Below are 144,179 nucleotides of genomic sequence, written 5' to 3' on the forward strand. Positions count from 1 at the left end.
GGTTGATTCCATTCCATTCCATTCCATTCCATTCCATTCCATTCCATTCCATTCCATTCCATTCTATTCCTTTCGATTCCATTCCATTCCATTAAATTCCATTCCATTCCATTCCATTCCATTCCATTCCATTCCATTCCATTCCATTCCATTCCGTTCTACTCGGGTTGATTCCACTCCATTCCATTCCATTCCATTCCATTCCATACCATTCCATTCGATTCCATTCCATTCCATTCCATTCCATTCCATTCCATTCCATTCCATTCCGTTCTAGTCGGGTTGATTCCATTCTATTCCATTCCATTCCATTCCATTCCATTCCATTCCATTCGATTCCATTCCATTCCATTCCATTCTATTCCATTCCATTCTACTCCATTGAATTCCATTCCATTCCATTCAATTCCATTCCATTCCATTCCATTCCATTCCATTCTATTCCATTCCATTCTACTCCATTGAATTCCATTCCATTCCATTCTATTCCATTCCATTCCACTCCTTTCCATTCCATTTAGTTCTACTCGGGTTGATTCCATTCCATTCCATTCCATTCCTTTCCATTCCATTCCAATCCATTCCATTCCATTACTTTCCATTCCATTCCATTCCAATCCATTCCATTCTACTCGTGTTGACTCCATTCCATTCCATTCCATTACATTACATTCCATTATATTCCATTCCATTCCATTCGATTCCGTTCGATTCCACTCCATTCCATTCCATTCCATTCCATTCCATTCCATTCCATTCCATTCCATTCCATTCCATTCGATTCCATTCCATTCCATTCCATTCCATTCCATTCCATTCCATTCCATTCCAATCCATTCCATTCTACTCGGGTTGATTCAATTCCATTCCATTCCATTCCATTCCATTCCATTCCATTCCATTCCATTCCATTCCATTCCTTTCGATTCCATTCCATTCCATTCCATTCCATTCCATTCCATTCCATTCCATTCCATTCCATTCCATTCCATTCCATTCCATTCCATTCCATTCCATTCCGTTCTACTCGGGTTGATTCCATTCCATTCCATTCCATTCCATTCCATTCCATTCCATTCCAACCCATTCCGTTCTACTCGGGTTGATTCCATTCCATTCCATTGAATTCCATTGAATTCCATTCCATTCCATTCCATTCCATTCCATTCCATTCCATTCCATTCCATTCCATTCCAAACCATTCCATTCTACTCGGGTTCATCATTCCATTCCATTCCATTCCATTCCATTCCACTCGGGTTCATTCCATTCCATTCCATTCCATTCCATTCCATTCCATTCCATTCCATTCCATTCCATTCCGTTCTACTCGGCTTGAATCCATTGAGTTCCGTTCCGTTCCGTTCCGTCCCGACACGTCCCGTCCCGTCCCGTCCCGTCGCGTCCCGTCCCGTGCCGTTTTACTCGGGTTGATTCCTTTCCATTCCGTTCCGCTCGTTTCCGTTACGTTCCATTCCGTTCCACGCGGGTTGGTTCAATTCCATTCTATTCTATTCTATTCCTTTCCCTTCCATTCCATTCCATTCCATTCCATTCTACTCGGGTTGATTCCATGCCATTCCGTTCCGCTCCATTCCGTTCCACGCGGGTTGGTTCAATTCCATTCTATTCTATTCTATTCCTTTCCCTTCCATTCCATTCCATTCCATTCCATTCTACTCGGGTTGATTCCATGCCATTCCGTTCCGTTCCATTCCGTCCCATCCCGACCCGTCCCATCCCGTCCCGTCCCGTCCCATCCCGTTCCGTTCCACATGGGTTGATTCAATTCCTTTCGGTTACATTGAATTCCATTCCATTCCATTCTACTCGGATTGATTCCATTCCATTCCATTCCATTCCATTCCATACCATTCCATTCCATACCATTTCATTCCATTCCATTCCATTCCATTTCTTTCGATTCCATTCGTTTCCATTCCATTCCATTCCATTCCAATCCATTCCATTCTACTCGGGTTGATTCCATTCCATTCCATTCCATTCCATTCCATTCCATTCCATTCCACTCGATTCCATTCCATTCCTTTCCATTCCATTCCAATCCATTCCATTCTACTCGGGTGGATTCCATTCCATTCCATTCCATTCCATTCCATTCCATTCCATTCCATTCCATTCCATTCCATTCGATTCCATTCCATTCCATTCCATTCCATTCCATTCCATTCCATTCCGTTCTAGTCGGGTTGATTCCATTCTATTCCATTCCATTCCATTCCATTCCATTCCATTCCATTCCATTCCATTCCATTCTATTCCATTCCATTCTACTCCATTGAATTCCATTCCATTCCATTCAATTCCATTCCATTCCATTCCTTTCCATTCCATTTAGTTCTACTCGGGTTGATTCCATTCCATTCCATTCCATTCCATTCCATTCCATTCCATTCCATTCCATTCCATTCCATTCCATTCCATTCCTTTCCATTCCATTCCATTCAAATCCATTCCATTCTACTCGGGTTGACTCCATTCCATTCCATTCCATTCCATTCCATTCCATTCCATTCCATTCCATTCCATTCCATTCCATTCCATTATATTCCATTCTATTCCATTCGATTCCGTTCGATTCCATTCCATTCCATTCCATTCCATTCCATTCCATTCCATTCCATTCGATTCCATTCCATTCCATTCGATTCCATTCCATTCCATTCCATTCCATTCCATTCCATTCCATTTACTCCATTCCGTTCTACTCGGGTTGATTCCATTGAGTTTGGTTCCGTCCCGTCCCGTCCCGTCCCGTCCCGTGCCGTTTTACTCAGGTTGATTCCTTTCCATTCCGTTCCGCTCGTTTCCTTTACTTTCCATTCCGTTCCACGCGGGTTGGTTCAATTCCATTCTATTCTATTCTATTCCTTTCCCTTCCATTCCATTCCATTCCATTCCATTCTACTCGGGTTGATTCCATGCCATTCCGTTCCGTTCCATTCCGTCCCATCCCGATCCGTCCCATCACGTCCCGTCCCGTCCCGTCCCATCCCGTTCCATTCCACATGGGTTGATTCAATTCCTTTCGGTTAGATTGAACTCCATTCCATTCCATTCTACTCGGATTGACTCCATTCCATTCCATTCCATTCCATTCCATTCCATTCCATTCCATTCCATTCCATTCCATTCCAATCCATTCCATTCTACTCGGGTTGATTCCATTCTATTCCATTCCATTCCATTCCATTCCATTCCATTCCATTCCATTCCATTCCATTCCATTCCATTCCATTTCATTCCATTCCATTCCATTCCATTCCATTCCATTCCATTCCATTCCATTCGATTCCGTTCCATTCCATTCCATTCCATTCCATTCCATTCCATTCCATTCCATTCCATTCCGTTCTACTCGGGTTGATTCCATTCTATTCCATTCCATTCCGTTCGATTCCATTTGATTCCATTCGATTCCATTCCATTCCATTCCATTCCCTTCCATTCCATTCTATTCCATTGAATTCCATTCCATTCCATTCCATTCCATTCCATTCCATTCCATTCCATTCCATTCCATTCCATTCCAATACATTCCATTCTACTGTGGTTGATTCCATTCCATTCCATTCCATTCCATTCCATTCGTCTCCATTCGATTCCATTCCATTCCATTCCATTCTATTCCATTGAATTCCATTGAATTCCATTCCATTCCATTCCATTCCATTCCATTCCATTCGATTCCATTCCATTCCATTCCATTCCATTCCATTCCATTCCATTCCATTCCATTCCATTCCATTCCATTCCATTCCATTCCATTCCGTTCTACTCGGGTTGATTCCATTCTATTCCATTCCATTCCGTTCGATTCCATTTGATTCCATTCGATTCCATTCCATTCCATTCCATTCCCTTCCATTCCATTCTATTCCATTGAATTCCATTCCATTCCATTCCATTCCATTCCATTCCATTCCGTTCTACTCTGATTGATTCCATTCCATTCCATTCCATTCCATTCCATTGAGTTCCATTCGATTCCATTTGATTCCATTCCATTCCATTCCATTCCAATCCATTCCATTCTACTCGGGTTGATTCCATTCCATTCCATTCCATTCCATTCCATTCCATTCCATTCCATTCCATTCCATTCCATTCCGTTCTACTCGGGTTGATTCCACTCCATTCCATTCCATTCCATTCCATTCCATACCATTCCATTCGATTCCATTCCATTCCATTCCATTCCATTCCATTCCATTCCATTCCATTCCGTTCTAGTCGTGTTGATTCCATTCTATTCCATTCCATTCCATTCCATTCCATTCCATTCCATTCGATTCCATTCCATTCCATTCCATTCTATTCCATTCCATTCTACTCCATTGAATTCCATTCCATTCCATTCAATTCCATTCCATTCCATCCCTTTCCATTCCATTTAGTTCTACTCATGTTGATTCCATTCCATTCCATTCCATTCCATTCCATTCCATTCCATTCAATTCCATTCCATTCCGTTACTTTCCATTCCATTCCATTCCAATCCATTCCATTCTACTCGGGTTGACTCCATTCCATTCCATTCCTTTCCATTCCATTGTATTCCATTCTATTCCATTCGATTCCGTTCGATTCCATTCCATTCCATTCCATTCCATCCCATTGCATTCCATTCCATTCCATTCCATTCCATTCCTTTCTACTCGGGTTGATTCCATTCCATTCCTTTCCATTCCATTCCATTCCATTCCATTCCATTCCATTCCATTCCATTCCATTCCATTCCATTCCATTCACTTCCATTCCATTCCATTCCAATCCATTCCATTCTACTCGGGTTGATTCCATTCCATTCCATTGCATTCGACTCCATTCGATTCCATTCGATTCCATTCCATTCCATTCCGTTCCATTCCATTCCATTCCATTCCATTCTATTCCATTGAATTCCATTCCATTCCATTCCATTCCATTCCATTCCATTCCATTCCATTCCTTTCCATTCCATTCCATTCCATTCCATTCCGTTCTACTCGGGTTGATTCCATTCCATTCCATTCCATTCCATTCCATTCCATTCCATTCCATTCCATTCCATTCCATTCCAATCTATTCCATTCTATTCAATTCGATTCCATTCGATTCCATTCAATTCCATTCAATTCCATTCCATTCCATTCCAATCCATTCCATTCTACTCGGGTTGATTCCATTCCATTCCATTCCATTCCATTCCATTCCATTCCATTCCATTCTATTCCATTCGATTCCATTCGATTCCATTCCATTCCATTCCATTCCATTCCATTCCATTCCATTCCATTCCATTCCATTCCAATCTATTCCATTCGATTCCATTCCATTCCATTCCATTCCATTCCATTCCATTCCATTCCAATCCATTCCATTCTACTCGTGTTGATTCCCTTCCATTCCATTCCACTCCATTCCATTCCATTCCATTCCATTCCATTCCATTCCATTCCATTCCATTCCATTCCATTCCATTCCGTTCTACTCGGGTTGATTCCATTCTATTCCATTACATTCCATTCGATTCCATTCGATTCCATTCGATTCCTTTCCATTCCATTCCATTCCATTCCATTCCATTCCATTCTATTCCATTCCATTCCATTCCATTCCATTCCATTCCATTCCAATCCATTCCCTTCCGTTCTATTCGGGTTGATTCCATTCCATTCCATTCCATTCCATTCCATTCCATTCCATTCCATTCCATTCCATTCCATTGCATTCCATTCGATTCCATTCGATTCCATTCCATTCCATTCCATTCCATTCCATTGAATTCCATTCCATTCCATTCCATTCTATTCCATTCCATTCCATTCTGTTCCATTCTATATCATTCCATTCCATTCCGTTCCACTCGGGTTGATTCCATTCTATTCCATTCCATTCCATTCCATTCCATTCGATATCATTCGATTCCATTCCATTCCATTCCATTCCATTCCATTCCATTCCATTCCATTCCATTCTATTCCATTCCATTCCATTCCATTCCATTCTATTCCATTCCATTCCATTCCATTCCATTCCATTCTATTGCATTCCATTCCATTCCGTTCTACTCGGGTTGATTCCATTCCATTCCATTTCATTCCATTCCTTTCCATTCCATTCCATTCGATTCCATTCGATTCCATTCCATTCCATTCCATTCCAATCCATTCCATTCTACTCGGGTTGATTCCATTCCATTCCATTCCATTCCATTCCATTCCATTCCATTCCATTCCATTCCATTCCATTCCACTCGATTCCATTCCATTCCATTCCATTCCATTCCAATCCATTCCATTCTACTCGGGTGGATTCCATTCCATTCCATTCTTTTCCATTCCATTCCATTCCATTCCATTCCATTACATTCCATTCGGTTCCATTCCATTCCATTCCATTCCATTCCATTCCATTCCATTCCATTCCATTCCTTTCTAATCGGGTTGATTCCATTCTATTCCATTCCATTCCATTCCATTCCATTCCATTCAATTCCATTCCATTCCATTCCATTCCATTCCATTCTATTCCATTCCATTCTACTCCATTGAATTCCATTCCATTCCATTCTATTCCATTCCATTCCATTCCTTTCCATTCCATTTAGTTCTACTCGGGTTGATTCCATTCCATTCCATTCCATTCCTTTCCATTCCATTCCATTCCATTCCATTCCATTCCATTCCATTCCATTCCGTTCTACTCGGCTTTAATCCATTGAGTTCCGTTCCGTTCCGTTCCGTCCCGACACGTCCCGTCCCGTCCCGTCCCGTCCCGTCCCGTCCCGTGCCGTTTTACTCGGGTTGATTCCTTTCCATTCCGTTCCGCTCGTTTCCGTTACGTTCCATTCCGTTCCACGCGGGTTGGTTCAATTCCATTCTATTCTATTCTATTCCTTTCCCTTCCATTCCATTCCATTCCATTCCATTCTACTCGGGTTGATTCCATGCCATTCCGTTCCGCTCCATTCCGTTCCACGCGGGTTGGTTCAATTCCATTCTATTCTATTCTATTCCTTTCCCTTCCATTCCATTCCATTCCATTCCATTCTACTCGGGTTGATTCCATGCCATTCCGTTCCGTTCCATTCCGTCCCATCCCGACCCGTCCCATCCCGTCCCGTCCCGTCCCATCCCGTTCCGTTCCACATGGGTTGATTCAATTCCTTTCGGTTACATTGAATTCCATTCCATTCCATTCTACTCGGATTGATTCCATTCCATTCCATTCCATTCCATTCCATTCCATTCCATTCCATTCCATTCCATTTCATTCCATTCCATTCCATTCCATTGCGTTCCATTCGATTCGATTCCATTCCATTCCTTTCCATTCCATTCCAATCCATTCCATTCTACTTGGGTTGATTCCATTCCATTCCATTCCATTCCATTCCATTCCATTCCATTCCATTCCATTCCACTCGATTCCATTCCATTCCATTCCATTCCATTCCAATCCATTCCATTCTACTCGGGTGGATTCCATTCCATTCCATTCCTTTCCATTCCATTCCATTCCATTCCATTCCATTACATTCCATTCGGTTCCATTCCATTCCATTCCATTCCATTCCATTCCATTCCATTCCATTCCGTTCTAATCGGGTTGATTCCATTCTATTCCATTCCATTCCATTGAATTCCATTCCATTCAATTCCATTCCATTGCATTCCATTCCATTCCATTCTATTCCATTCCATTCTACTCCATTGAATTCCATTCCATTCCATTCTATTCCATTCCATTCCATTCCTTTCCATTCCATTTAGTTCTACTCGGGTTGATTCCATTCCATTCCATTCCATTCCTTTCCATTCCATTCCAATCAATTCCATTCCATTCCTTTCCATTCCATTCCATTCCAATCCATTCCATTCTACTCGGGTTGACTCCATTCCATTCCATTCCATTACATTACATTCCATTATATTCCATTCCATTCCATTCGATTCCGTTCGATTCCACTCCATTCCATTCCATTCCATTCCATTCCATTAAATTCCATTCGATTCCATTCCATTCCATTCTATTCCATTCCATTCCATTCCATTCCATTCCATTCCATTCCATTCCATTCCATTCCATTCCAATCCATTCCATTCTACTCGGGTTGATTCAATTCCATTCCATTCCATTCCATTCGATTCCATTCCATTCCATTCCATTCCATTCCATTCCATTCCATTCCATTCCATTCAGTTTCATTCCATTCCATTCCATTCCATTCCATTCCATTCCATTCCATTCGATTTAATTCCATTCCATTCCATTCCGTTCTACTCGGGTTGATTCCATTCTATTCCATTCCATTCCGTTCGATTCCATTCGATTCCATTCGACTCCATTCCATTCCATTCCATTCCCTTCCATTCCATTCTATTCCATTGAATTCCATTCCATGGCATTCCATTCCATTCCATTCCATTCCATTCCATTCCATTCCATTCCGTTCTACACTGATTGACTCCATTCCATTCCATTCGATTCCATTCCATTCCATTCCATTCCATTCCATTCCAATACATTCCATTCTACTCGGGTTGATTCCATTCCATTCCATTCCATTCCATTCCATTCCATTCCATTCCATTCCATTCCATTCTATTCCTTTCGATTCCATTCCATTCCATTAAATTCCATTCCATTCCATTCCATTCCATTCCATTCCATTCCATTCCATTCCATTCCGTTCTACTCACGTTGATTCCACTCCATTCCATTCCATTCCATTCCATACCATTCCATTCGATTCCATTCCATTCCATTCCATTCCATTCCATTCCATTCCATTCCATTCCATTCCATTCCATTCCACTCGGGTTGATTCCATTCTATTCCATTCCATTCCCTTCTATTCCATTTGATATCATTCGATTCCATTCCATCCCATTCCATTCCATTCCATTCCATTCCATTCCGTTCTTCTTGGGTTGATTCCATTCCATTCCATTTCATTCGATTCCATTCCATTCCATTTCTTTCGATTCCATTCGATTCCATTCCTTTCCATTCCATTCCAATCCTTTGCATTCTACTCAGTTTGATTCCATTCCATTCCATTCCATTCCATTCAATTCCATTCCATTCCATTCCATTCAATTCCACTCGATTCCATTCCATTCCTTTCCATTCCATTCCAATCCATTCCATTCTACTCGGGTGGATTCCATTCCATTCCATTCCATTCCATTCCATTCCATTCCATTCCATTCCATTCCATTCCGTTCTACTCGGGTTGATTCCACTCCATTCCATTCCATTCCATTCCATTCCATTCCATTCCACTCGGGTTGAGCATTCCATTCGATTCCATTCCATTCCATTCCATTCCATTCCATTCCATTCCATTCCATTCCATTCCACTCGGGTTCATTCCATTCCATTCCATTCCATTCCATTCCATTCCATTCCATTCCATTCCATTCCATTCCGTTCTACTCGGGTTGATTTCCATTCCATTCCATTCCATTCCATTCCACTCCATTCCATTCCATTCCATTCCTTTCCATTCCATTCCATTCCATTCCTTTCCATTTATTCCATTCCGTTCTACTCGGGTTGATTCCATTGAGTTTGGTTCCGTTCCGTTCCGTCCAGTCCCGTCCCGTCCCGTCCCGTTCCGTTTTACTCGGGTTGATTCCTTTGCATTCCGTTCCGCTCGTTTCCATTCCGTTCCATTCCGTTCCACGCGGGTTGGTTCAATTCCATTCTATTCTATTCTATTCCTTTCCATTCCATTCCATTCTACTCGGGTTGATTCTATGCCGTTCCATTCCGTTCCATTCCGTCCCATTCCGACCCGTCCCATCCCGTCCCGTCCCGTCCCATCCCGTTCCGTTCCACATGGGTTGATTCAATTCCTTTCGGTTACATTGAATTCCATTCCATTCCATTCTACTCGGATTGATTCCATTCCATTCCATTCCATTCCATTCTATTCCATTCCATTCCAATCCATTCCATTCTACTCGGGTTGATTCCATTCCATTCCATTACATTCCATTCCATTCCATTCCATTCCATTCCATTCCATTCAGTTTCATTCCATTCCATTCCATTCCATTCCATTCCATTCCATTCCATTCCATTCCATTCCATTCCATTCAGTTTCATTCCATTACATTCCATTCCATTCCATTCCATTCCATTCCATTCCATTCGATTTCATTCCATTCCATTCCATTCCGTTCTACTCGGGTTGATTCCATTCTATTCCATTCCATTCCGTTCGATTCCATTCGATTCCATTCGATTCCATTCCATTCCATTCCATTCCCTTCCATTCCATTCTATTCCATTGAATTCCATTCCATGGCATTCCATTCCATTCCATTCCATTCCATTCCATTCCATTCCATTCCGTTCTACTCTGATTGACTCCATTCCACTCCATTCGATTCCATTCCATTCCATTCCTTTCCATTCCAATACATTCCATTCTACTCGGGTTGATTCCATTCAATTCCATTCCATTCCATTCCATTCCATTCCATTCCATTCTATTCCTTTCGATTCCATTCCATTCCATTAAATTCCATTCCATTCCATTCCATTCCATTCCATTCCATTCCATTCCATTCCGTTCTACTCGGGTTGATTCCACTCCATTCCATTCCATTCCATTCCATACCATTCCATTCGATTCCATTCCATTCCATTCCATTCCATTCCATTCCATTCCATTCCATTCCATTCCATTCCATTCCATTCAATTCCATTCCACTCGGGTTGATTCCATTCTATTCCATTCCATTCCCTTCTATTCCATTTGATATCATTCTATTCCATTCCATCCCATTCCATTCCATTCCATTCCATTCCGTTCTTCTTGGGTTGATTCCATTCCATTCCATTTCATTCGATTCCATTCCATTCCATTTCTTTCGATTCCATTCGATTCCATTCCATTCCATTCCATTCCAATCCATTGCATTCTACTCAGTTTGATTCCATTCCATTCCATTCCATTCCATTCAATTCCATTCCATTCCATTCCATTCAATTCCACTCGATTCCATTCCATTCCTTTCCATTCCATTCCAATCCATTCCATTCTACTCGGGTGGATTCCATTCCATTCCATTCCATTCCATTCCATTCCATTCCATTCCATTCCATTCCGTTCTACTCGGGTTGATTCCACTCCATTCCATTCCATTCCATTCCATTCCATTCCATTCCATTCCACTCGGGTTGAGCATTCCATTCGATTCCATTCCATTCCATTCCATTCCATTCCATTCCATTCCATTCCATTCCATTCCATTCCACTCGGGTTCATTCCATTCCATTCCATTCCATTCCATTCCATTCCATTCCATTCCATTCCATTCCGTTCTACTCGGGTTGATTTCCATTCCATTCCATTCCATTCCATTCCACTCCATTCCATTCCATTCCATTCCATTCCATTCCATTCCATTCCATTCCATTCCTTTCCATTTATTCCATTCCGTTCTACTCGGGTTGATTCCATTGAGTTTGGTTCCGTTCCGTTCCGTCCAGTCCCGTCCCGTCCCGTCCCGTTCCATTTTACTCGGGTTGATTCCTTTGCATTCCGTTCCGCTCGTTTCCATTCCGTTCCATTCCGTTCCACGCGGGTTGGTTCAATTCCATTCTATTCTATTCTATTCCTTTCCATTCCATTCCATTCTACTCGGGTTGATTCTATGCCGTTCCATTCCGTTCCATTCCGTCCCATTCCGACCCGTCCCATCCCGTCCCGTCCCGTCCCATCCCGTTCCGTTCCACATGGGTTGATTCAATTCCTTTCGGTTACATTGAATTCCATTCCATTCCATTCTACTCGGATTGATTCCATTCCATTCCATTCCATTCCATTCCATTCCATTCCATTCCAATCCATTCCATTCTACTCGGGTTGATTCCATTCCATTCCATTCCATTCCATTCCATTCCATTCCATTCCATTCCATTCCATTCCATTCCATTCAGTTTCTTTCCATTACATTCCATTCCATTCCATTCCATTCCATTCCATTCCATTCGATTTCATTCCATTCCATTCCATTCCGTTCTACTCGGGTTGATTCCATTCTATTCCATTCCATTCCGTTCGATTCCATTCGATTCCATTCGATTCCATTCCATTCCATTCCATTCCCTTCCATTCCATTCTATTCCATTGAATTCCATTCCATGGCATTCCATTCCATTCCATTCCATTCCATTCCATTCCATTCCATTCCGTTCTACTCTGATTGACTCCATTCCATTCCATTCGATTCCTTTCCATTCCATTCCATTCCATTCCATTCCAATACATTCCATTCTACTCGGGTTGATTCCATTCCATTCCATTCCATTCCATTCCATTCCATTCCATTCCATTCTATTCCTTTCGATTCCATTCCATTCCATTAAATTCCATTCCATTCCATTCCATTCCATTCCATTCCATTCCATTCCATTCCATTCCGTTCTACTCGGGTTGATTCCACTCCATTCCATGCCATTCCATTCCATACCATTCCATTCGATTCCATTCCATTCCATTCCATTCCATTCCATTCCATTCCATTCCATTCCATTCCATTCCATTCCACTCGGGTTGATTCCATTCTATTCCATTCCATTCCCTTCTATTCCATTTGATATCATTCGATTCCATTCCATCCCATTCCATTCCATTCCATTCCATTCCGTTCTTCTTGGGTTGATTCCATTCCATTCCATTTCATTCGATTCCATTCCATTCCATTTCTTTCGATTCCATTCGATTCCATTCCATTCCATTCCATTCCAATCCATTGCATTCTACTCAGTTTGATTCCATTCCATTCCATTCCATTCCATTCAATTCCATTCCATTCCATTCCATTCAATTCCACTCGATTCCATTCCATTCCTTTCCATTCCATTCCAATCCATTCCATTCTACTCGGGTGGATTCCATTCCATTCCATTCCATTCCATTCCATTCCATTCCATTCCATTCCATTCCATTCCATTCGATTCCATTCCATTCCATTCCATGGCATTCCATTCCATTCCATTCCATTCCATTCCATTCCGTTCTAGTCGGGTTGATTCCATTCCATTCCATTGCATTCCATTCCATTCCATTGCATTCCATTCCATTCCATTCCATTCCATTCCATTCCATTCCATTCCATTCCATTCCATTCCATTCCATTCCATTCCATTGCATTCCATTCGATTCCATTCCATTCCATTCCATTCCATTCCATTCCATTCCATTCCATTCCATTCCATTCCATTCCGTTCCACTCGGGTTGATTCCATTCTATTCCATTCCATTCCCTTCTATTCCATTCGATATCATTCGATTCCATTCCATCCCATTCCATTCCATTCCATTCCATTCCGTTCTTCTTGGGTTGATTCCATTCCATTCCATTTCATTCCATTCCATTCCATTCCATTTCTTTCGATTCCATTCGATTCCATTCCATTCCATTCCATTCCATTCAATTCCATTCCATTCCATTCCATTCAATTCCACTCGATTCCATTCCATTCCTTTCCATTCCATTCCAATCCATTCCATTCTACTCTGGTGGATTCCATTCCATTCCATTCCATTCCATTCCATTCCATTCCATTCCATTCCATTCCATTCCATTCCATTCCATTCCATTCCATGGCATTCCATTCCATTCCATTCCATTCCATTCCATTCCGTTCTAGTCGGGTTGATTCCATTCCATTCCATTGCATTCCATTCCATTCCATTGCATTCCATTCCATTCCATTCCATTCCATTCCATTCCATTCCATTCCATTCCATTCCATTCCATTCCATTCCATTCCATTCTATTCCATTCCATTCTACTCCATTGAATTCCATTCCATTCCATTCAATTTCATTCCATTCCATTCCTTTCCAATCCATTTAGTTCTACTCGGGTTGATTCCATTCCATTCCATTCCATTCCATTCCATTCCATTCCATTCCATTCCAATCCATTCCATTCCATTCCATTCCATTCCATTCCATTCCATTCCATTCCATTCCATTCCATTCCATTCCATTACTTTCCATTCCATTCCATTCCAATCCATTCCATTCTACTCGGGTTGACTCCATTCCATTCCATTCCACTCCATTCCATTCCGTTATATTCCATTCTATTCCATTCGATTCCGTTCGATTCCATTCCATTCCATTCCATTCCATTCCATTCCATTTGATTCCATTCCATTCCATTCCATTCCATTCCATTCCATTCCATTCCATTCCATTCCATTCCAATCCATTCCATTCTACTCGGGTTGATTCCATTCCATTTCATTCCATTCCAATCCATTCCATTCCATTCCATTCCATTCCATTCCATTCCATTCCATTCCAATCCATTCCATTCCATTCCATTCCATTCCATTCCATTCCATTCCATTCCATTCTACTCGGATTGATTGCATTCCATTCCATTCCATTCCAGTCCATTCCAATCCACTCCATTCTACTCGGGTTGATTCCATTCCATTCCATTCCATTCCATTCCATTCCATTCCATTCCATTCCATTGCGTTCCATTCTATTCGATTCCATTCCATTCCATTCCATTCCATTCCATTCCAATCCATTCCATTCTACTTGGGTTCATTCCATTCCATTCCATTCCATTCCATTCGATTCCATTCGATTCCATTCCATTCCATTCCATACCATTCCATTCCATTTTGTTCTACTCGGGTTGATTCCACTCCATTCCATTCCATTCCATTCCATTCCATTCTATTCCATTCCATTCCATTCGATTCCATTCTATTCCATTCGATTCCATTCCATTCCATTTCATTTTATTCCATTCCATTCCATTCCATTCTATTCCATTGAATTCCATTCCATTCCATTCCATTCCATTCCATTCCATTCCATTCCATTCCATTCCATTCCATTCCGTTCTACTCGGGTTGATTCCACTCCATTCCATTCCATTCCATTCCATTCCATTCCATTCCATTCCATTCCACTCGGGTTGAGCATTCCATTCGATTCCATTCCATTCCATTCCATTCCATTCCATTCCATTCCATTCCATTCCATTCCATTCCATTCCATTCCACTCGGGTTCATTCCATTCCATTCCATTCCATTCCATTCCATTCCATTCCATTCCATTCCGTTCTAGTCGGGTTGATTTCCATTCCATTCCATTCCATTCCATTCCACTCCATTCCATTCCATTCCATTCCATTCCATTCCATTCCATTCCATTCCTTTCCATTTATTCCATTCCGTTCTACTCGGGTTGATTCCATTGAGTTTGGTTCCGTTCCGTTCCGTCCAGTCCCGTCCCGTCCCGTCCCGTTCCGTTTTACTCGGGTTGATTCCTTTGCATTCCGTTCCGCTCGTTTCCATTCCGTTCCATTCCGTTCCACGCGGGTTGGTTCAATTCCATTCTATTCTATTCTATTCCTTTCCATTCCATTCCGTTCTGCTCAGGTTGATTTCCATTCCATTCCATTCCATTCCATTCCATTCCATTCCATTCCATTCCATTCCATTCCGTTCTACTCGGCTTGAATCCATTGAGTTCCGTTCCGTTCCGTTCCGTCCCGACACGTCCCATCCCGTCCCGTCCCGTCCCGTCCCGTCCCGTGCCGTTTTACTCGGGTTGATTCCTTTCCACTCCGTTCCGCTCGTTTCCGTTACGTTCCATTCCGTTCCACGCGGGTTGGTTCAATTCCATTCTATTCTATTCTATTCCTTTCCCTTCCATTCCATTCCATTCCATTCCATTCTACTCGGGTTGATTCCATGCCATTCCGTTCCGCTCCATTCCGTTCCACGCGGGTTGGTTCAATTCCATTCTATTCTATTCTATTCCTTTCCCTTCCATTCCATTCCATTCCATTCCATTCTACTCGGGTTGATTCCATGCCATTCCGTTCCGTTCCATTCCGTCCCATCCCGACCCGTCCCATCCCGTCCCGTCCCGTCCCATCCCGTTCCGTTCCACATGGGTTGATTCAATTCCTTTCGGTTACATTGAATTCCATTCCATTCCATTCTACTCGGATTGATTCCATTCCATTCCATTCCATTCCATTCCATTCCATTCCAATCCATTCCATTCTACTCGGGTTGATTCCATTCCATTCCATTCCATTCCATTCCATTCCATTCCATTCCATTCCATTCCATTCCATTCAGTTTCATTCCATTACATTCCATTCCATTCCATTCCATTCCATTCCATTCCATTCGATTTCATTCCATTCCATTCCATTCCGTTCTACTCGGGTTGATTCCATTCTATTCCATTCCATTCCGTTCGATTCCATTCGATTCCATTCGATTCCATTCCATTCCATTCCATTCCCTTCCATTCCATTCTATTCCATTGAATTCCATTCCATGGCATTCCATTCCATTCCATTCCATTCCATTCCATTCCATTCCATTCCGTTCTACTCTGATTGACTCCATTCCATTCCATTCGATTCCATTCCATTCCATTCCATTCCATTCCATTCCAATACATTCCATTCTACTCGGGTTGATTCCATTCCATTCCATTCCATTCCATTCCATTCCATTCAATTCCATTCCATTCCATTCCATTCCATTCTATTCCTTTCGATTCCATTCCATTCCATTAAATTCCATTCCATTCCATTCCATTCCATTCCATTCCATTCCATTCCATTCCATTCCATTCCGTTCTACTCGGGTTGATTCCACTCCATTCCATTCCATTCCATTCCATACCATTCCATTCGATTCCATTCCATTCCATTCCATTCCATTCCATTCCATTCCATTCCATTCCATTCCATTCCATTCCATTCCACTCGGGTTGATTCCATTCTATTCCATTCCATTCCCTTCTATTCCATTTGATATCATTCGATTCCATTCCATCCCATTCCATTCCATTCCATTCCATTCCGTTCTTCTTGGGTTGATTCCATTCCATTCCATTTCATTCGATTCCATTCCATTCCATTTCTTTCGATTCCATTCGATTCCATTCCATTCCATTCCATTCCAATCCATTGCATTCTACTCAGTTTGATTCCATTCCATTCCATTCCATTCCATTCAATTCCATTCCATTCCATTCCATTCAATTCCACTCGATTCCATTCCATTCCTTTCCATTCCATTCCAATCCATTCCATTCTACTCGGGTGGATTCCATTCCATTCCATTCCATTCCATTCCATTCCATTCCATTCCATTCCATTCCATTCCATTCCATTCCATTCCATTCCATTCCATTCCGTTCTAGTCGGGTTGATTCCATTCCATTCCATTGCATTCCATTCCATTCCATTGCATTCCATTCCATTCCATTCCATTCCATTCCATTCCATTCCATTCCATTCCATTCCATTCCATTGCATTCCATTCGATTCCATTCGATTCCATTCCATTCCATTCCATTCCATTCCATTCCATTCCATTCCGTTCCACTCGGGTTGATTCCATTCTATTCCATTCCATTCCCTTCTATTCCATTCGATATCATTCGATTCCATTCCATCCCATTCCATTCCATTCCATTCCATTCCGTTCTTCTTGGGTTGATTCCATTCCATTCCATTTCATTCCATTCCATTCCATTCCATTTCTTTCGATTCCATTCGATTCCATTCCATTCCATTCCATTCCAATCCATTGCATTCTACTCAGTTTGATTCCATTCCATTCCATTCCATTCCATTCAATTCCATTCCATTCCATTCCATTCAATTCCACTCGATTCCATTCCATTCCTTTCCATTCCATTCCATTCCATTCCATTCCATGGCATTCCATTCCATTCCATTCCATTCCATTCCATTCCGTTCTAGTCGGGTTGATTCCATTCCATTCCATTGCATTCCATTCCATTCCATTGCATTCCATTCCATTCCATTCCATTCCATTCCATTCCATTCCATTCCATTCCATTCCATTCCATTCTATTCCATTCCATTCTACTCCATTGAATTCCATTCCATTCCATTCAATTTCATTCCATTCCATTCCTTTCCAATCCATTTAGTTCTACTCGGGTTGATTCCATTCCATTCCATTCCATTCCATTCCATTCCATTCCAATCCATTCCATTCCATTCCATTCCATTCCATTCCATTCCATTCCATTCCATTCCATTCCATTACTTTCCATTCCATTCCATTCCAATCCATTCCATTCTACTCGGGTTGACTCCATTCCATTCCATTCCACTCCATTCCATTCCGTTATATTCCATTCTATTCCATTCGATTCCGTTCGATTCCATTCCATTCCATTCCATTCCATTCCATTCCATTCGATTCCATTCCATTCCATTCCATTCCATTCCATTCCATTCCATTCCAATCCATTCCATTCTACTCGGGTTGATTCCATTCCATTTCATTCCATTCCAATCCATTCCATTCCATTCCATTCCATTCCATTCCATTCCATTCCATTCCAATCCATTCCATTCCATTCCATTCCATTCCATTCCATTCCATTCCATTCCATTCCATTCCATTACATTCCATTCCTTTCTATTCCATTCCATTCCATTCCATTCCATTCCATTCCATTCCATTCCATTCCATTCCATTCCATTCCATTCCGTTCTACTCGGGTTGATTCCACTCCATTCCATTCCCTTCCATTCCATTCCATTCCATTCCATTCCATTCCATTCCATTCCATTCCTTTCCATTCCAACCCATTCCTTTCTACTCGGGTTGATTCCATTCCATTCCATTCCATTCCATTCCATTCCATTCCATTCCATTCCATTCCATTCCATTCCATTCGATTCCATTCCATTCCATTTCATTCCAAACCGTTCCATTCTACTCGGGTTCATCATTCCATTCCATTCCATTCCACTCGGGTTCATTCCATTCCATTCCATTCCATTCCATTCCATTCCATTCCATTCCGTTCTACTCAGGTTGATTTCCATTCCATTCCATTCCATTGCATTCCATTCCATTCCATTCCATTACTTTCCATTCCATTCCATTCTATTCCATTCCGTTCTACTCGGCTTGAATCCATTGAGTTCCGTTCCGTTCCGTTCCGTCCCGACACGTCCCGTCCCGTCCCGTCCCGTCCCGTCCCGTCCCGCCCCGTCCCGTCCCGTGCCGTTGTACTCGGGTTGATTCCATTCCACTCCGTTCCGTTCCTTTCCGTTCCCTTCAATTCAGTTCCACGCGGGTTGATTCAATTCCATTCTATTCTATTCCATTCCATTCCATTCCATTCCATTCCATTCCATTCCATTCCATTTTACTCGGGTTGATTCCATGCCGTTCCGTTCCATTCTGTCCCATCCCGACGCGTCCCGTCCCGTCCCGTCCCATTCCGTTCCGTTCTGATCGGGTTGATTCCGTTCCATTCCCTTCCGTTCCTTTCCGTTCCATTCCATTCCGTTACACGCGGGTTGATTCAATTCCATTCTATTACATTGAATTCCATTCCATTCCATTCCATTCCATTCCATTCTACTCGGATTGATTGCATTCCATTCCATTCCATTCCAGTCCATTCCAATCCACTCCATTCTACTCGGGTTGATTCCATTCCATTCCATTCCATTCCATTCCATTCCATTCCATTCCATTCCATTCCATTCCATTCCATTGTGTTCCATTCGATTCGATTCCATTCCATTCCATTCCATTCCATTCCAATCCATTCCATTCTACTTGGGTTCATTCCATTCCATTCCATTCCATTCCATTCGATTCCATTCGATCCCATTCCATTCCATTCCATACCATTCCATTCCATTTTGTTCTACTCGGGTTGATTCCACTCCATTCCATTCCATTCCATTCCATTCTATTCCATTCCATTCCATTCGATTCCATTCTATTCCATTCGATTCCATTCCATTCCATTTCATTTTATTCCATTCCATTCCATTCCATTCTATTCCATTGAATTCCATTCCATTCCATTCCATTCCATTCCATTCCATTCCATTCCATTCCATTCCATTCCGTTCTACTCGGGTTGATTCCACTCCATTCCATTCCATTCCATTCCATTCCATTCCATTCCATTCCATTCCACTCGGGTTGAGCATTCCATTCGATTCCATTCCATTCCATTCCATTCCATTCCATTCCATTCCATTCCATTCCATTCTACTCGGGTTCATTCCATTCCATTCCATTCCATTCCATTCCATTCCATTCCATTCCATTCCATTCCATTCCATTCCGTTCTACTCGGGTTGATTTCCATTCCATTCCATTCCATTCCATTCCACTCCATTCCATTCCATTCCATTCCATTCCATTCCGTTCCATTCCATTCCTTTCCATTTATTCCATTCCGTTCTACTCGGGTTGATTCCATTGAGTTTGGTTCCGTTCCGTTCCGTCCAGTCCCGTCCCGTCCCGTCCCGTTCCGTTTTACTCGGGTTGATTCCTTTGCATTCCGTTCCGCTCGTTTCCATTCCGTTCCATTCCGTTCCACGCGGGTTGGTTCAATTCCATTCTATTCTATTCTATTCCTTTCCATTCCATTCCATTCTACTCGGGTTGATTATATGCCGTTCCATTCCGTTCCATTCCGTCCCATTCCGACCCGTCCCATCCCGTCCCGTCCCGTCCCATCCCGTTCCGTTCCACATGGGTTGATTCAATTCCTTTCGGTTACATTGAATTACATTCCATTCCATTCTACTCGGATTGATTCCATTCCATTCCATTCCATTCCATTCCTTTCCATTCCATTCCAATCCATTCCATTCTACTCGGGTTGATTCCATTCCATTCCATTCCATTCCATTCCATTCCATTCCATTCCATTCCATTCCATTCAGTTTCATTCCATTACATTCCATTCCATTCCATTCCATTCCATTCCATTCCATTCGATTTCATTCCATTCCATTCCATTCCGTTCTACTCGGGTTGATTCCATTCTATTCCATTCCATTCCGTTCGATTCCATTCGATTCCATTCGATTCCATTCCATTCCATTCCATTCCCTTCCATTCCATTCTATTCCATTGAATTCCATTCCATGGCATTCTATTCCATTCCATTCCATTCCATTCCATTCCATTCCATTCCGTTCTACTCTGATTGACTCCATTCCATTCCATTCGTTTCCATTCCATTCCATTCCATTCCATTCCATTCCAATACATTCCATTCTACTCTGGTTGATTCCATTCCATTCCATTCCATTCCATGCCATTCCATTCCATTCCATTCGTCTCCATTCGATTCCATTCGATTCCATTCCATTCTATTCCATTGAATTCCATTCCATTGCATTCCATTCCATTCCATTCTATTCCATTCCATTCCATTCCATTCCGTTCTACTCGGGTTGATTCCATTCCACTCCATTCCATTCGATTCCATTCGATTCCATTCCATTCCATTCCACTCCATTCCTATCCATTCCATTCTACTCGGGTTGATTCCATTCCATTCCATTCCATTCCATTCCATTCCATTCCATTCCATTCCATTGAATTCCATTCGATTCCATTCGATTCCATTCCATTCGATTCCATTCGATATCATTCGATTCCATTCCATCCCATTCCATTCCATTCCATTCCATTCCGTTCTACTCGGGTTGATTCCATTCCATTCCATTTCATTCCATTCCATTCCATTCCATTCCATTCGATTCCATTCGATTCCATTCCATTCCATTCCATTCCAATCCATTCCATTCTACTCGGGTTGATTCCATTCCATTCCATTCCATTCCATTCCATTCCATTCCATTCCATTCCATTCCACTCGATTCCATTCCATTCTTTCCATTCCATTCCAATCCATTCCATTCTACTTGGGTGGATTCCATTCCATTCCATTCCATTCCATTCCATTCCATTCCATTCCATTCCATTCCATTCCATTTGATTCCATTCCATTCCATTCCATTCCATTCCATTTCATTCCATTCCTTTCCATTCCATTCCGTTCTAGTCGGGTTGATTCCATTCTATTCCATTCCATTCCATTCCATTCCATTCCATTCCATTTTATTCCATTCCATTCTACTCCATTGAATTCCATTCCATTCCATTCTATTCCATTCCATTCCATTCCTTTCCATTCCATTTAGTTCTACTCTGGTTGATTCCATTCCATTCCATTCCATTCCATTCCATTCCATTCCATTCCATTCCATTCCATTCCATTCCATTACTTTCCATTCCATTCCATTCCAATCCATTCCATTCTACTCGGGTTGACTCCATTCCATTCCATTCCATTCCATTATATTCCATTCCATTCCATTCGATTCCGTTCGATTCCTTTCCATTCCATTCCATTCCATTCGATTCCATTCCATTCCATTCCATTCGATTCCATTCCATTCCATTCCATTCCATTCCATTCCATTCCAATCCATTCCATTCTCCACGGGTTGATTACATTCCATTCCATTCCATTCCATTCCATTCCATTCCATTCCATTCGATTCCATTCCATTCCTTTCGATTCCATTCCATTCCATTAAATTCCATTCCATTCCATTCCATTCCATTCCATTCCATTCCATTCCATTCCATTCCATTCCATTCCATTCCGTTCTACTCGGGTTGATTCCACTCCATTCCATTCCATTCCATTCCATTCCATTCCATTCCATTCCATTCCATTCCATTCCATTCCATTCCATTCTATTCCATTCCACTCTACTCCATTGAATTCCATTCCATTCCATTCAATTCCATTCCATTCCATTCCTTTCCATTCCATTTAGTTCTACTCGGGTTGATTCCATTCCATTCCATTCCATTCCATTCCATTCCATTCCATTCCATTACTTTCCATTCCATTCCATTCCAATCCATTCCATTCTACTCGGGTTGACTCCATTCCATTCCATTCCATTCCATTATATTGCATTCTATTCCATTCGATTCCGTTTGATTCCATTCCATTCCATTCCATTCCATTCCATTCGATTCCATTCCATTCCATTCGATTCCATTCCATTCCATTCCATTCCATTCCATTCCATTCCATTCCATTCCATTCCATTCCTTTCTATTCCATTCCATTCCATTCCATTCCATTCCATTCCATTCCATTCCATTCCATTCCATTCCATTCAATTCCATTCCATTCCATTCGATTCCATTCGATTCCATTCCATTCCATTCCATTCCATTCCATTCCATTTCATTCCAAACCATTCCATTCTACACGGGTTCATCATTCCATTCCATTCCATTCCATTCCATTCCACTCGGGTTCTTTCCATTCCATTCCATTCCATTCCATTCCATTCCATTCCGTTCTACTCAGGTTGATTTCCATTCCATTCCATTCCATTCCATTCCATTCCATTCCATTCCATTCCATTCCATTCCACTCCATTCCATTCTGCTCGGGTTGATTCCATGCCGTTCCGTTCCGTTCCATTCCGTCCCATCCCGACGCGTCCCGTCCCGTTCCGTCCCGTCAAATTCCGTTCCTTTCTTATCGGGTTGATTCCGTTCCATTCCGTTCCGTTCCTTTCCGTTCCATTCCATTCCGTTACACGCGGGTTGATTCAATTCCATTCTATTACATTGAATTCCATTCCATACCATTCCATTCCATTCTACTCGGATTGATTGAATTCCATTCCATTCCATTCCAGTCCATTCCAATCCATTCCATTCTACTCGGGTTGATTCCATTCCATTCCATTCCATTCCATTCCATTCCATTCCATTCCATTCCATTCCATTCCATTGCGTTCCATTCGATTCGATTCCATTCCATTCCATTCCATTCCATTCCAATCCATTCCATTCTACTTGGGTTGATTCCATTCCATTCCATTCCATTCCATTCCATTCCATTCGATTCCATTCGATTCCATTCCATTCCATTCCATTCCATTCCATTCCATTCCATTCCATTCCATTCCATTCTGTTCTACTCGGGTTGATTCCACTCCATTCCATTCCATTCCATTCCATTCTATTCCATTCCATTCCATTCCATTCCATTCCATTCCATTTCATTTTATTCCATTCCATTCCATTCCATTCTATTCCATTGAATTCCATTCCATTCTATTCCATTCCATTCCATTCAGTTTCATTCCATTCCATTCCATTCCATTCCATTCCATTCCGTTTGATTCCATTCTATTCCATTCCATTCCATTCCATTCCGTTCTACTCGGGTTAATTCCATTCTATTCCATTCCATTCCATTCCATTCCATTCCATTCCATTCCATTCCATTCCATTCCATTCCATTCCCTTCCATTCCATTCTATTCCATTGAATTCCATTCCATTCCATTCCATTCCATTCCATTCCATTCCATTCCATTCCATTCCGTTCTACTCTGATTGACTCCATTCCATTCCATTCCATTCCATTCCATTCCATTCCATTCCATTCCATTCCATTCCATTCCATTCCATTTCATTCCATTCCATTCCATTCCAATACATTCCATTCTACTCTGGTTGATTCCATTCCATTCCATTCCATTCCATTCAATTCCATTCCATTCGTCTCCATTCGATTCCATTCGATTCCATTCCATTCTATTCCATTGAATTCCATTCAATTCCATTCCATTCCATTCCATTCCATTCCATTCCATTCCATTCCATTCCATACCATTCCATTCGATTCCATTCCATTCCATTCCATTCCATTCCATTCCATTCCATTCCATTCCATTCCATTCCATTCCATTCCGTTCTAGTCGGGTTGATTCCATTCTATTCCATTCCATTCCATTCCATTCCATTCCATTCGATTCCATTCCATTCCATTCCATTCTATTCCATTCCATTCTACTCCATTGAATTCCATTCCATTCAATTCAATTCCATTCCATTCCATCCCTTTCCATTCCATTTAGTTCTACTCGGGTTGATTCCATTCCATTCCATTCCATTCCATTCCATTCCATTCCATTCCATTCAATTCCATTCCATTCCGTTACTTTCCATTCCATTCCATTCCAATCCATTCCATTCTACTCGGGTTGACTCCATTCCATTCCATTCCTTTCCATTCCATTATATTCCATTCTATTCCATTCGATTCCGTTCGATTCCATTCCATTCCATTCCATTCCATTCCATTCCATTCCATTGCATTCCATTCCATTCCATTCCATTCCATTCCGTTCTACTCGGGTTGATTCCATTCCATTCCTTTCCATTCCATTCCATTCCATTCCATTCCATTCCATTCCATTCCATTCCATTCCATTCCATTCCCTTCCATTCCATTCCATTCCAATCCATTCCATTCTACTCGGGTTGATTCCATTCCATTCCATTGCATTCGACTCCATTCGATTCCATTCGATTCCATTCCATTCCATTCCGTTCCATTCCATTCCATTCCATTCCATTCTATTCCATTGAATTCCATTCCATTCCATTCCATTCCATTCCATTACATTACATTACATTCCATTCCATTCCATTCCATTCCATTCAATTCCATTCCATTCCGTTCTACTCGGGTTGATTCCATTTCATTCCATTCCATTCCATTCCATTCCATTCCATTCCATTCCATTCCATTCCATTCCATTCCAATCTATTCCATTCTATTCAATTCGATTCCATTTGATTCCATTCAATTCCATTCAATTCCATTCCATTCCATTCCGTTCTACTCGGGTTGATTCCATTCCATTCCTTTCCATTCCATTCCGTTCCATTCCATTCCATTCCATTCCATTCCATTCCATTCCATTCCATTCCATTCCCTTCCATTCCATTCCATTCCAATCCATTCCATTCTACTCGGGTTGATTCCATTCCATTCCATTGCATTCGACTCCATTCGATTCCATTCGATTCCATTCCATTCCATTCCGTTCCATTCCATTCCATTCAATTCTTTCTATTCCATTGAATTCCATTCCATTCCATTCCATTCCATTCCATTCCATTCCATTCCATTCCATTCCATTCCATTCCATTCCATTCCACTCCATTCCATTCCATTCCATTCCATTCCATTCCGTTCCATTCCATTCCTTTCCATTTATTCCATTCCGTTCTACTCGGGTTGATTCCATTGAGTTTGGTTCCGTTCCGTTCCGTCCCGTCCCGTCCCGTCCCGTCCCGTTCCGTTTTACTCGGGTTGATTCCTTTGCATTCCGTTCCGCTCGTTTCCATTCCGTTCCATTCCGTTCCACGCGGGTTGGTTCAATTCCATTCTATTCTATTCTATTCCTTTCCATTCCATTCCATTCTACTCGGGTTGATTCCACTCCATTCCATTCCATTCCATTCCATTCCATTCCATTCCATTCCTTTCCATTCCAACCCATTCCGTTCTACTCGGGTTGATTCCATTCCATTCCATTGAATTCCATTCCATTCCATTCCATTCCATTCCATTCCATTCCATTCGATTCCATTCCATTCCATTCCATTCCAAACCATTCCATTCTACTCGGGTTCATCATTCCATTCCATTCCATTCCATTCCATTCCATTCCATTCCATTCCATTCCACTCCGGTGCATTCCATTCCATTCCATTCCATTCCATTCCATTCCATTCCATTCCATTCCATTCCGTTCTGCTCAGGTTGATTTCCATTCCATTCCATTCCATTCCATTCCATTCCATTCCATTCCATTCCATTCCATTCCGTTCTACTCGGCTTGAATCCATTGAGTTCCGTTCCGTTCCGTTCCGTCCCGACACGTCCCGTCCCGTCCCGTCCCGTCCCGTCCCGTCCCGTGCCGTTTTACTCGGGTTGATTCCTTTCCATTCCGTTCCGCTCGTTTCCGTTACGTTCCATTCCGTTCCACGCGGGTTGGTTCAATTCCATTCTATTCTATTCTATTCCTTTCCCTTCCATTCCATTCCATTCCATTCCATTCTACTCGGGTTGATTCCATGCCATTCCGTTCCGCTCCATTCCGTTCCACGCGGGTTGGTTCAATTCCATTCTATTCTATTCTATTCCTTTCCCTTCCATTCCATTCCATTCCATTCCATTCTACTCGGGTTGATTCCATGCCATTCCGTTCCGTTCCATTCCGTCCCATCCCGACCCGTCCCATCCCGTCCCGTCCCGTCCCATCCCGTTCCGTTCCACATGGGTTGATTCAATTCCTTTCGGTTACATTGAATTCCATTCCATTCCATTCTACTCGGATTGATTCCATTCCATTCCATTCCATTCCATTCCATTCCATTCCATTCCATTCCATTGCGTTCCATTCGATTCGATTCCATTCCATTCCATTCCATTCCATTCCATTCCAATCCATTCCATTCTACTTGGGTTGATTCCATTCCATTCCATTCCATTCCATTCGATTCCATTCAATTCCATTCCATTCCATTCCATTCCATTCCATTCCATTCCATTCCATTCCATTCCATTCCATTCCACTCGATTCCATTCCATTCCATTCCATTCCATTCCAATCCATTCCATTCTACTCGGGTGGATTCCATTCCATTCCATTCCTTTCCATTCCATTCCATTCCATTCCATTACATTCCATTCGGTTCCATTCCATTCCATTCCATTCCATTCCATTCCATTCCATTCCATTCCATTCCATTCCATTCCATTCCATTCCGTTCTACTCTGATTGACTCCATTCCATTCCATTCGTTTCCATTCCATTCCATTCCATTCCATTCCATTCCAATACATTCCATTCTACTCTGGTTGATTCCATTCCATTCCATTCCATTCCATGCCATTCCATTCCATTCCATTCGTCTCCATTCGATTCCATTCGATTCCATTCCATTCTATTCCATTGAATTCCATTCCATTGCATTCCATTCCATTCCATTCTATTCCATTCCATTCCATTCCATTCCGTTCTACTCGGGTTGATTCCATTCCACTCCATTCCATTCGATTCCATTCGATTCCATTCCATTCCATTCCACTCCATTCCTATCCATTCCATTCTACTCGGGTTGATTCCATTCCATTCCATTCCATTCCATTCCATTCCATTCCATTCCATTCCATTGAATTCCATTCGATTCCATTCGATTCCATTCCATTCGATTCCATTCGATATCATTCGATTCCATTCCATCCCATTCCATTCCATTCCATTCCATTCCGTTCTACTCGGGTTGATTCCATTCCATTCCATTTCATTCCATTCCATTCCATTCCATTCCATTCGATTCCATTCGATTCCATTCCATTCCATTCCATTCCAATCCATTCCATTCTACTCGGGTTGATTCCATTCCATTCCATTCCATTCCATTCCATTCCATTCCATTCCATTCCATTCCACTCGATTCCATTCCATTCTTTCCATTCCATTCCAATCCATTCCATTCTACTTGGGTGGATTCCATTCCATTCCATTCCATTCCATTCCATTCCATTCCATTCCATTCCATTCCATTCCATTTGATTCCATTCCATTCCATTCCATTCCATTCCATTTCATTCCATTCCTTTCCATTCCATTCCGTTCTAGTCGGGTTGATTCCATTCTATTCCATTCCATTCCATTCCATTCCATTCCATTCCATTTTATTCCATTCCATTCTACTCCATTGAATTCCATTCCATTCCATTCTATTCCATTCCATTCCATTCCTTTCCATTCCATTTAGTTCTACTCTGGTTGATTCCATTCCATTCCATTCCATTCCATTCCATTCCATTCCATTCCATTCCATTCCATTCCATTCCATTACTTTCCATTCCATTCCATTCCAATCCATTCCATTCTACTCGGGTTGACTCCATTCCATTCCATTCCATTCCATTATATTCCATTCCATTCCATTCGATTCCGTTCGATTCCTTTCCATTCCATTCCATTCCATTCGATTCCATTCCATTCCATTCCATTCGATTCCATTCCATTCCATTCCATTCCATTCCATTCCATTCCAATCCATTCCATTCTCCACGGGTTGATTACATTCCATTCCATTCCATTCCATTCCATTCCATTCCATTCCATTCGATTCCATTCCATTCCTTTCGATTCCATTCCATTCCATTAAATTCCATTCCATTCCATTCCATTCCATTCCATTCCATTCCATTCCATTCCATTCCATTCCATTCCATTCCATTCCGTTCTACTCGGGTTGATTCCACTCCATTCCATTCCATTCCATTCCATTCCATTCCATTCCATTCCATTCCATTCCATTCCATTCCATTCCATTCTATTCCATTCCACTCTACTCCATTGAATTCCATTCCATTCCATTCAATTCCATTCCATTCCATTCCTTTCCATTCCATTTAGTTCTACTCGGGTTGATTCCATTCCATTCCATTCCATTCCATTCCATTCCATTCCATTCCATTACTTTCCATTCCATTCCATTCCAATCCATTCCATTCTACTCGGGTTGACTCCATTCCATTCCATTCCATTCCATTATATTGCATTCTATTCCATTCGATTCCGTTTGATTCCATTCCATTCCATTCCATTCCATTCCATTCGATTCCATTCCATTCCATTCGATTCCATTCCATTCCATTCCATTCCATTCCATTCCATTCCATTCCATTCCATTCCATTCCTTTCTATTCCATTCCATTCCATTCCATTCCATTCCATTCCATTCCATTCCATTCCATTCCATTCCATTCAATTCCATTCCATTCCATTCGATTCCATTCGATTCCATTCCATTCCATTCCATTCCATTCCATTCCATTTCATTCCAAACCATTCCATTCTACACGGGTTCATCATTCCATTCCATTCCATTCCATTCCATTCCACTCGGGTTCTTTCCATTCCATTCCATTCCATTCCATTCCATTCCATTCCGTTCTACTCAGGTTGATTTCCATTCCATTCCATTCCATTCCATTCCATTCCATTCCATTCCATTCCATTCCATTCCACTCCATTCCATTCTGCTCGGGTTGATTCCATGCCGTTCCGTTCCGTTCCATTCCGTCCCATCCCGACGCGTCCCGTCCCGTTCCGTCCCGTCAAATTCCGTTCCTTTCTTATCGGGTTGATTCCGTTCCATTCCGTTCCGTTCCTTTCCGTTCCATTCCATTCCGTTACACGCGGGTTGATTCAATTCCATTCTATTACATTGAATTCCATTCCATACCATTCCATTCCATTCTACTCGGATTGATTGAATTCCATTCCATTCCATTCCAGTCCATTCCAATCCATTCCATTCTACTCGGGTTGATTCCATTCCATTCCATTCCATTCCATTCCATTCCATTCCATTCCATTCCATTCCATTCCATTGCGTTCCATTCGATTCGATTCCATTCCATTCCATTCCATTCCATTCCAATCCATTCCATTCTACTTGGGTTGATTCCATTCCATTCCATTCCATTCCATTCCATTCCATTCGATTCCATTCGATTCCATTCCATTCCATTCCATTCCATTCCATTCCATTCCATTCCATTCCATTCCATTCTGTTCTACTCGGGTTGATTCCACTCCATTCCATTCCATTCCATTCCATTCTATTCCATTCCATTCCATTCCATTCCATTCCATTCCATTTCATTTTATTCCATTCCATTCCATTCCATTCTATTCCATTGAATTCCATTCCATTCTATTCCATTCCATTCCATTCAGTTTCATTCCATTCCATTCCATTCCATTCCATTCCATTCCGTTTGATTCCATTCTATTCCATTCCATTCCATTCCATTCCGTTCTACTCGGGTTAATTCCATTCTATTCCATTCCATTCCATTCCATTCCATTCCATTCCATTCCATTCCATTCCATTCCATTCCATTCCCTTCCATTCCATTCTATTCCATTGAATTCCATTCCATTCCATTCCATTCCATTCCATTCCATTCCATTCCATTCCATTCCGTTCTACTCTGATTGACTCCATTCCATTCCATTCCATTCCATTCCATTCCATTCCATTCCATTCCATTCCATTCCATTCCATTCCATTTCATTCCATTCCATTCCATTCCAATACATTCCATTCTACTCTGGTTGATTCCATTCCATTCCATTCCATTCCATTCAATTCCATTCCATTCGTCTCCATTCGATTCCATTCGATTCCATTCCATTCTATTCCATTGAATTCCATTCAATTCCATTCCATTCCATTCCATTCCATTCCATTCCATTCCATTCCATTCCATACCATTCCATTCGATTCCATTCCATTCCATTCCATTCCATTCCATTCCATTCCATTCCATTCCATTCCATTCCATTCCATTCCGTTCTAGTCGGGTTGATTCCATTCTATTCCATTCCATTCCATTCCATTCCATTCCATTCGATTCCATTCCATTCCATTCCATTCTATTCCATTCCATTCTACTCCATTGAATTCCATTCCATTCAATTCAATTCCATTCCATTCCATCCCTTTCCATTCCATTTAGTTCTACTCGGGTTGATTCCATTCCATTCCATTCCATTCCATTCCATTCCATTCCATTCCATTCAATTCCATTCCATTCCGTTACTTTCCATTCCATTCCATTCCAATCCATTCCATTCTACTCGGGTTGACTCCATTCCATTCCATTCCTTTCCATTCCATTATATTCCATTCTATTCCATTCGATTCCGTTCGATTCCATTCCATTCCATTCCATTCCATTCCATTCCATTCCATTGCATTCCATTCCATTCCATTCCATTCCATTCCGTTCTACTCGGGTTGATTCCATTCCATTCCTTTCCATTCCATTCCATTCCATTCCATTCCATTCCATTCCATTCCATTCCATTCCATTCCATTCCATTCCCTTCCATTCCATTCCATTCCAATCCATTCCATTCTACTCGGGTTGATTCCATTCCATTCCATTGCATTCGACTCCATTCGATTCCATTCGATTCCATTCCATTCCATTCCGTTCCATTCCATTCCATTCCATTCCATTCTATTCCATTGAATTCCATTCCATTCCATTCCATTCCATTCCATTACATTACATTACATTACATTCCATTCCATTCCATTCCATTCAATTCCATTCCATTCCGTTCTACTCGGGTTGATTCCATTTCATTCCATTCCATTCCATTCCATTCCATTCCATTCCATTCCATTCCATTCCATTCCATTCCAATCTATTCCATTCTATTCAATTCGATTCCATTTGATTCCATTCAATTCCATTCAATTCCATTCCATTCCATTCCGTTCTACTCGGGTTGATTCCATTCCATTCCTTTCCATTCCATTCCGTTCCATTCCATTCCATTCCATTCCATTCCATTCCATTCCATTCCATTCCATTCCCTTCCATTCCATTCCATTCCAATCCATTCCATTCTACTCGGGTTGATTCCATTCCATTCCATTGCATTCGACTCCATTCGATTCCATTCGATTCCATTCCATTCCATTCCGTTCCATTCCATTCCATTCAATTCTTTCTATTCCATTGAATTCCATTCCATTCCATTCCATTCCATTCCATTCCATTCCATTCCATTCCATTCCATTCCATTCCATTCCATTCCACTCCATTCCATTCCATTCCATTCCATTCCATTCCGTTCCATTCCATTCCTTTCCATTTATTCCATTCCGTTCTACTCGGGTTGATTCCATTGAGTTTGGTTCCGTTCCGTTCCGTCCCGTCCCGTCCCGTCCCGTCCCGTTCCGTTTTACTCGGGTTGATTCCTTTGCATTCCGTTCCGCTCGTTTCCATTCCGTTCCATTCCGTTCCACGCGGGTTGGTTCAATTCCATTCTATTCTATTCTATTCCTTTCCATTCCATTCCATTCTACTCGGGTTGATTCCACTCCATTCCATTCCATTCCATTCCATTCCATTCCATTCCATTCCTTTCCATTCCAACCCATTCCGTTCTACTCGGGTTGATTCCATTCCATTCCATTGAATTCCATTCCATTCCATTCCATTCCATTCCATTCCATTCCATTCGATTCCATTCCATTCCATTCCATTCCAAACCATTCCATTCTACTCGGGTTCATCATTCCATTCCATTCCATTCCATTCCATTCCATTCCATTCCATTCCATTCCACTCCGGTGCATTCCATTCCATTCCATTCCATTCCATTCCATTCCATTCCATTCCATTCCATTCCGTTCTGCTCAGGTTGATTTCCATTCCATTCCATTCCATTCCATTCCATTCCATTCCATTCCATTCCATTCCATTCCGTTCTACTCGGCTTGAATCCATTGAGTTCCGTTCCGTTCCGTTCCGTCCCGACACGTCCCGTCCCGTCCCGTCCCGTCCCGTCCCGTCCCGTGCCGTTTTACTCGGGTTGATTCCTTTCCATTCCGTTCCGCTCGTTTCCGTTACGTTCCATTCCGTTCCACGCGGGTTGGTTCAATTCCATTCTATTCTATTCTATTCCTTTCCCTTCCATTCCATTCCATTCCATTCCATTCTACTCGGGTTGATTCCATGCCATTCCGTTCCGCTCCATTCCGTTCCACGCGGGTTGGTTCAATTCCATTCTATTCTATTCTATTCCTTTCCCTTCCATTCCATTCCATTCCATTCCATTCTACTCGGGTTGATTCCATGCCATTCCGTTCCGTTCCATTCCGTCCCATCCCGACCCGTCCCATCCCGTCCCGTCCCGTCCCATCCCGTTCCGTTCCACATGGGTTGATTCAATTCCTTTCGGTTACATTGAATTCCATTCCATTCCATTCTACTCGGATTGATTCCATTCCATTCCATTCCATTCCATTCCATTCCATTCCATTCCATTCCATTGCGTTCCATTCGATTCGATTCCATTCCATTCCATTCCATTCCATTCCATTCCAATCCATTCCATTCTACTTGGGTTGATTCCATTCCATTCCATTCCATTCCATTCGATTCCATTCAATTCCATTCCATTCCATTCCATTCCATTCCATTCCATTCCATTCCATTCCATTCCATTCCATTCCACTCGATTCCATTCCATTCCATTCCATTCCATTCCAATCCATTCCATTCTACTCGGGTGGATTCCATTCCATTCCATTCCTTTCCATTCCATTCCATTCCATTCCATTACATTCCATTCGGTTCCATTCCATTCCATTCCATTCCATTCCATTCCATTCCATTCCATTCCATTCCATTCCATTCCATTCCATTCCGTTCTAATCGGGTTGATTCCATTCTATTCCATTCCATTCCATTCCATTCCATTCCATTCCATTCCATTCCATTCCATTCCATTCTATTCCATTACATTCTACTCCATTGAATTCCATTCCATTCCATTCTATTCCATTCCATTCCATTCCTTTCCATTCCATTTAGTTCTACTCGGGTTGATTCCATTCCATTCCATTCCATTCCTTTCCATTCCATTCCAATCCATTCCATTCCATTACTTTCCATTCCATTCCATTCCAATCCATTCCATTCTACACGGGTTGACTCCATTCCATTCCATTCCATTACATTACATTCCATTATATTCCATTCCATTCCATTCGATTCCGTTCGATTCCACTCCATTCCATTCCATTCCATTCCATTCCATTCGATTCCATTCCATTCCATTCGATTCCATTCCATTCCATTCCATTCCATTCCATTCCATTCCATTCCATTCCAATCCATTCCATTCTACTCGGGTTGATTCAATTCCATTCCATTCCATTCCATTCCATTCCATTCCATTCCATTCCATTCCTTTCCATTCCATTCCTTTCGATTCCATTCCATTCCATTCCATTCCATTCCATTCCATTCCATTCCATTCCATTCCATTCCATTCCGTTCTACTCGGGTTGATTGCACTCCATTCCATTCCATTCCATTCCATTCCATTCCATTCCATTCCATTCCATTCCATTCCATTCCTTTCCATTCCAACCCATTCCGTTCTACTCGGGTTGATTCCATTCCATTCCATTGAATTCCATTCCATTCCATTCCATTCCATTCCATTCCATTCCATTCGATTCCATTCCATTCCATTCCATTCCAAACCATTCCATTATACTCGGGTTCATCATTCCATTCCATTCCATTCCATTCCATTCCATTCCACTCGGGTTCATTCCATTCCATTCCATTCCATTCCATTCCATTCCATTCCATTCCATTCCACTCGGGTGCATTCCATTCCATTCCATTCCATTCCATTCCATTCCATTCCATTCCATTCCGTTCTGCTCAGGTTGATTTCCATTCCATTCCATTCCATTCCATTCCATTCCATTCCATTCCATTCCATTCCAATCCATTCCATTCCATTCCATTCCATTCCATTCCATTCCATTCCATTCCATTCTACTCGGATTGATTGCATTCCATTCCATTCCATTCCAGTCCATTCCAATCCACTCCATTCTACTCGGGTTGATTCCATTCCATTCCATTCCATTCCATTCCATTCCATTCCATTCCATTCCATTCCATTGCGTTCCATTCTATTCGATTCCATTCCATTCCATTCCATTCCATTCCAATCCATTCCATTCTACTTGGGTTCATTCCATTCCATTCCATTCCATTCCATTCGATTCCACTCGATTCCATTCCATTCCATTCCATACCATTCCATTCCATTTTGTTCTACTCGGGTTGATTCCACTCCATTCCATTCCATTCCATTCCATTCCATTCCATTCTATTCCATTCCATTCCATTCGATTCCTTTCTATTCCATTCGATTCCATTCCATTCCATTTCATTTTATTCCATTCCATTCCATTCCATTCTATTCCATTGAATTCCATTCCATTCCATTCCATTCCATTCCATTCCATTCCATTCCATTCCATTCCATTCCGTTCTACTCGGGTTGATTCCACTCCATTCCATTCCATTCCATTCCATTCCATTCCATTCCATTCCATTCCACTCGGGTTGAGCATTCCATTCGATTCCATTCCATTCCATTCCATTCCATTCCATTCCATTCCATTCCATTCCATTCCACTCGGGTTCATTCCATTCCATTCCATTCCATTCCATTCCATTCCATTCCATTCCGTTCTACTCGGGTTGATTTCCATTCCATTCCATTCCATTCCATTCCACTCCATTCCATTCCATTCCATTCCATTCCATTCCATTCCATTCCTTTCCATTTATTCCATTCCGTTCTACTCGGGTTGATTCCATTGAGTTTGGTTCCGTTCCGTTCCGTCCAGTCCCGTCCCGTCCCGTCCCGTTCCGTTTTACTCGGGTTGATTCCTTTGCATTCCGTTCCGCTCGTTTCCATTCCGTTCCATTCCGTTCCACGCGGGTTGGTTCAATTCCATTCTATTCTATTCTATTCCTTTCCATTCCATTCCATTCTACTCGGGTTGATTCTATGCCGTTCCATTCCTTTCCATTCCGTCCCATTCCGACCCGTCCCATCCCGTCCCGTCCCGTCCCATCCCGTTCCGTTCCACATGGGTTGATTCAATTCCTTTCGGTTACATTGAATTCCATTCCATTCCATTCTACTCGGATTGATTCCATTCCATTCCATTCCATTCCATTCCATTCCATTCCATTCCAATCCATTCCATTCTACTCGGGTTCATTCCATTCCATTCCATTCCATTCCATTCCATTCCATTCCATTCCATTCCGTTCCATTCAGTTTCATTCCATTACATTCCATTCCATTCCATTCCATTCCATTCGATTTCATTCCATTCCATTCCATTCCGTTCTACTCGGGTTGATTCCATTTTATTCCATTCTTTCCGTTCGATTCCATTCGATTCCATTCGATTCCATTCCATTCCATTCCATTCCCTTCCATTCCATTCTATTCCATTGAATTCCATTCCATGGCATTCCATTCCATTCCATTCCATTCCATTCCATTCCGTTCTACTCTGATTGACTCCATTCCATTCCATTCGATTCCATTCCATTCCATTCCATTCCATTCCATTCCAATACATTCCATTCTACTCGGGTTGATTCCATTCCATTCCATTCCATTCCATTCCATTCCATTCCATTCCATTCCATTCCATTCCATTCTATTCCTTTCGATTCCATTCCATTCCATTAAATTCCATTCCATTCCATTCCATTCCATTCCATTCCATTCCATTCCATTCCATTCCATTCCATTCCGTTCTACTCGGGTTGATTCCACTCCATTCCATTCCATTCCATTCCATACCATTCCATTCGATTCCATTCCATTCCATTCCATTCCATTCCATTCCATTCCATTCCATTCCATTCCATTCCATTCCACTCGGGTTGATTCCATTCTATTCCATTCCATTCCCTTCTATTCCATTTGATATCATTCGATTCCATTCCATCCCATTCCATTCCAGTCCATTCCATTCCGTTCTTCTTGGGTTGATTCCATTCCATTCCATTTCATTCGATTCCATTCCATTCCATTTCTTTCGATTCCATTCGATTCCATTCCATTCCATTCCATTCCAATCCATTGCATTCTACTCAGTTTGATTCCATTCCATTCCATTCCATTCCATTCAATTCCATTCCATTCCATTCCATTCAATTCCACTCGATTCCATTCCATTCCTTTCCATTCCATTCCAATCCATTCCATTCTACTCGGGTGGATTCCATTCCATTCCATTCCATTCCATTCCATTCCATTCCATTCCATTCCATTCCATTCCATTCCATTCGATTCCATTCCATTCCATTCCATGGCATTCCATTCCATTCCATTCCATTCCATTCCATTCCGTTCTAGTCCGGTTGATTCCATTCCATTCCATTGCATTCCATTCCATTCCATTGCATTCCATTCCATTCCATTCCATTCCATTCCATTCCATTCCATTCCATTCCATTCCATTCCAGTGCATTCCATTCGATTCCATTCGATTCCATTCCATTCCATTCCACTCCATTCCATTCCATTCCATTCCGTTCCACTCGGGTTGATTCCATTCTATTCCATTCCATTCCCTTCTATTCCATTCGATATCATTCGATTCCATTCCATCCCATTCCATTCCATTCCATTCCATTCCGTTCTTCTTGGGTTGATTCCATTCCATTCCATTTCATTCCATTCCATTCCATTCCATTTCTTTCGATTCCATTCGATTCCATTCCATTCCATTCCATTCCAATCCATTGCATTCTACTCAGTTTGATTCCATTCCATTCCATTCCATTCCATTCAATTCCATTCCATTCCATTCCATTCAATTCCACTCGATTCCATTCCATTCCTTTCCATTCCATTCCATTCCATTCCATTCCATGGCATTCCATTCCATTCCATTCCATTCCATTCCATTCCGTTCTAGTCGGGTTGATTCCATTCCATTCCATTGCATTCCATTCCATTCCATTGCATTCCATTCCATTCCATTCCATTCCATTCCATTCCATTCCATTCCATTCCATTCCATTCCATTCCATTCTATTCCATTCCATTCTACTCCATTGAATTCCATTCCATTCCATTCAATTTCATTCCATTCCATTCCTTTCCAATCCATTTAGTTCTACTCGGGTTGATTCCATTCCATTCCATTCCATTCCATTCCATTCCATTCCAATCCATTCCATTCCATTCCATTCCATTCCATTCCATTCCATTCCATTCCATTCCATTCCATTCCATTACTTTCCATTCCATTCCATTCCAATCCATTCCATTCTACTCGGGTTGACTCCATTCCATTCCATTCCACTCCATTCCATTCCGTTATATTCCATTCTATTCCATTCGATTCCGTTCGATTCCATTCCATTCCATTCCATTCCATTCCATTCCATTCCATTCGATTCCATTCCATTCCATTCCATTCCATTCCATTCCATTCCATTCCAATCCATTCCATTCTACTCGGGTTGATTCCATTCCATTTCATTCCATTCCAATCCATTCCATTCCATTCCATTCCATTCCATTCCATTCCATTCCATTCCAATCCATTCCATTCCATTCCATTCCATTCCATTCCATTCCATTCCATTCCATTCCATTCCATTCCATTCCATTACATTCCATTCCTTTCTATTCCATTCCATTCTATTCCATTCCATTCCATTCCATTCCATTCCATTCCATTCCATTCCATTCCATTCCGTTCTACTCGGGTTGATTCCACTCCATTCCATTCCCTTCCATTCCATTCCATTCCATTCCATTCCATTCCATTCCATTCCATTCCTTTCCATTCCAACCCATTCCTTTCTACTCGGGTTGATTCCATTCCATTCCATTCCATTCCATTCCATTCCATTCCATTCCATTCCATTCCATTCCATTCCATTCCATTCGATTCCATTCCATTCCATTTCATTCCAAACCGTTCCATTCTACTCGGGTTCATCATTCCATTCCATTCCATTCCACTCGGGTTCATTCCATTCCATTCCATTCCATTCCATTCCATTCCATTCCGTTCTACTCAGGTTGATTTCCATTCCATTCCATTCCATTGCATTCCATTCCATTCCATTCCATTACTTTCCATTCCATTCCATTCTATTCCATTCCGTTCTACTCGGCTTGAATCCATTGAGTTCCGTTCCGTTCCGTTCCGTCCCGACACGTCCCGTCCCGTCCCGTCCCGTCCCGTCCCGTCCCGCCCCGTCCCGTCCCGTGCCGTTGTACACGGGTTGATTCCATTCCACTCCGTTCCGTTCCTTTCCGTTCCCTTCAATTCAGTTCCACGTGGGTTGATTCAATTCCATTCTATTCTATTCCATTCCATTCCATTCCATTCCATTCCATTCCATTCCATTCCATTCCATTCCATTCCATTCCATTTTACTCGGGTTGATTCCATGCCGTTCCGTTCCATTCTGTCCCATCCCGACGCGTCCCGTCCCGTCCCGTCCCATTCCGTTCCGTTCTGATCGGGTTGATTCCGTTCCATTCCCTTCCGTTCCTTTCCGTTCCATTCCATTCCGTTACACGCGGGTTGATTCAATTCCATTCTATTACATTGAATTCCATTCCATTCCATTCCATTCCATTCTACTCGGATTGATTGCATTCCATTCCATTCCATTCCAGTCCATTCCAATCCACTCCATTCTACTCGGGTTGATTCCATTCCATTCCATTCCATTCCATTCCATTCCATTCCATTCCATTCCATTGCGTTCCATTCGATTCGATACCATTCCATTCCATTCCATTCCATTCCAATCCATTCCATTCTACTTGGGTTCATTCCATTCCATTCCATTCCATTCCATTCGATTCCATTCGATTCCATTCCATTCCATTCCATACCATTCCATTCCATTTTGTTCTACTCGGGTTGATTCCACTCCATTCCATTCCATTCCATTCCATTCTATTCCATTCCATTCCATTCGATTCCATTCTATTCCATTCGATTCCATTCCATTCCATTTCATTTTATTCCATTCCATTCCATTCCATTCTATTCCATTGAATTCCATTCCATTCCATTCCATTCCATTCCATTCCATTCCATTCCATTCCATTCCATTCCATTCCATTCCATTCCATTCCATTCCATTCCATTCCATTCCGTTCTACTCGGGTTGATTCCACTCCATTCCATTCCATTCCATTCCATTCCATTCCATTCCACTCGGGTTGAGCATTCCATTCGATTCCATTCCATTCCATTCCATTCCATTCCATTCCATTCCATTCCATTCCATTCCATTCCACTCGGGTTCATTCCATTCCATTCCATACCATTCCATTCCATTCCATTCCAATCCATTCCATTCCGTTCTACTCGGGTTGATTTCCATTCCATTCCATTCCATTCCATTCCACTCCATTCCATTCCATTCCATTCCATTCCATTCCATTCCATTCCATTCCATTCCATTCCTTTCCATTTATTCCATTCCGTTCTACTCGGGTTGATTCCATTGAGTTTGGTTCCGTTCCGTTCCGTCCAGTCCCGTCCCGTCCCGTCCCGTTCCGTTTTACTCGGGTTGATTCCTTTGCATTCCGTTCCGCTCGTTTCCATTCCGTTCCATTCCGTTCCACGCGGGTTGGTTCAATTCCATTCTATTCTATTCTATTCCTTTCCATTCCATTCCATTCTACTCGGGTTGATTCTATGCCGTTCCATTCCGTTCCATTCCGTCCCATTCCGACCCGTCCCATCCCGTCCCGTCCCGTCCCATCCCGTTCCGTTCCACATGGGTTGATTCAATTCCTTTCGGTTACATTGAATTCCATTCCATTCCATTCTACTCGGATTGATTCCATTCCATTCCATTCCATTCCATTCCATTCCATTCCATTCCAATCCATTCCATTCTACTCGGGTTGATTCCATTCCACTCCATTCCATTCCATTCCATTCCATTCCATTCCATTCCATTCCATTCAGTTTCATTCCATTACATTCCATTCCATTCCATTCCATTCCATTCCATTCCATTCGATTTCATTCCATTCCATTCCATTCCGTTCTACTCGGGTTGATTCCATTCTATTCCATTCCATTCCGTTCGATTCCATTCGATTCCATTCGATTCCATTCCATTCCATTCCATTCCCTTCCATTCCATTCTATTCCATTGAATTCCATTCCATGGCATTCCATTCCATTCCATTCCATTCCATTCCATTCCATTCCATTCCGTTCTACTCTGATTGACTCCATTCCATTCCATTCGATTCCATTCCATTCCATTCCATTCCATTCCATTCCATTCCAATACATTCCATTCTACTCTGGTTGATTCCATTCCATTCCATTCCATTCCATTCCATTCCATTCCATTCCATTCGTCTCCATTCGATTCCATTCGATTCCATTCCATTCTATTCCATTGAATTCCATTCCATTGCATTCCATTCCATTCCATTCTATTCCATTCCATTCCATTCCATTCCGTTCTACTCGGGTTGATTCCATTCCACTCCATTCCATTCGATTCCATTCGATTCCATTCCATTCCATTCCATTCCATTCCTATCCATTCCATTCTACTCGGGTTGATTCCATTCCATTCCATTCCATTCCATTCCATTCCATTCCATTCCATTCCATTCCATTCCATTCCATTGAATTCCATTCGATTCCATTCGATTCCATTCCATTCGATTCCATTCGATATCATTCGATTCCATTCCATCCCATCCCATTCCATTCCATTCCATTCCGTTCTACTCGGGTTGATTCCATTCCATTCCATTTCATTCCATTCCATTCCATTCCATTCCATTCCATTCCATTCCATTCCATTCCATTCCAATCCATTGCATTCTACTCAGTTTGATTCCATTCAATTCCATTCCATTCCATTCAATTCCATTCCATTCCATTCCATTCAATTCCACTCGATTCCATTCCATTCCTTTCCATTCCATTCCAATCCATTCCATTCTACTCGGGTGGATTCCATTCCATTCCATTCCATTCCATTCCATTCCATTCCATTCCATTCCATTCCATTCCATTCCATGGCATTCCATTCCATTCCATTCCATTCCATTCCATTCCATGGCATTCCATTCCATTCCATTCCATTCCATTCCATTCCGTTCTAGTCGGGTTGATTCCATTCCATTCCATTGCATTCCATTCCATTCCATTGCATTCCATTCCATTCCATTCCATTCCATTCCATTCCATTCCATTCCATTCCATTCTATACCATTCCATTCTACTCCATTGAATTCCATTCCATTCCATTCAATTTCATTCCATTCCATTCCTTTCCAATCCATTTAGTTCTACTCGGGTTGATTCCATTCCATTCCATTCCATTCCATTCCATTCCATTCCATTCCAATCCATTCCATTCCATTCCATTCCATTCCATTCCATTCCATTCCATTCCATTCCATTCCATTCCATTCCAATCCATTCCATTCTACTCGGGTTGATTCCATTCCATTTCATTCCATTCCAATCCATTCCATTCCATTCCATTCCATTCCATTCCATTCCATTCCAATCCATTCCATTCCATTCCATTCCATTCCATTCCATTCCATTCCATTCCATTCCATTCCATTACATTACATTCCTTTCTATTCCATTCCATTCCATTCCATTCCATTCCATTCCATTCCATTCCATTCCATTCCATTCCATTCCATTCCATTCCGTTCTACTCGGGTTGATTCCACTCCATTCCATTCCCTTCCATTCCATTCCATTCCATTCCATTCCATTCCATTCCATTCCTTTCCATTCCAACCCATTCCTTTCTACTCGGGTTGATTCCTTTCCATTCCATTCCATTCCATTCCATTCCATTCCATTCCATTCCATTCCATTCCATTCGATTCCATTCCATTCCATTTCATTCCAAACCGTTCCATTCTACTCGGGTTCATCATTCCATTCCATTCCATTCCACTCGGGTTCATTCCATTCCATTCCATTCCATTCCATTCCATTCCATTCCATTCCGTTCTACTCAGGTTGATTTCCATTCCATTCCATTCCATTGCATTCCATTCCATTCCATTCCATTACTTTCCATTCCATTCCATTCTATTCCATTCCGTTCTACTCGGCTTGAATCCATTGAGTTCCGTTCCGTTCCGTTCCGTCCCGACACGTCCCGTCCCGTCCCGTCCCGTCCCGTCCCGTCCCGCCCCGTCCCGTCCCGTGCCGTTGTACTCGGGTTGATTCCATTCCACTCCGTTCCGTTCCTTTCCGTTCCCTTCAATTCAGTTCCACGCGGGTTGATTCAATTCCATTCTATTCTATTCCATTCCATTCCATTCCATTCCATTCCATTCCATTCCATTCCATTTTACTCGGGTTGATTCCATGCCGTTCCGTTCCATTCTGTCCCATCCCGACGCGTCCCGTCCCGTCCCGTCCCATTCCGTTCCGTTCTGATCGGGTTGATTCCGTTCCATTCCCTTCCGTTCCTTTCCGTTCCATTCCATTCCGTTACACGCGGGTTGATTCAATTCCATTCTATTACATTGAATTCCATTCCATTCCATTCCATTCCATTCCATTCTACTCGGATTGATTGCATTCCATTCCATTCCATTCCAGTCCATTCCAATCCACTCCATTCTACTCGGGTTGATTCCATTCCATTCCATTCCATTCCATTCCATTCCATTCCATTCCATTCCATTCCATTGCGTTCCATTCGATTCGATTCCATTCCATTCCATTCCATTCCATTCCAATCCATTCCATTCTACTTGGGTTCATTCCATTCCATTCCATTCCATTCCATTCGATTCCATTCGATTCCATTCCATTCCATTCCATACCATTCCATTCCATTTGGTTCTACTCGGGTTGATTCCACTCCATTCCATTCCATTCCATTCCATTCTATTCCATTCCATTCCATTCGATTCCATTCTATTCCATTCGATTCCATTCCATTCCATTTCATTTTATTCCATTCCATTCCATTCCATTCTATTCCATTGAATTCCATTCCATTCCATTCCATTCCATTCCATTCCATTCCATTCCATTCCATTCCATTCCGTTCTACTCGGGTTGATTCCACTCCATTCCATTCCATTCCATTCCATTCCATTCCATTCCATTCCATTCCATTCCACTCGGGTTGAGCATTCCATTCGATTCCATTCCATTCCATTCCATTCCATTCCATTCCATTCCATTCCATTCCATTCCATTCTACTCGGGTTCATTCCATTCCATTCCATTCCATTCCATTCCATTCCATTCCATTCCATTCCGTTCCACTCGGGTTGATTTCCATTCCATTCCATTCCATTCCATTCCACTCCATTCCATTCCATTCCATTCCATTCCATTCCGTTCCATTCCATTCCTTTCCATTTATTCCATTCCGTTCTACTCGGGTTGATTCCATTGAGTTTGGTTCCGTTCCGTTCCGTCCAGTCCCGTCCCGTCCCGTCCCGTTCCGTTTTACTCGGGTTGATTCCTTTGCATTCCGTTCCGCTCGTTTCCATTCCGTTCCATTCCGTTCCACGCGGGTTGGTTCAATTCCATTCTATTCTATTCTATTCCTTTCCATTCCATTCCATTCTACTCGGGTTGATTCTATGCCGTTCCATTCCGTTCCATTCCGTCCCATTCCGGCCCGTCCCATCCCGTCCCGTCCCGTCCCATCCCGTTCCGTTCCACATGGGTTGATTCAATTCCTTTCGGTTACATTGAATTACATTCCATTCCATTCTACTCGGATTGATTCCATTCCATTCCATTCCATTCCATTCCTTTCCATTCCATTCCAATCCATTCCATTCTACTCGGGTTGATTCCATTCCATTCCATTCCATTCCATTCCATTCCATTCCATTCCATTCCATTCCATTCCATTCAGTTTCATTCCATTACATTCCATTCCATTCCATTCCATTCCATTCCATTCCATTCCATTCGATTTCATTCCATTCCATTCCATTCCGTTCTACTCGGGTTGATTCCATTCTATTCCATTCCATTCCGTTCGATTCCATTCGATTCCATTCGATTCCATTCCATTCCATTCCATTCCCTTCCATTCCATTCTATTCCATTGAATTCCATTCCATGGCATTCCATTCCATTCCATTCCATTCCATTCCATTCCATTCCATTCCGTTCTACTCTGATTGACTCCATTCCATTCCATTCGTTTCCATTCCATTCCATTCCATTCCATTCCATTCCAATACATTCCATTCTACTCTGGTTGATTCCATTCCATTCCATTCCATTCCATTCCATTCCATTCCATTCCATTCGTCTCCATTCGATTCCATTCGATTCCATTCCATTCTATTCCATTGAATTCCATTCCATTGCATTCCATTCCATTCCATTCTATTCCATTCCATTCCATTCCATTCCGTTCTACTCGGGTTGATTCCATTCCACTCCATTCCATTCGATTCCATTCGATTCCATTCCATTCCATTCCACTCCATTCCTATCCATTCCATTCTACTCGGGTTGATTCCATTCCATTCCATTCCATTCCATTCCATTCCATTCCATTCCATTCCATTCCATTCCATTCCATTCCATTGAATTCCATTCGATTCCATTCGATTCCATTCCATTCGATTCCATTCGATATCATTCGATTCCATTCCATCCCATTCCATTCCATTCCATTCCATTCCGTTCTACTCGGGTTGATTCCATTCCATTCCATTTCATTCCATTCCATTCCATTCCATTCCATTCGATTCCATTCGATTCCATTCCATTCCATTCCATTCCAATCCATTCCATTCTACTCGGGTTGATTCCATTCCATTCCATTCCATTCCATTCCATTCCATTCCATTCCATTCCACTCGATTCCATTCCATTCTTTCCATTCCATTCCAATCCATTCCATTCTACTTGGGTGGATTCCATTCCATTCCATTCCATTCCATTCCATTCCATTCCATTCCATTCCATTCCATTCCATTCCATTCCATTTGATTCCATTCCATTCCATTCCATTCCATTCCATTTCATTCCATTCCTTTCCATTCCATTCCGTTCTAGTCGGGTTGATTCCATTCTATTCCATTCCATTCCATTCCATTCCATTCCATTCCATTTTATTCCATTCCATTCTACTCCATTGAATTCCATTCCATTCCATTCTATTCCATTCCATTCCATTCCTTTCCATTCCATTTAGTTCTACTCTGGTTGATTCCATTCCATTCCATTCCATTCCATTCCATTCCATTCCATTCCATTCCATTCCATTCCATTCCATTACTTTCCATTCCATTCCATTCCAATCCATTCCATTCTACTCGGGTTGACTCCATTCCATTCCATTCCATTCCATTATATTCCATTCCATTCCATTCGATTCCGTTCGATTCCTTTCCATTCCATTCCATTCCATTCGATTCCATTCCATTCCATTCCATTCGATTCCATTCCATTCCATTCCATTCCATTCCATTCCATTCCAATCCATTCCATTCTCCACGGGTTGATTCCATTCCATTCCATTCCATTCCATTCCATTCCATTCCATTCCATTCGATTCCATTCCATTCCTTTCGATTCCATTCCATTCCATTAAATTCCATTCCATTCCATTCCATTCCATTCCATTCCATTCCATTCCATTCCATTCCATTCCGTTCTACTCGGGTTGATTCCACTCCATTCCATTCCATTCCATTCCATTCCATTCCATTCCATTCCATTCCATTCCATTCCATTCCATTCCATTCCATTCTATTCCATTCCACTCTACTCCATTGAATTCCATTCCATTCCATTCAATTCCATTCCATTCCATTCCTTTCCATTCCATTTAGTTCTACTCGGGTTGATTCCATTCCATTCCATTCCATTCCATTCCATTCCATTCCATTACTTTCCATTCCATTCCATTCCAATCCATTCCATTCTACTCGGGTTGACTCCATTCCATTCCATTCCATTCCATTATATTGCATTCTATTCCATTCGATTCCGTTTGATTCCATTCCATTCCATTCCTTTCCATTCCATTCGATTCCATTCCATTCCATTCGATTCCATTCCATTCCATTCCATTCCATTCCATTCCATTCCATTCCATTCCATTCCAATCCATTCCATTCTACTCGGGTTGATTCCATTCCATTCCATTCCATTCCATTCCATTCCATTCCATTCCATTCCATTCCATTCCTTTCTATTCCATTCCATTCCATTCCATTCCATTCCATTCCATTCCATTCCATTCCATTCCATTCCATTCCATTCCATTCCATTCAATTCCATTCCATTCCATTCGATTCCATTCGATTCCATTCCATTCCATTCCATTCCATTCCATTCCATTTCATTCCAAACCATTCCATTCTACTCGGGTTCATCATTCCATTCCATTCCATTCCATTCCATTCCACTCGGGTTCTTTCCATTCCATTCCATTCCATTCCATTCCATTCCATTCCGTTCTACTCAGGTTGATTTCCATTCCATTCCATTCCATTCCATTCCATTCCATTCCATTCCATTCCATTCCATTCCACTCCATTCCATTCTGCTCGGGTTGATTCCATGCCGTTCCGTTCCTTTCCATTCCGTCCCATCCCGACGCGTCCCGTCCAGTTCCGTCCCGTCAAATTCCGTTCCTTTCTTATCGGGTTGATTCCGTTCCATTCCGTTCCGTTCCTTTCCGTTCCATTCCATTCCGTTACACGCGGGTTGATTCAATTCCATTCTATTACATTGAATTCCATTCCATACCATTCCATTCCATTCTACTCGGATTGATTGAATTCCATTCCATTCCATTCCAGTCCATTCCAATCCATTCCATTCTACTCGGGTTGATTCCATTCCATTCCATTCCATTCCATTCCATTCCATTCCATTCCATTCCATTCCATTCCATTGCGTTCCATTCGATTCGATTCCATTCCATTCCATTCCATTCCATTCCAATCCATTCCATTCTACTTGGGTTGATTCCATTCCATTCCATTCCATTCCATTCCATTCCATTCGATTCCATTCGATTCCATTCCATTCCATTCCATTCCATTCCATTCCATTCCATTCCATTCCATTCCATTCCATTCGTCTCCATTCGATTCCATTCGATTCCATTCCATTCTATTCCATTGAATTCCATTCCATTGCATTCCATTCCATTCCATTCTATTCCATTCCATTCCATTCCATTCCGTTCTACTCGGGTTGATTCCATTCCACTCCATTCCATTCGATTCCATTCGATTCCATTCCATTCCATTCCACTCCATTCCTATCCATTCCATTCTACTCGGGTTGATTCCATTCCATTCCATTCCATTCCATTCCATTCCATTCCATTCCATTCCATTCCATTCCATTCCATTCCATTGAATTCCATTCGATTCCATTCGATTCCATTCCATTCGATTCCATTCGATATCATTCGATTCCATTCCATCCCATTCCATTCCATTCCGTTCTACTCGGGTTGATTCCATTCCATTCCATTTCATTCCATTCCATTCCATTCCATTCCATTCGATTCCATTCGATTCCATTCCATTCCATTCCATTCCAATCCATTCCATTCTACTCGGGTTGATTCCATTCCATTCCATTCCATTCCATTCCATTCCATTCCATTCCATTCCACTCGATTCCATTCCATTCTTTCCATTCCATTCCAATCCATTCCATTCTACTTGGGTGGATTCCATTCCATTCCATTCCATTCCATTCCATTCCATTCCATTCCATTCCATTCCATTCCATTCCATTCCATTCCATTCCATTTGATTCCATTCCATTCCATTCCATTCCATTCCATTTCATTCCATTCCTTTCCATTCCATTCCGTTCTAGTCGGGTTGATTCCATTCTATTCCATTCCATTCCATTCCATTCCATTCCATTCCATTTTATTCCATTCCATTCTACTCCATTGAATTCCATTCCATTCCATTCTATTCCATTCCATTCCATTCCTTTCCATTCCATTTAGTTCTACTCTGGTTGATTCCATTCCATTCCATTCCATTCCATTCCATTCCATTCCATTCCATTCCATTCCATTCCATTACTTTCCATTCCATTCCATTCCAATCCATTCCATTCTACTCGGGTTGACTCCATTCCATTCCATTCCATTCCATTATATTCCATTCCATTCCATTCGATTCCGTTCGATTCCTTTCCATTCCATTCCATTCCATTCGATTCCATTCCATTCCATTCCATTCGATTCCATTCCATTCCATTCCATTCCATTCCATTCCATTCCAATCCATTCCATTCTCCACGGGTTGATTACATTCCATTCCATTCCATTCCATTCCATTCCATTCCATTCCATTCGATTCCATTCCATTCCTTTCGATTCCATTCCATTCCATTAAATTCCATTCCATTCCATTCCATTCCATTCCATTCCATTCCATTCCATTCCATTCCATTCCGTTCTACTCGGGTTGATTCCACTCCATTCCATTCCATTCCATTCCATTCCATTCCATTCCATTCCATTCCATTCCATTCCATTCCATTCCATTCCATTCCATTCCATTCCATTCTATTCCATTCCACTCTACTCCATTGAATTCCATTCCATTCCATTCAATTCCATTCCATTCCATTCCTTTCCATTCCATTTAGTTCTACTCGGGTTGATTCCATTCCATTCCATTCCATTCCATTCCATTCCATTACTTTCCATTCCATTCCATTCCAATCCATTCCATTCTACTCGGGTTGACTCCATTCCATTCCATTCCATTCCATTATATTGCATTCTATTCCATTCGATTCCGTTTGATTCCATTCCATTCCATTCCTTTCCATTCCATTCGATTCCATTCCATTCCATTCGATTCCATTCCATTCCATTCCATTCCATTCCATTCCATTCCATTCCATTCCATTCCAATCCATTCCATTCTACTCGGGTTGATTCCATTCCATTCCATTCCATTCCATTCCATTCCATTCCATTCCATTCCATTCCTTTCTATTCCATTCCATTCCATTCCATTCCATTCCATTCCATTCCATTCCATTCCATTCCATTCCATTCCATTCCATTCCATTCCATTCCATTCCATTCGATTCCATTCGATTCCATTCCATTCCATTCCATTCCATTCCATTCCATTTCATTCCAAACCATTCCATTCTACTCGGGTTCATCATTCCATTCCATTCCATTCCATTCCATTCCACTCGGGTTCTTTCCATTCCATTCCATTCCATTCCATTCCATTCCATTCCGTTCTACTCAGGTTGATTTCCATTCCATTCCATTCCATTCCATTCCATTCCATTCCATTCCATTCCATTCCATTCCACTCCATTCCATTCTGCTCGGGTTGATTCCATGCCGTTCCGTTCCTTTCCATTCCGTCCCATCCCGACGCGTCCCGTCCAGTTCCGTCCCGTCAAATTCCGTTCCTTTCTTATCGGGTTGATTCCGTTCCATTCCGTTCCGTTCCTTTCCGTTCCATTCCATTCCGTTACACGCGGGTTGATTCAATTCCATTCTATTACATTGAATTCCATTCCATACCATTCCATTCCATTCTACTCGGATTGATTGAATTCCATTCCATTCCATTCCAGTCCATTCCAATCCATTCCATTCTACTCGGGTTGATTCCATTCCATTCCATTCCATTCCATTCCATTCCATTCCATTCCATTCCATTCCATTCCATTGCGTTCCATTCGATTCGATTCCATTCCATTCCATTCCATTCCATTCCAATCCATTCCATTCTACTTGGGTTGATTCCATTCCATTCCATTCCATTCCATTCCATTCCATTCGATTCCATTCGATTCCATTCCATTCCATTCCATTCCATTCCATTCCATTCCATTCCATTCCATTCCATTCCATTCTGTTCTACTCGGGTTGATTCCACTCCATTCCATTCCATTCCATTCCATTCTATTCCATTCCATTCCATTCGATTCCATTCCATTCCATTTCATTTTATTCCATTCCATTCCATTCCATTCTATTCCATTGAATTCCATTCCATTCTATTCCATTCCATTCCATTCAGTTTCATTCCATTCCATTCCATTCCATTCCATTCCATTCCGTTCGATTCCATTCCATTCCATTCCATTCCATTCCATTCCGTTCTACTCGGGTTAATTCCATTCTATTCCATTCCATTCCATTCCATTCCATTCCATTCCATTCCATTCCATTCCATTCCCTTCCATTCCATTCTATTCCATTGAATTCCATTCCATTCCATTCCATTCCATTCCATTCCATTCCATTCCATTCCATTCCGTTCTACTCTGATTGACTCCATTCCATTCCATTCCATTCCATTCCATTCCATTCCATTCCATTCCATTCCATTCCATTCCATTTCATTCCATTCCATTCCATTCCAATACATTCCATTCTACTCTGGTTGATTCCATTCCATTCCATTCCATTCCATTCAATTCCATTCCATTCGTCTCCATTCGATTCCATTCGATTCCATTCCATTCTATTCCATTGAATTCCATTCAATTCCATTCCATTCCATTCCATTCCATTCCATTCCATTCCATTCCATTCCATTCCATTCCATTCTATTCCTTTCGATTCCATTCCATCCTATTAAATTCCATTCCATTCCATTCCATTCCATTCCATTCCATTCCATTCCATTCCATTCCATTCCATTCCATTCCATTCCATTCCATTCCGTTCTACTCGGGTTGATTCCACTCCATTCCATTCCATTCCATTCCATACCATTCCATTCGATTCCATTCCATTCCATTCCATTCCATTCCATTCCATTCCATTCCATTCCATTCCGTTCTAGTCGGGTTGATTCCATTCTATTCCATTCCATTCCATTCCATTCCATTCCATTCGATTCCATTCCATTCCATTCCATTCTATTCCATTCCATTCTACTCCATTGAATTCCATTCCATTCAATTCAATTCCATTCCATTCCATCCCTTTCCATTCCATTTAGTTCTACTCGGGTTGATTCCATTCCATTCCATTCCATTCCATTCCATTCCATTCCATTCCATTCCATTCCATTCAATTCCATTCCATTCCGTTACTTTCCATTCCATTCCATTCCAATCCATTCCATTCTACTCGGGTTGACTCCATTCCATTCCATTCCTTTCCATTCCATTATATTCCATTCTATTCCATTCGATTCCGTTCGATTCTATTCCATTCCATTCCATTCCATTCCATTCCATTGCATTCCATTCCATTCCATTCCATTCCATTCCGTTCTACTCGGGTTGATTCCATTCCATTCCTTTCCATTCCATTCCATTCCATTCCATTCCATTCCATTCCCTTCCATTCCATTCCATTCCAATCCATTCCATTCTACTCGGGTTGATTCCATTCCATTCCATTGCATTCGACTCCATTCGATTCCATTCGATTCCATTCCATTCCATTCCGTTCCATTCCATTCCATTCCATTCCATTCTATTCCATTGAATTCCATTCCATTCCATTCCATTCCATTACATTACATTACATTCCATTCCATTCCATTCCATTCCATTCAATTCCATTCCATTCCGTTCTACTCGGGTTGATTCCATTTCATTCCATTCCATTCCATTCCATTCCATTCCATTCCATTCCATTCCATTCCATTCCAATCTATTCCATTCTATTCAATTCGATTCCATTTGATTCCATTCAATTCCATTCAATTCCATTCCATTCCATTCCGTTCTACTCGGGTTGATTCCATTCCATTCCTTTCCATTCCATTCCATTCCATTCCATTCCATTCCATTCCATTCCATTCCATTCCATTCCATTCCCTTCCATTCCATTCCATTCCAATCCATTCCATTCTACTCGGGTTGATTCCATTCCATTCCATTGCATTCGACTCCATTCGATTCCATTCGATTCCATTCCATTCCATTCCGTTCCATTCCATTCCATTCCATTCCATTCTATTCCATTGAATTCCATTCCATTCCATTCCATTCCATTCCATTACATTCCATTCCATTCCATTCCATTCCATTCCATTCCATTCCATTCCATTCCATTCCACTCCACTCCATTCCATTCCATTCCATTCCATTCCATTCCGTTCCATTCCATTCCTTTCCATTTATTCCATTCCGTTCTACTCGGGTTGATTCCATTGAGTTTGGTTCCGTTCCGTTCCGTCCCGTCCCGTCCCGTCCCGTCCCGTTCCATTTTACTCGGGTTGATTCCTTTGCATTCCGTTCCGCTCGTTTCCATTCCATTCCATTCCGTTCCACGCGGGTTGGTTCAATTCCATTCTATTCTATTCTATTCCTTTCCATTCCATTCCATTCTACTCGGGTTGATTCCACTCCATTCCATTCCATTCCATTCCATTCCATTCCATTCCATTCCTTTCCATTCCAACCCATTCCGTTCTACTCGGGTTGATTCCATTCCATTCCATTGAATTCCATTCCATTCCATTCCATTCCATTCCATTCCATTCCATTCCATTCCATTCGATTCCATTCCATTCCATTCCATTCCAAACCATTCCATTCTACTCGGGTTCATCATTCCATTCCATTCCATTCCATTCCATTCCTTTCCATTCCAACCCATTCCGTTCTACTCGGGTTGATTCCATTCCATTCCATTGAATTCCATTCCATTCCATTCCATTCCATTCCATTCCATTCCATTCCATTCCATTCCATTCCATTCCATTCCATTCGATTCCATTCCATTCCATTCCATTCCAAACCATTCCATTCTACTCGGGTTCATCATTCCATTCCATTCCATTCCATTCCATTCCATTCCATTCCATTCCATTCCACTCCGGTGCATTCCATTCCATTCCATTCCATTCCATTCCATTCCATTCCATTCCATTCCGTTCTGCTCAGGTTGATTTCCATTCCATTCCATTCCATTCCATTCCATTCCATTCCATTCCATTCCATTCCATTCCATTCCATTCCGTTCTACTCGGCTTGAATCCATTGAGTTCCGTTCCGTTCCGTTCCGTCCCGACACGTCCCGTCCCGTCCCGTCCCGTCCCGTCCCGTCCCGTGCCGTTTTACTCGGGTTGATTCCTTTCCATTCCGTTCCGCTCGTTTCCGTTACGTTCCATTCCGTTCCACGCGGGTTGGTTCAATTCCATTCTATTCTATTCTATTCCTTTCCCTTCCATTCCATTCCATTCCATTCCATTCTACTCGGGTTGATTCCATGCCATTCCGTTCCGCTCCATTCCGTTCCACGCGGGTTGGTTCAATTCCATTCTATTCTATTCTATTCCTTTCCCTTCCATTCCATTCCATTCCATTCCATTCTACTCGGGTTGATTCCATGCCATTCCGTTCCGTTCCATTCCGTCCCATCCCGACCCGTCCCATCCCGTCCCGTCCCGTCCCATCCCGTTCCGTTCCACATGAGTTGATTCAATTCCTTTCGGTTACATTGAATTCCATTCCATTCCATTCTACTCGGATTGATTCCATTCCATTCCATTCCATTCCATTCCATTCCATTCCATTCCATTCCATTCCATTCCATTGCGTTCCATTCGATTCGATTCCATTCCATTCCATTCCATTCCATTCCATTCCAATCCATTCCATTCTACTTGGGTTGATTCCATTCCATTCCATTCCATTCCATTCGATTCCATTCAATTCCATTCCATTCCATTCCATTCCATTCCATTCCATTCCATTCCATTCCATTCCATTCCACTCGATTCCATTCCATTCCATTCCATTCCATTCCAATCCATTCCATTCTACTCGGGTGGATTCCATTCCATTCCATTCCTTTCCATTCCATTCCATTCCATTCCATTACATTCCATTCGGTTCCATTCCATTCCATTCCATTCCATTCCATTCCATTCCATTCCATTCCATTCCATTCCATTTCGTTCTAATCGGGTTGATTCCATTCTATTCCATTCCATTCCATTCCATTCCATTCCATTCCATTCCATTCCATTCCATTCTATTCCATTCCATTCTACTCCATTGAATTCCATTCCATTCCATTCTATTCCATTCCATTCCATTCCTTTCCATTCCATTTAGTTCTACTCGGGTTGATTCCATTCCATTCCATTCCATTCCTTTCCATTCCATTCCAATCCATTCCATTCCATTCCATTCCATTCCTTTCCATTCCATTCCTTTCGATTCCATTCCATTCCATTCCATTCCATTCCATTCCATTCCACTCGGGTGCATTCCATTCCATTCCATTCCATTCCATTCCATTCCATTCCATTCCATTCCATTACATTCCATTCGGTTCCATTCCATTCCATTCCATTCCATTCCATTACTTTCCATTCCATTCCATTCCAATCCATTCCATTCTACACGGGTTGACTCCATTCCATTCCATTCCATTACATTACATTCCATTATATTCCATTCCATTCCATTCGATTCCGTTCGATTCCACTCCATTCCATTCCATTCCATTCCATTCCATTCGATTCCATTCCATTCCATTCGATTCCATTCCATTCCATTCCATTCCATTCCATTCCATTCCATTCCATTCCAATCCATTCCATTCTACTCGGGTTGATTCAATTCCATTCCATTCCATTCCATTCCATTCCATTCCATTCCATTCCATTCCATTCCATTCCATTCCTTTCCATTCCATTCCTTTCGATTCCATTCCATTCCATTCCATTCCATTCCATTCCATTCCATTCCATTCCATTCCATTCCATTCCGTTCTACTCGGGTTGATTGCACTCCATTCCATTCCATTCCATTCCATTCCATTCCATTCCATTCCATTCCTTTCCATTCCAACCCATTCCGTTCTACTCGGGTTGATTCCATTCCATTCCATTGAATTCCATTCCATTCCATTCCATTCCATTCCATTCCATTCCATTCCATTCGATTCCATTCCATTCCATTCCATTCCAAACCATTCCATTATACTCGGGTTCATCATTCCATTCCATTCCATTCCATTCCATTCCATTCCACTCGGGTTCATTCCATTCCATTCCATTCCATTCCATTCCATTCCATTCCATTCCATTCCATTCCACTCGGGTGCATTCCATTCCATTCCATTCCATTCCATTCCATTCCATTCCATTCCATTCCGTTCTGCTCAGGTTGATTTCCATTCCATTCCATTCCATTCCATTCCATTCCATTCCATTCCATTCCATTCCATTCCATTCCATTCCATTCCATTCCATTCCATTCCATTCCATTCCATTCCATTCCGTTCTACTCGGCTTGAATCCATTGAGTTCCGTTCCGTTCCGTTCCGTCCCGACACGTCCCGTCCCGTCCCGTCCCGTCCCGTGCCGTTTTACTCGGGTTGATTCCTTTCCATTCCGTTCCGCTCGTTTCCGTTACGTTCCATTCCGTTCCACGCGGGTTGGTTCAATTCCATTCTATTCTATTCTATTCCTTTCCCTTCCATTCCATTCCATTCCATTCCATTCTACTCGGGTTGATTCCATGCCATTCCGTTCCGTTCCATTCCGTCCCATCCCGACCCGTCCCATCCCGTCCCGTCCCGTCCCATCCCGTTCCATTCCACATGGGTTGATTCAATTCCTTTCGGTTACATTGAATTCCATTCCATTCCATTCTACTCGGATTGATTCCATTCCATTCCATTCCATTCCATTCCATTCCATTCCATTCGATTCGATTCCATTCCATTCCATTCCATTCCATTCCAATCCATTCCATTCTACTTGGGTTGATTCCATTCCATTCCATTCCATTCCATTCGATTCCATTCCATTCCATTCCATTCCATTCCATTCCATTCCATTCCATTCCATTCCTTTCCATTCCATTCCATTCCATTCCATTCCATTCCATTCCATTCGATTCCATTCTGTTCTACTCGGTTTGCTTCCACTCCATTCCATTCCATTCCATTCCAATCTATTCCATTCCATTCCATTCGATTCCATTCGATTCCATTCGATTCCATTCCATTCCATTTCATTTTATTCCATTCCATTCCATTCCATTCTATTCCATTGAATTCCATTCCATTCCATTCCATTCCATTCCATTCCATTCCATTCCATTCCATTCCATTCCATTCCATTCCGTTCTACTCGGGTTGATTCCACTCCATTCCATTCCTTTCCATTCCATTCCATTCCATTCCATTCCATTCCACTCTGGTTGATCATTCCATTCCATTCCATTCCATTCCGTTCCATTCCATTCCATTCCACTCGGGCTCATTCCATTCCATTCCATTCCATTCCATTCCATTCCATTCCATTCCATTCCATTCCATTCCATTCCATTCCATTCCATTCCATTCCATTCCATTCAGTTTCATTCCATTCCATTCCATTCCATTCCATTCCATTCCATTCCATTCCATTCCATTCGATTCCATTCCATTCCATTCCATTCCATTCCATTCCATTCCATTCCATTCGATTCCATTCCATTCCATTCCATTCCGTTCTACTCGGGTTGATTCCATTCTATTCCATTCCATTCCGTTCGATTCCATTCGATTCCATTCGATTCCGTTCCATTCCATTCCATTCCCTTCCATTCCATTCTATTCCATTGAATTCCATTCCATTGCATTCCATTCCATTCCATTCCATTCCATTCCATTCCATTCCGTTCTACTCTGATTGACTCCATTCCATTCCATTCGATTCCATTCCATTCCATTCCATTCCATTCCAATACATTCCATTCTACTCTGGTTGATTCCATTCCATTCCATTCCATTCCATTCCATTCCATTCCATTCCATTCCATTCCATTCCGTTCTACTCGGGTTGATTCCACTCCATTCCATTCCCTTCCATTCCATTCCATTTAATTCCATTCCATTCCATTCCATTCCATTCCATTCCAATCCATTCCATTCTACTCGGGTTGATTCCATTCCATTCCATTCCATTCCATTCCATTCCATTCCATTGAATTCCATTCGATTCCATTCGATTCCATTCCATTTGATTCCATTCGATATCATTCGATTCCATTCCATCCCATTCCATTCCATTCCATTCCATTCCGTTCTACTCGGGTTGATTCCATTCCATTCCATTTCATTCCATTCCATTCCATTCCATTCCATTCGATTCCATTCGATTCCATTCCATTCCATTCCATTCCAATCCATTCCATTCTACTCGGGTTGATTTCATTCCATTCCATTCCATTCCATTCCATTCCATTCCATTCCATTCCATTCCATTCGATTCCATTCCATTCCATTCCATGGCATTCCATTCCATTCCATTCCATTCCATTCCATTCCGTTCTAGTCGGGTTGATTCCATTCCATTCCATTGCATTCCATTCCATTCCATTGCATTCCATTCCATTCCATTCCATTCCATTCCATTCCATTCCATTCCATTCCATTCCATTCCATTGCATTCCATTCGATTCCATTCCATTCCATTCCATTCCATTCCATTCCATTCCATTCCATTCCATTCCATTCCGTTCCACTCGGGTTGATTCCATTCTATTCCATTCCATTCCCTTCTATTCCATTCGATATCATTCGATTCCATTCCATCCCATTCCATTCCATTCCATTCCATTCCGTTCTTCTTGGGTTGATTCCATTCCATTCCATTTCATTCCATTCCATTCCATTCCATTTCTTTCGATTCCATTCGATTCCATTCCATTCCATTCCATTCCAATCCATTGCTTTCTACTCAGTTTGATTCCATTCCATTCCATTCCATTCCATTCAATTCCATTCCATTCCATTCCATTCAATTCCACTCGATTCCATTCCATTCCTTTCCATTCCATTCCAATCCATTCCATTCTACTCGGGTGGATTCCATTCCATTCCATTCCATTCCATTCCATTCCATTCCATTCCATTCCATTCCATTCCCTTCCATTCGATTCCATTCCATTCCATTCCATGGCATTCCATTCCATTCCATTCCATTCCATTCCATTCCGTTCTAGTCGGGTTGATTCCATTCCATTCTATTGCATTCCATTCCATTCCATTTCATTCCATTCCATTCCATTCCATTCCATTCCATTCCATTCCATTCCATTCCATTCCATTCCATTCCATTCTATTCCATTCCATTCTACTCCATTGAATTCCATTCCATTCCATTCCATTCCATTCCATTCCATTCCATTCCTTTCCAATCCATTCCATTCCGTTCCACTCGGGTTGATTCCATTCTATTCCATTCCATTCCCTTCTATTCCATTCGATATCATTCGATTCCATTCCATCCCATTCCATTCCATTCCATTCCATTCCGTTCTTCTTGGGTTGATTCCATTCCATTCCATTTCATTCCATTCCATTCCATTCCATTTCTTTCGATTCCATTCGATTCCATTCCATTCCATTCCATTCCAATCCATTGCATTCTACTCAGTTTGATTCCATTCCATTCCATTCCATTCCATTCAATTCCATTCCATTCCATACCATTCAATTCCACTCGATTCCATTCCATTCCTTTCCATTCCATTCCAATCCATTCCATTCTACTCGGGTGGATTCCATTCCATTCCATTCCATTCCATTCCATTCCATTACATTCCATTCCATTCCATTCCATTCCCTTCCATTCGATTCCATTCCATTCCATTCCATGGAATTCCATTCCATTCCATGGCATTCCATTCCATTCCATTCCATTCCATTCCATTCCGTTCTAGTCGGGTTGACTCCATTCCATTCCATTCCACTCCATTCCATTCCGTTATATTCCATTCTATTCCATTCGATTCCGTTCGATTCCATTCCATTCCATTCCATTCCATTCCATTCGATTACATTCCATTCCATTCCATTCCATTCCATTCCATTCCATTCCATTCCATTCCATTCCAATCCATTCCATTCTACTCGGGTTGATTCCATTCCATTCCATTCCATTCCAATCCATTCCATTCCATTCCATTCCATTCCATTCCATTCCATTCCATTCCATTCCATTCCATTCCATTCCATTCGATTCCTTTCCATTCCATTTCATTCCAAACCGTTCCATTCTACTCGGGTTCATCATTCCATTCCATTCCATTCCACTCGGGTTCATTCCATTCCATTCCATTCCATTCCATTCCATTCCATTCCATTCCATTCCATTCCGTTCTACTCAGGTTGATTTCCATTCCATTCCATTCCATTCCATTCCATTCCATTCCATTACATTCCATTCCATTCCATTCTATTCCATTCCGTTCTACTCGGCTTGAATCCATTGAGTTCCGTTCCTTTCCGTTCCGTCACGACACGTCCCGTCCCGTCCCGTCCCGTCCCGTCCCGTCCCGTCCCGTCCCGTGCCGTTGTACTCGGGTTGATTCCATTCCACTCCGTTCCGTTCCTTTCCGTTCCCTTCAATTCAGTTCCACGCGGGTTGATTCAATTCCATTCTATTCTATTCCATTCCATTCCATTCCATTCCATTCCATTCCATTCCATTCCATTTTACTCCGGTTGATTCCATGCCGTTCCGTTCCATTCTGTCCCATCCCGACGCGTCCCGTCCCGTCCCGTCCCATTCCGTTCCGTTCTGATCGGGTTGATTCCGTTCCATTCCCTTCCGTTCCTTTCCGTTCCATTCCATTCCGTTACACGCGGGTTGATTCAATTCCATTCTATTACATTGAATTCCATTCCATTCCATTCCATTCCATTCTACTCGGATTGATTGCATTCCATTCCATTCCATTCCAGTCCATTCCAATCCACTCCATTCTACTCGGGTTGATTCCATTCCATTCCATTCCATTCCATTCCATTCCATTCCATTCCATTCCATTCCATTCCATTGCGTTCCATTCGATTCCATTCCATTCCATTCCATTGCATTCCATTCCAATCCATTCCATTCTACTTGGGTTCATTCCATTCCATTCCATTCCATTCCATTCGATTCCATTCGATTCCATTCCATTCCAATCCATACCATTCCATTCCATTCTGTTCTACTCGGGTTGATTCCACTCCATTCCATTCCATTCCATTCCATTCTATTCCATTCCATTCCATTCGATTCCATTCTATTCCATTCGATTCCATTCCATTCCATTTCATTTTATTCCATTCCATTCCATTCCATTCTATTCCATTGAATTCCATTCCATTCCATTCCATTCCATTCCATTCCATTCCATTCCATTCCACTCCGTTCTACTCGGGTTGATTCCACTCCATTCCATTCCATTCCATTCCATTCCATTCCATTCCATTCCATTCCAATCGGGTTGAGCATTCCATTCGATTCCATTCCATTCCATTCCATTCCATTAGATTCCATTCCATTCCATTCCACTTGGGCTCATTCCATTCCATTCCATTCCATTCCATTCCATTCCATTCCATTCCATTCCATTCCATTCCATTCCATTCCGTTCTACTCGCGTTGATTTCCATTCCATTCCATTCCATTCCATTCCACTCCATTCCATTCCATTCCATTCCATTCCATTCCATTCCATTCCATTCCTTTCCATTTATTCCATTCCGTTCTACTCGGGTTGATTCCATTGAGTTTGGTTCCGTTCCGTTCCGTCCCGTCCCGTCCCGTCCCGTCCCGTTCCGTTTTACTCGGGTTGATTCCTTTGCATTCCGTTCCGCTCGTTTCCATTCCGTTCCATTCCGTTCCACGCGGGTTGGTTCAATTCCATTCTATTCTATTCTATTCCTTTCCATTCCATTCCATTCTACTCGGGTTGATTCTATGCCGTTCCATTCCGTTCCATTCCGTCCCATTCCGACCCGTCCCATCCCGTCCCGTCCCGTCCCATCCCGTTCCGTTCCACATGGGTTGATTCAATTCCTTTCGGTTACATTGAATTCCATTCCATTCCATTCTACTCGGATTGATTCCATTCCATTCCATTCCATTCCATTCCATTCCATTCCATTCCATTCCATTCCATTCCAATCCATTCCATTCTACTCGGGTTGATTCCATTCCATTCCATTCCATTCCATTCCATTCCATTCAGTTTCATTCCATTCCATTCCATTCCATTCCATTCCATTCCATTCCATTCCATTCCATTCCATTCGATTCCATTCCATTCCATTCCATTCCGTTCTACTCGGGTTGATTCCATTCTATTCCATTCCATTCCGTTCGATTCCATTCGATTCCATTCGATTCCATTCCATTCCATTCCATTCCCTTCCATTCCATTCTATTCCATTGAATTCCATTCCATTGCATTCCATTCCATTCCATTCCATTCAATTCCATTCCATTCCATTCCATTCCGTTCTACTCTGATTGACTCCATTCCATTCCATTCGATTCCATTCCATTCCATTCCATTCCATTCCATTCCAATACATTCCATTCTACTCTGGTTGATTCCATTCCATTCCATTCCATTCCATTCCATTCCATTCCATTCCATTCGTCTCCATTCGATTCCATTCGATTCCATTCCATTCTATTCCATTGAATTCCATTCCATTCCATTCCATTCCATTCCATTCTATTCCATTCCATTCCATTCCATTCCGTTCTACTCGGGTTGATTCCATTCCATTCCATTCCATTCGATATCATTCGATTCCATTCCATCCCATTCCATTCCATTCCATTCCATTCCGTTCTACTCGGGTTGATTCCATTCCATTCAATTTTATTCCATTCCATTCCATTTCATTCCATTCCAATCCATTCCATTCCATTCCATTCCATTCCATTCGATTCCATTCCATTCCATTCCATTCCAATCCATTCCATTCTACTCGGGTTGATTCCATTCCATTCCATTCCATTCCATTCCATTCCATTCCATTCCATTCCATTCGATTCCACTCGATTCCATTCCATTCTTTCCATTCCATTCCAATCCATTCCATTCTAATTGGGTGGATTCCATTCCATTCCATTCCATTCCATTCCATTCCATTCCATTCCATTCCATTCCATTCCATTCCATTTGATTCCATTCCATTCCATTCCATTCCATTCCATTTCATTCCATTCCTTTCCATTCCAATCCGTTCTAGTCGGGTTGATTCCATTCTATTCCATTCCATTCCATTCCATTCCATTCCATTCCATTCCATTCCATTCCATTCCATTCTATTCCATTCCATTCTACTCCATTGAATTCCATTCCATTCCATTCTATTCCATTCCATTCCATTCCTTTCCATTCCATTTAGTTCTACTCTGGTTGATTCCATTCCATTCCATTCCATTCCATTCCATTCCATTCCATTCCATTCCATTCCATTCCATTACTTTCCATTCCATTCCATTCCAATCCATTCCATTCTACTCGGGTTGACTCCATTCCATTCCATTCCATTCCATTCCATTCCATTCCATTCCTTTCGATTCCATTCCATTCCATTAAATTCCATTCCATTCCATTCCATTCCATTCCATTCCATTCCATTCCATTCCATTCCATTCCATTCCATTCCATTCCGTTCTACTCGGGTTGATTCCACTCCATTCCATTCCATTCCATTCCATTCCATTCCATTCCGTTCCATTCGATTCCATTCCATTCCATTCCATTCCATTCCATTCTATTCCATTCCACTCTACTCCATTGAATTCCATTCCATTCCATTCAATTCCATTCCATTCCATTCCTTTCCATTCCATTTAGTTCTACTCGGGTTGATTCCATTCCAGTCCATTCCATTCCATTCCATTCCATTACTTTCCATTCCATTCCATTCCAATCCATTCCATTCTACTCGGGTTGACTCCATTCCATTCCATTCCATTCCATTATATTGCATTCTATTCCATTCGATTCCGTTTGATTCCATTCCATTCCATTCCATTCCATTCCATTCCATTCGATTCCATTCCATTCCATTCGATTCCATTCCATTCCATTCCATTCCATTCCATTCCATTCCATTCCATTCCATTCCATTCCATTCCAATCCATTCCATTCTACTCGGGTTGATTCCATTCCATTCCATTCCATTCCATTCCATTCCATTCCTTTCTATTCCATTCCATTCCATTCCATTCCATTCCATTCCATTCCATTCCATTCCATTCCATTCCATTCCATTCCGTTCTAATCGGTTTGATTCCACTCCATTCCATTCCATTCCATTCCATTCCATTCCATTCCATTCCATTCCAATTCTTTCGTTTCCATTCCAACCAATTCCGTTCTACTCGGATTGATTCCATTCCATTCCATTCCATTCCATTCCATTCCATTCCATTCAATTCCATTCCATTCCATTCCATTCCATTCGATTCCATTCCATTCCATTCCATTCCATCCCATTTCATTCCAAACCATTCCATTCTACTCGTGTTCATCATTCCATTCCATTCCATTCCATTCCATTCCACTCGGGTTCTTTCCATTCCATTCCATTCCATTCCATTCCATTCCATTCCATTCCATTCCGTTCTACTCAGGTTGATTTCCGTTCCATTCCATTCCATTCCATTCCATTCCATTCCATTCCATTCCATTCCATTCCATTCCATTCCATTCCGTTCCATTCCACTCCATTCCATTCTATTCGTGTTGATTCCATGCCGTTCCGTTCCGTTCCATTCCGTCCCATCCCGACGCGTCCCGTCCCGTTCCGTCCCGTCAAATTCCGTTCCTTTCTGATCGGGTTCATTCCGTTCCATTCCGTTCCGTTCCTTTCCGTTCCATTCCATTCCGTTACACGCGGGTTGATTCAATTCCATTCTATTACATTGAATTCCATTCCATACCATTCCATTCCATTCTACTCGGATTGATTGAATTCCATTCCATTCCATTCCAGTCCATTCCAATCCATTCCATTCTACTCGGGTTGATTCCATTCCATTCCATTCCATTCCATTCCATTCCATTCCATTCCATTCCATTCCATTGCGTTCCATTCGATTCGATTCCGTTCCATTCCATTCCATTCCATTCCAATCCATTCCATTCTACTTGGGTTGATTCCATTGCATTCCATTCCATTCCATTCCATTCCATTCGATTCCATTCGATTCCATTCCATTCCATTCCATTCCATTCCATTCCATTCCATTCCATTCCATTCTGTTCTACTCGGGTTGATTCCACTCCATTCCATTCCATTCCATTCCATTCTATTCCATTCCATTCCATTCGATTCCATTCCATTCCATTTCATTTTATTCCATTCCATTCCATTCCATTCTATTCCATTGAATTCCATTCCATTCTATTCCATTCCATTCGATTCAGTTTCATTCCATTCCATTCCATTCCATTCCATTCCATTCCATTCCATTCCATTCGATTCCATTCCATTCCATTCCATTCCATTCCATTCCATTTCATTCCATTCCATTCCATTCCGTTCTACTCGGGTTAATTCCATTCTATTCCATTCCATTCCATTCCATTCCATTCCATTCCATTCCATTCCATTCCCTTCCATTCCATTCTATTCCATTGAATTCCATTCCATTCCATTCCATTCCATTCCATTGAATTCCATTCCATTCCGTTCTACTCTGATTGACTCCATTCCATTCCATTCCATTCCATTCCATTCCATTCCATTCCATTCCATTCCATTCCATTTCATTCCATTCCATTCCATTCCAATACATTCCATTCTACTCGGGTTGATTCCATTCCATTCCATTCCATTCCATTCCATTCCATTCCATTCGTCTCCATTCGATTCCATTCGATTCCATTCCATTCTATTCCATTGAATTCCATTCCATTCCATTCCATTCCATTCCATTCCATTCCATTCCATTCCATTCCACTCCATTCCATTCGATTCCATTCGATTCCATTCCATTCCATTCCATTCCATTCCAATCCATTCCATTCTACTCGGGTTGATGCCATTCCATTCCATTCCATTCCATTCCATTCCATTCCATTCCATTCCATTCCATTCCATTGCATTCCATTCGATTCCATTCGATTCCATTCCATTCGATTCCATTCGAGATCATTCGATTCCATTCCATCCCATTCCAATCCATTCCATTCCATTCCGTTCTACTCGGGTTGATTCCATTCCATTCCATTTCATTCCATTCCATTCCATTCCATTCCATTCGATTCCATTCGATTCCATTCCATTCCATTCCATTCCAATCCATTCCATTCTACTCGGGTTGATTCCATTCCATTCCATTCCATTCCATTCCATTCCATTCCATTCCATTCCATTCCATTCCATTCGATTCCACTCTATTCCATTCCATTCTTTCCATTCCATTCCAATCCATTCCATTCTACTCGGGTGGATTCCATTCCGTTCCATTCCATTCCATTCCATTCCATTCCATTCCATTCCATTCCACTCCATTCGATTCCATTCCATTCCTTTCCATTCCATTCCATTCCATTCCATTCCATTCCATTCCATTCCATTCCGTTCTAGTCGGGTTGATTCCATTCTATTCCATTCCATTCCATTCCATTCCACTCCATTCCATTCCTTTCCTTTCCATTCTATTCCATTCCATTCTACTCCATTGAATTTCATTCCATTCCATTCTATTCCATTCCATTCCATTCCTTTCCATTCCATTTAGTTCTACTCGGGTTGATTCCATTCCATTCCATTCCATTCCATTCCATTCCATTCCATTCCATTCCATTCCATTCCATTCCATTCCATTACTTTCCATTCCATTCCATTCCAATCCATTCCATTCTACTCGGGTTGACTCCATTCCATTCCATTCCATTCCATTCCATTCCATTCCATTCCATTCCATTATAATCCATTCCATTCCATTCGATTCCGTTCGATTCCATTCCATTCCATTCCATTCCATTCCATTCAATTCCATTCGATTCCATTCGATTCCATTCCATTCCATTCCATTCCAATCCATTCCATTCTACTCGGGTTGATTCCATTCCATTCCATTCCATTCCATTCCTTTCCATTCCATTCCATTCCATTCCATTCCATTCTATTCCTTTCAATTCCATTCCATTCCATTTAATTCCATTCCATTCCATTCCATTCCATTCCATTCCTTTCCATTCCATTCCATTCCATTCCGTTCTACTCGGGTTGATTCCACTCCATTCCATTCCATTCCGTTCCATTCCATACCATTCCATTCGATTCCATTCCATTCCATTCCATTCCATTCCATTCCATTCCATTCCATTCCATTCCATTCCATTCCATTCCGTTCTAGTCGGGTTGATTCCATTCTATTCCATTCCATTCCATTCCATTCCATTCCATTCCATTCCATTCCATTCGATTCCATTCCATTCCATTCCATTCTATTCCATTCCATTCTACTCCATTGAATTCCATTCCATTCCATTCAATTCCATTCCATTCCATTCAATTCCATTCCATTCCATCCCTTTCCATTCCATTTAGTTCTACTCGGGTTGATTCCATTCCATTCCATTCCATTCCATTCCATTCCATTCCATTCAATTCCATTCCATTCCGTTACTTTCCATTCCATTCCATTCCAATCCATTCCATTCTACTCGGGTTGACTCCATTCCATTCCATTCCTTTCCATTCCATTATATTCCATTCTATTCCATTCGATTCCGTTCGATTCCATTCCATTCCATTCCATTCCATTCCATTGCATTCCATTCCATTCCATTCCATTCCATTCCGTTCTACTCGGGTTGATTCCATTCCATTCCTTTCCATTCCATTCCATTCCATTCCATTCCATTCCATTCCATTCCATTCCATTCCATTCCCTTCCATTCCATTCCATTCCAATCCATTCCATTCTACTCGGGTTGATTCCATTCCATTCCATTGCATTCGACTCCATTCGATTCCATTCGATTCCATTCCATTCCATTCCATTCCATTCCATTCCATTCCATTCCATTTCATTCCATTCCATTCCATTCCAATACATTCCATTCTACTCTGGTTGATTCCATTCCATTCCATTCCATTCCATTCCATTCCATTCCATTCGTCTCCATTCGATTCCATTCGATTCCATTCCATTCTATTCCATTGAATTCCATTCCATTCCATTCCATTCCATTCCATTCCATTCCATTCCATTCCATTCCATTCCATTCCATTCCATTCCGTTCTACTCGGGTTGATTCCATTCCATTCCATTCCATTCCATTCCATTCCATTCCACTCCATTCCATTCGATTCCATTCGATTCCATTCCATTCCATTCCATTCCATTCCAATCCATTCCATTCTACTCGGGTTGATGCCATTCCATTCCATTCCATTCCATTCCATTCCATTCCATTCCATTCCATTCCATTGCATTCCATTCGATTCCATTCGATTCCATTCCATTCGATTCCATTCGAGATCATTCGATTCCATTCCATCCGATTCCAATCCATTCCATTTCATTCCGTTCTACTCGGGTTGATTCCATTCCATTCCATTTCATTCCATTCCATTCCATTCCATTCCATTCGATTCCATTCGATTCCATTCCATTCCATTCCATTCCAATCCATTCCATTCTACTCGGGTTGATTCCATTCCATTCCATTCCATTCCATTCCATTCCATTCCATTCCATTCCATTCCATTCCATTCGATTCCACTCTATTCCATTCCATTCTTTCCATTCCATTCCAATCCATTCCATTCTACTCGGGTGGATTCCATTCCGTTCCATTCCATTCCATTCCATTCCATTCCATTCCATTCCATTCCACTCCATTCGATTCCATTCCATTCCATTCCATTCCATTCCATTCCATTCAATTCCATTCCATTCCATTCCATTCCATTCCATTCCATTCCATTCCATTCCTTTCCATTCCATTCCGTTCTAGTCGGGTTGATTCCATTCTATTCCATTCCATTCCATTCCATTCCACTCCATTCCATTCCTTTCCATTCCATTCTATTCCATTCCATTCTACTCCTTTGAATTCCATTCCATTCCATTCTATTCCATTCTATTCCATTCCTTTCCATTCCATTTAGTTCTACTCGGGTTGATTCCATTCCATTCCATTCCATTCCATTCCATTCCATTCCATTCCATTCCATTCCATTCCATTACTTTCCATTCCATTCCATTCCAATCCATTCCATTCTACTCGGGTTGACTCCATTCCATTCCATTCCATTCCATTCCATTATAATCCATTCCATTCCATTCGATTCCGTTCGATTCCATTCCATTCCATTCCATTCCATTCAATTCCATTCGATTCCATTCGATTCCATTCCATTCCATTCCATTCCAATCCATTCCATTCTACTCGGGTTGATTCCATTCCATTCCATTCCATTCCATTCCTTTCCATTCCATTCCATTCCATTCCATTCCATTCCATTCCATTCCATTCTATTCCTTTCGATTCCATTCCATTCCATTAAATTCCATTCCATTCCATTCCATTCCATTCCATTCCATTCCATTCCATTCCATTCCATTCCATTCCATTCCATTCCATTCCATTCCGTTCTACTCGGGTTGATTCCACTCCATTCCATTCCATTCCACTCCATTCCATACCATTCCATTCGATTCCATTCCATTCCATTCCATTCCATTCCATTCCATTCCATTCCATTCCATTCCGTTCTAGTCGGGTTGATTCCATTCTATTCCATTCCATTCCATTCCATTCCATTCCATTCCATTCCAATCGATTCCATTCCATTCCATTCCATTCTATTCCATTCCATTCTACTCCATTGAATTCCATTCCATTCCATTCAATTCCATTCCATTCCATCCCTTTCCATTCCATTTAGTTCTACTCGGCTTGATTCCATTCCATTCCATTCCATTCCATTCCATTCCATTCCATTCAATTCCATTCCATTCCGTTACTTTCCATTCCATTCCATTCCAATCCATTCCATTCTACTCGGGTTGACTCCATTCCATTCCATTCCTTTCCATTCCATTCTATTCCATTCTATTCCATTCGATTCCGTTCGATTCCATTCCATTCCATTCCATTCCATTCCATTGCATTCCATTCCATTCCATTCCATTCCATTCCGTTCAACTCGGGTTGATTCCATTCCATTCCTTTCCATTCCATTCCATTCCATTCCATTCCATTCCATTCCATTCCATTCCATTCCATTCCCTTCCATTCCATTCCATTCCAATCCATTCCATTCTACTCGGGTTGATTCCATTCCATTCCATTGCATTTGACACCATTCGATTCCATTCGATTCCATTCCATTCCATTCCGTTCCATTCCATTCCATTCCATTCCATTCTATTCCATTGAATTCCATTCCATTCCATTCCATTCCATTCCATTGCATTCCATTCCATTCCATTCCATTCCATTCCATTCCATTCCATTCCATTCCATTCCATTCCATTCCATTCCGTTCTACTCGGGTTGATTCCATTCCATTCCATTCCATTCCATTCCATTCCATTCCATTCCAATCTATTCCATTCTATTCAATTCGATTCCATTCGATTCCATTCAATTCCATTCAATTCCATTCCATTCCATTCCAATCCATTCCATTCTACTCGGGTTGATTCCATTCCATTCCATTCCATTCCATTCCATTCCATTCCATTCCATTCCATTCCATTCCATTCCATTCGATTCCATTCGATTCCATTCCATTCCATTCCATTCCATTCCATTCCATTCCATTCCATTCCAATGTATTCCATTCGATTCCATTCCATTCCATTCCATTCCATTCCATTCCATTCCATTCCAATCCATTCCATTCTACTCGTGTTGATTCCCTTCCATTCCATTCCATTCCATTCCATTCCATTCCATTCCATTCCATTCCATTCCATTCCATTCCATTCCATTCCATTCCATTCCATTCCATTCCATTCCGTTCTACTCGGGTTGATTCCATTCTATTCCATTACATTCCATTCGATTCCATTCGATTCCATTCGATTTCTTTCCATTCCATTCCATTCCATTCCATTCTATTCCATTCCATTCCATTCCATTCCATTCCATTCCATTCCATTCCGTTCTACTCGGGTTGATTCCATTCTATTCCATTACATTCCATTCGATTCCATTCGATTCCATTCGATTTCTTTCCATTCCATTCCATTCCATTCCATTCCATTCCATTCTATTCCATTCCATTCCATTCCATTCCACTCCATTCCATTCCTTTCCATTCCATTCTATTCCATTCCATTCTACTCCATTGAATTCCATTCCATTCCATTCTATTCCATTCCATTCCTTTCCTTTCCATTCCATTTAGTTCTACTCGGGTTGATTCCATTCCATTCCATTCCATTCCATTCCATTCCATTCCATTCCATTCCATTCCATTACTTTCCATTCCATTCCATTCCAATCCTTTCCATTCTACTCGGGTTGACTCCATTCCATTCCATTCCATTCCATTCCATTCCATTCAATTCCATTATAATCCATTCCATTCCATTCGATTCCGTTCGATTCCATTCCATTCCATTCCATTCCATTCCATTCAATTCCATTCGATTCCATTCGATTCCATTCCATTCCATTCCATTCCAATCCATTCCATTCTACTCGGGTTGATTCCATTCCATTCCATTCCATTCCATTCCTTTCCATTCCATTCCATTCCATTCCATTCCATTCTATTCCTTTCAATTCCATTCCATTCCATTAAATTCCATTCCATTCCATTCCATTCCATTCCATTCCATTCCATTCCATTCCATTCCATTCCATTCCGTTCTACTCGGGTTGATTCCACTCCATTCCATTCCATTCCACTCCATTCCATACCATTCCATTCGATTCCATTCCATTCCATTCCATTCCATTCCATTCCATTCCATTCTATTCCATTCCATTCCATTCCGTTCTAGTCGGGTTGATTCCATTCTATTCCATTCCATTCCATTCCATTCCATTCCATTCCATTCCATTCCATTCCATTCCATTCTACTCCATTGAATTCCATTCCATTCCATTCAATTCCATTCCATTCCATCCCTTTCCATTCCATTTAGTTCTACTCGGGTTGATTCCATTCCATTCCATTCCATTCCATTCCATTCCATTCCATTCCATTCAATTCCATTCCATTCCGTTACTTTCCATTCCATTCCATTCCAATCCATTCCATTCTACTCGGGTTGACTCCATTCCATTCCATTCCTTTCCATTCCATTATATTCCATTCTATTCCATTCGATTCCGTTCGATTCCATTCCATTCCATTCCATTCCATTCCATTGCATTCCATTCCATTCCATTCCATTCCATTCCGTTCTACTCGGGTTGATTCCATTCCATTCCTTTCCATTCCATTCCATTCCATTCCATTCCATTCCATTCCATTCCATTCCATTCCATTCCATTCCATTCCCTTCCATTCCATTCCATTCCAATCCATTCCATTCTACTCGGGTTGATTCCATTCCATTCCATTGCATTCGACTCCATTCGATTCCATTCGATTCCATTCCATTCCATTCCGTTCCATTCCATTCCATTCCATTCCATTCTATTCCATTGAATTCCATTCCATTCCATTCCATTCCATTCCATTCCATTCCATTCCATTCCATTCCATTCCATTCCATTCCATTCCATTCCGTTCTACTCGGGTTGATTCCATTCCATTCCATTCCATTCCATTCCATTCCATTCCATTCCAATCTATTCCATTCTATTCAATTAGATTCCATTCGATTCCATTCAATTCCATTCAATTCCATTCCATTCCATTCCAATCCATTCCATTCTACTCGGGTTGATTCCATTCCATTCCATTCCATTCCATTCCATTCCATTCCATTCCATTCCATTCCATTCCATTCGATTCCATTCGATTCCATTCCATTCCATTCCATTCCATTCCATTCCATTCCATTCCATTCCAATCTATTCCATTCGATTCCATTCCATTCCATTCCATTCCATTCCATTCCATTCCATTCCAATCCATTCCATTCTACTCGTGTTGATTCCCTTCCATTCCATTCCACTCCATTCCATTCCATTCCATTCCATTCCATTCCATTCCATTCCATTCCATTCCATTCCATTCCATTCCGTTCTACTCGGGTTGATTCCATTCTATTCCATTACATTCCATTCGATTCCATTCGATTCCATTCGATTTCTTTCCATTCCATTCCATTCCATTCCATTCCATTCCATTCTATTCCATTCCATTCCATTCCATTCCATTCCATTCCATTCCATTCCATTCCAATCCATTCCCTTCCGTTCTATTCGGGTTGATTCCATTCCATTCCATTCCATTCCATTCCATTCCATTCCATTCCATTCCATTCCATTCCATTCCATTCGATTCCATTCGATTCCATTCCATTCCATTCCATTCCATTCCATTCCATTCCATTCCATTCTATTCCATTCCATTCCATTCTGTTCCATTCTATTCCATTCCATTCCATTCCGTTCCACTCGGGTTGATTCCATTCTATTCCATTCCATTCCATTCGATTCCATTCGATATCATTCGATTCCATTCCATTCCATTCCATTCCATTCCATTCCATTCTATTCCATTCCATTCCATTCCATTCCATTCCATTCTATTCCATTCCATTCCATTCCGTTCTACTCGGGTTGATTCCATTCCATTCCATTTCATTCCATTCCATTCCATTCCATTCCATTCCATTCCATTCCATTCCATTCCATTCCATTCCATTCCAATCCATTCCATTCTACTCGGGTTGATTCCATTCCATTCCATTCCATTCCATTCCATTCCATTCCATTCCATTCCATTCCATTCCATTCCATTCCATTCCATTCCACTCGATTCCATTCCATTACATTCCATTCCATTCCAATCCATTCCATTCTACTCGGGTGGATTCCATTCCATTCCATTCTTTTCCATTCCATTCCATTCCATTCCATTACATTACATTCCATTCGGTTCCATTCCATTCCATTCCATTCCATTCCATTCCATTCCATTCCATTCCATTCCATTCCATTCCGTTCTAATCGGGTTGATTCCATTCTATTCCATTCCATTCCATTCCATTCCATTCAATTCCATTCCATTCCATTCCATTCCATTCCATTCCATTCTATTCCATTCCATTCTACTCCATTGAATTCCATTCCATTCCATTCTATTCCATTCCATTCCATTCCTTTCCATTCCATTTAGTTCTACTCGGGTTGATTCCATTCCATTCCATTCCATTCCTTTCCATTCCATTCCAATCCATTCCATTCCATTACTTTCCATTCCATTCCATTCCAATCCATTCCATTCTACTCGGGTTGACTCCATTCCATTCCATTCCATTACATTACATTCCATTATATTCCATTCCATTCCATTCGATTCAGTTCGATTCCATTCCATTCCATTCCATTCCATTCCATTCCATTCCATTCCATTCCATTCGATTCCATTCCATTCCATTCCATTCCATTCCATTCCATTCCAATCCATTCCATTCTACTCGGGTTGATTCAATTCCATTCCATTCCATTCCATTCCATTCCATTCCATTCCATTCCATTCCTTTCGATTCCATTCCTTTCCATTCCATTCCATTCCATTCCATTCCATTCCATTCCATTCCGTTCTACTCGGGTTGATTCCACTCCATTCCATTCCATTCCATTCCATTCCATTCCATTCCATTCCATTCCATTCCATTCCATTCCATTCCTTTCCATTCCAACCCATTCCGTTCTACTCGGGTTGATTCCATTCCATTCCATTGAATTCCATTCCATTCCATTCCATTCCATTCCATTCCATTCCATTCCATTCCATTCCATTCCATTCCATTCCATTCCATTCGATTCCATTCCATTCCATTCCATTCCAAACCATTCCATTCTACTCGGGTTCATCATTCCATTCCATTCCATTCCATTCCATTCCATTCCACTCGGGTTCATTCCATTCCATTCCATTCCATTCCATTCCATTCCTTTCCACTCGGGTGCATTCCATTCCATTCCATTCCATTCCATTCCATTCCATTCCATTCCGTTCTGCTCAGGTTGATTTCCATTCCATTCCATTCCATTCCATTCCATTCCATTCCATTCCATTCCATTCCATTCCATTCCATTCCATTCCGTTCTACTCGGCTTGAATCCATAGAGTTCCGTTCCGTTCCGTTCCGTCCCGACACGTCCCGTCCCGTCCCGTCCCGTCCCGTCCCGTCCCGTGCCGTTTTACTCGGGTTGATTCCTTTCCATTCCGTTCCGCTCGTTTCCGTTACGTTCCATTCCGTTCCACGCGGGTTGGTTCAATTCCATTCTATTCTATTCTATTCCTTTCCCTTCCATTCCATTCCATTCCATTCCATTCTACTCGGGTTGATTCCATGCCATTCCGTTCCGCTCCATTCCGTTCCACGCGGGTTGGTTCAATTCCATTCTATTGTATTCTATTCCTTTCCCTTCCATTCCATTCCATTCCATTCCATTCTACTCGGGTTGATTCCATGCCATTCCGTTCCGTTCCATTCCGTCCCATCCCGACCCGTCCCATCCCGTCCCGTCCCGTCCCATCCCGTTCCGTTCCACATGGGTTGATTCTATTCCTTTCAGTTACATTGAATTCCATTCCATTCCATTCTACTCGGATTGATTCCATTCCATTCCATTCCATCCCATTCCATTCCATTCCATTCCATTCCATTCCATTCCATTGCGTACCATTCGATTCGATTCCATTCCATTCCTTTCCATTCCATTCCAATCCATTCCATTCTACTTGGGTTGATTCCATTCCATTCCATTCCATTCCATTCGATTCCATTCAATTCCATTCCATTCCATTCCATTCCATTCCATTCCATTCCATTCCATTCCACTCGATTCCATTCCATTCCATTCCATTCCATTCCAATCCATTCCATTCTACTCGGGTTGATTCCATTCCATTCCATTCCATTCCTTTCCATTCCATTCCAATCCATTCCATTCCATTACTTTCCATTCCATTCCATTCCAATCCATTCCATTCTACTCGGGTTGATTCAATTCCATTCCATTCCATTCCATTCCATTCCATTCCATTCCATTCCATTCCATTCCTTTCGATTCCATTCCATTCCATTCCATTCCATTCCATTCCATTCCATTCCATTCCATTCCGTTCTACTCGGGTTGATTCCATTCCATTCCATTCCATTCCATTCCATTCCATTCCATTCCATTCCATTCCTTTCCATTCCAACCCATTCCGTTCTACTCGGGTTGATTCCATTCCATTCCATGGAATTCCATTCCATTCCATTCCATTCCATTCCATTCGATTCCATTCCATTCCATTCCATTCCAAACCATTCCATTCTACTCGGGTTCATCATTCCATTCCATTCCATTCCATTCCATTCCACTCGGGTTCATTCCATTCCATTCCATTCCATTCAATTCCATTCCATTCCATTCCACTCGGGTGCATTCCATTCCATTCCATTCCATTCCATTCCATTCCATTCCATTCCATTCCGTTCTGCTCAGGTTGATTTCCATTCCATTCCATTCCATTCCATTCCATTCCATTCCATTCCATTCCATTCCATTCCATTCCATTCCATTCCTTTCCATTCCATTCCATTCCGTTCTACTCGGCTTGAATCCATTGAGTTCCGTTCCGTTCCGTTCCGTCCCGACACGTCCCGTCCCGTCCCGTCCCGTCCCGTCCCGTCCCGTGCCGTTTTACTCGGGTTGATTCCTTTCCATTCCGTTCCGCTCGTTTCCGTTACGTTCCATTCCGTTCCAAGCGGGTTGGTTCAATTCCATTCTATTCTATTCTATTCCTTTCCCTTCCATTCCATTCCATTCCATTCCATTCTACTCGGGTTGATTCTATGCCATTCCGTTCCGCTCCATTCCGTTCCACGCTGGTTGGTTCAATTCCATTCTATTCTATTCTATTCCTTTCCCTTCCATTCCATTCCATTCCATTCCATTCTACTCGGGTTGATTCCATGCCATTCCGTTCCGTTCCATTCCGTCCCATCCCGACCCGTCCCATCCCGTCCCGTCCCGTCCCATCCCGTTCCGTTCCACATGGGTTGATTCAATTCCTTTCGGTTACATTGAATTCCATTCCATTCCATTCTACTCGTATTGATTCCATTCCATTCCATTCCATTCCATTCCATTCCATTCCATTCCATTCCATTCCATTCCATTCCATTGCGTTCCATTCGATTCGATTCCATTCCATTCCATTCCATTCCATTCCAATCCATTCCATTCTACTTGGGTTGATTCCATTCCATTCCATTCCATTCCATTCGATTCCATTCCATTCCATTCAATTCCATTCCATTCCATTCCATTCCATTCCATTCCATTCCATTCCATTCGATTCCATTCTGTTCTACTCGGGTTGATTCCACTCCATTCCATTCCATTCCATTCCAATCTATTCCATTCCATTCCATTCTATTCCATTCGTTTCCATTCCATTCCATTTCATTTTATTCCATTACATTCCATTCCATTCTATTCCATTGAATTCCATTCCATTCCATTCCATTCCATTCCATTCCATTCCATTCCATTCCATTCCGTTCTACTCGGGTTGATTCCACTCCATTCCATTCCATTCCATTCCATTCCATTCCACTCGGGTTGATCATTCCATTCCATTCCATTCCATTCCATTCCATTCCATTCCATTCCATTCCTTTCCATTTACTCCATTCCGTTCTACTCGGGTTGATTCCATTGAGTTTGGTTCCGTTCCGTTCCGTCCCGTCCCGTCCCGTCCCGTCCCGTCCCGTGCCGTTTTACTCAGGTTGATTCCTTTCCATTCCGTTCCGCTCGTTTTCGTTGCGTTCCATTCAGTTCCACGCGGGTTGGTTCAATTCCATTCTATTCTATTCTATTCCTTTCCATTCCATTCCATTCCATTCCATTCCATTCCATTCTACTCGGGTTGATTCCATGCCATTCCGTTCCGTTCCATTCCGTCCCATCCCGAACCGTCCCATCACGTCCCGTCCCGTCCCATCCCGTTCCGTTCCACATGGGTTGATTCAATTCCTTTCGGTTACATTGAATTCCATTCCATTCCATTCTACTCGGATTGATTCCATTCCATTCCATTCCATTCCATTCCATTCCATTCCATTCCATTCCATTCCATTCCATTCCTTTCCATTCCAATCCATTCCATGCTACTCGGGTTGATTCCATTCCATTCCATTCCATTCCATTCCATTCCATTCCATTCCATTCCATTCCATTCCATTCCATTTCATTCCATTCCATTCCATTTCATTCCATTCCATTCCATTCCATTCCATTCCATTCCATTCCATTCCATTCCATTAGATTCCATTCCATTCCATTCCATTCCATTCCATTCCGTTCTACTCGGGTTGATTCCATTCTATTCCATTCCATTCCGTTCGATTCCATTTGATTCCATTTGATTCCATTCCATTCCATTCCATTCCCTTCCATTCCATTCTATTCCATTGAATTCCATTCCATTCCATTCCATTCCATTCCATTCCGTTCTACTCTGATTGATTCCATTAAATTCCATTCCATTCCATTCCGTTCTACTCTGATTGATTCCATTAAATTCCATTCCATTCCATTCCATTCGATTCCATTCCATTCCATTCCATTCCATTCCATTCCATTGCATTCCATTCCATTCCAATACATTCCATTCTACTCTGGTTGATTCCATTCCATTCCATTCCATTCCATTCCATTCGATTCCATTCCATTCCATTCCATTCCAAACCATTCCATTCTACTCGGGTTCATCATTCCATTCCATTCCATTCCATTCCATTCCACTCGGGTTCATTCCATTCCATTCCATTCCATTCCATTCCATTCCATTCCATTCCACTCGGGTGCATTCCATTCCATTCCATTCCATTCCATTCCATTCCATTCCATTCCATTCCATTCCATTCCATTCCGTTCTGCTCAGGTTGATTTCCATTCCATTCCATTCCATTCCATTCCATTCCATTCCATTCCATTCCATTCCATTCCATTCCATTCCTTTCCATTCCATTCCATTCCGTTCTACTCGGCTTGAATCCATTGAGTTCCGTTCCGTTCCGTTCCGTCCCGACACGTCCCGTCCCGTCCCGTCCCGTCCCGTCCCGTCCCGTGCCGTTTTACTCGGGTTGATTCCTTTCCATTCCGTTCCGCTCGTTTCCGTTACGTTCCATTCCGTTCCAAGCGGGTTGGTTCAATTCCATTCTATTCTATTCTATTCCTTTCCCTTCCATTCCATTCCATTCCATTCCATTCTACTCGGGTTGATTCTATGCCATTCCGTTCCGCTCCATTCCGTTCCACGCTGGTTGGTTCAATTCCATTCTATTCTATTCTATTCCTTTCCCTTCCATTCCATTCCATTCCATTCCATTCTAGTCGGGTTGATTCCATGCCATTCCGTTCCGTTCCATTCCGTCCCATCCCGACCCGTCCCATCCCGTCCCGTCCCGTCCCATCCCGTTCCATTCCACATGGGTTGATTCAATTCCTTTCGGTTACATTGAATTCCATTCCATTCCATTCTACTCGGATTGATTCCATTCCATTCCATTCCATTCCATTCCATTCCATTCCATTCCATTCCATTCCATTCCATTGCGTTCCATTCGATTCGATTCCATTCCATTCCATTCCATTCCATTCCAATCCATTCCATTCTACTTGGGTTGATTCCATTCCACTCCATTCCATTCCATTCGATTCCATTCCATTCCATTCCATTCCATTCCATTCCATTCCATTCCATTCCATTCCATTCCATTCGATTCCATTCTGTTCTACTCGGGTTGATTCCACTCCATTCCATTCCATTCCATTCCAATCTATTCCATTCCATTCCATTCTATTCCATTCGTTTCCATTCCATTCCATTTCATTTTATTCCATTCCATTCCATTCCATTCTATTCCATTGAATTCCATTCCATTCCATTCCATTCCATTCCATTCCATTCCATTCCGTTCTACTCGGGTTGATTCCAATCCATTCCATTCCATTCCATTCCATTCCATTCCACTCGGGTTGATCATTCCATTCCATTCCATTCCATTCCATTCCATTCCATTCCATTCCATTCCATTCCATTCCATTCCTTTCCATTTACTCCATTCCGTTCTACTCGGGTTGATTCCATTGAGTTTGGTTCCGTTCCGTTCCATCCCGTCCCGTCCCGTCCCGTCCCGTCCCGTGCCGTTTTACTCAGGTTGATTCCTTTCCATTCCGTTCCGCTCGTTTTCGTTGCGTTCCATTCCGTTCCACGCGGGTTGGTTCAATTCCATTCTATTCTATTCTATTCCTTTCCATTCCATTCCATTCCATTCTACTCGGGTTGATTCCATGCCATTCCGTTCCGTTCCATTCCGTCCCATCCCGAACCGTCCCATCACGTCCCGTCCCGTCCCATCCCGTTCCGTTCCACATGGGTTGATTCAATTCCTTTCGGTTACATTGAATTCCATTCCATTCCATTCTACTCGGATTGATTCCATTCCATTCCATTCCATTCCATTCCATTCCATTCCATTCCATTCCATTCCATTCCTTTCCATTCCAATCCATTCCATGCTACTCGGGTTGATTCCATTCCATTCCATTCCATTCCATTCCATTCCATTCCATTCCATTCCATTCCATTTCATTCCATTCCATTCCATTTCATTCCATTCCATTCCATTCCATTCCATTCCATTCCATTCCATTCCATTCCATTAGATTCCATTCCATTCCATTCCATTCCATTCCATTCCGTTCTACTCGGGTTGATTCCATTCTATTCCATTCCATTCCGTTCGATTCCATTTGATTCCATTTGATTCCATTCCATTCCATTCCATTCCCTTCCATTCCATTCTATTCCATTGAATTCCATTCCATTCCATTCCATTCCATTCCATTCCGTTCTACTCTGATTGATTCCATTAAATTCCATTCCATTCCATTCCGTTCTACTCTGATTGATTCCATTAAATTCCATTCCATTCCATTCCATTCGATTCCATTCCATTCCATTCCATTCCATTCCATTCCATTGCATTCCATTCCATTCCAATACATTCCATTCTACTCTGGTTGATTCCATTCCATTCCATTCCATTCCATTCGTCTCCATTCGATTCCATTGGATTCCATTCCATTCCATTCCATGGAATTCCATTCCATTCCACTCCATTCCATTCCATTCCATTAAATTCCATTAAATTCCATTCCATTCCATTCCGTTCTACTCGGGTTGATTCCATTCCATTCCATTCCATTCCATTCCATTCCATTCCATTCCATTCCACTCCATTCCATTCGATTCCATTCGATTCCATTCCATTCCATTCCATTCCATTCCAATCCATTCTATTCTACTCGGGTTGATTCCATTCCATTCCATTCCATTCCATTCCATTCCATTCCATTCCATTCCATTCCATTCCATAGCATTCCATTCGATTCCATTAGATTCCATTCCATTAAATTCCATTCCATTCCATTCCATTCCATTCCGTTCCACTCGGGTTGATTCCATTCTATTCCATTCCATTCCATTCGATTCCATTCGATATCATTCGATTCCATTCCATCCCATTCCATTCCGTTCTACTCGGGTTGATTCCATTCCATTTCATTCCATTCCATTCCATTCCATTTCTTTCGATTCCATTCGTTTCCATTCCATTCCATTCCATTCCAATCCATTCCATTCTACTCGGGTTGATTCCATTCCATTCCATTCCATTCCATTCTATTCCATTCCATTCCATTCCACTCGATTCCATTCCATTCCACTCGATTCCATTCCATTCCTTTCCATTCCATTCCAATCCATTCCATTCTACTCGGGTGGATTCCATTCCATTCCATTCCATTCCATTCCATTCCATTCCATTCCATTCCATTCCATTCCATTCGATTCCATTCCATTGCATTCCATTCCATTCCATTCCATTCCATTCCGTTCTAGTCGGGTTGATTCCATTCTATTCCATTCCATTCCATTCCATTCCATTCCATTCCATTCCATTCCATTCCATTCCATTCCATTCTATTCCATTCCATTCTACTCCATTGAATTCCATTCCATTCCATTCAATTCCATTCCATTCCATTCCTTTCCATTCCATTTAGTTCTACTCGGGTTGATTCCATTCCATTCCATTCCATTCCATTCCATTCCATTCCATTCCATTCCATTCCATTCCATTCCGTTACTTTCCATTCCATTCCATTCCAATCCATTCCATTCTACTCGGGTTGACTCCATTCCATTCCATTCCATTCCATTCCATTCCATTCCATTCCATTCCATTCCATTCCATTCCATTCCATTCCATTCCATTCCATTCCATTCCATTCCATTCCATTCCATTCCATTTACTCCATTCCGTTCTACTCGGGTTGATTCCATTGAGTTTGGTTCCGTCCCGTCCCGTCCCGTCCCGTCCCGTCCCGTGCCGTTTTACTCAGGTTGATTCCTTTCCATTCCCTTCCGCTCGTTTCCTTTAGTTTCCATTCCGTTCCACGCGGGTTGGTTCAATTCCATTCTATTCTATTCTATTCCTTTCCCTTCCATTCCATTCCATTCCATTCCATTCTACTCGGGTTGATTCCATGCCATTCCGTTCCGTTCCATTCCGTCCCATCCCGATCCGTCCCATCCCGTCCTGTCCCGTCCCATCCCGTTCCATTCCACATGGGTTGATTCAATTCCTTTCGGTTAGATTGAACTCCATTCCATTCCATTCTACTCGGATTGACTCCATTCCATTCCATTCCATTCCATTCCATTCCATTCCATTCCATTCCATTCCAATCCATTCCATTCTACTCGGGTTGATTCCATTCTATTCCATTCCATTCCATTCCATTCCATTCCATTCCATTCCATTTCATTCCATTCCATTCCATTCCATTCCATTCCATTCCATTCCATTCCATTCCATTCGATTCCATTCCATTCCATTCCATTCCATTCCATCCCATTCCATTCCATTCCATTCCATTCCGTTCTACTCGGGTTGATTCCATTCTATTCCTTTCCATTCCGTTCGATTCCATTTGATTCCATTCGATTCCATTCCATTCCATTACATTCCCTTCCATTCCATTCTATTCCATTGAATTCCATTCCATTCCATTCCATTCCATTCCATTCCATTCCATTCGTCTGCATTCGATTCCATTCCATTCCATTCCATTCTATTCCATTGAATTCCATTGAATTCCATTCCATTCCATTCCATTCCATTCCATTCGATTCCATTCCATTCCATTCCATTCCATTCGATTCCATTCCATTCCATTCCATTCCATTCCATTCCATTCCATTCCATTCCAATCTATTCCATTCCATTCCATTCTATTCCATTCGTTTCCATTCCATTCCATTTCATTTTATTCCATTACATTCCATTCCATTCTATTCCATTGAATTCCATTCCATTCCATTCCATTCCATTCCATTCCATTCCATTCCATTCCGTTCTACTCGGGTTGATTCCACTCCATTCCATTCCATTCCATTCCATTCCATTCCACTCGGGTTGATCATTCCATTCCATTCCATTCCATTCCATTCCATTCCATTCCATTCCATTCCATTCCATTCCGTTCCATTCCACTCGGGCTCATTCCATTCCATTCCATTCAATTCCATTCCATTCCATTCCATTGCATTCCATTCCATTCCATTCCATTCCGTTCTACTCGGTTTGATTTCCATTCCATTCCATTCCATTCCATTCCATTCCATTCCATTCCATTCCATTCCATTCCATTCCATTCCTTTCCATTTACTCCATTCCGTTCTACTCGGGTTGATTCCATTGAGTTTGGTTCCGTTCCGTTCCGTCCCGTCCCGTCCCGTCCCGTCCCGTCCCGTGCCGTTTTACTCAGGTTGATTCCTTTCCATTCCGTTCCGCTCGTTTTCGTTGCGTTCCATTCCGTTCCACACGGGTTGGTTCAATTCCACTCTATTCTATTCTATTCCTTTCCATTCCATTCCATTCCATTCCATTCCATTCTACTCGGGTTGATTCCATGCCATTCCGTTCCGTTCCATTCCGTCCCATCCCGAACCGTCCCATCACGTCCCGTCCCGTCCCATCCCGTTCCGTTCCACATGGGTTGATTCAATTCCTTTCGGTTACATTGAATTCCATTCCATTCCATTCTACTCGGATTGATTCCATTCCATTCCATTCCATTCCATTCCATTCCATTCCATTCCATTCCATTCCAATCTATTCCATTCCATTCCATTCTATTCCATTCGTTTCCATTCCATTCCATTTCATTTTATTCCATTACATTCCATTCCATTCTATTCCATTGAATTCCATTCCATTCCATTCCATTCCATTCCATTCCATTCCATTCCATTCCGTTCTACTCGGGTTGATTCCACTCCATTCCATTCCATTCCATTCCATTCCATTGCACTCGGGTTGATCATTCCATTCCATTCCATTCCATTCCATTCCATTCCATTCCATTCCATTCCGTTCTACTCGGGTTGATTCCATTCTATTCCATTCCATTCCGTTCGATTCCATTTGATTCCATTCGATTCCATTCCATTCCATTCCATTCCCTTCCATTCCATTCTATTCCATTGAATTCCATTCCATTCCATTCCATTCCATTCCATTCCGTTCTACTCTGATTGATTCCATTAAATTCCATTCCATTCCATTCCGTTCTACTCTGATTGATTCCATTAAATTCCATTCCATTCCATTCCATTCGATTCCATTCCATTCCATTCCATTCCATTCCATTCCATTGCATTCCATTCCATTCCAATACATTCCATTCTACTCTGGTTGATTCCATTCCATTCCATTCCATTCCATTCCATTCGTCTCCATTCGATTCCATTCGATTCCATTCCATTCCATTCCATGGAATTCCATTCCATTCCACTCCATTCCATTCCATTCCATTCCATTCCATTCCATTCCATTCCATTCCATTCCGTTCTACTCGGGTTGATTCCATTCCATTCCATTCCATTCCATTCCATTCCATTCCATTCCATTCCATTCCACTCCATTCCATTCGATTCCATTCGATTCCATTCCATTCCATTCCATTCCATTCCAATCCATTCCATTCTACTCGGGTTGATTCCATTCCATTCCATTCCATTCCATTCCATTCCATTCCATTCCATTCCATTCCATAGCATTCCATTCGATTCCATTAGATTCCATTCCATTCCATTCCATTCCATTCCATTCCATTCCATTCCATTCCGTTCCACTCGGGTTGATTCCATTCTATTCCATTCCATTCCATTCGATTCCATTCGATATCATTCGATTCCATTCCATCCCATTCCATTCCATTCCATTCCGTTCTACTCGGGTTGATTCCATTCCATTTCATTCCATTCCATTCCATTCCATTTCTTTCGATTCCATTCGTTTCCATTCCATTCCATTCCATTCCAATCCATTCCATTCTACTCGGGTTGATTCCATTCCATTCCATTCCATTCCATTCCATTCCATTCCATTCCATTCCACTCGATTCCATTCCATTCCACTCGATTCCATTCCATTCCTTTCCATTCCATTCCAATCCATTCCATTCTACTCGGGTGGATTCCATTCCATTCCATTCCATTCCATTCCATTCCATTCCATTCCATTCGATTCCATTCCATTCCATTCCATTCCATTCCATTCCATTCCATTCCGTTCTAGTCGGGTTGATTCCATTCTATTCCATTCCATTCCATTCCATTCCATTCCATTCCATTCCATTCCATTCCATTCTATTCCATTCCATTCTACTCCATTGAATTCCATTCCATTCCATTCAATTCCATTCCATTCCATTCCTTTCCATTCCATTTAGTTCTACTCGGGTTGATTCCATTCCATTCCATTCCATTCCATTCCATTCCATTCCATTCCATTCCATTCCATTCCATTCCATTCCATTACTTTCCATTCCATTCCATTCCAATCCATTCCATTCTACTCGGGTTGACTCCATTCCATTCCATTCCATTCCATTCCATTCCATTCCATTATATTCCATTCTATTCCATTCGATTCCGTTCGATTCCATTCCATTCCATTCCATTCCATTCCATTCCATTCCATTCCATTCCATTCCATTCCATTCCATTCGATTCCATTCCATTCCATTCCATTCCATTCCATTCCATTCCATTCCATTCCATTCCATTCCATTCCATTCCATTCCATTTACTCCATTCCGTTCTACTCGGGTTGATTCCATTGAGTTTGGTTCCGTCCCGTCCCGTCCCGTCCCGTCCCGTCCCGTCCCGTGCCGTTTTACTCAGGTTGATTCCTTTCCATTCCGTTCCGCTCGTTTCCTTTAGTTTCCATTCCGTTCCACGCGGGTTGGTTCAATTCCATTCTATTCTATTCTATTCCTTTCCCTTCCATTCCATTCCATTCCATTCCATTCTACTCGGGTTGATTCCATGCCAATCCGTTCCGTTCCATTCCGTCCCATCCCGATCCGTCCCATCCCGTCCTGTCCCGTCCCATCCCGTTCCATTCCACATGGGTTGATTCAATTCCTTTCGGTTAGATTGAACTCCATTCCATTCCATTCTACTCGGATTGACTCCATTCCATTCCATTCCATTCCATTCCATTCCATTCCATTCCATTCCATTCCAATCCATTCCATTCTACTCGGGTTGATTCCATTCTATTCCATTCCATTCCATTCCATTCCATTCCATTCCATTCCATTCCATTCCATTCCATTTCATTCCATTCCATTCCATTCCATTCCATTCCATTCCATTCCATTCCTCTCGATTCCATTCCATTCCATTCCATTCCATTCCATTCCATTCCATTCCATTCCATTCCATTCCAATCCATTCCATTCTACTCGGGTTGATTCCATTCCGTTCCATTCCATTCCATTCCATTCCATTCCATTCCATTCCATTCCATTCCATTCCATTCCATTCTATTCCTTTCGATTCCATTCCATTCCATTAAATTCCATTCCATTCCATTCCATTCCATTCCATTCCATTCCGTTCTACTCGGGTTGATTCCACTCCATTCCATTCCATTCCATTCCATACCATTCCATTCGATTCCATTCGATTCCATTCCATTCCATTCCATTCCATTCCATTCCATTCCATTCCATTCCATTCCATTCCATTCCGTTCTAGTCGGGTTGATTCCATTCTATTCCATTCCATTCCATTCCATTGCATTCCATTCGATTCCATTCCATTCCATTCCATTCAATTCCATTCCATTCTACTCCATTGAATTCCATTCCATTCCATTCAATTCCATTCCTTTCCATCCCTTTCCATTCCATTTAGTTCTACTCGGGTTCATTCCATTACATTCCATTCCATTCCATTCCATTCCATTCCATTCAATTGCATTCCATTCCGTTACTTACCATTCCATTCCATTCCAATCCATTCCATTCTACTCGGGTTGACTCCATTCCATTCCATTCCTTTCCATTCCATTATATTCCATTCTATTCCATTCGATTCCGTTCGATTCGATTCCATTCCATTCCATTGCATTCCATTCCATTCCATTCCATTCCATTCCGTTCTACTCGGGTTGATTCCATTCCATTCCTTTCCATTCCATTCCATTCCATTCCATTCCATTCCATTCCATTCCATTCCCTTCCATTCCATTCCATTCCAATCCATTCCATTCTACTCGGGTTGATTCCATTCCATTCCATTGCACTCGACTCCATTCGATTCCATTCGATTCCACTCTATTCCATTCCGTTCCATTCCATTCCATTCCATTCCATTCTATTCCATTGAATTCCATTCCATTCCATTCCATTCCAATCCATTCCATTCCATTCCATTCCATTCCATTCCATTCCATTCCGTTCTACTCGGGTTGATTCCATTCCATTACATTCCATTACATTCCATTCCATTCCATTCCATTCCATTCCATTCCAATCTATTCCATTCTATTCAATTCGATTCCATTCGATTCCATTCAATTACATTCAATTCCATTCCATTCCATTCCAATCCATTCCATTCTACTCGGGTTGATTACACTCCATTCCATTCCATTCCATTCCATTCCATTCCATTCCATTCCATTCCATTCCATTCCATTCCATTCCATTCCATTCGATTCCATTCCATTCCATTCCATTCCATTCCATTCCATTCCATTCCAATCTATTCCATTCGATTCCATTCCATTCCATTCCATTCCATTCCAATCCATTCCATTCTACTCGGGTTGATTCCATTCCGTTCCATTCCATTCCATTCCATTCCATTCCATTCCATTCCATTCCATTCCATTCCATTCCATTCTATTCCTTTCGATTCCATTCCATTCCATTAAATTCCATTCCATTCCATTCCATTCCATTCCATTCCATTCCGTTCTACTCGGGTTGATTCCACTCCATTCCATTCCATTCCATTCCATACCATTCCATTCGATTCCATTCGATTCCATTCCATTCCATTCCATTCCATTCCATTCCATTCCATTCCATTCCATTCCATTCCATTCCGTTCTAGTCGGGTTGATTCCATTCTATTCCATTCCATTCCATTCCATTGCATTCCATTCGATTCCATTCCATTCCATTCCATTCAATTCCATTCCATTCTACTCCATTGAATTCCATTCCATTCCATTCAATTCCATTCCTTTCCATCCCTTTCCATTCCATTTAGTTCTACTCGGGTTCATTCCATTACATTCCATTCCATTCCATTCCATTCCATTCCATTCAATTGCATTCCATTCCGTTACTTACCATTCCATTCCATTCCAATCCATTCCATTCTACTCGGGTTGACTCCATTCCATTCCATTCCTTTCCATTCCATTATATTCCATTCTATTCCATTCGATTCCGTTCGATTCGATTCCATTCCATTCCATTGCATTCCATTCCATTCCATTCCATTCCATTCCGTTCTACTCGGGTTGATTCCATTCCATTCCTTTCCATTCCATTCCATTCCATTCCATTCCATTCCATTCCATTCCATTCCCTTCCATTCCATTCCATTCCAATCCATTCCATTCTACTCGGGTTGATTCCATTCCATTCCATTGCACTCGACTCCATTCGATTCCATTCGATTCCACTCTATTCCATTCCGTTCCATTCCATTCCATTCCATTCCATTCTATTCCATTGAATTCCATTCCATTCCATTCCATTCCAATCCATTCCATTCCATTCCATTCCATTCCATTCCATTCCATTCCGTTCTACTCGGGTTGATTCCATTCCATTACATTCCATTACATTCCATTCCATTCCATTCCATTCCATTCCATTCCAATCTATTCCATTCTATTCAATTCGATTCCATTCGATTCCATTCAATTACATTCAATTCCATTCCATTCCATTCCAATCCATTCCATTCTACTCGGGTTGATTACACTCCATTCCATTCCATTCCATTCCATTCCATTCCATTCCATTCCATTCCATTCCATTCCATTCCATTCCATTCCATTCGATTCCATTCCATTCCATTCCATTCCATTCCATTCCATTCCATTCCAATCTATTCCATTCGATTCCATTCCATTCCATTCCATTCCATTCCATTCCATTCCATTCCATTCCAATCCATTCCATTCTACTCGTGTTGATTCCATTCCATTCCATTCCATTCCATTCCATTCCATTCCATTCCATTCCATTCCATTCCATTCCATTCCATTCCATTCCATTCCGTTCTACTCGGGTTGATTCCATTCTATTCCATTCCATTCCATTCGATTCCATTCGATTCCATTCGATTCCATTCGATTCCATTCCATTCCATTCCATTCCATTCCATTCCATTCTATTCCATTCCATTCCATTCCATTCCATTCCATTCCATTCAAATCCATTCCCTTCCATTCTATTCGGGTTGATTCCATTCCATTCCATTCCATTCCATTCCATTCCATTCCATTCCATTCCATTCCATTCCATTCCATTGCATTCCATTCGATTCCATTCGATTCCATTCCATTCCATTCCATTCCATTCCATTCCATTCCATTCTATTCCATTCCATTCCATTCCATTCCATTCAATTCCATTCCATTCCATTCCGTTCCACTCGGGTTGATTCCATTCTATTCCATTCCATTCCATTCGATTCCATTCGATATCATTCGATTCCATTCCATTCCATTCCATTTCATTCCATTCCATTCCATTCCATTCTGTTCCATTCCATTCCATTCCATTCCACTCTATTCCATTCCATTCCATTCCGTTCTACTCGGGTTGATTCCATTCCATTCCATTTCATTCCATTCCATTCCATTCCATTCCATTCGATTCCATTCGATTCCATTCCATTCCATTCCATTCCAATCCATTCCATTCTACTCGGGTTGATTCCATTCCATTCCATTCCATTCCATTCCATTCCATTCCATTCCATTCCATTCCACTCGATTCCATTCCATTCCATTCCATTCCATTCCAATCCATTCCATTCTACTCGGGTGGATTCCATTCCATTCCATTCCTTTCCATTCCATTCCATTCCATTCCATTCCATTCCATTCCATTCGGTTCCATTCCATTCCATTCCATTCCATTCCATTCCATTCCATTCCATTCCATTCCGTTCTAATCGGGTTGATTCCATTCTATTCCATTCCATTCCATTCCATTCCATTCCATTCCATTCCATTCCATTCCATTCTATTCCATTCCATTCTACTCCATTGAATTCCATTCCATTCCATTCTATTCCATTCCATTCCATTCCTTTCCATTCCATTTAGTTCTACTCGGGTTGATTCCATTCCATTCCATTCCATTCCATTCCATTCCATTCCATTCCAATCCATTCCATTCTACTCGGGTTGATTCCATTCCATTCCATTCCATTCCATTCCATTCCATTCCATTCCATTCCATTCCTTTCTATTCCATTCCATTCCATTCCATTCCATTCCATTCCATTCCATTCCATTCCATTCCATTCCATTCCATTCCATTCCATTCCATTCGATTCCATTCGATTCCATTCCATTCCATTCCATTCCATTCCATTCCATTCCAAACCATTCCTTTCTACTCGGGTTCCTCATTCCATTCCATTCCATTCCATTCCATTCCACTCGGGTTCTTTCCATTCCATTCCATTCCATTCCATTCCATTCCATTCCATTCCATTCCATTCCGTTATACTCAGGTTGATTTCCATTCCATTCCATTCCATTCCATTCCATTCCATTCCATTCCATTCCATTCCATTCCATTCCTCTCCATTCCATTCTGCTCGGGTTGATTCCATGCCGTTCCGTTCCGTTCCATTCCGTCCCATCCCGACGCATCCCGTCCCGTTCCGTCCCGTCAAATTCCGTTCCTTTCTTATCGGGTTGATTCCGTTCCATTCCGTTCCGTTCCTTTCCGTTCCATTCCATTCCGTTACACGCGGGTTGATTCAATTCCATTCTATTACATTGAATTCCATTCAATTCCACTCCATTCCATTCTACTCGGATTGATTGAATTCCATTCCAATCCATTCCAGTCCATTCCAATCCATTCCATTCTACTCGGGTTGATTCCATTCCATTCCATTCCATTCCATTCCATTCCATTCCATTCCATTCCATTCCATTCCATTCCATTGCGTTCCATTCGATTCGATTCCATTCCATTCCATTCCATTCCATTCCAATCCATTCCATTCTACTTGGGTTGATTCCATTCCATTCCATTCCATTCCATTCCATTCCATTCGATTCCATTCCATTCCATTCCATTCCATTCCATTCCATTCCATTCCATTCCATTCCATTCCATTCCATTCTGTTCTACTCGGTTTGATTCCACTCCATTCCATTCCATTCTATTCCATTCCATTCCATTCGATTCCATTCTACTCGTATTGATTGAATTCCATTCCAATCCATTCCAGTCCATTCCAATCCATTCCATTCTACTCGGGTTGATTCCATTCCATTCCATTCCATTCCATTCCATTCCATTCCATTCCATTGCGTTCCATTCGATTCGATTCCATTCCATTCCATTCCATTCCATTCCAATCCATTCCATTCTACTTGGGTTGATTCCATTCCATTCCATTCCATTCCATTCCATTCCATTCGATTCCATTCGATTCGATTCCATTCCATTCCATTCCATTCCATTCCATTCCATTCCATTCCATTCCATTCCATTATGTTCTACTCGGTTTGATTCCACTCCATTCCATTCCATTCCATTCCATTCTATTCCATTCCATTCCATTCCATTCCATTCCATTCCATTCCGTTCTACTCGGGTTGATTCCACTCCATTCCATTCCATTCCATTCCATAACATTCCATTCGATTCCATTCGATTCCATTCCATTCCATTCCATTCCATTCCATTCCATTCCATTCCATTCCATTCCATTCCATTCCATTCCGTTCTAGTCGGGTTGATTCCATTCTATTCCATTCCATTCCATTCCATTGCATTCCATTCGATTCCATTCCATTCCATTCCATTCAATTCCATTCCATTCTACTCCATTGAATTCCATTCCATTCCATTCAATTCCATTCCTTTCCATCCCTTTCCATTCCATTTAGTTCTACTCGGGTTCATTCCATTACATTCCATTCCATTCCATTCCATTCCATTCCATTCAATTCCATTCCATTCCGTTACTTTCCATTCCATTCCATTCCAATCCATTCCATTCTACTCGGGTTGACTCCATTCCATTCCATTCCTTTCCATTCCATTATATTCCATTCTATTCCATTCGATTCCGTTCGATTCGATTCCATTCCATTCCATTGCATTCCATTCCATTCCATTCCATTCCATTCCGTTCTACTCGGGTTGATTCCATTCCATTCCTTTCCATTCCATTCCATTCCATTCCATTCCATTCCATTCCATTCCATTCCCTTCCATTCCATTCCATTCCAATCCATTCCATTCTACTCGGGTTGATTCCATTCCATTCCATTGCACTCGACTCCATTCGATTCCATTCGATTCCACTCCATTCCATTCCGTTCCATTCCATTCCATTCCATTCCATTCTATTCCATTGAATTCCATTCCATTCCATTCCATTCCAATCCATTCCATTCCATTCCATTCCATTCGATTCCATTCCATTCCATTCCATTCCATTCCATTCCATTCCATTCCAATCTATTCCATTCGATTCCATTCCATTCCATTCCATTCCATTCCATTCCATTCCATTCCATTCCAATCCATTCCATTCTACTCGTGTTGATTCCATTCCATTCCATTCCATTCCATTCCATTCCATTCCATTCCATTCCATTCCATTCCATTCCATTCCATTCCATTCCGTTCTACTCGGGTTGATTCCATTCTATTCCATTCCATTCCATTCGATTCCATTCGATTCCATTCGATTCCATTCGATTCCATTCCGTTCCATTCCATTCCATTGCATTCCATTCGATTCCATTCCATTCCATTCCATTCCATTCCATTCCATTCCATTCCATTCCATTCCATTCCATTCCATTCCATTCTGTTCTACTCGGTTTGATTCCACTCCATTCCATTCCATTCCATTCCATTCTATTCCATTCCATTCCATTCGATTCCATTCTACTCGTATTGATTGAATTCCATTCCAATCCATTCCAGTCCATTCCAATCCATTCCATTCTACTCGGGTTGATTCCATTCCATTCCATTCCATTCCATTCCATTCCATTCCATTCCATTCCATTGCGTTCCATTCGATTCCATTCCATTCCATTCCATTCCATTCCATTCCAATCCATTCCATTCTACTTGGGTTGATTCCATTCCATTCCATTCCATTCCATTCCATTCCATTCGATTCCATTCGATTCGATTCCATTCCATTCCATTCCATTCCATTCCATTCCATTCCATTCCATTCCATTATGTTCTACTCGGTTTGATTCCACTCCATTCCATTCCATTCCATTCCATTCTATTCCATTCCATTCCATTCCATTCCATTCCATTCCATTCCGTTCTACTCGGGTTGATTCCACTCCATTCCATTCCATTCCATTCCATAACATTCCATTCGATTCCATTCGATTCCATTCCATTCCATTCCATTCCATTCCATTCCATTCCATTCCATTCCATTCCATTCCATTCCATTCCGTTCTAGTCGGGTTGATTCCATTCTATTCCATTCCATTCCATTCCATTGCATTCCATTCGATTCCATTCCATTCCATTCCATTCAATTCCATTCCATTCTACTCCATTGAATTCCATTCCATTCCATTCAATTCCATTCCTTTCCATCCCTTTCCATTCCATTTAGTTCTACTCGGGTTCATTCCATTACATTCCATTCCATTCCATTCCATTCCATTCCATTCAATTCCATTCCATTCCGTTACTTTCCATTCCATTCCATTCCAATCCATTCCATTCTACTCGGGTTGACTCCATTCCATTCCATTCCTTTCCATTCCATTATATTCCATTCTATTCCATTCGATTCCGTTCGATTCGATTCCATTCCATTCCATTGCATTCCATTCCATTCCATTCCATTCCATTCCGTTCTACTCGGGTTGATTCCATTCCATTCCTTTCCATTCCATTCCATTCCATTCCATTCCATTCCATTCCATTCCATTCCCTTCCATTCCATTCCATTCCAATCCATTCCATTCTACTCGGGTTGATTCCATTCCATTCCATTGCACTCGACTCCATTCGATTCCATTCGATTCCACTCCATTCCATTCCGTTCCATTCCATTCCATTCCATTCCATTCTATTCCATTGAATTCCATTCCATTCCATTCCATTCCAATCCATTCCATTCCATTCCATTCCATTCGATTCCATTCCATTCCATTCCATTCCATTCCATTCCATTCCATTCCAATCTATTCCATTCGATTCCATTCCATTCCATTCCATTCCATTCCATTCCATTCCATTCCATTCCATTCCAATCCATTCCATTCTACTCGTGTTGATTCCATTCCATTCCATTCCATTCCATTCCATTCCATTCCATTCCATTCCATTCCATTCCATTCCATTCCATTCCATTCCATTCCGTTCTACTCGGGTTGATTCCATTCTATTCCATTCCATTCCATTCGATTCCATTCGATTCCATTCGATTCCATTCGATTCCATTCCATTCCATTCCATTCCATTCCATTCCATTCTATTCCATTCCATTCCATTCCATTCCATTCCATTCCATTCAAATCCATTCCCTTCCATTCTATTCGGGTTGATTCCATTCCATTCCATTCCATTCCATTCCATTCCATTCCATTCCATTCCATTCCATTCCATTCCATTCCATTGCATTCCATTCGATTCCATTCGATTCCATTCCATTCCATTCCATTCCATTCCATTCCATTCCATTCTATTCCATTCCATTCCATTCCATTCCATTCAATTCCATTCCATTCCATTCCGTTCCACTCGGGTTGATTCCATTCTATTCCATTCCATTCCATTCGATTCCATTCGATATCATTCGATTCCATTCCATTCCATTCCATTTCATTCCATTCCATTCCATTCCATTCTGTTCCATTCCATTCCATTCCATTCCATTCTATTCCATTCCATTCCATTCCGTTCTACTCGGGTTGATTCCGTTCCATTCCATTTCATTCCATTCCATTCCATTCCATTCCATTCGATTCCATTCGATTCCATTCCATTCCATTCCATTCCAATCCATTCCATTCTACTCGGGTTGATTCCATTCCATTCCATTCCATTCCATTCCATTCCATTCCATTCCATTCCACTCGATTCCATTCCATTCCATTCCATTCCATTCCAATCCATTCCATTCTACTCGGGTGGATTCCATTCCATTCCATTCCTTTCCATTCCATTCCATTCCATTCCATTCCATTCCATTCCATTCGGTTCCATTCCATTCCATTCCATTCCATTCCATTCCATTCCATTCCATTCCATTCCATTCCGTTCTAATCGGGTTGATTCCATTCTATTCCATTCCATTCCATTCCATTCCATTCCATTCCATTCCATTCCATTCCATTCTATTCCATTCCATTCTACTCCATTGAATTCCATTCCATTCCATTCTATTCCATTCCATTCCATTCCTTTCCATTCCATTTAGTTCTACTCGGGTTGATTCCATTCCATTCCATTCCATTCCATTCCATTCCATTCCATTCCAATCCATTCCATTCTACTCGGGTTGATTCCATTCCATTCCATTCCATTCCATTCCATTCCATTCCATTCCATTCCATTCCATTCCTTTCTATTCCATTCCATTCCATTCCATTCCATTCCATTCCATTCCATTCCATTCCATTCCATTCAATTCCATTCCATTCCATTCGATTCCATTCGATTCCATTCCATTCCATTCCATTCCATTCCATTCCATTCCATTCCAAACCATTCCTTTCTACTCGGGTTCCTCATTCCATTCCATTCTATTCCATTCCATTCCGTTCCACTCGGGTTGATTCCATTCTATTCCATTCCATTCCATTCGATTCCATTCGATATCATTCGATTCCATTCCATTCCATTCCATTTCATTCCATTCCATTCCATTCCATTCTGTTCCATTCCATTCCATTCCATTCCACTCTATTCCATTCCATTCCATTCCGTTCTACTCGGGTTGATTCCATTCCATTCCATTTCATTCCATTCCATTCCATTCCATTCCATTCGATTCCATTCGATTCCATTCCATTCCATTCCATTCCAATCCATTCCATTCTACTCGGGTTGATTCCATTCCATTCCATTCCATTCCATTCCATTCCATTCCATTCCATTCCATTCCACTCGATTCCATTCCATTCCATTCCATTCCATTCCAATCCATTCCATTCTACTCGGGTGGATTCCATTCCATTCCATTCCTTTCCATTCCATTCCATTCCATTCCATTCCATTCCATTCCATTCGGTTCCATTCCATTCCATTCCATTCCATTCCATTCCATTCCATTCCATTCCATTCCGTTCTAATCGGGTTGATTCCATTCTATTCCATTCCATTCCATTCCATTCCATTCCATTCCATTCCATTCCATTCCATTCCATTCTATTCCATTCCATTCTACTCCATTGAATTCCATTCCATTCCATTCTATTCCATTCCATTCCATTCCTTTCCATTCCATTTAGTTCTACTCGGGTTGATTCCATTCCATTCCATTCCATTCCATTCCATTCCATTCCATTCCAATCCATTCCATTCTACTCGGGTTGATTCCATTCCATTCCATTCCATTCCATTCCATTCCATTCCATTCCATTCCATTCCTTTCTATTCCATTCCATTCCATTCCATTCCATTCCATTCCATTCCATTCCATTCCATTCCATTCCATTCCATTCCATTCCATTCGATTCCATTCGATTCCATTCCATTCCATTCCATTCCATTCCATTCCATTCCAAACCATTCCTTTCTACTCGGGTTCCTCATTCCATTCCATTCCATTCCATTCCATTCCACTCGGGTTCTTTCCATTCCATTCCATTCCATTCCATTCCATTCCATTCCATTCCATTCCATTCCGTTATACTCAGGTTGATTTCCATTCCATTCCATTCCATTCCATTCCATTCCATTCCATTCCATTCCATTCCATTCCATTCCTCTCCATTCCATTCTGCTCGGGTTGATTCCATGCCGTTCCGTTCCGTTCCATTCCGTCCCATCCCGACGCATCCCGTCCCGTTCCGTCCCGTCAAATTCCGTTCCTTTCTTATCGGGTTGATTCCGTTCCATTCCGTTCCGTTCCTTTCCGTTCCATTCCATTCCGTTACACGCGGGTTGATTCAATTCCATTCTATTACATTGAATTCCATTCAATTCCACTCCATTCCATTCTACTCGGATTGATTGAATTCCATTCCAATCCATTCCAGTCCATTCCAATCCATTCCATTCTACTCGGGTTGATTCCATTCCATTCCATTCCATTCCATTCCATTCCATTCCATTCCATTCCATTCCATTCCATTCCATTCCATTCCATTCCATTGCGTTCCATTCGATTCGATTCCATTCCATTCCATTCCATTCCATTCCAATCCATTCCATTCTACTTGGGTTGATTCCATTCCATTCCATTCCATTCCATTCCATTCCATTCGATTCCATTCCATTCCATTCCATTCCATTCCATTCCATTCCATTCCATTCCATTCCATTCCATTCCATTCTGTTCTACTCGGTTTGATTCCACTCCATTCCATTCCATTCTATTCCATTCCATTCCATTCGATTCCATTCTACTCGTATTGATTGAATTCCATTCCAATCCATTCCAGTCCATTCCAATCCATTCCATTCTACTCGGGTTGATTCCATTCCATTCCATTCCATTCCATTCCATTCCATTCCATTCCATTGCGTTCCATTCGATTCGATTCCATTCCATTCCATTCCATTCCATTCCAATCCATTCCATTCTACTTGGGTTGATTCCATTCCATTCCATTCCATTCCATTCCATTCCATTCGATTCCATTCGATTCGATTCCATTCCATTCCATTCCATTCCATTCCATTCCATTCCATTCCATTCCATTCCATTATGTTCTACTCGGTTTGATTCCACTCCATTCCATTCCATTCCATTCCATTCTATTCCATTCCATTCCATTCCATTCCATTCCATTCCATTCCGTTCTACTCGGGTTGATTCCACTCCATTCCATTCCATTCCATTCCATAACATTCCATTCGATTCCATTCGATTCCATTCCATTCCATTCCATTCCATTCCATTCCATTCCATTCCATTCCATTCCATTCCATTCCATTCCGTTCTAGTCGGGTTGATTCCATTCTATTCCATTCCATTCCATTCCATTGCATTCCATTCGATTCCATTCCATTCCATTCCATTCAATTCCATTCCATTCTACTCCATTGAATTCCATTCCATTCCATTCAATTCCATTCCTTTCCATCCCTTTCCATTCCATTTAGTTCTACTCGGGTTCATTCCATTACATTCCATTCCATTCCATTCCATTCCATTCCATTCAATTCCATTCCATTCCGTTACTTTCCATTCCATTCCATTCCAATCCATTCCATTCTACTCGGGTTGACTCCATTCCATTCCATTCCTTTCCATTCCATTATATTCCATTCTATTCCATTCGATTCCGTTCGATTCGATTCCATTCCATTCCATTGCATTCCATTCCATTCCATTCCATTCCATTCCGTTCTACTCGGGTTGATTCCATTCCATTCCTTTCCATTCCATTCCATTCCATTCCATTCCATTCCATTCCATTCCATTCCCTTCCATTCCATTCCATTCCAATCCATTCCATTCTACTCGGGTTGATTCCATTCCATTCCATTGCACTCGACTCCATTCGATTCCATTCGATTCCACTCCATTCCATTCCGTTCCATTCCATTCCATTCCATTCCATTCTATTCCATTGAATTCCATTCCATTCCATTCCATTCCAATCCATTCCATTCCATTCCATTCCATTCGATTCCATTCCATTCCATTCCATTCCATTCCATTCCATTCCATTCCAATCTATTCCATTCGATTCCATTCCATTCCATTCCATTCCATTCCATTCCATTCCATTCCATTCCAATCCATTCCATTCTACTCGTGTTGATTCCATTCCATTCCATTCCATTCCATTCCATTCCATTCCATTCCATTCCATTCCATTCCATTCCATTCCATTCCATTCCATTCCGTTCTACTCGGGTTGATTCCATTCTATTCCATTCCATTCCATTCGATTCCATTCGATTCCATTCGATTCCATTCGATTCCATTCCATTCCATTCCATTCCATTGCATTCCATTCGATTCCATTCCATTCCATTCCATTCCATTCCATTCCATTCCATTCCATTCCATTCCATTCCATTCCATTCCATTCTGTTCTACTCGGTTTGATTCCACTCCATTCCATTCCATTCCATTCCATTCTATTCCATTCCATTCCATTCGATTCCATTCTACTCGTATTGATTGAATTCCATTCCAATCCATTCCAGTCCATTCCAATCCATTCCATTCTACTCGGGTTGATTCCATTCCATTCCATTCCATTCCATTCCATTCCATTCCATTCCATTCCATTGCGTTCCATTCGATTCGATTCCATTCCATTCCATTCCATTCCATTCCAATCCATTCCATTCTACTTGGGTTGATTCCATTCCATTCCATTCCATTCCATTCCATTCCATTCGATTCCATTCGATTCGATTCCATTCCATTCCATTCCATTCCATTCCATTCCATTCCATTCCATTCCATTATGTTCTACTCGGTTTGATTCCACTCCATTCCATTCCATTCCATTCCATTCTATTCCATTCCATTCCATTCCATTCCATTCCATTCCATTCCGTTCTACTCGGGTTGATTCCACTCCATTCCATTCCATTCCATTCCATAACATTCCATTCGATTCCATTCGATTCCATTCCATTCCATTCCATTCCATTCCATTCCATTCCATTCCATTCCATTCCATTCCATTCCATTCCGTTCTAGTCGGGTTGATTCCATTCTATTCCATTCCATTCCATTCCATTGCATTCCATTCGATTCCATTCCATTCCATTCCATTCAATTCCATTCCATTCTACTCCATTGAATTCCATTCCATTCCATTCAATTCCATTCCTTTCCATCCCTTTCCATTCCATTTAGTTCTACTCGGGTTCATTCCATTACATTCCATTCCATTCCATTCCATTCCATTCCATTCAATTCCATTCCATTCCGTTACTTTCCATTCCATTCCATTCCAATCCATTCCATTCTACTCGGGTTGACTCCATTCCATTCCATTCCTTTCCATTCCATTATATTCCATTCTATTCCATTCGATTCCGTTCGATTCGATTCCATTCCATTCCATTGCATTCCATTCCATTCCATTCCATTCCATTCCGTTCTACTCGGGTTGATTCCATTCCATTCCTTTCCATTCCATTCCATTCCATTCCATTCCATTCCATTCCATTCCATTCCCTTCCATTCCATTCCATTCCAATCCATTCCATTCTACTCGGGTTGATTCCATTCCATTCCATTGCACTCGACTCCATTCGATTCCATTCGATTCCACTCCATTCCATTCCGTTCCATTCCATTCCATTCCATTCCATTCTATTCCATTGAATTCCATTCCATTCCATTCCATTCCAATCCATTCCATTCCATTCCATTCCATTCGATTCCATTCCATTCCATTCCATTCCATTCCATTCCATTCCATTCCAATCTATTCCATTCGATTCCATTCCATTCCATTCCATTCCATTCCATTCCATTCCATTCCATTCCAATCCATTCCATTCTACTCGTGTTGATTCCATTCCATTCCATTCCATTCCATTCCATTCCATTCCATTCCATTCCATTCCATTCCATTCCATTCCATTCCATTCCATTCCATTCCGTTCTACTCGGGTTGATTCCATTCTATTCCATTCCATTCCATTCGATTCCATTCGATTCCATTCGATTCCATTCGATTCCATTCCATTCCATTCCATTCCATTCCATTCCATTCTATTCCATTCCATTCCATTCCATTCCATTCCATTCCATTCAAATCCATTCCCTTCCATTCTATTCGGGTTGATTCCATTCCATTCCATTCCATTCCATTCCATTCCATTCCATTCCATTCCATTCCATTCCATTCCATTGCATTCCATTCGATTCCATTCGATTCCATTCCATTCCATTCCATTCCATTCCATTCCATTCCATTCTATTCCATTCCATTCCATTCCATTCCATTCAATTCCATTCCATTCCATTCCGTTCCACTCGGGTTGATTCCATTCTATTCCATTCCATTCCATTCGATTCCATTCGATATCATTCGATTCCATTCCATTCCATTCCATTTCATTCCATTCCATTCCATTCCATTCTGTTCCATTCCATTCCATTCCATTCCATTCTATTCCATTCCATTCCATTCCGTTCTACTCGGGTTGATTCCGTTCCATTCCATTTCATTCCATTCCATTCCATTCCATTCCATTCGATTCCATTCGATTCCATTCCATTCCATTCCATTCCAATCCATTCCATTCTACTCGGGTTGATTCCATTCCATTCCATTCCATTCCATTCCATTCCATTCCATTCCATTCCACTCGATTCCATTCCATTCCATTCCATTCCATTCCAATCCATTCCATTCTACTCGGGTGGATTCCATTCCATTCCATTCCTTTCCATTCCATTCCATTCCATTCCATTCCATTCCATTCCATTCGGTTCCATTCCATTCCATTCCATTCCATTCCATTCCATTCCATTCCATTCCATTCCATTCCGTTCTAATCGGGTTGATTCCATTCTATTCCATTCCATTCCATTCCATTCCATTCCATTCCATTCCATTCCATTCCATTCCATTCTATTCCATTCCATTCTACTCCATTGAATTCCATTCCATTCCATTCTATTCCATTCCATTCCATTCCTTTCCATTCCATTTAGTTCTACTCGGGTTGATTCCATTCCATTCCATTCCATTCCATTCCATTCCATTCCATTCCAATCCATTCCATTCTACTCGGGTTGATTCCATTCCATTCCATTCCATTCCATTCCATTCCATTCCATTCCATTCCATTCCTTTCTATTCCATTCCATTCCATTCCATTCCATTCCATTCCATTCCATTCCATTCCATTCAATTCCATTCCATTCCATTCGATTCCATTCGATTCCATTCCATTCCATTCCATTCCATTCCATTCCATTCCAAACCATTCCTTTCTACTCGGGTTCCTCATTCCATTCCATTCCATTCCATTCCATTCCACTCGGGTTCTTTCCATTCCATTCCATTCCATTCCATTCCATTCCATTCCATTCCATTCCATTCCGTTATACTCAGGTTGATTTCCATTCCATTCCATTCCATTCCATTCCATTCCATTCCATTCCATTCCATTCCATTCCATTCCATTCCTCTCCATTCCATTCTGCTCGGGTTGATTCCATGCCGTTCCGTTCCGTTCCATTCCGTCCCATCCCGACGCATCCCGTCCCGTTCCGTCCCGTCAAATTCCGTTCCTTTCTTATCGGGTTGATTCCGTTCCATTCCGTTCCGTTCCTTTCCGTTCCATTCCATTCCGTTACACGCGGGTTGATTCAATTCCATTCTATTACATTGAATTCCATTCAATTCCACTCCATTCCATTCTACTCGGATTGATTGAATTCCATTCCAATCCATTCCAGTCCATTCCAATCCATTCCATTCTACTCGGGTTGATTCCATTCCATTCCATTCCATTCCATTCCATTCCATTCCATTCCATTCCATTCCATTCCATTGCGTTCCATTCGATTCGATTCCATTCCATTCCATTCCATTCCATTCCAATCCATTCCATTCTACTTGGGTTGATTCCATTCCATTCCATTCCATTCCATTCCATTCCATTCGATTCCATTCGATTCCATTCCATTCCATTCCATTCCATTCCATTCCATTCCATTCCATTCCATTCCATTCTGTTCTACTCGGTTTGATTCCACTCCATTCCATTCCATTCCATTCCATTCTATTCCATTCCATTCCATTCGATTCCATTCTACTCGTATTGATTGAATTCCATTCCAATCCATTCCAGTCCATTCCAATCCATTCCATTCTACTCGGGTTGATTCCATTCCATTCCATTCCATTCCATTCCATTCCATTCCATTCCATTCCATTCCATTCCATTCCATTCCATTCCATTGCGTTCCATTCGATTCGATTCCATTCCATTCCATTCCATTCCATTCCAATCCATTCCATTCTACTTGGGTTGATTCCATTCCATTCCATTCCATTCCATTCCATTCCATTCGATCCCATTCGATTCGATTCCATTCCATTCCATTCCATTCCATTCCATTCCATTCCATTCCATTCCATTCTGTTCTACTCGGTTTGATTCCACTCCATTCCATTCCATTCCATTCCATTCTATTCCATTCCATTCCATTCCATTCCATTCCATTCCATTCCGTTCTACTCGGGTTGATTCCACTCCATTCCATTCCATTCCATTCCATAACATTCCATTCGATTCCATTCGATTCCATTCCATTCCATTCCATTCCATTCCATTCCATTCCATTCCATTCCATTCCATTCCATTCCGTTCTAGTCGGGTTGATTCCATTCTATTCCATTCCATTCCATTCCATTGCATTCCATTCGATTCCATTCCATTCCATTCCATTCAATTCCATTCCATTCTACTCCATTGAATTCCATTCCATTCCATTCAATTCCATTCCTTTCCATCCCTTTCCATTCCATTTAGTTCTACTCGGGTTCATTCCATTCCATTCCATTCCATTCCATTCCATTCCATTCCATTCAATTCCATTCCATTCCGTTACTTTCCATTCCATTCCATTCCAATCCATTCCATTCTACTCGGGTTGACTCCATTCCATTCCATTCCTTTCCATTCCATTATATTCCATTCTATTCCATTCGATTCCGTTCGATTCGATTCCATTCCATTCCATTGCATTCCATTCCATTCCATTCCATTCCATTCCGTTCTACTCGGGTTGATTCCATTCCATTCCTTTCCATTCCATTCCATTCCATTCCATTCCATTCCATTCCATTCCATTCCCTTCCATTCCATTCCATTCCAATCCATTCCATTCTACTCGGGTTGATTCCATTCCATTCCATTGCACTCGACTCCATTCGATTCCATTCGATTCCACTCCATTCCATTCCGTTCCATTCCATTCCATTCCATTCCATTCTATTCCATTGAATTCCATTCCATTCCATTCCATTCCAATCCATTCCATTCCATTCCATTCCATTCCATTCCATTCCGTTCTACTCGGGTTGATTCCATTCCATTACATTCCATTACATTCCATTCCATTCCATTCCATTCCATTCCATTCCATTGCATTCCATTCGATTCCATTCGATTCCATTCAATTCCATTCCATTCCATTCCAATCCATTCCATTCTACTCGGGTTGATTCCACTCCATTCCATTCCATTCCATTCCATTCCAATCCATTCCATTCCATTCCATTCCATTCCATTCCATTCCATTCCATTCCATTCCATTCGATTCCATTCCATTCCATTCCATTCCATTCCATTCCATTCCATTCCAATCTATTCCATTCGATTCCATTCCATTCCATTCCATTCCATTCCATTCCATTCCATTCCAATCCATTCCATTCTACTCGTGTTGATTCCATTCCATTCCATTCCATTCCATTCCATTCCATTCCATTCCATTCCATTCCATTCCATTCCATTCCATTCCATTCCATTCCATTCCATTCCGTTCTACTCGGGTTGATTCCATTCTATTCCATTCCATTCCATTCGATTCCATTCGATTCCATTCGATTCCATTCGATTCCATTCCATTCCATTCCATTCCATTCCATTCGATTCTATTCCATTCCATTCCATTCCATTCCATTCCATTCCATTCAAATCCATTCCCTTCCATTCTATTCGGGTTGATTCCATTCCGTTCCATTCCATTCCATTCCATTCCATTCCATTCCATTCCATTCCATTGCATTCCATTCGATTCCATTCGATTCCATTCCATTCCATTCCATTCCATTCCATTCCATTCCATTCTATTCCATTCCATTCCATTCCATTCCATTCAATTCCATTCCATTCCATTCCGTTCCACTCGGGTTGATTCCATTCTATTCCATTCCATTCCATTCGATTCCATTCGATATCATTCGATTCCATTCCATTCCATTTCATTCCATTCCATTCCATTCCATTCTGTTCCATTCCATTCCATTCCATTCCATTCTATTCCATTCCATTCCATTCCGTTCTACTCGGGTTGATTCCATTCCATTCCATTTCATTCCATTCCATTCCATTCCATTCCATTCGATTCCATTCGATTCCATTCCATTCCATTCCATTCCAATCCATTCCATTCTACTCGGGTTGATTCCATTCCATTCCATTCCATTCCATTCCATTCCATTCCATTCCATTCCATTCCACTCGATTCCATTCCATTCCATTCCATTCCATTCCAATCCATTCCATTCTACTCGGGTGGATTCCATTCCATTCCATTCCTTTCCATTCCATTCCATTCCATTCCATTCCATTCCATTCCATTCGGTTCCATTCCATTCCATTCCATTCCATTCCATTCCATTCCATTCCATTCCATTCCGTTCTAATCGGGTTGATTCCATTCTATTCCATTCCATTCCATTCCATTCCATTCCATTCCATTCCATTCCATTCCATTCCATTCCATTCTATTCCATTCCATTCTACTCCATTGAATTCCATTCCATTCCATTCTATTCCATTCCATTCCATTCCTTTCCATTCCATTTAGTTCTACTCGGGTTGATTCCATTCCATTCCATTCCATTCCATTCCATTCCATTCCTTTCTATTCCATTCCATTCCATTCCATTCCATTCCATTCCATTCCATTCCATTCCATTCAATTCCATTCCATTCCATTCGATTCCATTCGATTCCATTCCATTCCATTCCATTCCATTCCATTCCATTCCATTCCAAACCATTCCTTTCTACTCGGGTTCCTCATTCCATTCCATTCCATTCCATTCCATTCCATTCCACTCGGGTTCTTTCCATTCCATTCCATTCCATTCCATTCCATTCCATTCCATTCCATTCCGTTATACTCAGGTTGATTTCCATTCCATTCCATTCCATTCCATTCCATTCCATTCCATTCCATTCCATTCCATTCGTCTCCATTCCATTCTGCTCGGGTTGATTCCATGCCGTTCCGTTCCGTTCCATTCCGTCCCATCCCGACGCGTCCCGTCCCGTTCCGTCCCCTCAAATTCCGATCCTTTCTTATCGGGTTGATTCCGTTCCATTCCGTTCCGTTCCTTTCCGTTCCATTCCATTCCGTTACACGCGGGTTGATTCAATTCCATTCTATTACATTGAATTCCATTCCATTCCACTCCATTCCATTCTACTCGGATTGATTGAATTCCATTCCAATCCATTCCAGTCCATTCCAATCCATTCCATTCTACTCGGGTTGATTCCATTCCATTCCATTCCATTCCATTCCATTCCATTCCATTCCATTCCATTCCATTCCATTGCGTTCCATTCGATTCGATTCCATTCCATTCCATTCCATTCCATTCCAATCCATTCCATTCTACTTGGGTTGATTCCATTCCATTCCATTCCATTCCATTCCATTCCATTCGATTCCATTCGATTCCATTCCATTCCATTCCATTCCATTCCATTCCATTCCATTCCATTCTGTTCTACTCGGTTTGATTCCACTCCATTCCATTCCATTCCATTCCATTCTATTCCATTCCATTCCATTCGATTCCATTCCATTCCATTTCATTTTATTCCATTCCATTCCATTCCATTCTATTCCATTGAATTCCATTCCATTCTATTCCATTCCATTCCATTCAGTTTCATTCCATTCCATTCCATTCCATTCCATTCCATTCCATTCGATTCCATTCCATTCCATTCCATTCCATTCCATTCCATTCCATTCCGTTCTACTCGGGTTAATTCCATTCTATTCCATTCCATTCCATTCCATTCCATTCCATTCCATTCCATTCCCTTCCATTCCATTCTATTCCATTGAATTCCATTCCATTCCATTCCATTCCATTCCATTCCATTCCATTCCATTCCATTCCATTCCATTCCATTCCATTCCGTTCTACTCTGATTGACTCCATTCCATTCCATTCCATTCCATTCCATTCCATTCCATTCCATTCCATTCCATTCCATTCCATTCCATTTCATTCCATTCCATTCCATTCCAATACATTCCATTCTACTCTGGTTGATTCCATTCCATTCCATTCCATTCCATTCCATTCCATTCCATTCCATTCCATTCCATTCCATTCCATTCCATTCCGTTCTACTCGGGTTGATTCCATTCCATTCCATTTCATTCCATTCCATTCCATTCCATTCCATTCCATTCCATTCCATTCGATTCCATTCCATTCCATTCCATTCCAATCCATTCCATTCTACTCGGGTTGATTCCATTCCATTCCATTCCATTCCATTCCATTCCATTCCATTCCATTCCATTCCATTCCATTCCATTCCATTCCATTCCATACCATTCCATTCGATTCCATTCCATTCCATTCCATTCCATTCCATTCCATTCCATTCCATTCCGTTCTAGTCGGGTTGATTCCATTCTATTCCATTCCATTCCATTCCATTCCATTCCATTCCATTCCATTCCATTCCATTCCATTCCATTCTATTCCATTCCATTCTACTCCATTGAATTCCATTCCATTCAATTCAATTCCATTCCATTCCATCCCTTTCCATTCCATTTAGTTCTACTCTGGTTGATTCCATTCCATTCCATTCCATTCCATGCCATTCCATTCCATTCAATTCCATTCCATTCCGTTACTTTCCATTCCATTCCATTCCAATCCATTCCATTCTACTCGGGTTGACTCCATTCCATTCCATTCCTTTCCATTCCATTATATTCCATTCTATTCCATTCGATTCCGTTCGATTCCATTCCATTCCATTCCATTCCATTCCGTTCCATTCCATTGCATTCCATTCCATTCCATTCCATTCCATTCCGTTCCACTCGGGTTGATTCCATTCCATTCCTTTCCATTCCATTCCATTCCATTCCATTCCATTCCATTCCATTCCATTCCATTCCAATCCATTCCATTCTACTCGTGTTGATTCCATTCCATTCCATTCCATTCCATTCCATTCCATTCCATTCCATTCCATTCCATTCCATTCCATTCCATTCCATTCCATTCCGTTCTACTCGGGTTGATTCCATTCTATTCCATTCCATTCCATTCGATTCCATTCGATTCCATTCGATTCCATTCGATTCCATTCCATTCCATTCCATTCCATTCCATTCGATTCTATTCCATTCCATTCCATTCCATTCCATTCCATTCCATTCAAATCCATTCCCTTCCATTCTATTCGGGTTGATTCCATTCCGTTCCATTCCATTCCATTCCATTCCATTCCATTCCATTCCATTCCATTGCATTCCATTCGATTCCATTCGATTCCATTCCATTCCATTCCATTCCATTCCATTCCATTCCATTCTATTCCATTCCATTCCATTCCATTCCATTCAATTCCATTCCATTCCATTCCGTTCCACTCGGGTTGATTCCATTCTATTCCATTCCATTCCATTCGATTCCATTCGATATCATTCGATTCCATTCCATTCCATTTCATTCCATTCCATTCCATTCCATTCTGTTCCATTCCATTCCATTCCATTCCATTCTATTCCATTCCATTCCATTCCGTTCTACTCGGGTTGATTCCATTCCATTCCATTTCATTCCATTCCATTCCATTCCATTCCATTCGATTCCATTCGATTCCATTCCATTCCATTCCATTCCAATCCATTCCATTCTACTCGGGTTGATTCCATTCCATTCCATTCCATTCCATTCCATTCCATTCCATTCCATTCCATTCCACTCGATTCCATTCCATTCCATTCCATTCCATTCCAATCCATTCCATTCTACTCGGGTGGATTCCATTCCATTCCATTCCTTTCCATTCCATTCCATTCCATTCCATTCCATTCCATTCCATTCGGTTCCATTCCATTCCATTCCATTCCATTCCATTCCATTCCATTCCATTCCATTCCGTTCTAATCGGGTTGATTCCATTCTATTCCATTCCATTCCATTCCATTCCATTCCATTCCATTCCATTCCATTCCATTCCATTCCATTCTATTCCATTCCATTCTACTCCATTGAATTCCATTCCATTCCATTCTATTCCATTCCATTCCATTCCTTTCCATTCCATTTAGTTCTACTCGGGTTGATTCCATTCCATTCCATTCCATTCCATTCCATTCCATTCCTTTCTATTCCATTCCATTCCATTCCATTCCATTCCATTCCATTCCATTCCATTCCATTCAATTCCATTCCATTCCATTCGATTCCATTCGATTCCATTCCATTCCATTCCATTCCATTCCATTCCATTCCATTCCAAACCATTCCTTTCTACTCGGGTTCCTCATTCCATTCCATTCCATTCCATTCCATTCCATTCCACTCGGGTTCTTTCCATTCCATTCCATTCCATTCCATTCCATTCCATTCCATTCCATTCCGTTATACTCAGGTTGATTTCCATTCCATTCCATTCCATTCCATTCCATTCCATTCCATTCCATTCCATTCCATTCGTCTCCATTCCATTCTGCTCGGGTTGATTCCATGCCGTTCCGTTCCGTTCCATTCCGTCCCATCCCGACGCGTCCCGTCCCGTTCCGTCCCCTCAAATTCCGATCCTTTCTTATCGGGTTGATTCCGTTCCATTCCGTTCCGTTCCTTTCCGTTCCATTCCATTCCGTTACACGCGGGTTGATTCAATTCCATTCTATTACATTGAATTCCATTCCATTCCACTCCATTCCATTCTACTCGGATTGATTGAATTCCATTCCAATCCATTCCAGTCCATTCCAATCCATTCCATTCTACTCGGGTTGATTCCATTCCATTCCATTCCATTCCATTCCATTCCATTCCATTCCATTCCATTCCATTCCATTGCGTTCCATTCGATTCGATTCCATTCCATTCCATTCCATTCCATTCCAATCCATTCCATTCTACTTGGGTTGATTCCATTCCATTCCATTCCATTCCATTCCATTCCATTCGATTCCATTCGATTCCATTCCATTCCATTCCATTCCATTCCATTCCATTCCATTCCATTCTGTTCTACTCGGTTTGATTCCACTCCATTCCATTCCATTCCATTCCATTCTATTCCATTCCATTCCATTCGATTCCATTCCATTCCATTTCATTTTATTCCATTCCATTCCATTCCATTCTATTCCATTGAATTCCATTCCATTCTATTCCATTCCATTCCATTCAGTTTCATTCCATTCCATTCCATTCCATTCCATTCCATTCCATTCGATTCCATTCCATTCCATTCCATTCCATTCCATTCCATTCCATTCCGTTCTACTCGGGTTAATTCCATTCTATTCCATTCCATTCCATTCCATTCCATTCCATTCCATTCCATTCCCTTCCATTCCATTCTATTCCATTGAATTCCATTCCATTCCATTCCATTCCATTCCATTCCATTCCATTCCATTCCATTCCATTCCATTCCATTCCATTCCGTTCTACTCTGATTGACTCCATTCCATTCCATTCCATTCCATTCCATTCCATTCCATTCCATTCCATTCCATTCCATTCCATTCCATTTCATTCCATTCCATTCCATTCCAATACATTCCATTCTACTCTGGTTGATTCCATTCCATTCCATTCCATTCCATTCCATTCCATTCCATTCCATTCCATTCCATTCCATTCCATTCCGTTCTACTCGGGTTGATTCCATTCCATTCCATTTCATTCCATTCCATTCCATTCCATTCCATTCCATTCCATTCCATTCGATTCCATTCCATTCCATTCCATTCCAATCCATTCCATTCTACTCGGGTTGATTCCATTCCATTCCATTCCATTCCATTCCATTCCATTCCATTCCATTCCATTCCATTCCATTCCATTCCATTCCATTCCATACCATTCCATTCGATTCCATTCCATTCCATTCCATTCCATTCCATTCCATTCCATTCCATTCCGTTCTAGTCGGGTTGATTCCATTCTATTCCATTCCATTCCATTCCATTCCATTCCATTCCATTCCATTCCATTCCATTCCATTCCATTCTATTCCATTCCATTCTACTCCATTGAATTCCATTCCATTCAATTCAATTCCATTCCATTCCATCCCTTTCCATTCCATTTAGTTCTACTCTGGTTGATTCCATTCCATTCCATTCCATTCCATGCCATTCCATTCCATTCAATTCCATTCCATTCCGTTACTTTCCATTCCATTCCATTCCAATCCATTCCATTCTACTCGGGTTGACTCCATTCCATTCCATTCCTTTCCATTCCATTATATTCCATTCTATTCCATTCGATTCCGTTCGATTCCATTCCATTCCATTCCATTCCATTCCGTTCCATTCCATTGCATTCCATTCCATTCCATTCCATTCCATTCCGTTCCACTCGGGTTGATTCCATTCCATTCCTTTCCATTCCATTCCATTCCATTCCATTCCATTCCATTCCATTCCATTCCATTCCAATCCATTCCATTCTACTCGTGTTGATTCCATTCCATTCCATTCCATTCCATTCCATTCCATTCCATTCCATTCCATTCCATTCCATTCCATTCCATTCCATTCCATTCCATTCCGTTCTACTCGGGTTGATTCCATTCTATTCCATTCCATTCCATTCGATTCCATTCGATTCCATTCGATTCCATTCGATTCCATTCCATTCCATTCCATTCCATTCCATTCGATTCTATTCCATTCCATTCCATTCCATTCCATTCCATTCCATTCCATTCAAATCCATTCCCTTCCATTCTATTCGGGTTGATTCCATTCCGTTCCATTCCATTCCATTCCATTCCATTCCATTCCATTCCATTCCATTGCATTCCATTCGATTCCATTCGATTCCATTCCATTCCATTCCATTCCATTCCATTCCATTCCATTCTATTCCATTCCATTCCATTCCATTCCATTCAATTCCATTCCATTCCATTCCGTTCCACTCGGGTTGATTCCATTCTATTCCATTCCATTCCATTCGATTCCATTCGATATCATTCGATTCCATTCCATTCCATTTCATTCCATTCCATTCCATTCCATTCTGTTCCATTCCATTCCATTCCATTCCATTCTATTCCATTCCATTCCATTCCGTTCTACTCGGGTTGATTCCATTCCATTCCATTTCATTCCATTCCATTCCATTCCATTCCATTCGATTCCATTCGATTCCATTCCATTCCATTCCATTCCAATCCATTCCATTCTACTCGGGTTGATTCCATTCCATTCCATTCCATTCCATTCCATTCCATTCCATTCCATTCCATTCCACTCGATTCCATTCCATTCCATTCCATTCCATTCCAATCCATTCCATTCTACTCGGGTGGATTCCATTCCATTCCATTCCTTTCCATTCCATTCCATTCCATTCCATTCCATTCCATTCCATTCGGTTCCATTCCATTCCATTCCATTCCATTCCATTCCATTCCATTCCATTCCATTCCGTTCTAATCGGGTTGATTCCATTCTATTCCATTCCATTCCATTCCATTCCATTCCATTCCATTCCATTCCATTCCATTCCATTCCATTCTATTCCATTCCATTCTACTCCATTGAATTCCATTCCATTCCATTCTATTCCATTCCATTCCATTCCTTTCCATTCCATTTAGTTCTACTCGGGTTGATTCCATTCCATTCCATTCCATTCCATTCCATTCCATTCCTTTCTATTCCATTCCATTCCATTCCATTCCATTCCATTCCATTCCATTCCATTCCATTCAATTCCATTCCATTCCATTCGATTCCATTCGATTCCATTCCATTCCATTCCATTCCATTCCATTCCATTCCATTCCAAACCATTCCTTTCTACTCGGGTTCCTCATTCCATTCCATTCCATTCCATTCCATTCCATTCCACTCGGGTTCTTTCCATTCCATTCCATTCCATTCCATTCCATTCCATTCCATTCCATTCCGTTATACTCAGGTTGATTTCCATTCCATTCCATTCCATTCCATTCCATTCCATTCCATTCCATTCCATTCCATTCGTCTCCATTCCATTCTGCTCGGGTTGATTCCATGCCGTTCCGTTCCGTTCCATTCCGTCCCATCCCGACGCGTCCCGTCCCGTTCCGTCCCCTCAAATTCCGATCCTTTCTTATCGGGTTGATTCCGTTCCATTCCGTTCCGTTCCTTTCCGTTCCATTCCATTCCGTTACACGCGGGTTGATTCAATTCCATTCTATTACATTGAATTCCATTCCATTCCACTCCATTCCATTCTACTCGGATTGATTGAATTCCATTCCAATCCATTCCAGTCCATTCCAATCCATTCCATTCTACTCGGGTTGATTCCATTCCATTCCATTCCATTCCATTCCATTCCATTCCATTCCATTCCATTCCATTCCATTGCGTTCCATTCGATTCGATTCCATTCCATTCCATTCCATTCCATTCCAATCCATTCCATTCTACTTGGGTTGATTCCATTCCATTCCATTCCATTCCATTCCATTCCATTCGATTCCATTCGATTCCATTCCATTCCATTCCATTCCATTCCATTCCATTCCATTCCATTCTGTTCTACTCGGTTTGATTCCACTCCATTCCATTCCATTCCATTCCATTCTATTCCATTCCATTCCATTCGATTCCATTCCATTCCATTTCATTTTATTCCATTCCATTCCATTCCATTCTATTCCATTGAATTCCATTCCATTCTATTCCATTCCATTCCATTCAGTTTCATTCCATTCCATTCCATTCCATTCCATTCCATTCCATTCGATTCCATTCCATTCCATTCCATTCCATTCCATTCCATTCCATTCCGTTCTACTCGGGTTAATTCCATTCTATTCCATTCCATTCCATTCCATTCCATTCCATTCCATTCCATTCCCTTCCATTCCATTCTATTCCATTGAATTCCATTCCATTCCATTCCATTCCATTCCATTCCATTCCATTCCATTCCATTCCATTCCATTCCATTCCATTCCGTTCTACTCTGATTGACTCCATTCCATTCCATTCCATTCCATTCCATTCCATTCCATTCCATTCCATTCCATTCCATTCCATTCCATTTCATTCCATTCCATTCCATTCCAATACATTCCATTCTACTCTGGTTGATTCCATTCCATTCCATTCCATTCCATTCCATTCCATTCCATTCCATTCCATTCCATTCCATTCCATTCCATTCCGTTCTACTCGGGTTGATTCCATTCCATTCCATTTCATTCCATTCCATTCCATTCCATTCCATTCCATTCCATTCGATTCGATTCCATTCCATTCCATTCCATTCCAATCCATTCCATTCTACTCGGGTTGATTCCATTCCATTCCATTCCATTCCATTCCATTCCATTCCATTCCATTCCATTCCATTCCATTCCATTCCATTCCATTCCATTCCATACCATTCCATTCGATTCCATTCCATTCCATTCCATTCCATTCCATTCCATTCCATTCCATTCCGTTCTAGTCGGGTTGATTCCATTCTATTCCATTCCATTCCATTCCATTCCATTCCATTCCATTCCATTCCATTCCATTCCATTCCATTCTATTCCATTCCATTCTACTCCATTGAATTCCATTCCATTCAATTCAATTCCATTCCATTCCATCCCTTTCCATTCCATTTAGTTCTACTCTGGTTGATTCCATTCCATTCCATTCCATTCCATGCCATTCCATTCCATTCAATTCCATTCCATTCCGTTACTTTCCATTCCATTCCATTCCAATCCATTCCATTCTACTCGGGTTGACTCCATTCCATTCCATTCCTTTCCATTCCATTATATTCCATTCTATTCCATTCGATTCCGTTCGATTCCATTCCATTCCATTCCATTCCATTCCGTTCCATTCCATTGCATTCCATTCCATTCCATTCCATTCCATTCCGTTCCACTCGGGTTGATTCCATTCCATTCCTTTCCATTCCATTCCATTCAATTCCATTCCATTCCATTCCATTCCATTCCATTCCATTCCATTCCATTCCCTTCCATTCCATTCCATTCCAATCCATTCCATTCTACTCGGGTTGATTCCATTCCATTCCATTGCATTCGACTCCATTCGATTCCATTCGATTCCATTCCATTCCATTCCGTTCCATTCCATTCCATTCCATTCCATTCTATTCCATTGAATTCCATTCCATTCCATTCCATTCCATTCCCTTACATTCCATTCCATTCCATTCCATTCCATTCCATTCCATTCCATTCCATTCCATTCCATTCCATTCCGTTCTACACGGGTTGATTCCATTCCATTCCATTCCATTCCATTCCATTCCATTCCATTCCATTCCATTCCAATCTATTCCATTCTATTCAATTCGATTCCATTCGATTCCATTCAATTCCATTCAATTCCATTCCATTCCATTCCAATCCATTCCATTCTACTCGGGTTGATTCCATTCCATTCCATTCCATTCCATTCCATTCCATTCGATTCCATTCGATTCCATTCCATTCCATTCCATTCCATTCCATTCCATTCCATTCCAATCTATTCCATTCGATTCCATTCCATTCCATTCCATTCCATTCCATTCCATTCCATTCCAATCCATTCCATTCTACTCGTGTTGATTCCCTTCCATTCCATTCCATTCCATTCCATTCCATTCCATTCCATTCCATTCCATTCCATTCCATTCCATTCCATTCCATTCCATTCCATTCCGTTCTACTCGGGTTGATTCCATTCTATTCCATTACATTCCATTCGATTCCATTCGATTCCATTCGATTCCTTTCCATTCCATTCCATTCCATTCCATTCCATTCCATTCCATTCTATTCCATTCCATTCCGTTCCATTCCATTCCATTCCAATCCATTCCCTTCCGTTCTATTCGGGTTGATTCCATTCCATTCCATTCCATTCCATTCCATTCCATTCCATTCCATTCCATTGCATTCCATTCGATTCCATTCGATTCCATTCCATTCCATTGCATTCCATTCCATTCCATTCCATTCCATTCTATTCCATTCCATTCCATTCTGTTCCGTTCTATTCCATTCCATTCCATTCCGTTCCACTCGGGTTGATTCCATTCTATTCCATTCCATTCCATTCGATTCCATTCGATATCATTCGATTCCATTCCATTCCATTCCATTCCATTCCATTCCATTCCATTCCATTCCATTCTATTCCATTCCATTCCATTCCATTCCATTCCATTCCATTCTATTCCATTCCATTCCATTCCATTCCATTCCATTCTATTCCATTCCATTCCATTCTATTCCATTCCATTCCATTCCATTCCATTCCATTCTATTCCATTCCATTCCATTCCGTTCTACTCGGGTTGATTCCATTCCATTCCATTTCATTCCATTCCATTCCATTCCATTCCATTCGATTCCATTCGATTCCATTCCATTCCATTCCATTCCAATCCATTCCATTCTACTCGGGTTGATTCCATTCCATTCCATTCCATTCCATTCCATTCCATTCCATTCCATTCCATTCCATTCCACTCGATTCCATTCCATTCCATTCCATTCCATTCCAATCCATTCCATTCTACTCGGGTGGATTCCATTCCATTCCATTCCTTTCCATTCCATTCCATTCCATTCCATTCCATTACATTCCATTCGGTTCCATTCCATTCCATTCCATTCTATTCCATTCCATTCCATTCCATTCCATTCCATTCCATTCCATTCCATTCCGTTCTAATCGGGTTGATTCCATTCTATTCCTTTCCATTCCATTCCATTCCATTCCATTCCATTCCATTCCATTCCATTCCATTCCATTCCATTCCATTCCATTCCATTCCATTCTATTCCATTCCATTCTACTCCATTGAATTCCATTCCATTCCATTCCTTTCCATTCCATTTAGTTCTACTCGGGTTGATTCCATTCCATTCCATTCCATTCCTTTCCATTCCATTCCAATCCATTCCATTCCATTACTTTCCATTCCATTCCATTCCAATCCATTGCATTCTACTCGGGTTGACTCCATTCCATTCCATTCCATTACATTACATTCCATTATATTCCATTCCATTCCATTCGATTCCGTTCGATTCCATTCCATTCCATTCCATTGCATTCCATTCCATTCCATTCCATTCGATTCCATTCCATTCCATTCGATTCCATTCCATTCCATTCCATTCCATTCCATTCCATTCCATTCCATTCCATTCCATTCCATTCCATTCCTTTCGATTCCATTCCATTCCATTCCATTCCATTCCATTCCATTCCATTCCATTCCTTTCGATTCCATTCCATTCCATTCCATTCCATTCCATTCCATTCCATTCCATTCCATTCCATTCCATTCCATTCCATTCCATTCCGTTCTACTCGGGTTGATTCCACTCCATTCCATTCCATTCCATTCCATTCCATTCCATTCCATTCCTTTCCATTCCAACCCATTCCGTTCTACTCTGGTTCATTCCATTCCATTCCATTGAATTCCATTCCATTCCATTCCATTCCATTCCATTCCATTCCATTCCATTCCATTCGATTCCATTCCATTCCATTCCATTCCAAACCATTCCATTCTACTCGGGTTCATCATTCCATTCCATTCCATTCCATTCCATTCCACTCGGGTTCATTCCATTCCATTCCATTCCATTCCATTCCATTCCATTCCATTCCATTCCACTCGGGTGCATTCCATTCCATTCCATTCCATTCCATTCCATTCCATTCCATTCCATTCCGTTCTGCTCAGGTTGATTTCCATTCCATTCCATTCCATTCCATTCCATTCCATTCCATTCCATTCCATTCCATTCCATTCCATTCCGTTCTACTCGGCTTTAATCCATTGAGTTCCGTTCCGTTCCGTTCCGTCCCGACACGTCCCGTCCCGTCCCGTCCCGTCCCGTCCCGTCCCGTGCCGTTTTACTCGGGTTGATTCCTTTCCATTCCGTTCCACTCGTTTCCGTTACGTTCCATTCCGTTCCACGCGGGTTGGTTCAATTCCATTCTATTCTATTCTATTCCTTTCCCTTCCATTCCATTCCATTCCATTCCATTCTACTCGGGTTGATTCCATGCCAATCCGTTCCGCTCCATTCCGTTCCACGCGGGTTGGTTCAATTCCATTCTATTCTATTCTATTCCTTTCCCTTCCATTCCATTCCATTCCATTCCATTCTACTCGGGTTGATTCCATGCCATTCCGTTCCGTTCCATTCCGTCCCATCCCGACCCGTCCCATCCCGTCCCGTCCCGTCCCATCCCGTTCCGTTCCACATGGGTTGATTCAATTCCTTTCGGTTAGATTGAATTCCATTCCATTCCATTCTACTCGGATTGATTCCATACCATTCCATTCCATTCCATTCCATTCCATTCCATTCCATTCCATTCCATTCCATTCCATTCCATTCCATTGCGTTCCATTCGATTCGATTCCATTCCATTCCATTCCATTCCATTCCAATCCATTCCATTCTACTTTGGTTGATTCCATTCCATTCCATTCCATTCCATTCGATTCCATTCAATTCCATTCCATTCCATTCCATTCCATTCCATTCCATTCCATTCCATTCCGTTCCATTCCACTCGATTCCATTCCATTCCATTCCATTCCATTCCAATCCATTCCATTCTACTCGGGTGGATTCCATTCCATTCCATTCCTTTCCATTCCATTCCATTCCATTCCATTACATTCCATTCGGTTCCATTCCATTCCATTCCATTCCATTCCATTCCATTCCATTCCGTTCTAATCGGGTTGATTCCATTCTATTCCATTCCATTCCATTCCATTCCATTCCATTCCATTCCATTCCATTCCATTCCATTCTATTCCATTCCATTCTACTCCATTGAATTCCATTCCATTCCATTCTATTCCATTCCATTCCATTCCTTTCCATTCCATTTAGTTCTACTCGGGTTGATTCCATTCCATTCCATTCCATTCCTTTCCATTCCATTCCAATCCATTCCATTCCATTACTTTCCATTCCATTCCATTCCAATCCATTCCATTCTACTCGGGTTGACTCCATTCCATTCCATTACATTACATTACATTCCATTATATTCCATTCCATTCCATTCGATTCCGTTCGATTCCACTCCATTCCATTCCATTCCATTCCATTCCATTCCATTCCATTCGATTCCATTCCATTCCATTCGATTCCATTCCATTCCATTCCATTCCATTCCATTCCATTCCATTCCAATCCATTCCATTCTACTCGGGTTGATTCAATTCCATTCCATTCCATTCCATTCCATTCCATTCCTTTCCATTCCATTCCTTTCGATTCCATTCCATTCCATTCCATTCCATTCCATTCCATTCCATTCCATTCCATTCCGTTCTACTCGGGTTGATTCCACTCCATTCCATTCCATTCCATTCCATTCCATTCCAATCCATTCCATTCCATTCCTTTCCATTCCAACCCATTCCGTTCTACTCGGGTTGATTCCATTCCATTCCATTGAATTCCATTCCATTCCATTCCATTCCATTCCATTCCATTCCATTCGATTCCATTCCATTCCATTCCATTCCAAACCATTCCATTCTACTCGGGTTCATCATTCCATTCCATTCCATTCCATTCCATTCCATTCCACTCGGGTTCATTCCATTCCATTCCATTCCATTCCATTCCATTCCACTCGGGTGCATTCCATTCCATTCCATTCCATTCCATTCCATTCCATTCCATTCCATTCCGTTCTGCTCAGGTTGATTTCCATTCCATTCCATTCCATTCCATTCCATTCCATTCGATTCCATTCCATTCCATTCCATTCCATTCCATTCCATTCCATTCCATTCCATTCCATTCCATTCCATTCCATTCCATTCCATTCCATTCCATTCCATTCCATTCCGTTCTAGTCGGCTTGAATCCATTGAGTTCCGTTCCGTTCCGTTCTGTCCCGACACGTCCCGTCCCGTCCCGTCCCGTCCCATGCCGTTTTACTCGGGTTGTTTCCTTTCCACTCCGTTCCGCTCGTTTCCGTTACGTTCCATTCCGTTCCACGCGGGTTGGTTCAATTCCATTCTATTCTATTCTATTCCTTTCCCTTCCATTCCATTCCATTCCATTCCATTCTACTCGGGTTGATTCCATGCCACTCCGTTCCGTTCCATTCCGTCGCATCCCGACCCGTCCCATCCCATCCCGTCCCGTCCCATCCCGTTCCGTTCCACATGGGTTGATTCAATTCCTTTCGGTTACATTGAATTCCATTCCATTCCATTCTACTCGGATTGATTCCATTCCATTCCATTCCATTCCATTCCATTCCATTCCATTGCGTTCCATTCGATTCGATTCGATTCCATTCCATTCCATTCCATTCCAATCCATTCCATTCTACTTGGGTTGATTCCATTCCATTCCATTCCATTCCATTCGATTCCATTCCATTCCATTCCATTCCATTCCATTCCATTCCATTCCATTCCATTCCATTCCATTCCATTCCATTCGATTCCATTCTGTTCTACTCGGGTTGATTCCACTCCATTCCATTCCATTCCATTCCAATCTATTCCATTCCATTCCATTCGATTCCATTCTATTCCATTCGATTCCATTCCATTCCATTTCATTTTATTCCATTCCATTCCATTCCATTCTATTCCATTGAATTCCATTCCATTCCATTCCATTCCATTCCATTCCATTCCATTCCATTCCATTCCATTCCATTCCATTCCGTTCTACTCGGGTTGATTCCACTCCATTCCATTCCATTCCATTCCATTCCATTCCATTCCATTCCACTCGGGTTGATCATTCCATTCCATTCCATTCCATTCCATTCCATTCCATTCCATTCCGTTCCATTCCATTCCATTCCACTCGGGCTCATTCCATTCCATTCCATTCAATTCCATTCCATTCCATTCCATTCCATTCCATTCCATTCCATTCCATTCCATTCCATTCCGTTCTACTCGGTTTGATTTCCATTCCATTCCATTCCATTCCATTCCATTCCATTCCATTCCATTCCATTCCATTCCATTCCATTCCATTCCTTTCCATTTACTCCATTCCGTTCTACTCGGGTTGATTCCATTGAGTTTGGTTCCGTTCCGTTCCGTCCCGTCCCGTCCCGTCCCGTCCCGTCCCGTGCCGTTTTACTCGGTTTGATTCCTTTCCATTCCGTTCCGCTCGTTTCCGTTGCGTTCCATTCCGTTCCACGCGGGTTGGTTCAATTCCATTCTATTCTATTCTATTCCTTTCCATTCCATTCCATTCCATTCCATTCCATTCCATTCTACTCGGGTTGATTCCATGCCATTCCGTTCCGTTCCATTCCGTCCCATCCCAACCCGTCCCATCACGTCCCGTCCCGTCCCATCCCGTTCCTTTCCACATGGGTTGATTCAATTCCTTTCGGTTACATTGAATTCCATTCCATTCCATTCTACTCGGATTGATTCCATTCCATTCCATTCAATTCCATTCCATTCCATTCCATTCCATTCCATTCCATTCCATTCCATTCCATTCCTTTCCATTCCAATCCATTCCATTCTACTCGGGTTGATTCCATTCTATTCCATTCCATTCCATTCCATTCCATTCCATTCCATTTCATTCCATTCCATTCCATTCCATTCCATTCCATTCCATTCCATTCCATTCCATTCCATTCCATTCCATTCCGTTCTACTCGGGTTGATTCCATTCTATTCCATTCCATTCCGTTCGATTCCATTTGATTCCATTCGATTCCATTCCATTCCATTCCATTCCCTTCCATTCCATTCTATTCCATTGAATTCCATTCCATTCCATTCCATTCCATTCCATTCCGTTCTACTCTGATTGATTCCATTAAATTCCATTCCATTCCATTCCATTCCATTCCATTCCATTCCATTCCATTCCATTCCATTCCATTCCATTCCAATACATTCCATTCTATTCTGGTTGATTCCATTCCATTCCATTCCATTCCATTCCATTCTTCTCCATTCGATTCCATTCGATTCCATTCCATTCCATTCCATGGAATTCCATTCCATTCCACTCCATTCCATTCCATTCCATTCCATTCCATTCCATTCCATTCCGTTCTACTCGGGTTGATTCCATTCCATTCCATTCCATTCCATTCCATTCCATTCCATTCCTTTCCATTCCACTCCATTCCATTCGATTCCATTCGATTCCATTCCATTCCATTCCATTCCATTCCAATCCATTCCATTCTACTCGGGTTGATTCCATTCCATTCCATTCCATTCCATTCCATTCCATTCCATTCCATTCCATTCCATTCCATAGCATTCCATTCGATTCCATTAGATTCCATTCCATTCAATTCCATTCCATTCCATTCCATTCCATTCCATTCCATTCCGTTCCACTCGGGTTGATTCCATTCTATTCCATTCCATTCCATTCGATTCCATTCGATATCATTCGATTCCCTTCCATCCCATTCCATTCCATTCCATTGCATTCCGTTCTACTCGGGTTGATTCCATTCCATTCCATTTCATTCCATTCCATTCCATTCCATTTCTTTCGATTCCATTCTTTTCCATTCCATTCCATTCCATTCCAATCCATTCCATTCTACTCGGGTTGATTCCATTCCATTCCATTCCATTCCATTCCATTCCATTCCATTCCATTCCATTCCATTCCACTCGATTCCATTCCATTCCTTTCCATTACATTCCAATCAATTCCATTCTACTCGGGTGGATTCCATTCCATTCCATTCCATTCCATTCCATTCCATTCCATTCCATTCCATTCCATTCCATTCCATTCCATTCCATTCCATTCCATTCCATTCCGTTCTAGTCGGGTTCATTCCATTCCATTCCATTCCATTCCATTCCATTCCATTCCATTCCATTCCATTCCATTCCATTCCATTCTATTCCATTCCATTCTACTCCATTGAATTCCATTCCATTCCATTCAATTCCATTCCATTCCATTCCTTTCCATTCCATTTAGTTCTACTCGGGTTGATTCCATTCCATTCCATTCCATTCCATTCCATTCCATTCCATTCCATTCCACTAATTTCCATTCCATTCCATTCCAATCCATTCCATTCTACTCGGGTTGACTCCATTCCATTCCATTCCATTCCATTCCATTCCATTCCATTCCATTATATTCCATTCTATTCCATTCGATTCCGTTCGATTCCATTCCATTCCATTCCATTCCATTCCATTCCATTCCATTCCATTCCATTCCATTCCATTCCATTTACTCCATTCCGTTCTACTCGGGTTGTTTCCATTGAGTTTGGTTCCGTCCCGTCCCGTCCCGTCCCGTCCCGTCCCGTGCCGTTTTACTCAGGTTGATTCCTTTCCATTCCATTCCGCTCATTTCCTTTACGTTCCATTCCGTTCCACGCGGGTTGGTTCAATTCCATTCTATTCTATTCTATTCCTTTCCCTTCCATTCCATTCCATTCCATTCTACTCGGGTTGATTCCATGCCATTCCGTTCCGTTCCATTCCGTCCCATCCCGATCCGTCCCATCCCGTCCCGTCCCGTCCCATCCCGTTCCATTCCACATGGGTTGATTCAATTCCTTTCGGTTAGATTGAACTCCATTCCATTCCATTCTACTCGGATTGACTCCACTCCATTCCATTCCATTCCATTCCATTCCATTCCATTCCATTCCATTCCATTCCAATCCATTCCATTCTACTCGGGTTGATTCCATTCTATTCCATTCCATTCCATTCCATTCCATTCCATTCCATTCCATTCCATTCCATTCGATTCCATTCCATTCCATTCCATTCCATTCCATTCCATTCCATTCCATTCCATTCCATTCCATTCCATTCCATTCCATTCCATTCCATTCCATTCCATTCCATTCCATTCCATTCCATTCCATTCCATTCCGTTCTACTCGGGTTGATTCCATTCTATTCCATTCCATTCCTTTCGATTCCATTTGATTCCACTCGATTTCATTCCATTCCATTCCATTCCCTTCCATTCCATTCTATTCCATTGAATTCCATTCCATTCCATTCCATTCCATTCCATTCCGTTCTACTCTGATTGATTCCATTCCATTCCATTCCATTCCATTCCATTCCATTCCATTCCATTCCATTCCATTCCATTCCATTCCATTCCATTCCAATACATTCCATTCTACTCTGGTTGATTCCATTCCATTCCAATCCATTCCATTCCATTCGTCTCCATTCGATTCCATTCCATTCCATTCCATTCTATTCCATTGAATTCCATTCCATTCCATTCCATTCCATTCCATTCCATTCCATTCCATTCCATTCCACTCCATTCCATTCGATTCCATTCCGTTCCATTCCATTCCATTCCATTCCATTCCATTCCATTCCATTCCATTCCATTCCATTCCGTTCTACTCGGGTTGATTCCATTCTATTCCATTCCATTCCGTTCGATTCCATTTGATTCCATTCGATTCCATTCCATTCCATTCCATTCCCTTCCATTCCATTCTATTCCATTGAATTCCATTCCATTCCATTCCATTCCATTCCATTCCATTCCATTCCATTCCGTTCTACTCTGATTGATTCCATTCCATTCCATTCCATTCCTTTCCATTCCATTCCATTCCATTCCATTCCATTCCATTCCATTCCATTCCAATACATTCCATTCTACTCTGGTTGATTCCATTCCATTCCATTCCATTCCATTCCATTCGTCTCCATTCGATTCCATTCCATTCCATTCCATTCTATTCCATTGAATTCCATTGAATTCCATTCCATTCCATTCCATTCCATTCCATTCCATTCCATTCCATTCCATTCCATTCCATTCCATTCCATTCCATTCCGTTCTACTCGGGTTGATTCCACTCCATTCCATTTCATTCCATTCCATTCCATTCCATTCCATTCGTCTCCATTCGATTCCATTCGATTCCATTCCATTCTATTCCATTGAATTCCATTCCATTCCATTCCATTCCATTCCATTCCATTCCATTCCATTCCATTCCATTCCGTTCTACTCGGGTTGATTCCATTCCATTCCATTCCATTCCATTCCATTCCATTCCATTCCATTCCATTCCATTCGATTCCATTCCATTCCATTCCATTCCATTCCATTCCATTCCATTCCGTTCTAGTCGGGTTCATTCCATTCCATTCCATTCCATTCCATTCCATTCCATTCCATTCCATTCCATTCCATTCCATTCCATTCCATTCTATTCCATTCCATTCTACTCCATTGAATTCCATTCCATTCCATTCAATTCCATTCCATTCCATTCCTTTCCATTCCATTTAGTTCTACTCGGGTTGATTCCATTCCATTCCATTCCATTCCATTCCATTCCATTCCATTCCATTCCACTACTTTCCATTCCATTCCATTCCAATCCATTCCATTCTACTCGGGTTGACTCCATTCCATTCCATTCCATTCCATTCCATTCCATTCCATTCCATTATATTCCATTCTATTCCATTCGATTCCGTTCGATTCCATTCCATTCCATTCCATTCCATTCCATTCCATTCCATTCCATTCCATTCCATTCCATTCCATTCCATTCCATTTACTCCATTCCGTTCTACTCGGGTTGTTTCCATTGAGTTTGGTTCCGTCCCGTCCCGTCCCGTCCCGTCCCGTCCCGTGCCGTTTTACTCAGGTTGATTCCTTTCCATTCCATTCCGCTCGTTTCCTTTACGTTCCATTCCGTTCCACGCGGGTTGGTTCAATTCCATTCTATTCTATTCTATTCCTTTCCCTTCCATTCCATTCCATTCCATTCTACTCGGGTTGATTCCATGCCATTCCGTTCCGTTCCATTCCGTCCCATCCCGATCCGTCCCATCCCGTCCCGTCCCGTCCCATCCCGTTCCATTCCACATGGGTTGATTCAATTCCTTTCGGTTAGATTGAACTCCATTCCATTCCATTCTACTCGGATTGACTCCACTCCATTCCATTCCATTCCATTCCATTCCATTCCATTCCATTCCATTCCATTCCATTCCAATCCATTCCATTCTACTCGGGTTGATTCCATTCTATTCCATTCCATTCCATTCCATTCCATTCCATTCCATTCCATTCCATTCCATTCCATTCGATTCCATTCCATTCCATTCCATTCCATTCCATTCCATTCCATTCCATTCCATTCCATTCCATTCCATTCCATTCCATTCCATTCCATTCCATTCCGTTCTACTCGGGTTGATTCCATTCCATTCCATTCCATTCCTTTCGATTCCATTTGATTCCACTCGATTTCATTCCATTCCATTCCATTCCCTTCCATTCCATTCTATTCCATTGAATTCCATTCCATTCCATTCCATTCCATTCCATTCCATTCCATTCCGTTCTACTCTGATTGATTCCATTCCATTCCATTCCATTCCATTCCATTCCATTCCATTCCATTCCATTCCATTCCATTCCATTCCAATACATTCCATTCTACTCTGGTTGATTCCATTCCATTCCAATCCATTCCATTCCATTCGTCTCCATTCGATTCCATTCCATTCCATTCCATTCTATTCCATTGAATTCCATTCCATTCCATTCCATTCCATTCCATTCCATTCCATTCCATTCCACTCCATTCCATTCGATTCCATTCCGTTCCATTCCATTCCATTCCATTCCATTCCATTCCATTCCATTCCATTCCATTCCGTTCTACTCGGGTTGATTCCATTCTATTCCATTCCATTCCGTTCGATTCCATTTGATTCCATTCGATTCCATTCCATTCCATTCCATTCCCTTCCATTCCATTCTATTCCATTGAATTCCATTCCATTCCATTCCATTCCATTCCATTCCATTCCATTCCGTTCTACTCTGATTGATTCCATTCCATTCCATTCCATTCCTTTCCATTCCATTCCATTCCATTCCATTCCATTCCATTCCATTCCATTCCAATACATTCCATTCTACTCTGGTTGATTCCATTCCATTCCATTCCATTCCATTCCATTCGTCTCCATTCGATTCCATTCCATTCCATTCCATTCTATTCCATTGAGTTCCATTGAATTCCATTCCATTCCATTCCATTCCATTCCATTCCATTCCATTCCATTCCATTCCATTCCATTCCATTCCATTCCATTCCATTCCATTCCATTCCATTCCGTTCTACTCGGGTTGATTCCACTCCATTCCATTCCATTCCATTCCATTCCATTCCATTCCATTCGTCTCCATTCGATTCCATTCGATTCCATTCCATTCTATTCCATTGAATTCCATTCCATTCCATTCCATTCCATTCCATTCCACTCCATTCCATTCCATTCCATTCCATTCCATTCCGTTCTACTCGGGTTGATTCCATTCCATTCCATTCCATTCCATTCCATTCCATTCCATTCCATTCCATTCCACTCCATTCCATTCGATTCCATTCGATTCCATTCCATTCCATTCCATTCCATTCCAATCCATTCCATTCTACTCGGGTTGATTCTATTCCATTCCATTCCATTCCATCCCATTCCAATCCATTCCATTCCATTCCGTTCTACTCGGGTTGATTCCATTCCATTCCATTTCATTCCATTCCATTCCATTCCATTCCATTCCATTCCATTCGATTCCATTCCATTCCATTCCATTCCAATCCATTCCATTCTACTCGGGTTGATTCCATTCCATTCCATTCCATTCCATTCCATTCCATTCCATTCCATTCCATTCGATTCCACTCGATTCCACTCCATTCTTTCCATTCCATTCCAATCCATTCCATTCTACTCGGGTGGATTCCATTCCGTTCCATTCCATTCCATTCCATTGCATTCCATTCCATTCCACTCCATTCGATTCCAATCCATTCCATTCCATTCCATTCCATTCCATTCCATTCCATTCCATTCCATTCCATTCCATTCCATTCCATTCCGTTCTAGTCGGGTTGATTCCATTCTATTCCATTCCATTCCATTCCATTCCATTCCATTCCATTCCATTCCATTCCATTCCATTCCATTCCATTCCATTCCATTCCATTATATTCCATTCCATTCTACTCCATTGAATTCCATTCCATTCCATTCTATTCCATTCCATTCCATTCCTTTCCATTCCATTTAGTTCTACTCGGGTTGATTCCATTCCATTCCATTCCATTCCATTCCATTCCATTCCATTCCATTACTTTCCATTCCATTCCATTCCAATCCATTCCATTCTACTCGGGTTGACTCCATTCCATTCCATTCCATTCCATTCCATTCCATTCCATTCCATTATAATCCATTCCATTCCATTCGATTCCGTTCGATTCCATTCCATTCCATTCCATTCCATTCAATTCCATTCGATTCCATTCGATTCCATTCCATTCCATTCCATTCCAATCCATTCCATTCTACTCGGGTTGATTCCCTTCCATTCCATTCCATTCCATTCCATTCCATTCCATTCCATTCCATTCCATTCCATTCCATTCCATTCTATTCCTTTCGATTCCATTCCTTTCCATTAAATTCCATTCCATTCCATTCCATTCCATTCCATTCCATTCCATTCCATTCCATTCCATTCCATTCCATTCCGTTCTTCTCGGGTTGATTCCACTCCATTCCATTCCATTCCATTCCATACCATTCCATTCGATTCCATTCCATTCCATTCCATTCCATTCCATTCCATTCCATTCCATTCCATTCTGTTCTACTCGGGTTGATTACACTCCATTCCATTCCATTCCATTCCATTCTATTCCATTGCATTCCATTCGATTCCATTCTATTCCATTCGATTCCATTCCATTCCATTTCATTTTATTCCATTCCATTCCATTCCATTCTATTCCATTGAATTCCATTACATTCCATTCCGTTCCATTTCATTTTATTGCATTCCATTCCATACCATTCTATTCCATTGAATTCCATTCCATTCCTTTCCATTCCAATCCATTCCATTCTACACGGGTTGATTCCATTCCATTACATTCCATTCCATTCCATTCGATTCCATTCCATTCCATTCCATTCCATTCCATTCCGTTCTACTCGGGTTGATTCCATTCTATTCCATTCCATTCCGTTCGATTCCATTCGATTCCATTCGATTCCATTCCCTTCCATTCCATTCCCTTCCATTCCATTCTATTCCTTTGAATTCCATTCCATTCCATTGCATTCCATTCCATTCCGTTCTACTCTGATTGACTCCATTCCATTCCATTCCATTCCATTCCATTGCATTCCATTCCATTCCATTCGATTCCATTCCATTCCATTCCATTCCATTCCATTCCATTCCAATACATTCCATTCTACTCTGGTTGATTCCATTCCATTCCATTCCATTCCATTCCATTCGTCTCCATTCGATTCCTTTCGATTCCATTCCATTCTATTCCATTGAATTCCATTCCATTCCATTCCATTCTATTCCACTCCATTCCATTCCATTCCATTCCATACCATTCCATTCCGTTCTACTCGGGTTGATTCCGTTCCATTCCATTCCATTCCATTACTTTCCATTCCATTCCACTCCATTCCATTCGATTCCATTCGATTCCATTCCATTCCATTCCAATCCATTCCATTCTACTCGGGTTGATTCCATTCCATTCCATTCCATTCCATTCCATTCCATTCCATTCCATTCCATTCCATTCCATTGCATTCCATTCGATTCCATTCGATTCCATTCCATTCGATTCCATTCGAGATCATTCGATTCCATTCCATCCCATTCCATTCCATTCCATTCCATTCCGTTCTACTCGGGTTGATTACATTCCATTCCATTTCATTCCATTCCATTCCATTCCATTCCATTCTATTCCATTCGATTCCATTCCATTCCATTCCATTCCAATCCATTCCATTCTACTCGGGTTGATTCCATTCCATTCCATTCCATTCCATTCCATTCCATTCCATTCCATTCCATTCGATTCCACTCGATTCCATTCCATGCTTTCCATTCCATTCCAATCCATTCCATTCTACTCGGGTGGATTCCATCCCATTCCATTCCATTCCATTCCATTCCATTCCGTTCCATTCCATTCCATTCGATTCCATTCCATTCCATTCCATTCCATTCGATTCCATTCCATTCCATTCCATTCCATTCCATTCCATTCCATTCCATTCCGTTCTAGTCGGGTTGATTCCATTCTATTCCATTCCATTCCATTCCATTCCATTCCATTCCATTCCATTCCATTCCATTCTATTCCACTCCATTCCACTCCATTGAATTCCATTCCATTCCATTCTATTCCATTCCATTCCATTCCTTTCCATTCCATTTAATTCTACTCGTGTTGATTCCATTCCATTCCATTCCATTCCATTCCATTCCATTCCGTTCCATTCCATTCCATTCCATTCCATTCCATTGCATTAAATTGCATTCCATTCGATTCCATTCGATTCCATTCCATTCCATTCCATTCCATTCCATTCCATTCCATTCCATTCCATTCTGTTCCACTCGGGTTGATTCCATTCTATTCCATTCCATTCCCTTCTATTCCATTCGATATCATTCGATTCCATTCCATCCCATTCCATTCCATTCCATTCCATTCCGTTCTTCTTGGGTTGATTCCATTCCATTCCATTTCATTCCATTCCACTCCATTCCATTTCTTTCGATTCCATTCGATTCCATTCCATTCCATTCCATTCCAATCCATTGCATTCTACTCAGTTTGATTCCATTCCATTCCACTCCATTCCATTCATATCCATTCCATTCCATTCCATTCAATTCCACTCGATTCCATTCCATTCCTTTCCATTCCATTCCAATCCATTCCATTCTACTCGGGTGGATTCCATTCCATTCCATTCCATTCGATTCCATTCCATTCCATTCCATTCCATTCCATTCCATTCCATTCCATTCCATTCCATTCGATTCCATTCCATTCCATTCCATGGCATTCCATTCCATTCCATTCCATTCCATTCCATTCCGTTCTAGTCTGGTTGATTCCATTCCATTCCATTGCATTCCATTCCATTCCATTGCATTCCATTCCATTCCATTCCATTCCATTCCATTCCATTCCATTCCATTCTATTCCATTCCATTCTACTCCATTGAATTCCATTCCATTCCATTCAATTTCATTCCATTCCATTCCTTTCCAATCCATTTAGTTCTACTCGGGTTGATTCCATTCCATTCCATTCCATTCCATTCCATTCCATTCCATTCCATTCCATTCCATTCCATTACTTTCCATTCCATTCCATTCCAATCCATTCCATTCTACTCGGGTTGACTCCATTCCATTCCATTCCACTCCATTCCATTCCGTTATATTCCATTCTATTCCATTCGATTCCGTTCGATTCCATTCCATTCCATTCCATTCTATTCCATTCCATTCGATTCCATTCCATTCCATTCCATTCCATTCCATTCCAATCCATTCCATTCTACTCGGGTTGATTCCATTCCATTCCATTCCATTCCAATCCATTCCATTCCATTCCATTCCATTCCTTTCTATTCCATTCCATTCCATTCCATTCCATTCCATTCCATTCCATTCCATTCCATTCCGTTCTACTCGGGTTGATTCCACTCCATTCCATTCCCTTCCATTCCATTCCATTCCATTCCATTCCATTCCATTGCATTCCATTCCAACCCATTCTTTTCTACTCGGGTTGATTCCATTCCATTCCATTCCATTCCATTCCATTCCATTCCATTCCATTCCATTCCATTCCATTCCATTCCATTCCATTCCATTCCATTCCATTCGATTCCATTCCATTCCATTTCATTCCAAACCGTTCCATTCTACTCGGGTTCATCATTCCATTCCATTCCATTCCATTCCATTCCACTCGGGTTCATTCCATTCCATTCCATTCCATTCCATTCCATTCCATTCCATTCCATTCCATTCCGTTCTACTCAGGTTGATTTCCATTCCATTCCATTCCATTCCATTCCATTCCATTCCATTCCATTCCATTCCACTCGGGTTGAGCATTCCATTCGATTCCATTCCATTCCATTCCATTCCATTCCATTCCATTCCATTCCAATCCACTCGGGCTCATTCCATTCCATTCCATTCCATTCCATTCCATTCCATTCCATTCAATTCCATTCCATTCCGTTCTACTCGGGTTGATTTCCATTCCATTCCATTCCATTCCATTCCACTCCATTCCATTCCATTCCATTCCATTCCATTCCATTCCTTTCCATTTATTCCATTCCTTTCTACTCGGGTTGATTCCATTGAGTTTGGTTCCGTTCCGTTCCGTCCCGTCCCGTCCCGTCCCGTCCCGTTCCGTTTTACTCGGGTTGATTCCTTTGCATTCCGTTCCGCTCGTTTCCATTCCGTTCCATTCCGTTCAACGCGGGTTGGTTCAATTCCATTCTATTCTATTCTATTCTTTTCCATTCCATTCCATTCTACTCGGGTTGATTCTATGCCGTTCCATTCCGTTCCATTCCGTCCCATTCCGACCCGTCCCATCCCGTCCCGTCCCGTCCCATCCCGTTCCGTTCCACATGGGTTGACTCAATTCCTTTCGGTTACATTGAATTCCATTCCATTCCATTCTACTCGGATTGATTCCATTCCATTCCATTCCATTCCATTCCATTCCATTCCATTCCAATCCATTCCATTCTACTTGGGTTGATTCCATTCCATTCCATTCCATTCCATTCCATTCCATTCCATTCCATTCCATTCCATTCCATTCAGTTTCATTCCATTACATTCCATTCCATTCCATTCCATTCCATTCCATTCCATTCCATTCCATTCCATTCGATTCCATTCCATTCCATTCCATTCCGTTCTACTCGGGTTGATTCCATTCTATTCCATTCCATTCCGTTCGATTCCATTCGATTCCATTCGATTCCGTTACATTCCATTCCATTCCCTTCCATTCCATTCTATTCCATTGAATTCCATTCCATTGCATTCCATTCCATTCCATTCCATTCCATTCCATTCCATTCCGTTCTACTCTGATTGACTCCATTCCACTCCATTCGATTCCATTCCATTCCATTCCATTCCATTCCAATACATTCCATTCTACACTGGTTGATTCCATTCCACTCTGGTTGATTCCATTCCATTCCATTCCATTCCATTCCATTCCATTCCATTCCATTCCATTCCATTCGTCTCCATTCGATTCCATTCGATTCCATTCCATTCTATTCCATTGAATTCCATTCCATTCCATTCCATTCCATTCCATTCTATTACATTCCATTCCATTCCATTCCGTTCTACTCGGGTTGATTCCATTCCATTCCATTCCATTCCATTCCATTCCACTCCATTCCATTCGATTCCATTCGATTCCATTCCATTCCATTCCATTCCATTCCAATCCATTCCATTCTACTCGGGTTGATTCCATTCCATTCCATTCCATTCCATTCCATTCCATTCCATTCCATTCCATTGAATTCCATTCGATTCCATTCGATTCCATTCCATTCGATTCCATTCGATATCATTCGATTCCATTCCTTCCCATTCCATTCCATTCCATTCCATTCCGTTCTACTCGGGTTGATTCCATTCCATTCCATTTCATTCCATTCCATTCCATTCCATTCCATTCCATTCCATTCGATTCCATTCCATTCCATTCCATTCCAATCCATTCCATTCTACTCGGGTTGATTCCATTCCATTCCATTCCATTCCATTCCATTCCATTCCATTCGATTCCACTCGATTCCATTCCATTCTTTCCATTGCATTCCAATTCATTCCATTCTACTTGGGAGGATTCCATTCCATTCCATTCCATTCCATTCCATTCCATTCCATTCCATTCCGTTCCATTCCATTCCATTTGATTCCATTCCATTCCATTCCATTCCATTCCATTTCATTCCATTCCTTTCCATTCCATTCCGTTCTAGTCGGGTTGATTCCATTCTATTCCATTCCATTCCATTCCATTCCATTCCATTCCATTCCATTCTATTCCATTCCATTCTACTCCATTGAATTCCATTCCATTCCATTCTATTCCATTCCATTCCATTCCTTTCCATTCCATTTAGTTCTACTCTGGTTGATTCCATTCCATTCCATTCAATTCCATTCCATTCCATTCCATTCCATTCCATTCCATTCTATTCCTTTCGATTCCATTCCATTCCATTAAATTCCATTCCATTCCATTCCATTCCATTCCATTCCATTCCATTCCATTCCTTTCCATTCCATTCCATTCCGTTCTACTCGGGTTGATTCCACTCCATTCCATTCCATTCCATTCCATACCATTCCATTCGATTCCATTCCATTCCATTCCATTCCATTCCATTCCATTCCATTCCATTCCATTCTGTTCTACTCGGGTTGATTACACTCCATTCCATTCCATTCCATTCCATTCTATTCCATTTCATTCCATTCGATTCCATTCTATTCCATTCGATTCCATTCCATTCCATTTCATTTTATTCCATTCCATTCCATTCCATTCTATTCCATTGAATTCCATTCCATTCAATTCCATTCCATTTCATTTTATTGCATTCCATTCCATACCATTCTATTCCATTGAATTTCATTCCATTCCTTTCCATTCCAATCCATTCCATTCTACTCGGGTTGATTCCATTCCATTCCATTCCATTCCACTCCATTCGATTCCATTCCATTCCATTGCATTCCATTCCATTCCGTTCTACTCGGGTTGATTCCACTCCATTCCATTCCATTCCATTCCATTCCATTCCATTCCATTCCAATTCTTTCGTTTCCATTCCAACCAATTCCGTTCTACTCGGATTGATTCCATTCCATTCCATTCCATTCCATTCAATTCCATTCCATTCCATTCGATTCCATTCGATTCGATTCCATTCCATTCCATTCCATCCCATTTCATTCCAAACCATTCCATTCTACTCGGGTTCATCATTCCATTCCATTCCATTCCATTCCATTCCACTCGGGTTCTTTCCATTCCATTCCATTCCATTCCATTCCATTCCATTCCATTCCATTCCGTTCTACTCAGGTTGATTTCCATTCCATTCCATTCCATTCCATTCCATTCCATTCCATTCCATTCCATTCCGTTCCATTCCACTCCATTCCATTCTACTCGTGTTGATTCCATGCCGTTCCGTTCCGTTCCATTCCGTCCCATCCCGACGCGTCCCGTCCCGTTCCGTCCCGCCAAATTCCGTTCCTTTCTGATCGGGTTGATTCCGTTCCATTCCGTTCCGTTCCTTTCCGTTCCATTCCATTCCGTTACACGCGGGTTGATTCAATTCCATTCTATTACATTGAATTCCATTCCATACCATTCCATTCCATTCTACTCGGATTGATTGAATTCCATTCCATTCCATTCCAGTCCATTCCAATCCATTCCATTCTACTCGGGTTGATTCCATTCCATTCCATTCCATTCCATTCCATTCCATTCCATTCCATTCAATTGCGTTCCATTCGATTCGATTCCATTCCATTCCATTCCATTCCATTCCATTCCAATCCATTCCATTCTACTTGGGTTGATTCCATTCCATTCCATTCCATTCCATTCCATTCCATTCCATTCCATTCCATTCGATTCCATTCCATTCCATTCCATTCCATTCCATTCCATTCCATTCCATTCCATTCTGTTCTACTCGGGTTGATTCCACTCCATTCCATTCCATTCCATTCCATTCTATTCCATTCCATTCCATTCGATTCCATTCCATTCCATTTCATTTTATTCCATTCCATTCCATTCCATTCTATTCCATTGAATTCCATTCCATTCTATTCCATTCCATTCCATTCAGTTTCATTCCATTGCATTCCATTCCATTCCATTCCATTCCATTCCATTCGATTCCATTCCATTCCATTCCATTCCATTCCATTCCATTCCATTCCATTCCGTTCTACTCGGGTTAATTCCATTCTATTCCATTCCATTCCATTCCATTCCATTCCATTCCATTCCATTCCATTCCATTCCCTTCCATTCCATTCTATTCCATTGAATTCCATTCCATTCCATTCCATTCCATTCCATTCCATTCCATTCCATTCCGTTCTACTCTGATTGACTCCATTCCATTCCATTCCATTCCATTCCATTCCATTCCATTCCATTCCATTCCATTTCATTCCATTCCATTCCATTCCAATACATTCCATTCTACTCTGGTTGATTCCATTCCATTCCATTCCATTCCATTCCATTCCATTCCATTCCATTCCATTCGTCTCCATTCGATTCCATTCGATTCCATTCCATTCTATTCCATTGAATTCCATTCCATTCCATTCCATTCCATTCCATTCCATTCCATTCCATTCCATTCCATTCCTTTCCATTCCATTCCATTCCATTCCATTCCGTTCTACTCGGGTTGATTCCATTCCATTCCACTCCATTCCATTCGATTCCATTCGATTCCATTCCATTCCATTCCATTCCATTCCAATCCATTCCATTCTACTCGGGTTGATGCCATTCCATTCCATTCCATTCCATTCCATTCCATTCCATTCCATTGCATTCCATTCGATTCCATTCGATTCCATTCCATTCGATTCCATTCGAGATCATTCGATTCCATTCCATCCCATTCCAATCCATTCCATTCCATTCCGTTCTACTCGGGTTGATTCCATTCCATTCCATTCCATTCCATTCGATTCCATTCCATTCCATTCGATTCCATTCGATTCCATTCCATTCCATTCCATTCCAATCCATTCCATTCTACTCGGGTTGATTCCATTCCATTCCATTCCATTCCATTCCATTCCATTCCATTCCATTCCATTCCATTCCATTCAGTTCTAGTCGGGTTGATTCCATTCTATTCCATTCCATTCCATTCCATTCCACTCCATTCCATTCCATTCCATTCCATTCTATTCCATTCCATTCTACTCCATTGAATTCCATTCCATTCCATTCTATTCCATTCCATTCCATTCCTTTCCATTCCATTTAGTTCTACTCGGGTTGATTCCATTCCATTCCATTCCATTCCATTCCATTCCATTCCATTCCATTCCATTCCATTACTTTCCATTCCATTCCATTCCAATCCATTCCATTCTACTCGGGTTGACTCCATTCCATTCCATTCCATTCCATTCCATTCCATTATAATCCATTCCATTCCATTCGATTCCGTTCGATTCCATTCCATTTCATTCCATTCCATTCCATTCAATTCCATTCGATTCCATTCGATTCCATTCCATTCCATTCCATTCCAATCCATTCCATTCTACTCGGGTTGATTCCATTCCATTCCATTCCATTCCATTCCATTCCATTCCATTCCATTCCATTCCATTCTATTCCTTTCGATTCCATTCCATTCCATTAAATTCCATTCCATTCCATTCCATTCCATTCCATTCCATTCCATTCCATTCCATTCCATTCCATTGTATTCCGTTCTACTCGGGTTGATTCCACTCCATTCCATTCCATTCCATTCCATTATATACCATCCCATTCGATTCCATTCCATTCCATTCCATTCCATTCCATTCCATTCCATTCCATTCCATTCCATTCCATTGCATTCCATTCCGTTCTAGTCGGGTTGATTCCATTCTATTCCATTCCATTCCATTCCATTCCATTCCATTCCATTCGATTCCATTCCATTCCATTCCATTCTACTCCATTCCATTCTACTCCATTGAATTCCATTCCATTCCATTCAATTCCATTCCATTCCATACCTTTCCATTCCATTTACTTCTACTCGGGTTGATTCCATTCCATTCCATTCCATTCCATTCCATTCCATTCCATTCAATTCCATTCCATTCCGTTACTTTCCATTCCATTCCGTTCCAATCCATTCCATTCTACTTGGGTTGACTCCATTCCATTCCATTCCTTTCCATTCCATTATATTCCATTCTAATCCATTCGATTCCGTTCGATTCCATTCCATTCCATTCCATTCCATTCCATTCCATTCCATTCCATTCCATTCGATTCCATTCCATTCCATTCCATGGCATTCCATTCCATTCCATTCCATTCCATTCCATTCCGTTCTAGTCTGGTTGATTCCATTCCATTCCATTGCATTCCATTCCATTCCATTGCATTCCATTCCATTCCATTCCATTCCATTCCATTCCATTCCATTCCATTCCATTCTATTCCATTGCATTCTACTCCATTGAATTCCATTCCATTCCATTCAATTTCATTCCATTCCATTCCTTTCCAATCCATTTAGTTCTACTCGGGTTGATTCCATTCCATTCCATTCCATTCCATTCCATTCCATTCCATTCCATTCCATTCCATTCCATTCCATTACTTTCCATTCCATTCCATTCCAATCCATTCCATTCTACTCGGGTTGACTCCATTCCATTCCATTCCACTCCATTCCATTCCGTTATATTCCATTCTATTCCATTCGATTCCGTTCGATTCCATTCCATTCCATTCCATTCTATTCCATTCCATTCGATTCCATTCCATTCCATTCCATTCCATTCCAATCCATTCCATTCTACTCGGGTTGATTCCATTCCATTCCATTCCATTCCAATCCATTCCATTCCATTCCATTCCATTCCATTCCATTCCATTCCATTCCATTCCATTCCATTCCTTTCTATTCCATTCCATTCCATTCCATTCCATTCCATTCCATTCCATTCCATTCCATTCCATTCCGTTCTACTCGGGTTGATTCCACTCCATTCCATTCCCTTCCATTCCATTCCATTCCATTCCAATCCATTCCATTGCATTCCATTCCAACCCATTCTTTTCTACTCGGGTTGATTCCATTCCATTCCATTCCATTCCATTCCATTCCATTCCATTCCATTCCATTCCATTCCATTCCATTCCATTCGATTCCATTCCATTCCATTTCATTCCAAACCCTTCCATTCTACTCGGGTTCATCATTCCATTCCATTCCATTCCATTCCATTCCACTCGGGTTCATTCCATTCCATTCCATTCCATTCCATTCCATTCCATTCCATTCCATTCCGTTCTACTCAGGTTGATTTCCATTCCATTCCATTCCATTCCATTCCATTCCATTCCATTCCATTCCATTCCATTCCACTCGGGTTGAGCATTCCATTCGATTCCATTCCATTCCATTCCATTCCATTCCATTCCATTCCAATCCACTCGGGCTCATTCCATTCCATTCCATTCCATTCCATTCCATTCCATTCCATTCCATTCCATTCCATTCCATTCAATTCCATTCCATTCCGTTCTACTCGGGTTGATTTCCATTCCATTCCATTCCATTCCATTCCACTCCATTCCATTCCATTCCATTCCATTCCATTCCATTCCTTTCCATTTATTCCATTCCGTTCTACTCGGGTTGATTCCATTGAGTTTGGTTCCGTTCCGTTCCGTCCCGTCCCGTCCCGTCCCGTCCCGTTCCGTTTTACTCGGGTTGATTCCTTTGCATTCCGTTCCGCTCGTTTCCATTCCGTTCCATTCCGTTCCACGCGGGTTGGTTCAATTCCATTCTATTCTATTCTATTCCTTTCCATTCCATTCCATTCTACTCGGGTTGATTCTATGCCGTTCCATTCCGTTCCATTCCGTCCCATTCCGACCCGTCCCATCCCGTCCCGTCCCGTCCCATCCCGTTCCGTTCCACATGGGTTGATTCAATTCCTTTCGGTTACATTGAATTCCATTCCATTCCATTCTACTCGGATTGATTCCATTCCATTCCATTCCATTCCATTCCATTCCATTCCATTCCATTCCATTCCAATCCATTCCATTCTACTCGGGTTGATTCCATTCCATTCCATTCCATTCCATTCCATTCCATTCCATTCCATTCCATTCCATTCCATTCAGTTTCATTCCATTCCATTCCATTCCATTCCATTCCATTCCATTCCATTCCATTCCATTCCATTCCATTCCATTCCATTCCATTCCATTCCATTCCATTCGATTCCATTCCATTCCATTCCATTCCGTTCTACTCGGGTTGATTCCATTCTATTCCATTCCATTCCATTCGATTCCATTCGATTCCATTCGATTCCGTTCCATTCCATTCCATTCCATTACTTTCCATTCCATTCCACTCCATTCCATTCGATTCCATTCGATTCCATTCCATTCCATTCCAATCCATTCCATTCTACTCGGGTTGATTCCATTCCATTCCATTCCATTCCATTCCATTCCATTCCATTCCATTCCATTCCATTGCATTCCATTCGATTCCATTCGATTCCATTCCATTCGATTCCATTCGAGATCATTCGATTCCATTCCATCCCATTCCATTCCATTCCATTCCATTCCGTTCTACTCGGGTTGATTACATTCCATTCCATTTCATTCCATTCCATTCCATTCCATTCCATTCTATTCCATTCGATTCCATTCCATTCCATTCCATTCCAATCCATTCCATTCTACTCGGGTTGATTCCATTCCATTCCATTCCATTCCATTCCATTCCATTCCATTCCATTCCATTCCATTCGATTCCACTCGATTCCATTCCATGCTTTCCATTCCATTCCAATCCATCCCATTCTACTCGGGTGGATTCCATCCCATTCCATTCCATTCCATTCCATTCCATTCCGTTCCATTCCATTCCATTCGATTCCATTCCATTCCATTCCATTCCATTCGATTCCATTCCATTCCATTCCATTCCATTCCATTCCATTCCATTCCATTCCGTTCTAGTCGGGTTGATTCCATTCTATTCCATTCCATTCCATTCCATTCCATTCCATTCCATTCCATTCCATTCTATTCCACTCCATTCCACTCCATTGAATTCCATTCCATTCCATTCTATTCCATTCCATTCCATTCCTTTCCATTCCATTTAATTCTACTCGTGTTGATTCCATTCCATTCCATTCCATTCCATTCCATTCCATTCCGTTCCATTCCATTCCATTCCATTTCGTTCCATTGCATTAAATTGCATTCCATTCGATTCCATTCGATTCCATTCCATTCCATTCCATTCCATTCCATTCCATTCCATTCCATTCCATTCTGTTCCACTCGGGTTGATTCCATTCTATTCCATTCCATTCCCTTCTATTCCATTCGATATCATTCGATTCCATTCCATCCCATTCCATTCCATTCCATTCCATTCCGTTCTTCTTGGGTTGATTCCATTCCATTCCATTTCATTCCATTCCACTCCATTCCATTTCTTTCGATTCCATTCGATTCCATTCCATTCCATTCCATTCCAATCCATTGCATTCTACTCAGTTTGATTCCATTCCATTCCACTCCATTCCATTCATATCCATTCCATTCCATTCCATTCAATTCCACTCGATTCCATTCCATTCCTTTCCATTCCATTCCAATCCATTCCATTCTACTCGGGTGGATTCCATTCCATTCCATTCCATTCGATTCCATTCCATTCCATTCCATTCCATTCCATTCCATTCCATTCCATTCCATTCCATTCGATTCCATTCCATTCCATTCCATGGCATTCCATTCCATTCCATTCCATTCCATTCCATTCCGTTCTAGTCTGGTTGATTCCATTCCATTCCATTGCATTCCATTCCATTCCATTGCATTCCATTCCATTCCATTCCATTCCATTCCATTCCATTCCATTCCATTCTATTCCATTCCATTCTACTCCATTGAATTCCATTCCATTCCATTCAATTTCATTCCATTCCATTCCTTTCCAATCCATTTAGTTCTACTCGGGTTGATTCCATTCCATTCCATTCCATTCCATTCCATTCCATTCCATTCCATTCCATTCCATTCCATTACTTTCCATTCCATTCCATTCCAATCCATTCCATTCTACTCGGGTTGACTCCATTCCATTCCATTCCACTCCATTCCATTCCGTTATATTCCATTCTATTCCATTCGATTCCGTTCGATTCCATTCCATTCCATTCCATTCTATTCCATTCCATTCGATTCCATTCCATTCCATTCCATTCCATTCCATTCCAATCCATTCCATTCTACTCGGGTTGATTCCATTCCATTCCATTCCATTCCAATCCATTCCATTCCATTCCATTCCATTCCTTTCTATTCCATTCCATTCCATTCCATTCCATTCCATTCCATTCCATTCCATTCCATTCCGTTCTACTCGGGTTGATTCCACTCCATTCCATTCCCTTCCATTCCATTCCATTCCATTCCATTCCATTCCATTGCATTCCATTCCAACCCATTCTTTTCTACTCGGGTTGATTCCATTCCATTCCATTCCATTCCATTCCATTCCATTCCATTCCATTCCATTCCATTCCATTCCATTCCATTCCATTCCATTCCATTCCATTCGATTCCATTCCATTCCATTTCATTCCAAACCGTTCCATTCTACTCGGGTTCATCATTCCATTCCATTCCATTCCATTCCATTCCACTCGGGTTCATTTCATTCCATTCCATTCCATTCCATTCCATTCCATTCCATTCCATTCCATTCCATTCCGTTCTACTCAGGTTGATTTCCATTCCATTCCATTCCATTCCATTCCATTCCATTCCATTCCATTCCATTCCACTCGGGTTGAGCATTCCATTCGATTCCATTCCATTCCATTCCATTCCATTCCATTCCATTCCATTCCAATCCACTCGGGCTCATTCCATTCCATTCCATTCCATTCCATTCCATTCCATTCCATTCAATTCCATTCCATTCCGTTCTACTCGGGTTGATTTCCATTCCATTCCATTCCATTCCATTCCACTCCATTCCATTCCATTCCATTCCATTCCATTCCATTCCTTTCCATTTATTCCATTCCGTTCTACTCGGGTTGATTCCATTGAGTTTGGTTCCGTTCCGTTCCGTCCCGTCCCGTCCCGTCCCGTCCCGTTCCGTTTTACTCGGGTTGATTCCTTTGCATTCCGTTCCGCTCGTTTCCATTCCGTTCCATTCCGTTCAACGCGGGTTGGTTCAATTCCATTCTATTCTATTCTATTCTTTTCCATTCCATTCCATTCTACTCGGGTTGATTCTATGCCGTTCCATTCCGTTCCATTCCGTCCCATTCCGACCCGTCCCATCCCGTCCCGTCCCGTCCCATCCCGTTCCGTTCCACATGGGTTGACTCAATTCCTTTCGGTTACATTGAATTCCATTCCATTCCATTCTACTCGGATTGATTCCATTCCATTCCATTCCATTCCATTCCATTCCATTCCATTCCAATCCATTCCATTCTACTTGGGTTGATTCCATTCCATTCCATTCCATTCCATTCCATTCCATTCCATTCCATTCCATTCCATTCCATTCAGTTTCATTCCATTCCATTCCA

The sequence above is a fragment of the Gorilla gorilla genome, chromosome 17 (genome assembly GCF_029281585.2).
Source record: "Gorilla gorilla gorilla isolate KB3781 chromosome 17, NHGRI_mGorGor1-v2.1_pri, whole genome shotgun sequence".
Classification (NCBI taxonomy): domain Eukaryota; kingdom Metazoa; phylum Chordata; class Mammalia; order Primates; family Hominidae; genus Gorilla; species Gorilla gorilla.